The sequence below is a fragment of the Aotus nancymaae genome, unplaced genomic scaffold (genome assembly GCF_030222135.1).
Source record: "Aotus nancymaae isolate 86718 unplaced genomic scaffold, 86718_ANA_hifiasm-v0.15.2.pri h1tg000106l, whole genome shotgun sequence".
Classification (NCBI taxonomy): Eukaryota; Metazoa; Chordata; class Mammalia; order Primates; family Aotidae; genus Aotus; species Aotus nancymaae.
The window spans coordinates 2,316,452-2,437,231 of NW_026988521.1; the positions used below are offsets into that span (position 1 = coordinate 2,316,452).

At 49.9% G+C, this 120,780-nt stretch overlaps 2 protein-coding genes, 2 long non-coding RNA genes and 2 other non-coding genes across 16 annotated transcripts; 4 read left to right on the forward strand and 2 right to left on the reverse strand.

Annotated features, from left to right (window-relative positions):
• The first annotated feature begins 5,264 nt into the window (after positions 1 to 5,264).
• CARS1 (cysteinyl-tRNA synthetase 1) lies at positions 5,265 to 61,437 on the forward strand. 5 transcript variants are annotated; one of them, XM_012456151.2, is made up of 23 exons: positions 5,265 to 5,361; positions 14,678 to 14,926; positions 19,947 to 20,038; positions 21,239 to 21,327; positions 22,889 to 22,985; positions 23,535 to 23,633; positions 24,590 to 24,739; positions 38,946 to 39,086; positions 39,282 to 39,370; positions 40,682 to 40,803; positions 46,210 to 46,322; positions 46,947 to 47,075; positions 47,459 to 47,588; positions 47,694 to 47,797; positions 48,260 to 48,357; positions 48,603 to 48,792; positions 49,403 to 49,471; positions 52,274 to 52,355; positions 55,819 to 55,899; positions 57,455 to 57,522; positions 59,821 to 59,880; positions 60,338 to 60,421; positions 61,118 to 61,437. In XM_012456151.2, the coding sequence occupies exons 1-23, from the start codon at positions 5,337 to 5,339 to the stop codon at positions 61,250 to 61,252; spliced, it is 2,496 nt and encodes an 831-aa protein (XP_012311574.2). In that variant the 5' UTR covers positions 5,265 to 5,336; the 3' UTR covers positions 61,253 to 61,437. The 5 variants fall into 5 exon arrangements, with proteins under 5 accessions (XP_012311574.2, XP_012311577.2, XP_012311575.2 ...); XM_012456154.2 differs by having other exon boundaries at positions 60,338 to 60,429; positions 61,118 to 61,275; XM_012456152.2 differs by lacking the exon at positions 14,678 to 14,926.
• On the forward strand, positions 14,154 to 14,320 carry LOC135272154 (U1 spliceosomal RNA). The gene has a single exon (XR_010340246.1). It is a non-coding gene; the product is annotated as a U1 spliceosomal RNA (small nuclear RNA).
• On the reverse strand, positions 56,216 to 59,802 carry LOC105719881 (uncharacterized). The gene is made up of 3 exons (XR_001108058.2): positions 59,451 to 59,802; positions 57,785 to 58,753; positions 56,216 to 57,491 (listed from the first exon to the last, which is right to left on the reverse strand). It is a non-coding gene; the product is annotated as an uncharacterized LOC105719881 (long non-coding RNA).
• Positions 61,438 to 64,267: 2,830 nt separating the features above from the next.
• On the reverse strand, positions 64,268 to 70,266 carry LOC105719883 (uncharacterized). Of its 3 annotated transcripts, none has more exons than XR_001108059.2 (3): positions 69,732 to 70,266; positions 65,952 to 66,180; positions 64,268 to 65,242 (listed from the first exon to the last, which is right to left on the reverse strand). It is a non-coding gene; the product is annotated as an uncharacterized LOC105719883 (long non-coding RNA). The 3 variants fall into 3 exon arrangements; XR_001108060.2 differs by adding an exon at positions 68,602 to 68,774 and having other exon boundaries at positions 64,268 to 66,180; XR_010340200.1 differs by having other exon boundaries at positions 64,268 to 66,180.
• Positions 70,267 to 70,713: 447 nt separating this feature from the next.
• Positions 70,714 to 118,665, forward strand: NAP1L4 (nucleosome assembly protein 1 like 4). Of its 5 annotated transcripts, none has more exons than XM_012456160.3 (15): positions 70,714 to 70,790; positions 83,048 to 83,077; positions 83,945 to 84,003; positions 87,560 to 87,659; positions 91,517 to 91,658; positions 92,181 to 92,267; positions 93,780 to 93,911; positions 98,393 to 98,464; positions 102,925 to 103,064; positions 104,267 to 104,412; positions 107,004 to 107,026; positions 108,396 to 108,515; positions 111,149 to 111,178; positions 111,632 to 111,688; positions 117,502 to 118,665. In XM_012456160.3, the coding sequence occupies exons 2-15, from the start codon at positions 83,064 to 83,066 to the stop codon at positions 117,538 to 117,540; spliced, it is 1,161 nt and encodes a 386-aa protein (XP_012311583.1). In that variant the 5' UTR covers positions 70,714 to 70,790; positions 83,048 to 83,063; the 3' UTR covers positions 117,541 to 118,665. The 5 variants fall into 5 exon arrangements, with proteins under 5 accessions (XP_012311583.1, XP_012311584.1, XP_012311578.1 ...); XM_012456161.2 differs by lacking the exon at positions 70,714 to 70,790 and adding an exon at positions 71,380 to 71,494; XM_012456155.3 differs by lacking the exon at positions 70,714 to 70,790 and adding an exon at positions 113,621 to 113,658 and having other exon boundaries at positions 117,502 to 117,579.
• Positions 99,135 to 99,257, forward strand: LOC135272153 (small nucleolar RNA SNORA54). Its single transcript, XR_010340245.1, has one exon. It is a non-coding gene; the product is annotated as a small nucleolar RNA SNORA54 (small nucleolar RNA).
• Positions 118,666 to 120,780: the final 2,115 nt, after the last annotated feature.

Below are 120,780 nucleotides of genomic sequence, written 5' to 3' on the forward strand. Positions count from 1 at the left end.
TGCTTGGTGGCTTCAACAAGAATTTATTGTCTCACAGTTCTGGAAGTCTCAGGTCAAGATGTCAGCAGGGTGAGCTACCATACCAGGCTGAAATCTCCTTTTTCACAAGGATATCAGTTATACGGGATAGAGGTCCACCCCAATGACCTCATCTTATGACTTATCATCCACAGAGACCCTATTTCCAAATAAGGTCACATTCACAGGTCCTGGTGGTTATAGGACTTCCACATCTTTTGGGAGAGACACAATTCAACCCATAACAACCTGTAACCCGACCTGTTGTCCCAAAGAACTACGACACCCAGGGGGATGCTGAGGTTCAGAGAGTGTCCTTGCCCTGGTGGTATGGCTGGGACACAGCAGGACCGAGCAGGCAGGGCCCCCTGCTGCTAGACACTGCAGCACTCTTAGACACAGCTCGGCCACCTGAGCACGTGATTGTCTCCCAGATCTGCTCTGCAGACCTTGGTTAAGCACCTCCTGTATCCCAGGAACAGCATCTAGAGAAAGCAGACAGGGTGGCAGGGGAAGCAGAGGGCATGAGAGGGAGAGGGGAGTGCACATGTCCCTCAGGAAGGCTGGATGGGAGGGAAGCAGGATCCATGTCCAGCTGTCCATCCATTTGTCCATTCATCTATCCATTCATCCATCTATCCATCCATCCATCCATTCACCCATCCATCCATCCATTCATCCATCCATTCATCCATCTATCCATCTATCCATCCATCTGTCCATCTGTCTGTCTATCCATCCATCCATCCATCCATCCATTCATCCACCCATCCATCCATCCATCCATCCATCCATCTTTCTGTCTGTCCATTCGTCCATCCATCCATCCATCCATCCATCCATCATCTATCCATTCATCCATCCATCCGTCCATCAATCCATCCATCCATCCATCTATCCATTCATCCATCCATCCATCCATCTATCCATCTGTCTGTCCATTCGTCCATCCATCCGTCCATCCATCCATCCATTTGTCCATCCATACATCCATGCAGGGAGGAGAGGGACTGTCTCCATTCTCTATCCTGGGTCTGTGTGGAGCTGCCCCCAGCCAGCAATGCCTGAGAGGGGTTTGGTAAGATGAGCAGGGAATAGGACCAGGGAGGAGATCATGGGCCCTAAGCTGAAGGTCGTGGATGCCTGGGACACCTCACCTCAGGCACTGAGCAGAGCTCAAAACTGTACCCACCATGGGTCTTGCGCTCTTGTGTATCATTCCAAGGAGACACTCTGCAACTTTTGACAGATTCTTCAAAGTGGCTGAGACAAATAAATAAAACAGAGAAATTAGGACCCCCAGCCATGTCATCAAGAGACACTAGAGAGGGTCAGGGTGTTGTGGGTGTCCCTTGGGGCTGTGCCGTGCGGGTGGAACCGTTATTGTCCCTGTGTTATGGATGAGGCAGCAGGGAGGGTGAGTGGCAAGTGGGGCCAATGGCTACCAAGAGGCCGAGCTGGGGCTTGAGGCCTGAGGTCTTTGGTGATCTCATGGGAACACACAGCCTGATTCCAGGCTTTCAAGCAGTCTCAGGAGCAGCGCCTGGAAACGGGTGGGCAAGTCCTAGCTCCTCAGCTGCCAGAACGTGCCCGGATCTCCCTGAGGAGGCCACATTTATGCCAGTGATAGCTTTCCACGGCACCTTCTGTGGACCAGTGTCCTCTCCATGAGTGTTGTCCAAGTCCAGAGTGGACACTTTCCCGCCAGGCAACATCGGTCCACTGTTCACAGCAGCTCCCCAGGGCTGGGGGAGCTGGGCCCCGGCTGGAGTCAGAGTTAGGGGGCACTCTCAGGACAGCGGGTCCAGGATCCTGCCTGCCCACCAAGCAGGGCAGCCCTGACCACACAGGCTTCGACCCTGAGGACAAGGCAGGCTGTGAGCCCTTTCCACTCGTGGACGGGCACCGTGGGGACTCGCCCGCAGGCTGACTCTGTTCCTGTGAGGCCCACCTGCCCCGCAAGACAGCAGATTCTGGTTCTGTTTCAGTAGAATTCCTCCAAGGAGCTGTACGGATTTCTTCTCCAGGAATAATTCTGCTCTCTTCCCCTCACAGGAAAATGCAGAAAAGTATTTTTGAAGGATATGTCCTGTGGTGATCAGTAACTGGAATTCTTCATTTATAGCAATTGTTTAGAGTTACACCTTTGGAGCGAATGTCAAGGTCTAATGTCTATTTCTGAGAAAGAAGAACATCTGCCTACACGCAGCTACAAGGAATTTTCCTGGAGACTTGAGGTTCACTTTTTCACGTTCACTGATGACACCAGAGAAAATAGTCTGCTGTCAAATATAAGTTTTGTGGTCTTATGTTTTTCACTTTTTAAATTTGAATATTTTATTTCTTCTTCTGCAATTTCCTCTTGAGTTTTGTGGGCATAATCAAGAAACATTAGATGTTGCTTTTATTTTATAACATACCATGTTTTTAAGAAAAAATGTGAGAGGGTGGTAGAAATGCTTGTATAATTCTAGATTATAGGCCCCTGCCAGCTAGCTGCCATATTTTCATGGCAGAAAGGTAAGCATTTATTGTGCACATGCTACATTCCGGGTGCTTCTGTTTCGGTTTGTTTTCAGGACTTTTTTCTTTTTGAGACAGAGTCTTACTCTATTGCCCAGGCTGGAGTGCATTGGTGCAATCAGAGCGCGCTTCAGCCTCTGAACTCCTGGGCTCAAGCAATCCTCTCGCCTCAGCCTCCTGAGTAGCTGGGACTAGGCATGTACCACCACACACCACTAATTTTTCATTTTTTTTTTTTTTTGAGACGGAGTCTCACCCTGTCACCCAGCCTGGAGTGCAATGGTGCGATTTTGGCTCACTACAACCTCCACTTCCTGGGTTCAAGCAATTCTCCTGCCTCAGTCTCCGAGTACCTGCGATTACAGGTGTGCGCCACTATGCCCGGCTGTTTGTATCTTTAGTAGAGATGGGGTTTCACCGTGTTGGCCAGGTGGGTCTCAAACTCCTGACCTTGTGATCTGTTCACCTCAGCCTCCCAAAATGCTGGGATTACAGGTGTGAGCCACTGCGCCTGGCCTACATTTTTTTTTAGAGATGAGATCTCCTTATGTTGCCCAGGCTGGTCACAAACTCCTGGCCTCAAGTGATCCTCCCACCTCGGCCTCCCAAAATGCAGGGATTACAGGCACGAGCCACCACGCCTGATAGGTACTGGTTATGTCTCATCCCCACTAACAATTCTGCAAGAACACTCCCACTTTACAGATTTTTTTTTTTTTTCAAGTGGAGTCTCACTCTGTCACCCAGGCTGGAGTGCAGTGGTATGAACTTAGCTCACTGCAACCTCTGCCCTGGGTTCAAGTGATTCTCCTGCCTCAGCCTCCCAGTAGCTGGGATTACAGGAGCATGCCACCATGCCCGGCTAAATTTTTTTGCATTTTTAGTAGAGACAGGGTTTCACCATGTTGGCCAGGCTGGTCTGAAACTCCTGACCTCAAGTGATCTGCCCCCCTCAGCCTCCCAGAGTGCTGGGATTACAGGCGTGAGCCACCTCCACCAGACTTTTTTTTCATTTTCAGTAGAGACAGGATTTTGCTATGCTGGCTAGGCCGGTTTTAAATTCCTGATGTCGAATGATCCAGCTGCCTCGGTCTCCCAAAGTGGTGAGATTACAGGCACGAGCCACCGAGCCTGGCCCCACTTTGAAGATTCAAGAACAAGACCTCTGAAAGCCCAGAGAAGTTAAACTCAGCCCAGGTCTCACAGCCAGACTCCCAGTGAAAGAAAGGAAGGGCAGGGTGAGCCTTAGCCGACCGTGTATCTCCAAGAGGCTTCTGACTCTCCTGGGTGCTTCCAGTTCCTTCTCCCTGGAAGGCATGTGACTGTGCTGGGCTCGGGTGATTCATGGTCCTAGAGTGATGAGTGAACAACAGGCACCGTGAGAGTCACGGTCGGACCTGGTTGGAACTTGGTCCCCTAATCCCTGGACCTGGTCCCTTCTTTGGGTTCACTTGGGGTCTCACAGAGTCTCCCATATCCTAGGCAGCAGTTACAGCAGATGCTACAGGGTCTTTGCGGAGATGTAAACAAACTCTTCCTTCTTGATTTTTTTTTTTCAGCCACCAATAGAATTTATTATGGGACCGGGCGCGGTGGCTCACGCCTGTAATCCCAGCACTTTGGGAGGCCAAGATGGGCGGATCACGACGTCAAGAGCTAGAGACCATCCTGGCCAACATAGTGAAACCCCATTTCTACTAAAATACAAAAATTAGCTAGGCGTGGTGGCGCGCATCTGTAGTCCCAGCTACTCGGGAGGCTGAGGCAGGAGGATTGCTTGAACCTGGGAGGCGGTGGTTGCAGTGAGCAGAGATCGCACCACTGCACTCCAGCCTAGCGCTTGGCAACAGAGCGAGACTCTTGTCTCAAAAAAAAAAAAAAAGAATTTATCATGAAATTAGACATGAGGTTCCAAAAAGCAGCTAGAGGATTTTTTATTTTTTGAGAAAGGGTTTCACTGTGCCACCTAGGCTGGAGCGCAGTGGCACAATCATAGCTCACTGTAGCTTCAAACTCCTGGACTCAAATGATCCTCCTGCCTTGGCCTCCCGAGGTGCTGGGATGACAGGCATGAGTCACTCCTCCTGGCTAATGATTTTTCTTGACATACTAAAAGTGTTTCTTAAATAGCATTTCATCTCATTGTGGGTGGGTACACAAACGTTGGGTGGGATATCCTTGGGAAGTGACACCATGCACACAGAAGGCAGGAGCCCCAAGGAACTTGATGGGATTAGGGGTTGGGGATGGCTCTCGAATGGGGTCTGAGAAGGAGATGAGAAGCCTGTTCACGGAACACGTCACAGGGGCTTGCTTTCTGCAGGGTCAGTGGCAGGGCGGTCCCTTGGCTGGAGCGCGCTTCCCGCCCATCCCCAGGCCCTGCTCAGGTCGGCTCCTAGGAACCATCCAGTCTCGCCAGCACACTCCGCCCAGAGGCCACCTCTGTCCTCCGGGTTGGGCCCGGTCTCCACGGCGCTTAGTACAATCGTAACTTAAACAGCTATCACAGGACACTCAGTCTTTAGTGTCTGTCTCCCCGCGGCTGGGCTGACGACTCCCAGCCCGGACACTGAATGCTTGGCCGCGGGATGCTCTGGAGCGCAGGGTGCCGTGGGGTTGAACTACAGCTCCCAACATGCTCCGGGCCGGCGACGCCCGAAGCCCCTGGTGGTTGCCTAGCGACTCGGAGTGTCCCGGAAGACGGGCCCGGGGCGGGGCGGGACTTCCGGGACGGCGGTTGCATCAGATTCTGGGAAGTGTCTGTCGCCGCAGCTGCGGGTCCGGGATTCCCAGCCATGGCAGGTTCCTCCAGGGAGCAGGGTGAGCGGCTTGGCTGGGCCAGGCTGAAGGCGGCTGGGGCCTGCCTGGGCGCTGGGTGCTCGGCTCGAAGGGCGGCGAGGCCTTGTGTCCGAGGGGCGGGGGTGCCCGGGGTCCGAGGGGCAGCGGTGCCCCGGGTTCCGAGGGGCGGCGGTGCCCCGGGGTCCGAGGGGCGGCGGTGCCAGGGGTCCGAGGGGCGGGGGTGCCTGGGGTCTGAGGGGCGGGGGTGCCTGGGGTCTGAGAGACGGCGCTTCCTTGGGTCCGAGAGACGGGGGTGCCCGGGGTCTGAGTAGCGGCGGTGCCCGGGGTCTGAGGGGCGGCGGTGCCCGGGGTCTGAGGGGCGGCACGCCCTGGGATCCGAAGGACAGCGGGTGCCCAGCTCCCAGGGACGGCCACTGGGGACCCTGTGTGAAAGGCTACCAGACTCGTGGCTGGAGCACAGACCCCGCGGGCACCCGAGCCCGACCAGGCGCTGCCAATACCACCTTGCCTCCGTTTCCTCACTTGGTTCCTGCCGAGGACCCTTTGTATCCCCACACTGGGAAGTGGCCCTACATCCGACAGCCTCTCCTCAGCCAGTGCCTGGGTGGGCCCTCGCCCCGTCTTGTCCCAGCTGGACTTTGCGGGAGATACAAAGGCGCGAGAGTTGTTTTGGTTTTCTGCCCAGACCTGGCTGCATCCGAGAGGTGGGCGGAGGGCACCTGAGGTTGGTACTTAGGGAAATGGGGCAGAGGACGCCAGGGGTACGCGTACACACAGTAAAAGGGCTTGGGGCTCTATGAAGGCTTTCATCTCCAGCTCCGCAGCCGTCCACTGCAAGCTACTTGTCAGAGCATTACTGCCCCACTTTATTGCCAACCCTGGAGGTTCCCGGGGATACAGCTGTGTCAGCTCCCCCAGTCACTCATGTCACCAGCGGGTAGATCTCGAGAGACCACAGGGTCTCTCACTGTCCCTCCAGCAAGATTTTAGGTGCTGGAAAGGCAAGAGGCTGAATCAGAAAGCCCAGATTCCTGACAGTCTGGAGCAGGTTTTCCAGAGGAAACATTCTCAGTATCCAGTTTTTAATTCTCTTGCAAAAATTAGATGCAAGTTCTTCTAAGACACCTCCAGCACCTACCTACCTCCAGTTTAGATCGTGCCAAGATTTCCTTGGCATTTGGTGGTGCCCTTTGCCTCTGAGGGTTCACTGGGTTATAGATAGGTAGTTCAACAACCTGGGTAATCTAGTGACATGAGTACACCTGGATGACAGGGATACACTCTCATGCCTCGTGGCAGGAGGTAGTCACCTTCCAGGCATGCCACCTTCCACCCTACCTGTGTGCCTGGATTCCAGCACCATCTCCACCCGCCCCAGAGCAAGGCAGCCCTCAGAAGTGACCCAGATTCCTGTAAAACAGCGTTGTGGTTAATAGCCCCAGCTCTCGAACTGGCCCTGGGTCCCAGCTCTGCCCCCTCCTCACAGGAAACCATGGGTAATGGCTCCTACCTTGGAGGTTGTAGCATAAATGAGTTAATAGATGAGAAGGACTTAGAACACTGCCTGGCACTAAATAAGCGCTCTGTCCATGTTGAAAATTAGAGCCTGTTCGTTTTTTTAAAATAAAAATGTGATTTTGGTTCCTTTGTGAATGTAAATGACATATTAGTAGTGTTTTTATCTTGTTTTTAAAAATAGCTTTGGAGCTTGAGGTTTTCAGAGCTCCGTAAGAGTTGCCTTAGTTTTGGAGCTTGCCGTGTAGGTTGGGATTGCCCACTCCCGGCTGTCAGGGCAGCAGGCAGATTTCCCATCCTTAGCCTGCGGGCAGCGTCTCTAGCCAGTGTTCTTCTGCCCCAAGACATGGCCCACCTGCCCTTTACTGTCGCCTCCTCCCACCACACACAGGCTCTCAAAGATAGGAACAGGAAGTAAAATCCAGTCGTAAATGCTTTAAGTGACCATCTTCCCAGATTTTTCAAGGAGGCCTTCATTTTCGGACCATTTTCCCTAAGTTGACTCAGAACATCAGTTTCTCGTTCGTGATCTCATTGGGCGTACAGCTTCTTTTCTGTAGTCTTGAAGGTGCGTAGGCTTGGTGCCTGTCCAGGGCCCTGATCATTTCAGAAGGATGAGTTTCATTTCTGAGCTTTCTGGGGTGGATGGAGCCTACCTCAGGGCCTTTCCCTACAGATTTGGGATACCACTTGGGTGGCTGCTCGATAGGTCAGACTTACAGTTTAATTTTTATACAGTTTTATTCAAGGGTCTTTGTAATAACATAACCAGCATTTTTTCAGCAAGAGTCTGTGCCAGGTACTACTCTAAATGCTTTACATCTGTTATCTCCTGCCACCCTTGGAGAAGCCCCTTTGAGGAAGATCCTGCTGGCATCTTGTACAGATGAGAACCCTGAGCTTCAGAGAAGTCAAGCAATCTGTCCACCATCATGGCTAGCCAGAGGCAGAGCCAGGCTTCCAACCTGGGAAGCCTGACTCAATAGGGACCTTAAACTGCTGTGCTGTGCTGCTTTTGATGATGCTCTTCAGACTCACTCAGAGTAACTCAACCCAGAGAGTTAAAGCAGCCGAGAATGAAGCTGATGCCCTTTGATGTGCTCCCCAGAGCCAAATGAAATGTTTGCTCCTCTATGAACTCCGGTACCATGTTTTCAGGTACTTGAAGAGTCTTAGGCAGTACCCTTGAGGTAGAGATTAAGCCATTTCTAGTGTGGGTGCTCCAGGTGGCAGTCCTGCTGTCTGATCACCCCGCGGGCTCAGCGTGAGGGATGTTGGATTCTCCTGATAATGAATAACCTCCTTCCCAGTAAGGAGGAAGATGGAGATGCTGTTCTTGCAGGTAAGAGATGATGCCTTGGGGACACCTCTGTGAATGAGTGACAGCTCGACCTCCAGGGGGCTGGTGAGCAGGAGAGAGGTGGGAGTCCTCGCCTGTGGGAGGAGGCTCTGGTCTCGGACTGGGTGGTGTTGGCTCCTAGTTGGTGAGAGCAGGGGTGCATGTACCTCTCTCCTCCCCATGATTCATGTCTGGGGGCTTTTTCCAGTCCCCTGTCTGAGCACTTCTTGGTCAAGAAGTGGGTCATTGAGAGGGACCCAAGAGGAGCAGCTATAGGGGGTAGGACCAGGGGAACATGTGCAGAACGGGAGTGACCTGCAGGGTGAGGTGTTGGCTGGACACCCGCAAGATGAGGACTCTGGTGGGACCTTAGAAGTAGCAGGGTCAGTGGGCAGAGGGTCAGGGTGAGTGAGGGGTGCAGACCCCTACCAAACTGAGGCACTTATTAGGAACTCAGACCTGCTGTGAAAGGGTCTGCATCTTAGCAAGCTGCCCACCCATGGGGAAGCTGGTTTAAACCTTGCTGGGCCCACCCCAGAGACTCTGATTTTGGTGATCTCTGGTGGGCCCAAGAATGTGACGTCTAAGGAGCTCCAGGTGCTGCTGCTGGTGGCAGGCCAGGACCATGCCTGAAGGAAGGCAGGAAGAGAAACAGGGCAGCCCAGAGAGTTTTAAATGCTGATAGGAGGCCCGGTGTGGTGGCTCATGCCTGTAATCCCAGCACTTTGGGAGGCTGAGGCGGGTGGATCACCTAAGATCAGGAGTTCAAAACCAGCCTGGCCAATGTGGTGAAACCCTGTCTCTACTAAAAATACAAAAAATTAGCTGGATGTGGCGGCGGATGCCTGTAATCCCAGCTACTCAGGAGGCTGAGGCAGGAGAATCGCTTGAACCCGGGAGGTGGAGATTGTGGTGAGCCAAGATCATACCATTGCACTTCAGCCTGGGTGACAAGAGTGAAACTCTGTCTCAAAAAAATAAGAAAATAAAAAATAAATGCTGATAGGAAAGAGCCAGGAAAGAGAGAGGGAGAGGTGGCACTGCCATGGTTGTTTGACATGTCAGGGATGTGGTTCATTTGGTGTGGATTTGTCTTGGTGTCTGCGCTGAGTGATTCTTCGGCGTCTGCGCTGAGCGATTCCTCGGCGTCTGCGCTGAGCGATTCCTCGGCGTCTGCGCTGAGCGATTCCTCGGCGTCTGCGCTGAGCGATTACTCGGCGTCTGCGCTGAGTGATTGCTCGGTACCTGCGCTGAGTGATTGCTCGGTACCTGTGCTGAGTGATTGCTCGGTACCTGTGCTGGGTGATTGCTTGGTATCTGCGTTGAGTGATTGCTCGGTACCTGCGCTGAGTGATTGCTTGGTACTTGCATTTGATTTCAGTAAATGTTCTGTAAAGCTTTGTAGCTGGTGATAATCAGCATCCACCTTTGGGACAGTCCCGTGGCCTTCAGTGTGTTTATGGACTGAACTGCAAGGTCACCTGGGGGCAGACATTGCTTCCCGTGGGGGCAGAGCAGGAGTTTTGGCATGGAGTGTGCAGGCTCTACAGTGAGGGCTGATGTCCAGAAGCTGGTCCCTGGGAGGTTGTCGTCTGCTCAGAAGTGTTCTCATCTGGTCTCAGCATCAGACTGGTAGACCGCAGCCCGGCTCAAACCCGTGACCACTTGAAGGCTGACCTATTTTTATTTGTTTCCTCCAGACACGCTTAAATGCAGCTACCACAGTTGCCCAGATGACTGCCTCCATCTCGTGGGAGCCTGTGGTTCTCCTGTGCTTCCCCGGGCACCAGCACCTTTCTGTTCTGAGCGGGTGCTTCCCAAGCGTGCGCTTGGTTCTCTTTTGATGAGCAGTCCAGGCTGCTCTAGACGCTGCATTTAAGAGTGATGTGGTCCAAGATCAAGGCAGATATGGTAATGAATTTTTAAAAGAATAAAATTAATTCAATAAAAATGAGTGTGTGATCCCCAGGAAATCTCCAGGAGACTCTCTGGGCATCACGTGCGGCTATTATAATAATAACTGAGCGATTATGATGATAATGATGGCAAACTGGGCCCTGGCTCTGTGCCAGGCAGCTTTTAAACATTTTACAAGTGTAATTTGTCTTAATGACCTGCAGCTTTACAAGGTGGATGTTATGAGCGTGTTTAGCACATGCGGAAATGCCACCGTGTGTGTTAGTGTAGGCACTCAGCCCCACAGGCTCGGGGCCGCCCACTCTCCAGAGTGGATCCACAGCGCCTTCAGCAACCAGACTGCTTTGTTAGCACTCAAAAGCCATTGCAGTCGTTAGGACATGTCATGTTTTTCTCGTTTTTAAAGTAGCATATGCTTATCACATGCAGAACATGTGAGCCATGAAGAAAAAGAGGGAATTAAAATCACCCGTAATCCCCTCATCAGCCATCATCACTGCCAGTGTTCAGACGCATCGCTGGCGGTCTCCTGTCTTCATCAGAATCTATCCTGAGTGTGAGAGACATTACTGTCAGCTCGCTGCCTAGGGCCGGGGGTGGGTGGGATCTGGAAGCCAATGTTGTGTCACCCTTCCTCAGGGTGCTGCTGTGGCCTCTCCTTCCCTCCTGGTGTCCTGGAGCCCAACCCAGCATAAGCAGTTGCACAAGACCAAGGCTCAGGGAGGGGACAGGGAAGGGGAAGCGCAGAGGGTCGGCGTCCGGGGAACACAGCTTTCGAACTGTGGCCTGACCCATGAGGGGATGAGGCTCACCTTCTGGCTCTGTCCGTCATTCTGGCAAGTTCTCTAATCTTGAGTGAACTTCATTTTCTTTATCGTGAATGGGACCACTGCTGGCAGCTGCAGGACTGTTGGAGGGGAGTATCTAGCTGAACCAGAAGTCTCCTGGTTGGAAGCTGCTCTGCAAAAGAGTTTGGAGGAGTCTGATATTTAATTAGAGTTAGTTTTCCAGGACCTCGCTTTGGGGTGTGTGGAGCTGGCATGGCGGGTCTCCCTCTGCCTCTGTCCTCCCCGATCTCGTCTCCAGCTGGGAGGAGAGTGCATCTCCGTGTGAGCGGCCTCCTTCCTCTCTCAGAGGGAAGCCCCAGCAGTGCCAGTGCCGAGACCGGGCCGGTGATTGTGGAGATGGGACAGGTGAGCTCCCGGCACCTGCGGGCACCTTCAGCGGGGCCAGAGTCTGCCCTGTGTTTCTCTTTCCTGGGACTGTTGGAAGAGCTAAAGTGAAAGTGACTTGTTCTTGTGCTCTGGTATCTTTGGGCAGCAGCGCTCCTGCTAAGCAAGCCCTTGTGGCCGGTTGCCAGCACTGGTCCTTGCGCAGGTGTCCTGAGAAGGGTGGGGGAGGCCCAGCGCCATAGGGGAACGCCAGCCCGCCACCGGTGGGATGCGCTCTGTGGTGCTGTTCTGCTGTCCACTCATCTGTTCCCTCAGCAGCTTTAGCCGGTATCTGCAGTATCACACGCAGCGTCTTCAGATGCTGAAGATCAAGCAGTGAATGAAGCAGTTGGAGTGGTCGGGCAGATGGTGAAGGAGAGCAGTCCATGCGTGTGTTTGACAGGAGTGCTGTAGAAAGAAACGGCAGCCAGGCTCAGGGGTCTAGAGGCGGGCGCCATGTGGACGGAGTTCTTGAAGGCCTGGGGGAGGCTGGCAACTAGCAGAGCTACGAAGGATTAAGGGGCCTGCTGGTATCTGGAGAGCATTCCCCCTAGAAAGGAGCAGCAGGTGGAGGAACCATGTGACTAGGGTATGGTGAGCCAGGTGGGGGCCCATGGCCAGCACAAGGACTGGCTGGTGCTGCTGGCGAGGTGGGTGTTAGGGGACTGTGATGTGAACTTGCACGTTTCAGCAGGGCCGCAGGAGTCCTGTGGCTGGGAGGGAAGAGCCATGCTGGCTCCAGGTGGCAGTGCCTGCCTTGCAGGAATCCAGGTGATGAGTTAGAGGCCCTGGGTCCTCCTGTGGAGTGGCTGTGGGTGCTCCTAAGAATAATTTGGTTTTTGTTTTTTTTTCATTTTTTTTGTTATAGAGATGGGGTTTCTCCATGTTGGCCAGGCTGGTCTCGAACTCCTGACCTCAGGTGATCTGCCCACCTCGGCCTCCCAAAGTGCTAGGATTACAGGCGTGAGCCACCGCACCCGGCCAAGAATAACTTGTAAAGGGGCATGATTCCAATTTTGGCTAGAGAGTGTGCCAGAGCTTTGCTTCTGGGTACCTGTGGCTGCTTGAAGTGGATGGCCATCTTACGGAGGTCAGATGGGACAGTGGCTCCCTGCAGTGAGAGGGAAGCAGGGCAGTTAGAGGGACGCTGCACTCATCCCACCAGCGAGAGTCATCCCAGGAAGCCTGTTTTAGGGCCTGTGTCCATGTTGAGACTTCAGGAAGGCTCTCCCACGCCATGCCCACCCCTTTACTGCAGAGAAGAGGTGGCTTCAGGACAGCTTCTCAGGCGGCTGTGGAGGCCAGGCCCTGGGGCATCACGTGGCTCCGTGGGCTCCCTGGCAGATGAGGAGCTCAGCCCAGCGGGCACTTGTGCCGTAGTCCATTCTGACTCCTCTTTGCTGACAGCACTGTGATCTGGGAAGGACCAGTTATCTGCCTGACATGAAGGGTTTTCCCCACACTAGGCAGAGCAGAGAAAGGTGCTTGTGTGCAGTTACCCTCGCAACACACTCTGCTCTGTTTTCAGAAGCTGTATGGGTTTGGTTGGGGTGACTCTGGCTCTGTGCCAGGGAGTAAACACGGAAGATGGGGGACGAAAGGGAACGGGAGAGGGCAGAGCGGGAGATGATGACGTGCAGGCCACCCATGCCCAGTGGCTTTGTGATGTCGGGCAGCCTGTGCCCAGGAAGGGCAGCTGCGCATGGCACAGCAAGGGGTGGCCAGACATGTGCTTTCCTACCCTGAGTGAACTCTGGGGTCAGAGGGCGTCTGTGTGGAAGGAGCAGGCGTCGGTCCTTTTCCCACAGTCCTCTCAGCAAACACGATCACTGGTTCGAGGCTCGGATGCACTCGTGCTCATGGGGACAGGGACCAGACTCCTTCCCCTGGCCAGCAGCCTGGTGCCATCTGCCTGCTCTGCCCCCACTTGAGGGAGGCGGGCTCTGGAGACGGCACCTGGTCTCTAGCTCCCATGTCGAAGGTAATTGCAGCCAGATATTCCTTAGAATGGTGAGACAGATTTTATTCCCCAATTCCTGACAGTAGGGAAAGGAGCTGCGTTTCTTGCCGATTCAGCAGAGATGACTTTTGGATTTAAAGGGAGAATGATTAGCTGAGCCTGGTGGCACATGCCTGTAGTCCCAGCTACTCAGGAGGCTTAGGCTGGAGGATCACTTGAGCCCAGCATTTTGAGGCTGTGATGAGCCTTGATTGTGCTACTGTGCTCCAGCCTGGACAATAGAATCAGACCTGTCTCTAAAAAACAAAAATAAAAATAAAATAAATACAAACTAAAGGGAGAATGAAGGAGGGGAAGGAGGGCGAGCAGGGGGCCTTCAGTGAAAAACAGCATGGGGCTGGTCAGCGTGTGTGTGTCAAGGCGGCCTTGTCTGCAGCTGGCGGTTGTGAAAGTTAGGATTCTGCTCCTCCCCGTGGTGACATGCAGAACAGCGGCTCTCAGGTCCTCGAGTGATACCCCTGAGTGGTGGAGGCGCACGCTTACTACTCTGAAGGCTCTAAGGAAGGAGGCTGGGGCCTGGGGCTGGTGGCCAGTTGTGGCTGGCTGTAGTAGTCACATTCTCCTGGTAGCCCTATGCTTTCTTGGCTGGTCTTTTGAGGGGACTCACTCCTTCTGGGGCTGTGGCCCTGACCTGTAGACGCCGTGCTAGAGTCCCGGTGTCTCTTGGTACAGGGGTGTAGATGACATATGTTGTCAGTGTGGGGTTCTCCCTGCCCTTCATCCCTCAGCACCCGGAGGAAGAATTGAAGCTGGTTTGGTTTGGGGGATTTTTGTTGTGAGTTTTAAAAAATTGAGGTAAAATTCACATAACGTACTTACCTGACAGGTGACATACCACAACGTGTAGGTGGTTTTCCCAAGGCGAGGCTTATCCGTTCATTACACTCCGGATGTGCTGACCACTGTGATTTCCCCAAGTGTCAGAAACTGAACTGCATAATTCCTGATAGTGTGGGACTGTGTTCGTGCTTTCCCTCATAGGAAAAATAAATTAAAAGTTTAAAAACTAAGTCGTATATGCGGCATAAAATGAAAAGGGCACAATTCCGTGGTGTTTGGTGCACGAAGCTGTCACGCAGCCTTCAGTTCTCCCTAGTTCCAGGGCATATTCATCACCCGAGAGGAAACCCGTATCTGTTAGGCAGCCACCCCCGCAACCCCAGCTGGCGTGACCGCTCTGCATTTGCCAGTTCCGGATGCTCGGCGTCCAGGGAAGGGTTTAGACACCTTTCTCTTTGTTCTGTGCCATCCCCCAGCCCCTGTCTCTGAGTTCTGCCTGGTGGCTCTGGGCTGCCTTGCCTGCCTGCCTGATACATGTGCCCTCTGTTTTTGCAGCTCCCGACTACAGGTCCATTCTGAGCATTAGTGACGAGGCAGCCAGGGCACAGGCCCTGAACGAGCACCTCAGCACGCGTAGCTATGTCCGAGGGTACTCACTATCCCAGGCAGACGTGGACGCGTTCAGGCAGCTCTCGGCCCCGCCCGCTGACCCCCAGCTCTTCCACGTGGCTCGGTGGTTCAGGCACATAGAAGCGCTCCTGGGTAGCCCCTGTGGCAAAGGCCAGCACTGCGGGCTCCAAGCAAGTGAGTAACAGAGTGGGTTCCCTGGCCACTCGAACCTCTTCCCCAAGGTCAAAGGCCTTGTCCATCACCCTTGTGGTTACCTGGCGCCTGTGGATACCCCAAAGGGAGCCTCGCCCAAGTATGTCTCCAGCAGGTGGCCTGGCAGGGCAGATCCAGCGCTCGGTGGGTGGAGGTTGGGATAAAATCACGCCCCGTGGAGCTGGTTATTCACCAGTGATGTTCACGTCACTGATACGGCAGGACTGCCTGAGGTGGCGGGATGCAGAGCCGCCGTGACTCTGGGGTTCCACGCAGCATGCCCAGGCCCTGGGCCTAGCCTTGTGATTTTTAGCTAAGGCTGTGCCTGGCTCTGATTGACTCAGTTCTTGCTCTTTACTTTTTCTAGAAGATTGCAGTGTGTCTGTCCTCCAGCTTTAGAATCATTGAATCCTAAAGTGTTAGTCGTCATTGAACTTTTTTTTTTGAAGACTAAAGTGCAGTAGTGAGAAGGGGAAAACAGTAGCACCAGGAGCTCGATCTGTAACTGGCTGTGAACAGTCAGCTAAGATAACTCACTGCCTTTGGACCAGCCACTGAACTTTTGAAAATCAGAAATAGGTCATGTTTTTCTCTTGAGATGATGTCTGTCCTGTAGCTCCAGCCTGTTGGTGCTGTTGCGCCTGTGGAATGTGGCTGAGATTATTTGTGGGAGATACTCCTGGGGTGCCTGCATGGCTTTGTCGCTCTCCATGGCAAATCTGAGGGGGTTCCATGCCAGCACCACTGAAGTGTGCCTTTGGGTGGCTCAGCTCCTCCTCTGGCTGTGGGCACTCCTCCACCTTCATGCAGGGCAGGTTTTGTGCTGTTTTCTGTACTTGGTGGCCTCCTGGGGGCTTCCCCAGTCTTCTTTGGGGCCTGGGATTTGGAACATGCCACCTTGCCTCTGTCATGGGTCACGCCTCTGCAAGACCACTGTTTGAAGCAGGGTGAAGGTGGGACTGTCACATCTCCTAGGGGCCGTATTTTCTGGATAGCTCTGCAGCAGACACGCCTTCCCCAGCAGAGGGTGGAGGCTGCTGTGCAGGTCATGACCTTCCCTGTGTAGCCATTCCTGCCTGAGCATCCAGTGTGGTCACCCAGGTGACAGCTGTGCTATGAGGTGCCTTCTCTCCAAGGGCGTCAGATTGCTCCCCCTGCCATGCGCCATTCCAAGACATAGCCAGAGGGGGCCGGGATCAAGGACAGCCACACGGGCCTGGTCCCTCCCGCTCAGCAGTGGCCTGTCCAGTCTTCCATCACAGGGACTTGTTGAAAGAACGATATAGACACATGCCTCCATCCACACTGAGAAAGAGGAAGGTTTTTGCTCCTACAGAGAGGAAGCAGAGCCACACTGCTGCGTAATGGAATGGACCGTGGATAGCACTAATGGACTTGTGCCCTCTCCAGTCCCAGGCTGCCCAAGAGGCTGCCAGGGACTGCTTGTGCCAGGAATGATGGACATTAAGTCAGGCGACCCTCACTCAAGCTGGGTGTACATTGAGCAGGGGCTGAAGGGGAAGGTGGAGCTGGAGCCCAGGACTGCTAGGGCATCCAGTGACAGTGACCTTGAGTGGGTCCAAGATGCCGTGGAGTCCAGTGTAGTATCCTCGCCCACGTTCCTAGGATGACAGTAGCTGCGGCTCTCCCTCCATGTAGCTGTGAGAATCAGAGCCGCTGCCCCCACTGAGTGGGACCGCCCTCCACTTCCATTGCCCATACTCCCCAGGCACCCACCTTCCGTCCTGGCACAGTGGGACAAGTGCCTCTCCTCCTGCTGGCCATCGTAGCAGCATCAGATGTGTCCATGTCTGGCCCTCAGCATGCCCGCCTGTCACCAGCCCCTCCCACGTGCCCTCTGTGTCCTCTCTCCGAAACCGTGGGCCTCAGCAGCCCGAGAGGTCCTCTCAGAGATGGAAAGGCTCTGCTTAACCCTCAGGGCCCTATTCCTGTGGCGCCAGACCACTTCCCGGGGACCCCTTCCCTCTGCGGTCGGCCTCTAGCACGGAGGTCCACTGGAGGTCATGGTGTTGAACTTGTTGGACCCTTTTCACTCACAGTGGAGGCTCAGCCCTTCTAGCCTACTGGCCTCTCCCTAGCCCCCAGGAAGGAGTGTCTGGGTACACTTCACTGAGTAGGGCATGGGTCTGTCAGATGCCGAGGCCATGGTTTTAGGAACACGAAGGTTTGGTGTTGCTCTCACCCCTTGGGTGGAGGCCCCTTAACTTCCTTATGGAGGATTTCTCTCCGTGAACCTGGGTCCTGTCTACATCTGATGTGACATAGGCAGACTGCTTGCCACTTCCTGGCTTCTCTCTGTCCGTCCTTTAAGGCATGTCTCTCATGAGCGATTCATAGTTGTTCCGTTGTTGGGTCTCTCAGGTCAGGGTGGGACTGTGGAATAAATGAATGTGTGTTCATTTCTTCTCAAGAAACAAAAGCGCAGCCCGGGCGCAGTGACTCACCCCTGTAATCCCAGCACTTTGGGAGGCCGAGGTGGGTGGATCACCTGGGGTCAGAAGTTCAAGACGACCCTGGCCGACATGGTGAAACCCCGTCTCTACTAAAAATACAAAAATTAGCTGGGTGTGGTGGCGCGCACTTGTGGTCTCAGCTACTCAGGAGACTGAGGCAGGAGAATTGCTTGAACCCAGGAGGCGGAGGTTGCAGTGAGACGAGATCGCGCCATTGCACTCCAGCCTGGGCAACAGAGCAAGACTCCTTGAAAAAAAAAAAAAAGCAAAGACTTAGAGAACAGCATGCTGACTGCCTTTCTGGGTTCCTGTGTGAAGTGTAGCAGGAACTCTGGTTAGGATTGTCAGGTTGTGGGGTGTTACACAGGATGGAAGACTCTGGCATCACGATTCAGGGGTCCTGGCCTCTGAGCCAGACTCCTCCAACAGGGACTGACCCTGGCCAAGTGCTCTCAGCCCTGATAACTCAGGAGGCAGGCAGTGAACTGTAAAAAACTAGGGTCCTTAGTTTTTCCCTTCTGCAAATCTGAATGTATGTATCTGGGCTTGGTAACCCATTTCCTGGGGAGCCCATCACCACCTGTGTGGAAGTAGCAGCCTTAGGGGAGCTGGAAAACTGGCTGTGGCCTGGCTTCTTGGGCGAGCTCTCAGTCCTGGGAACCCTGGACCTTCCCTCATGGCCTCATGGCCGTGTTTCTGGGCAGCATCTCCAGCCATTTGAAATGGCAGCAGTGTCCTATTGGAGGAAGTCCGGGGTCTTTGTGAGGGAAGAGAGTGACAAGGTCCTAGAGTGGCAGGTTGAGAGCCTCCAGGCATTGAGTGAGAGTCTCCTCCAAGGGCTTGTGAGACATTTGAAGTAAACTGAGGCTATGCACTTGGCCTCATAAACACGTGATGTTTCATTAGGATTCGAATTTCCTACTTTGGAATCTGACCACCTGTGACTGCTGGAACTTAGCTAGAATGAGGGCTCCTGCCGAGCACTGTGCCTCTCTCTGTCTCCCACCCCATCTCCTCTCCCTGCCCAGACACACATGGTGCAGCCGCCCTCCTTCCTCCCCTTGACCTGTTAGTCACCAGCATGTGTCATCCTGGCCCGTGTGGCCCGGGCAAGAGCCAGGAGGCCAGAAGATGGCTGGTGCCCAGGACCAACTTCCCTGTGATCGCTGTGTGGCGATTCACTGGTCATGTTCAACAGAGATTTGAGGGAGGCCTGTACAGGGTCTCACCTGCTGCTAGACCCTCTGGCACAGAAGCCAGGAACAGGAGGAGGCAGGATGTGAGCATCCTGGTGAGCTGCCAGGCGGCCTGCTGGGGTGGGCACAGGTCAGTGCCAGGAGTATCCATCTCGTAGGCCCTCCTGGTGCCACTCAGTGGAGACATGTGAAGCCCTTCCCAGGGCCAGGCACCAGGCTGGGATCAGAGGTGCCCAGTAGAGCATTACACAGAACCTGGACCTGTGGGCGACGACTGTGGAGGAAAGTGGGGATCTGCTGAGGGGCAGGGCAGGTCTGAGCCAGCCAAGGGCAATGAGAAAGTCACCAGGTGTCCTCCTCTGCATCCGGCTTTGCAAGATTGACATTTCAGAGGGTGAATAATCACCCTGTGGCTGCCCCTGGCCCCAGAGACAGAACTCTGCCCCTTCAGGGGTCTCAGATGCAAGTCGTGTAAGGACAGCCTCATGCCAGGTTGGAAGCTGGGCCTGGCAGCAGTGTGGTCACAGCAGCCCGGGCAGCCCCGCAGGCGTGTGGAGGGAACAGCTGGGGAAGCCTGACCAGGAGGTGGTGACTGGACTGAGGGGCTGTCTGGCAAGGTTCTCCGCCTGGGGGCTGGGAGGAGCTCGGCTTATCTCTGAAGGCAGTATAGACCTATGTGGAGCTTGAAGCCAGTGTCTGGATCAGAGTCTGCCGGGCTGCCAGCCCCCAGCTAGGAGCCAGCCCCTCGCTTCTGCAGTGTCCGAAGTGATGAGGAGGGGCTGGGCTGGAGCCAGTCTTGCCTGCTGGCTGTGGCCATGGGGAGTCCTTTCTGCTCTGACTCCTGGCCTCTGTTGCCAGGGCTTGGAGGCTTAGAGGTGGCCTGTGTCCCACGAAGAGTCCTCAATCTCCTCACTTTGTCCAGGTGAGGGATCCAGGAGGGGGAGGTTCCCAGGGCTCGGACAGCACAGACCTTGTCAGTGTTAGGCCCTGGCTGACCCAGGAGTGTCAGGCGGCGTGCTCACTGCCAGCAAGGGGCCGGTATTGGAAGAGCAGTGGAATGTGCTGGGCATGCTGTGTAGGCATTCCTCAGCCCTGCTGGTGTTCTTAGGGTATTATTGGGGTACACTGCCATACAGAATATGAAAAAGCAAAAGAAAGATGCAGCTGTCTTTGACCTGGGTGATGTTGGCTGAGATTCATGTGGTTTCACACTGTTAAACATTTCATGGAAAACTATAGTCCTGTTGTAAAAACCAAGTCTCCAGATGAAGAGGCGACTTGCACTTCCTGGTGCTGCCCCTGGACCCTGACCCTGCTCTCTCTGCCTCCCAGGCAAAGGCCGGCGTGTGCAGCCCCAATGGTCCCCTCCTGCTGGGACTCAGCCCTGCAGACTCCACCTTTACAACAGCCTCACCAGAAACAAGGTAAGGAGGACACAGATTCCCTGGGACGTGCACAGGATGGGGAGGCAGGGCGGCCCAGGTGCCCTGTCACACAACAGACTTGTCTGTTCCTTCTCCTGGGCTCTGGAGTTCCATAAATCCAGGTTTAAGATCCTCCAGCCACTTCCATGTGATAGTCTCTGTGGCCCAGGGGCAGAGTTGTGTTCTGAAACTCAGACATGTGAAGTATCACGCCTCATGTGGAAGCCTGCCATGGCTTCTGGGCGTGGATCACCCTGGCTTGTCTCTCGGACTCTGCCCAAGCATGAATACCTGAGGTCATCCACAGCCAGGCCTTTCAGGAGGACGCGGGGTTGCAGCAGTTGACACCGTATGGGCCAAGCAGGATGGGCAAAATGGCAAACTGGCTGCATGTTGTTGGGAGCACAGCCGGTTTTGAGAAGGCGGCAGGACGGGTTCCTCACAGAATGGGGTTTGCATGGTTTGCTTGGCTCAGGGCATGGCCAGTGACTCCAGAGATTTCGGACCAGGCTCTGGCCGGGGCTGCTTGGATTTCCATCAGCAAGCACACTTGGCAGATGGGGAGTCAGGTGTGAGGCAGTTCATGGCCTTCCTTGGGAAACTGGTTGAAGATGATGCCCCAGAGAGGTCTGAGGATGCTGGGATGTTGGGGAGTGGTGCCAGAGCAGCGGTGAGTAGCACCATGATTCAGGGGTCCTGGCCCCCGAGCCAAGCTCCTCCAACAGGGACTGACCCTGGCCAAGTGCTCTCTGCCTCAGTTTCTTCGACTGTAAAAAGAAAATTACATAACCTACATCCTAGAGTGTACTGCGTGGAGCAGATATGTTCAATTGAGTATTTTGCTCAGGGCCTGGCACATGGTAGGTACTCAGTAAATACTAACCGTGTTATTACTGTTAAATAAGTGGCATTTCAACAATAAGTAAAATCATTGATTCCCTTTATGGCCGCCCTCCATAGATGAGTGGACCCAGGGAGGAAGAGGCTCCACCCACGCCGGGCTCTCGGTCGGTGGGGAGGTGCCACACATCTCACTGGGCTCCCACCGAGACTGACTTTCCACAGTCAAACAAAGTGGTCTGTGTTGAATTTGTTGGCACAGAACGCAAACCACACTGTGATGTTTGTTGCTGTTTTTGGTAATCCTGTGCAGTGTCTCTTGCATTTCTTGTGATCGTCATTCCTTCATTCCTAACAAAGGAAGTGTTCATACCTCAAGATGGGAAAAAGGTGACGTGGTACTGCTGTGGGCCGACCGTCTATGACGCATCTCACATGGGGCACGCCAGGTAGGTCCACTGCCAGGTGTCCTGTGGCCAGAGCCGTTGGGATCCACAGCCGGGATCTTAGCTCTACAGAGATCTTAGATCTGCTACAGGGACCTGAGATTTGAGGAATCAAGCCTGAGTTTCTTCTCCTATTTTTAAGGTGAAAATTTTAGTTCCGTAAGTAATCCATATTCACTGCAGAAACGCTACAGATGAGCAAAAAGGAAGTGTCTGCAGCCCCGCTGCTAGCATGCTGGACTCCACCTGGCCGCTTTTTCTCATGTACCTTTAAGTTTTCTGTCGTCCCTCAAACTCTGGTGGGGTCCCCAGATGCTGAGTTCCCATCACACTCAGACCTGACCGGCCTGAGGCTGAGTTGGCTGTCACCCCTCCCCGCCACACTCACACTGGATGGTCATGGCTGTAGCTCCTAACGAGTAGCTGTCTGTTGGGGTAAATGCCACAGAGTCTTTTATTTGTTCATGTTTTAGTTGCAATGCCAAGGTCTTGTATAGTCAACCCTTGAACAACCCAGAGGGTGGGGGCGTAGCCCTCTGCACAGTTGAAAATCCACATACAGCTTTTGATTCCCCAAAACGTCACTACTGAAATAGCCTCCTGTTGACCAGAAGCCATACCAATAGCATGCCGGTCAGTGAACACATATTTTACATATATATTACATACTGTATCCCTAACAACAAAGAAAGCCAGAGTAAAGAAAATATTATTAAGAAAATCAGCTGGGCGCAGTGGCTCACGCCTGTAATCCCAGCACTTTGGGAGGCCGAGGCGGGTGGATCATGAGGTCAAGAGATTGAGACCATCCTGGTCAACATGGTAAAACCCCGTCTCTACCAAAAATACAAAAAATTAGCTGGGCATGGTGGCGTGTGCCTGTAATCCCAGCTACTCAGGAGGCTGAGGCAGGAGAATTGCCTGAGCCCAGGAGGTGGAGGTTGCGGTGAGCCGAGATCGCGCCATTGCACTCCAGCCTGGGTAACAAGAGCGAAACTCCATCTCAAAAAAAAAGAAAATCAAGGCTGGGCACAGTGGCTCACGCCTGTAATCTCAGCACTTCAGGAGGCCGAGGCAGGTGGATCACCTGAGGTTGGGAGTTCAAGACCAGCCTGACCAACATGGAGAAACCCTGTCTCGACTAAAAATATAAAATTAGCCAGGTATGGTGACACATGCCTGTAATCCCAGCCACTCGGGAGGCTGAGGCAGGAGAATCACTTGAACCTGGGAGGTGGAGGTTGCAGTGAGCTGAGATCGCGCCATTGCACTCCTGCTTGGGCAACAAGAGTGAGACTCCGTCTCAAACAAAAAAAAAATCATAAGGAACAGGAAATATGTTAACTATTCATTAAGTAGAAGTGGATCGTCGTAAAGGTCATCCTTGTCATCTTCACGTTGAGTAGGCTGAAGAGGAGGAGGAGGAAAAGGGGGGTCCTTGCTGTTTCGGGGTGGGAGAGAAAATCATGTGTAAGTGGACCCATGCAGTTCACGCCCGTGTTGTTCAATGTTCAGCTGTATATATCGTCTGATTTGGAAATGTGTGTTTTCTTCATTGCTTTAGGTCCTACATCTCTTTTGATATCTTGAGAAGAGTGTTGAAGGATTACTTCAAATTTGATGTCTTTTATTGCATGAACATTACGGATATTGATGACAAGGTAAAGAAAAGGATTTTATATGATTAAATTTTAAATGCAGCTGGATGGTGTGAGAGAAGATAGGACTTTTGCATAAGTAAATAAAATAACGTAGGCTTGATCCAGCTTGTGTTTTGACCTGATAAACATCATTTTAATCTCCTCAATGAATAGTATTCCAGCTTATGCTACTGCTATGTTCATTTATATAGATGTTGAGATTCAGTTAGAAACCTGCATGTTGGTCAGGTGACAGGAACCCCTGGTGTTCTGCAGAAGGAAAGCCGCCCATTGCACACGCTTCTACTTCCGGCTCCTCAGGGGAAGCCGGGGCCCCCTGGCTTGTTTCCTTAAGTGGCAGAAAGATCACGTTAGGCCTTGGGCACTACTTGGCGGGTGGGAGATGGAGGGTGGTGTTTCTGTTTGGTGATGGTGTGCACGTCCGGGGCCCGCAGTTGTCTCCCCACACCCTCACCCTCACCTAGAGTTGGCCAGGTAGAGAGCGGCCGCTGCTCAGGGATGAAAGTGGGCTCTAAGCATCACTCCCCAGTGTCTGCCTTCCCTCTCTAGATCATCAGGAGGGCCCGGCAGAACCACCTCTTCCAGCAGTATCGGGAGAAGAGGCCTGAAGCGGCACAGCTCCTGGAGGATGTTCGGGCCGCCCTCACGGTGGGCCTCTTGCTGTCTGCTGTGGAAACTGAGCCCTGTGCTTTCTGTTCTCGGTCCTCCGTAGGGTACTGTCCCTAGGGTAGCGTCAGTCTCGCAGACTTTCACAAAGTGTATGTTACGCAAGCCAGTGCCATCGGGGCACTGAAGTCTCCATAGGTCAGGTCCCTTGGCCTGTGACAAAGTCACCAGGAAAAACGCACTTGGGTGGAGTGGAGAGTAGGTGACGTTACTGAATTCATCTCGGTGCCACTAATTACCCTTACAAAAATGCTTAGCAATACTGCTATCTAATCTTCAATGCCAAGGTCACAGCTAAATCAGAAACTTCTGACTGAGATGCAAAAGCTATACTAAGCTGCTGAATTTGGTAGTACTGTAAATTTTCAGAATTTTTTGAAGAAGTTTGTTCTCTCTAGTATTTTCATTCTGAGTAACCATTATTATATAGTTATTTTTACGACAGTAGTAAGAATAGGTCATTTTATTCTCTTTACTAATAGTAATTGCAGTAATAATTACTGGCATGTTTACGGCATTTTATCTCAAAAGCAGGAATAAAATTAGAGCTTTGCAAACTTTTAGGTCAGTGAGGCCTGAGTGCCTTCCTGATGGGGGTGTCTGCAGCCACCTCAGAACTCGCTGGGTGACCCACTTTCCCTCATCCCCAGAACAGCCCTAGAAATACTACTCTCACACCCATTTTGCACTGGAGAAACTGAGGCACAGAGTGGTTAGGTGCCCTGTCCAAGGTCACACATGAGAGGGCCGTACTAGGAGCTCCTGAGCCGGGAGCTTCACAGTCTCTTAGTTACTTACGGCCCTGCCCCTTGGGGTGCAAACTTCTCTCTATGGGGCCATGGGAAAAACTGGTCTGTTTTCTACCTTGAATCACCTTGATGAACTTGGGGTTTTGCTGAGCCATATCTAATAGGTTTGACATCTCTTTATGGTTGTAGCCATTTTTGGTAAAATTAAATGAGACCACAGATGCCGATAAAAAGCAGATGCTTGAACGGATTCAGCACGCAGTGCAGCTTGCCATAGAACCACTTGAGAAGGCTGTGCAGTCCAGACTCACGGGAGAGGAAGTCACCAGCCATGTGGAGGTGAGTTTCACACATCTCCCAGCCAGCCCTTTTGGGTCACATGTCAGGCCGTGCACAGATTGATCTGTGTGCACAGCTTGAGTCCACAGATTGTCTTAGTGGAAGATACTATGGCCGTGTCTCCTATGGCTCCACTGTGGCAGGTGGCCCTATTCTGTGGTGGCTGAGTCAGCGCCCCTCCCCTCCTACACCCTCTTGCCACATTTCCTGGGTGCAGAGCCTGTGCCACGGGAAGGAGACTTGGGATCCACTACCCTCACCCTCACTTAAGAGTTGGTCAGGTGAGAGAGTGGCCTCCGTCAGACAGGCAGGAGGTGCACTTGGAATATGGGGGCACAGCCTTCTGTCGAAGTATTCCAGGATTCTTCCGTGGACTTTCCCTGCACCGACTGGAGAAGGAAGAGGAGCAGGGATTAACGAATTGAGCATTGAGGCCTGTGGGTACCTACTGAGCCTGGGCCTTCACACTGACCAGGTCTGCTGTCCCTGCAAAGGCCTCCTTCACACACAGGGGAGAGATCTGGGTGCAGAGGGGGCCTTGCCCTCTTCCTCAGGCATTCCCCTGTGGCTGGCGCCCTGGACACGGCTAGGATGGCCTTCTCCTTTGTGCCAGCACCACCTGCTGGTCACTCTTTAGGAACTCGAGGGAAAAAAGAAGAGATGGCTGCAGCTGTGCCAGGAGAAAGAGGCCCCACTTAGGCCACAGCCTTACCACTGCCCTGGCCCCAGGATTCTGTGGCCTGCTTCTTTTCCGTTTGGTCTCTTCTGTGTCCTGACCCAGCAGATGACTTGGTTGTGCCTGTTTCCAAGCTTCATGGAAACGCGCCATGTGTGTGTAGTCGTCAGTGTGCTTTCGCCCTGGCTGTGCTTCTGGGATGGACCCACGTGGCCGTCACTCCCTCAGTGCCTGCCTGGGGGCCGAGCTGTTTGTTCTCCTGGGACGGGCAGTTAGGTTTCCGTATTACCAGCAATGCTACTATACATTTTTCCCATTATTCCACTAATATTCTTCTTATTAAAAATTGTGATAAAACACACATACGCAATTTACCATCTTAACCATTTTTACAGATTTTTTCTTTGTAGAGAACAGGGTCTTTTCGTGTCTGGTTTGTTTTGCCCAGCGTAGCGTCTCCATGGTTTACCCATGCTGTCGGCCTGTCACACTCTTCCTCCTCCCGCACTGAATCATACTCTGTGCTATATAGATGGGCCACGTTTTGTTCATCCATTCACCTGCCCGTGGACACGTGGCTTGTTTCCACCTTTTGGCTGTTGCGAATAATGCTGCTGTAAACCTGGGTGTACAAATACCTGTTCGAGTTCCTGCTTTCACTTCTTTTGGAGATCTTGCTGGGTGATAGGAGGATTCTGTTTTTGGTATTCTGCGTAACCACCATGTTGTTTGCACAGTGGCTGCACTGTCACACGTTCCCACTCGTAGTGCTCCTGGGTTCTGTTTTCTCCATGTCCTTGCCAAAGCTTGTTATTCTTCATCTTTTTCATCCTAGTAGGTGTGAGGTGGTGTATCCTGTGGTTTGGGTTTGCATTTCCGCAATGACTAGTGATGTGGAGCGTCTTTTCCTGAACTGTGAGTTGTTTTGTGTTGTCTCTGGGTGGACATCTGCAACTTTCTTTAGGCCATACACCTGCAAGTGGAATTGCTGGGTTGTATAGGATATATGTGGGTGACTGTCGGGGGTTCCCAACACTGCCCACACATTCTGGGTCCTCTAGGAGGACTCATGAGACTCGGCACTGAGTTATCATCTCGTCTAAGGTTGGTTTGTTTGGGGTTTTTTTTTGTTTCTTTTTTTTTTGAGATGGAGCTTCACTCTTGTTACCCAGGCTGGAATGCAATGGTACGATCTCGCCTCACTACAACCTCTGCCTCCAGGGTTCAAGCAGTTCTCCTGTCTCAGCCTCCTAAGTAGCTGGGATTACAGGTATTACAGGTGCATGCCACCACACCTGGCTAATTTTTTGTATTTTTAGTAGAAACGGTTTCACCATGCTAGCCAGGCTGGTCTCGAACTCCTGACCTCAGGTGATCTGCCCCCCTCAGCCTCCCAAAGTGCTGGAATTACAAGCATGAGCCATCATGCCCAGCCTTATGTAAGGTTTATAATAGTGACACAGCGGAGGGGCACAGGCTCAGGCAGAGTCTTCATTCATCCACAGGCAGGCTGCTGAAGCGTCCTCCCTCCCTCTCATGAGGACACATAGCACACTTTCCCCCTCCAGGAAAAAATACAGCCATATGTGTGAAATGTTCCTCCCTAGGGAAGCCTGTCACATAGGCACCCTCTCCCTGGCACGTGCCACAATTCCTGACTCCCCAGAAGGAAAGCTGGGGTTCCACCTGCATAAGCCACAGTGTTTGTTCAACAGCCGAAGGGAGCTGCTGCCACAGAGCTGGGTGTCCCAGCCTCTTAGCATAGGGGACATTTCAGCTCCCAGATGCCAGCCAGTGGCCAACTCTGTAGGCAGGCCTTTCTCAGGTGGCACACACAGACCTGCTAGGCTCACTTTTACCTGCATAGTAACCATATCAGCAGTGTCTGGATGGTCAGGCACAGCGGCTCACACCTGTAATCCCAGCACTTTGGGAGGCCAGGGCAGGAGGATCACCTGAGCTCAGGAGTTCCAGACCAGCCTAGGCAACATAGTGAGACTCTATTTCTACAAAAAGTTTTAAAAATTAGCCAAGCATAGTGACGCATGCTGATGGTTCCAGCTACTCAGGAGGCTGAGGTGAGACAATTGCAGGAGCCCAGGAGTTTGAGCTGCAGTGAGCCATGATTGCACTGCTGCACTCCAGCCTGTGCAACAGAGAGAGACCCTGACTCTTAAAGGAAGGAAGAAATGTCTGTGCAATTTCCTTCTTCCTCTACCACATTTCCAGGGTGCTGTGTATTTGCACATACACCCGTATTTGTCTTGTCAGATTCTTCCCTTTCATCAGTCAAACGAATGCAAAGTGTTGATTGCTGTGGTTTGAATGCCTCTTTTTCCACCCTCTCCTGAGACTAAGCATCTTGTCACGAGTTTGCTTCCAGCTGTGATTCTGTGCCCCATCTCTCCCCGTTTCCCACGGGGTTATTGGTCTTTTTCTTACCGTTTTGTAGCGTTCTTATGTCTTCCGGTACTAATTGCTATGATGTGACTGTCCTTTCCAGAACTCATGTTGAAACTGAATCCCTAGTGTAACAGTATTAAGAAGTAAGGCCTCTTAGAGGTGATTGGGTCGTGAGAGCTCTGCCCTCCTAAACAGATTCATCCATTCAGAGATAAGTGGCTTAATGGATTAATGGGTTGTCACAGAAGTGGGGTAGTTATCTTGAGAGTGGGGCTGTTATGGAAGCCAGTTTGGCCCTCATGAGCCCCCTGGCCATGTGATGCTCTGCGCCACCTTGGGACTCTGCAGAAAGTCCCCACCAGCAGGAAGGCCTAGAACAGATATGGCCCCTTGACTTTGAACTTCCCAGCCTACAGAATCGTAAGAAATAAATTAAAAAAGTCTTGGCCAGGTGTGGTGGCTCACCCCTGTAATCCTAGCACCTTGGGAGGCTGAGGTGGGCAGATCACCTGAGGTCAGGGGTTTCAGACCAGCCTGGCAACATGGCGAAACCCCATCACTGAAAAATATAAAGATTAGCCACCGTGGTGGCTCATCCTGTAATCCCAGCTACTCTGGAGGCTGAGGTAGGAAAATGGCTTGAACCCAGGAGGCAGAAGGTTGCAGTGAGCCAGGATAGCGCCACTGCACTCCAGCCTGGGCAACAGAAAACAGACTAAGACACGAATCCATCTCCGTGACGTGTTGGGTCTCTCAGTTCTGTTCTGTTGGTCAAATTGTCCAGCCCAGGCCAGGTGCAGTGGCTCATGCCTGCAATCATAGCACCTTGGGAGGCCGAGGCAAAAGGATCCCTGGAGCCTGGAGTTTGAGATCAGCCAGGACAACATAGTGAGACTGTATCTCTACAAAACATCTAAGAATTTAAAATTAAAAAGACTTATAAAAATTGTCCAGTCCTCCAGGAGTATCATGCTGTCTCCCAGGGGTATCTGATGGGTGAGAGGTCCCGTCTCGGTTTTGTTGTTAGGTGTGTTTTGAAGCCTCAGCTTGTCAAGTTGCATGTCAGAGACCGTTGGGATTTTAAACATTGTGCTTAAGAACCATCTCACGTCCAGTTTGGCTGTGTTGAGCCTCTCTAGTCTAAAGACTAGATAAAACATAAATGTTTTATCAGTTTTTGCCCATTCTTTATTTTTTTTTTCTTTGGATTTTTTCTGTTTTTCTTTGTCTCACTTAGCAGTCCAGCTCATTTTCTGATTTAAGAATTTAAGGCGTGGCCGGGCGCGGTAGCTCAAGCCTGTAATCCCAGCACTTTGGGAGGCCGAGGCGGGTGGATCACGAGGGCAAGAGATCGAGACCATCCTGGTCAACATGGTGAAACCCCGTCTCTACTAATACAAAAAATTAGCTGGGCACGGTGGTGCGTGCCTGTAATCCCAGCTACTCAGGAGGCTGAGGCAGGAGAATTGCCTGAACCCAGGAGGCGGAGGTTGCGGTGAGCCGAGATCGCGCCATTGCACTCCAGCCTGGGTAACAAGAGCGAAACTCCGTCTCAAAAAAAAAAAAAAAAAAAAAAAAAAAAAAAAAAAAGAATTTAAGGCTATAAATTTTCCTCTGACTGTTGTTTTTGCTGCAGAATTTGATATCATTCACTTGTGAACAACTTCTAATATCCATTTTGTTTTGTTTTTTTAGCCCAGGAATTATCTAGAAGTAATTATCTGAAAGGTAATTATCTAGAATTACCTAGAAGTCTTCAATTTCCAAATAGATAGTATGTTTTCGCATTATTCCCTCTAACTTAATTACCCAGTGATCAGAGAGTGTGGTCTGTCCCGTGCTGGATCTGTGAACAGAGACTTGTGTTTCTGAATGTTCTCTTGGGCTCGAGAACGTGCTGTATTCTCTAATCACCTAGTGCACAGTTCCACAGGCCGTCCAGTTGGCTGAACCTGGCGACTGCGTTGTTAATATTGTGTGTGTCTTTGCTTATTCTTCCTGCTGGCGTTGCCTATTCATACAGCTTCTTAAAAAAACAGAAACACGAACCAAAACAAAACTCCCCTCTGATGTTGAATTTGTCTGGTTTTCCTTAGTTTTTCGCTTTAGAAACAACAACAAAACAAAACGTACTTTTCTAGAGCAGATTCTGGTTCACATCGGAATTGAGAGGCTATGTATGTATCCCCAGCCCACCTCACCGTCACCCACCTCACCATCACCTCCCTAGTATCCACACCCACCATAGGGTACATTTATTACAGTCAGTGAACCTGCACTGACACATCATTACCCTGAGTCCCTGGTTTACATTAGGGTTCGCTCTCAGAACCCTGTGGGTCTGCACAAATACTGCCTGTATCCACCATTACAGTATCACACAGAGTAGTTCCATTGCCCTGAACATCCTCCGTGCTGCAGCTATTTGCCCCTCCCTCCCCACCCCAACTTCTTGACAACAACGGGTCTTTTTACTGTCTGTCTCCATAGTTTTGCCTTTTCCAGAATGCCACATACTTGGAATCGTACAGTGTGTAGCATTTCAGATTGGCTTCTGTTTGAGATAGGGGGAAATTTTTTTTTTCACATTTTCATTTCAAAACAGAATACTTCAACTCTGATCACCAAAATGTGTAGGGATTTCTCCCTCACCCAACCCACCCCTGCCCCAACAACCAAACAACCAGTCAGTTTTCTAGCAGACATCAGCTGGGTGTCCTATAATTTAATTCATATACAACTTAGTCTGCCAGAAGACAGTGTCAGATCCCAAAGATTGAAGGCTCAGTCCCATAAGACTGTCCCCAGTTCAGATGCCAATTGAAAGTAGTAGTTTGTGGCTGGGCGTGGTGGCTCACACCTGTCATCCCAGCACTTTGGGAGGCCAAGGCGGGCAGATCATGAGGTCTGGAGTTCGAGACCAGCCTGGCCAACATGGTGAAACCCTGTCTCTGCTAAAGATACAAAAAATTAGTCGGGGGTTGTGGTGTGCACCTGCAATCCCTGCTACTTGGGAGGCTTGAGTCGGGAGAATCACTTGAACCAGGAGGCAGAGGTTGCAGAGAGCCAAGATTGTGCCATTACACTCCAGCCTGGACAACAGGGCGAGACCCTGTCTCAAAGTAAAAAGAAGGTAGTACTTTGTTACCTCTACTTCTGACCTGCCAGTTATAAATCAGGGGTTCCTGTGAACCCCTCTGCAGGTGTAGTTCATTTGCTAGAGCGGCTTGAAGAACTCAGGGAAATACTTCTATTTACCAGTTTGTTAATAAAGAACATCACAAAGGACTCAGATGAACAGGAAATGGAGAGATGCACAGGGCAAGGCACGTGGGAAGGGGCGTGGAGCTCCCGTGCCCTCTGTGGCCGCCCTGCAGGCACCGCCACAGCGCAGCAACCGAGAAGCGCTCCGAACTTTGGGATTTTCTGGAGGCTCCATTACAAAGCCATGATTGATTAAACCATTGGCTGTGGGTACAGCTTGACCTTCTGCCTGCTCCCCAGGCCGAGGGCTGGGGCTAAAAGTTCACCCCTCTCTCTAATCACAGGGTTGGTTCTCTTGGTAACCAGCGCCACTCTGAGGTTATCCAGAAGCCCACCAAGAGTCACCTCATTAGAACAAGAGATATTCCTGTCCCCCAGGAAATTACAAAGGTCTTATTAGATCTGTATCAAGAACCAGAAGCCAAGACCAATGTATATATATATTGTTATGTGACATCACAGCTTCTTTCACTTAGTCATATGCAATTACGTTTCCTCCATATCATTTCATGGCTTGATAGTGCATTTTTTTTCTTTTCTTTTCTTTCCTTTTTTTTTTTTGAGACAGTCTCACTCTGCAACCTCCACCTCCTGGTTTCAAGCAGTTCTCCTACCTCAGCCTCCTGAGTAGCTGGGATTATAGGTGCCTGTGACCAAGCCCAGCTAATTTTTATATTTTTTAGTAGAGATGGGGTTTCACCATGTTGGCCAGGCACGTCTCGAACTCCTGACCTCAAGAGAGCCACCCACCTTAGCCTCCCAAAGTGCTGGGATTACAGGCGTGAGCCACCTCGCCCTGCCTGATAGCGCATTTCTTTCCAGCACTGAATAACATTCCATGATTCATTGTCTGGATGTACCATGGTTTATCCATTTACTTGCTGAAGGACATCTCAACTGCTTCCAAGTTTTAGCAGTTATAATAAAGCTACTGTAAACATCGTGTGCAGATTTGAGTTTTCAGCTCCTTTGGGTAAACACCAAGGAGTACGATTTGCAGAAGCCACCAAGCTCTTCCTTCCTAAGCGCCTGCACCATTTGTATCGCCCAAATCCGTGAATGAGAGTTCCTGTTGTTCCACACACTTGCCATCATTTGCTATTCGTGATCCAGGTTTTGACCATTCAATAGGTGTGTAGTGAGATGTCGTTTTAATGTGCGTGTCTCTGATGACATAATGTGGGGCATCTTTTCCTGTGCTTGCTTTCTGTAGGTCTGCTTTGATGAGGTGTCTGTGAGAGTCCTCGGCCTGTTTTTTAACCAGGTTGTTTTCTCTCTTCTTTTTTCTCTTCTTTTATCTTCCTTTCCTTTCTTTTCTTCTGGAGTCTCACTCTGTTGCCCAGGCTGGAGTGCAGTGGTGTGATCTCGGTGTGATCACTGCAACCTCCAAGTGATTCTCCTGCCTCATCCTCCCAAGTAGCTGGGATTACAGGCGTGCGCCACCACCCCTGGCTCATTTCTGTATTTTTAGTAGAGACCAGGTTTCACCATGTTGGCCGGGCTGGTCTCGAACTCCTGCCCTCAGGTGATCCACCCACCTCAGCCTCCCACAGTGCTGGGATTACAGGCGTGAGTCACTGCACCTGGCTCCAGGTTGTTTTCTTATTGTTGAGTTTTAAGAGTTCTTTGTATATTTTGAATAACAGTCCTTTTCAGATGTCTTTTGCAAACATTTTCTCCCAATTTGTGGCTTGTCTTTTTATCCCCTTTACAGTGTCTTTCACAGAGCAGAAATGTTTAATTTTAATGAAGTCCATTTAAGTAATACTTTATTTCATGGATTGTGCCTTTGGTGTCGTATCTAAAATTCGTTACTGCATCTGGGCCATCTGGATCTTCTCCCGCGTCATCTTCGGTGAGTTTTGTAGTTTGATGCTTTACGCTTAGGTCTGTGGTCCTTTTGGAGTCAATGTGAAGGGTGGAAGGTCTCTCTGTAGGTTGATTGTTTTTACACATGAGTGTCCAGTTGTCCAGTGCCGTTTGTCTACGAGACTGTTTTTTTTTCCATTAGATTACCTTTGCTCCTTTGTCAAAAATCAGTTGATGGTATTTCTATGGGTCCATTTCTGGACTCTGTTCTGCTCCATTGATCTATTTGTCTCTTCTTTTGCCAATGCCATACTGTCTCGATTACTGTAGCTTTATAATACATCTTGAAGTTGGGCAATGTTAGTCCCCCAACTTTGTTTTCCTTCAGTATAATGTTGTCTATTCTGGGTCTTTTTGTTTTTGTTTTTTGAGTCTTGCTCTGTCACCCAGGCTGGAGTGCAGTGGCACGATCCCAGTTCACTGCAACCTCCGCCTCCCAGCTTCAAGCAATCCTCCTTTCTCAACCTCCCGAGTAGCTGGGATTACAGGCATGCACCACTATGCCTGACTAATTTTTGTATTTTTAGTAGAGATTTTTCCATGTTGGCCAGGCTGGTGTTAAACTCCTGGCCTCAAGCAATCCACCTGCTTTGGCCGCCCCCACCCCGCCCTGCCAAAGTGCTGGGATTATAGGTGTGAGCCACCACGCCTGACTTGTTTTGTTTTTTGTGTCTTTGTTTTGAAATGAAGTCTCACTCTGTCACCCAGGCTGGAGTGCAGTGGCATGAACATGGCTCACTGCAGCCTTGACCTCTGGGCTCAAGTGATCCTTCTGCTAAAACCTCCTGTATAGCTGGATCCATAAGCACACACCACCATGCCTGGCTAATTTTTTGATCTTTTGTAGAGATGGGGTCTCACTTTGTTGCCCAGGCTGGTCTTGAACTCCTGCCTTGGCCTCTGAAAGTGCTGGGATTACAGGTGTGAGCCACCATGCCTGGCTGCTATTCTGGGTCTTTTGCCTCTTCATATAAACTTTGGAATCAGCTTGTCGATACCCACAAAATAACTTACTGGGATTTTGATTGCATTAACTCTATAGATCGAGTTGGGAAGAACTGAAATCTTAAAATACTGAGTCTTCCTATTTATGAACCTAGAATATCCCTCCATTTTTTAGTTCTTTTTGATTTTTTCCTCAGGGTTTTAGAGTTTTTCTCATATAGATCTAGTGCATATTTTGTTAGATTTATACGTAAGTATTTCGTTTTAGAGTTGCAAATGTAAGTGATAGTGTGTTTCTAATTTCAAATTCCACTTGTTCATTGCTGGTGTGTACGAAATTGATTGACTTGTCTATTAATCTTGTATCCTTCAACCTTGATATAATAGCTTATTGGGTCCAGGATGTTTTTTTGGTCAGTTCTTTCAGATTTTCTGCATAGACAATCGTGTCATCTGTGAACAAAGACAGTTCTACTTCTTCCTTCCCAATCAGTAAACATTTTACAGGTTGCGTATCCGTTATCTGAAATGCTTGGGACCAGAGGTGTTTTGGATTTCACATTTTGAAACCTCTGCATATTTTTTCTTCCCCCCTCCCCTCCCTCTGGAATCTCTGCATTTTTTTCCTTCCCCCTCCCCCCCCTTCCGGAATCTTTGCGTTATACTTAACCAACCGAGCACCCCAATCCAGACGTCGGAAATGTTCCCGTGAGCGTCATGTCAGCACTCAAAAAATTTCAGATTTTGGAGTATTTTAGATTTTCGGATTAAGGATGCTCAACCTGTATTTTCTTTTCTTGTGCCAAATAAACAAGTCCTTATTAAGCCAGGAATTTGGAGGTTAAAAAACACTCACGAAAGTGTGGGGTCCCCTATGCCTGGGTCCCTGGAGTTTTTAACTGTCAGCCTTGCCTACGCCAATCTGTCAGTTACATTCCTGGTTTTCCTCCTGACACTGGTTCCCACAGGGTTTTCAGCTTATGAGTCTCTGCTCTGGTAAGTTGTGATGCTCTGTTCACCTGTTGGTCTCTCCAGTTTGGTGGGCAGTGGTTTGCCCTGTGACCTTACTTCTCTTACGGATCTAAGAAGAGTTGTTTTTTTCAGTTTGTTCAGCTTTTTACCTATTGTTAGGTAGAGTGGCAACTTCCAAGCTCCTTACTTACGTGAAACTGGAAAGCAGAAGTCCCTGTCATTTTGATGTATACATTTTGATTGTTAATCTGTTTGCTTAACCAGCAACACTGAGTGTTCCTGTCCTGTCATCAGGCAAGTTTTAGAAACCTTGTCTTAGAAGTATTGGTGGGAAGCAGCTCTTGTCTCATCTCGAAGTGTGTATATTTCCGTTGTTGAAGGTGGTTGCCGTCTTCTGGCTTCCCTTGCTGGCTATTGTTGAAAACATTGGCTGCCCTCCAAATCACTTCTCTTTGATCGGTGAATATGTCTTTTCTATCAGGCTCCTTATAAGAATATTCTATTTGGGCCCGGCACGGTGGCTCACGCCTGTAATCCCAGCACTTTGGGAGGCCGAGGCGGGTGGATCACGAGGTCAAGAGATCGAGACCATCCTGGTCAACATGGTGAAACCCCGTCTCTACTAAAAATACAAAAAATTAGCTGGGCACGGTGGCGCGTGCCTGTAATCCCAGCTACTCGGGAGGCTGAGGCAGAAGAATTGCCTGAACCCAGGAGGCGGAGGTTGCAGTGAGCCGAGATCGCGCCATTGCACTCCAGCCTGGGTAACGAGCGAAACTCCATCTCAAAAAAAAAAAAAAATATTCTATTTTCAGTTTTCTGCTCTTTCACTAAGACAGTGTAAGAGATTTGTTTTTACTCATCCCATTGGATATTTTGTGTGCTTCCTGGGTCTGGACTGTGGGATGGGTTTTGAGAAATTCTCAGATGTGTCTTCAAGTATCACCTCTACTCTCTCCCTCTCTCCTCTCCCCTGGGATGCCAGTTAGATGTGAGTCTCAACATTTCATCTCATCCTTCTCTGTGTCTCCTCACCTGTCTTTCGTATTTTCCTTCTTGTCTGTCTTTCATTTTGGATGGCTTCTTGAGTTCTGTCTTCCTAGTCACAAGTCCTCCCTTCAGGTAGCGAGTGGAACACAGTCACTCAGCAGGATAGGTAAGACTGTTTTGCCTGTTAATAGAGTTCATCTCTGAAGATTCCATTTGCTTCTGTTTTCAGATGTGCCTGGGCCATTTTGCTGGCCTCTTATTGCTTGCTAATGCTTATCATCTGTGAGTCTGTATTTATTTATGTATTTATAATTTTTTGTTTGTTTGAGACAGAGTTTTGCTCTTGTTGCCCAGGCTGGAGTGCAATGGTGCGATCTCAACTCACTGCAACCTCCGCCTCCTGGGTTCAAGCGATTCTCCTGCCTCAGCCTCGAGAGTAGCTGGGATTACAGGCATGTGCTGCCATGCCCTGCTAATTTTGTATTTTTAGTAAAGACGGGGTTTCTCCATGTTGGTCAGGCTGGTCTCGAACTCCCGACCTCAGGTGATCCGCCTGCTTCCGCCTCCCAGAGTGCTGGGATTACAGGCTTGAGCCACCGTGCCCAGCCCATCTTTCTTTCTTTAAGCATGTGGATTCTACTATGTATCTGTAACTCTTGCATCTGAAGTGGCCATCTGTCGTTTCTGCGGATTCCCATTCACAGTTGCTCATGTTCTTTGGCATTTGGTGACCTTGATTAGGATGTCAGTTCTTGCTGGGTCATGACCTTGGTGATCCTGAGGGCCGGGATGCACATGTTTCCCTATACTTAGGGTGGGCCCACCGTTTGCTTTCCGGGCTTGGCAGCCTTTGCTCCCGAGAGCACATGCCCTGCCTTTGGTGCCTGTCTACCCCCTGAGTGCCCCGCTGTGATAGCGAGGGTGTGTCCATTCCTGCAGCTGTGCCTGGCCACTTGCAAGCCTGCAGTATGTTAACACATCTGTTTGATTCAGAAGCTGTAGGCAGGGAACCTACATCAAGAACCTGGCCACGTGGGCCCTGTGCCCCTTCTGTGTCTGTGCTGTGGCTTCTCCGTCCACCCTGTGTCCTTGCTGTCTCCTGGCCATATGGGCCCTGTGCCCCTTCTGTGTCTGTGCTGTGGCTTCTCCGTCCACCCTGTGTCCTTGCTGTCTCATGGCCATGTGGGCCCTGTGCCCCTTCTGTGTCTGTGCTGTGGCTTCTCCGTACACCCTGTGTCCTTGCTGTCTCCTGGCCACGTGGGCCCTGTGCCCCTTCTGTGTCTGTGTTGTGGCTTCTCCATCCACCCAGTGTCCTTGCTGTCTCCTGGCCACGTGGGCCCTGTGCCCCTTCTGTGTCTGTGTTGTGGCTTCTCCGTCCACCCTGTGTCCTTGCTGTCTCCTGGCCACGTGGGCCCTGTGCCCCTTCTGTGTCTGTGTTGTGGCTTCTCCATCCACCCAGTGTCCTTGCTGTCTCCTGGCCACGTGGGCCCTGTGCCCCTTCTGTGTCTGTGTTGTGGCTTCTCCGTCCACCCAGTGTCCTTGCTGTCTCCTGGCCACTTGGGCCCTGTGCCCCTTCTGTGTCTGTGTTGTGGCTTCTCCGTCCACCCTGTGTCCTTGCTGTCTCCTGGCCACGTGGGCCCTGTGCCCCTTCTGTGTCTGTGTTGTGGCTTCTCCATCCACCCAGTGTCCTTGCTGTCTCCTGGCCACGTGGGCCCTGTGCCCCTTCTGTGTCTGTGTTGTGGCTTCTCCGTCCACCCTGTGTCCTTGCTGTCTCCTGGCCACGTGGGCCCTGTGCCCCTTCTGTGTCTGTGTTGTGGCTTCTCCATCCACCCAGTGTCCTTGCTGTCTCCTGGCCACGTGGGCCCTGTGCCCCTTCTGTGTCTGTGTTGTGGCTTCTCCGTCCACCCAGTGTCCTTGCTGTCTCCTGGCCACTTGGGCCCTGTGCCCCTTCTGTGTCTGTGTTGTGGCTTCTCCGTCCACCCTGTGTCCTTGCTGTCTCCTGGCCACGTGGGCCCTGTGCCCCTTCTGTGTCTGTGTTGTGGCTTCTCCATCCACCCAGTGTCCTTGCTGTCTCCTGGCCACGTGGGCCCTGTGCCCCTTCTGTGTCTGTGTTGTGGCTTCTCCGTCCACCCAGTGTCCTTGCTGTCTCCTGGCCACTTGGGCCCTGTGCCCCTTCTGTGTCTGTGTTGTGGCTTCTCCGTCCACCCTGTGTCCTTGCTGTCTCCTGGCCACGTGGGCCCTGTGCCCCTTCTGTGTCTGTGTTGTGGCTTCTCCATCCACCCTGTGTCCTCGCTGTCTGCCAGGCCATTTTCCTACACTTTTTCTCTCCACCCTTGGTTCTTTGCGTCGCATTCCCATGGGAGGCCACAGACCAGCTGCTTGGTGCCACGCCCTGTGCTAGGTCCAGGTCAGGGTGTTGACAGCTCTAGGTTCCTCCCAGGTAGGTGGAGGGCAGACATTTCTCCCTCCGACACGAGTGCAGTCGGGACATGTCTCATACCTAGAGTGCATGTGCTCAGGACCTGGGTCACACAGATGCCACGTTGTGCTGGGATTGGTTTTTCCTCCCATTCCATGGTGTGGGAAGTGGGGGTGGCATCTGCAGTCAATGGCATCAGGGAGATGGGTCCTTTGAGACATCCAGGACCAGTGCCCTGCCCGTCTCTTCTAACCTCTGGCTGTCTCCATCGTGAATCTTTTGAACGCACTGAGTGGTCGTGCTGTAGGTGACTCGCTGTGCGCTCCTGCCCAGTCTCTGCCCATGACCCTTCCCTGCAGGGCCCAGGTAGGCTGCATGCGCTTCCCAGGCCCACCCTGGCCCTCCACCTCTTTGTGCCTCTGCACCCTCGGTCCCCTCGGCTCTGCTCCTCTGAGTTCATGTGAGACCCGCTCGTTTGTGGAGCCTTGTATTTGTCCCAGCTGAGCCAGTTGTGTAAGCATCACTGTCTCCCTGGGAGATGGTGACGCGTCACAGGTCAAGGCCAGCACCTTTGAATTCAGGGCTCTGACTGGCTCACTCCAGCTGCACGAGATGTGCTCATGTGAGGTATGTGGCCCACTCCTGGAGTTCTGTTTCTTTCTCTTCAGGTGTTGCTCGAAGAGGCCAAGGATTTGCTCTCCGACTGGCTGGATTCTACACTTGGCAGTGATGTGACTGACAATTCCATCTTCTCCGAACTGCCCAAGTTCTGGGAAGGGGAGTTCCACAGGGACATGGAAGCTCTGAACGTGAGTGTCACAACTGTCTTGTGCTGGCTGTCTTGTGCTGAGGGTCCTGATTTCTAAATTCCTGTTTTGGTAAAGCCTGCTCAGTTAAGTGGCCAAGTCAACATTGAATTCGAGCTGAGGGACATAAAATGGGCTTTGGTTTTATGAATTGGTGACGTTTTCATGGAGCACGTGGTTTTCTCTTGTCTCCCACAGGTTCTCCCTCCAGATGTCTTAACCCGGGTTAGTGAGTATGTGCCAGAAATCGTGAACTTTGTCCAGAAGATTGTGGACAATGGTTATGGGTAAGCACAGGGGCCCCCCAAGGGCTGCAGAGCACAGGGGCCCCCACTAGGGCTGCAGAGCACAGGGCCCCCCCCAGGGCTGCAGAGCACAGGGGCCCCCCAGGGCTGCAGAGCGTTGCACGGGGAGGTGCTCCCAGCTCTGAGTCTGAGTTTGGGAAGCAGGGAGTTGGTGTTCTGGGGTTGCCCCAAGAAGCAGGGGAGCAGGTGTTCCGGGGCCACCTAGCCAGAAGTCCCAGCAGACTTCCTCCTGCCACTCAGGGCCTCGCCCTGAGGAGCATGGGTCCGCCCTGCCCTGGGGGCCATGGTGAGAGCCTAACCCAAAGTCTGCTGGGAGGTTTGGATGCTCAGACCATCGGTCACGGGGCCGCAGAGCTGCATGGTGGTGAGTGTGCATGTGGCTGGGTCTTCACAGACATCAGCGCTGTGGCATGACCATGTCAAGAGTGCCAGTCCTGGTGTCCTAGCCCGAGGGAGGGTGCGTTTCATCAGCGTCTATTGCTTGGCTATGATTTTAGTGACTTTTTGTTGGTGAGTCTATCACACACTTCCCTGGCCTGTATTGTCTCAATCTCCAAAGTAAGCATTTTCAGAAATGGCCAACAAATGGGAATGCAGACAGGAACCTGGTTATCTGTCTGTCGCATTCAGCACTGTGCCGTGCCCTGCTCCCGGAGACTCACTCTGCAGGGCCCATCAGGGGTCCCTGTGTCCAGCCTCAGGTTGCTTCCCTCCCCACCTGGTTGGGGAAGGTGAGTCAGGCAGGAGCCACGCAGGCTGGATGAAAGAGAAACGAGAGGTTGTGGCAGTGCCAGGAGTAGTAACGCTGCTTCTCTCCCCACTGAACACAAACCACTGTGGGGCAGCGTAAGAGCATGTGCCAAACTGAGAGGCACGGGCAAGCCTAAGCTCAGAGAGGACAGGTCATTCCAGACTGGAGTCATCTGGAGTGCTTCTTGGAAGCCAAGAGCCTCAGTTGGGCTAAGCTGCTGGGGTAGAGTGTGGCCGTTCAGGGACAGGTGAGGCATGCCACACAAGGATGAGGACTGCAGCAGCCCTGGAGCAAGGCAGGGTGGGAGCTGCATGGCCACAGGATGCCAGGCAGAGGGGTGAGCTGCCCAGGGCGGTGGGATGGGCCCTTGTGTCCCACTCAGTCCAAACTAGCTGATGCGGTTTTCAGTGTCCACCACAGAGAGTAAAGAGGCCACAGATTTCACAGTTTTATAGCCCTGCTTTATTTTGCTGCTGGCATCCTGCTGAAATGCTTTTGGGTCTGTTAGATTCCCCCTACTCAATTCCTTTTTTGTTTTCCAGCTATGTCTCCAGTGGGTCTGTCTACTTTGATACAGTGAAGTTTGCTTCTAGCGAGAGGCATTCCTATGGGAAGCTGGTGCCCGAGGCCGTTGGAGATCAGAAAGCGCTTCAGGAAGGGGAAGGTGAGGAGGCAGGCCTGAGAGCGCTGTGGGATCCCCATCCTGGCACAGCCTGGGTGGTGTTCACCCCGCAAGGCCGCGGCGCATGCTGTAAGCCCGCCCCTCAGACTCTTGGGAATTTCAGGAGTTTTCTACATAAGACCGTGAAATGTCTACATGATCTTACTGATACATGATCATTGTGCAGTTTATGCTGTACACATGATGTTTTAATACATGCACACAGTGTGTAACGATCTGGGTAATTAGGGTGCTCATCACCTTAGACGTTTATCTTTGCATTGGGAATGTTCCGTGTCTTCTAGCTATTTTGAAATACACAACAAAGTTCTTTGGTAGCTGTAGTCGCCCTACTGTGCTACTGAACGCAGGAACTTACTCGTTCTGTCTGTGTGTTCATGCCTAGAAACCAGCCTCTCTTCACTCCCGCCCCTGACCGTCTGGCCCTTCTCTGGTGGCCGCTGTGCTACTCTCTGCCTTCTTGAGGTCCACCATTTTTTAGCTCCCACGTAAGAGGGAGGTGTGCGATACTTGTCTTTTTCTGCCTGGCTTATTTCGCTTGACAGAATGTCTTCCAATTCCATCCACATTGCTGTAAAAGACAGGATTTCATTTTTTTGTGGTGTGTTATTTTTTAAGCAACAAAAGACAGTAAACACAGTGCTGTCTTGAGAAACACAGTGGCCGTGGGGCCTGGATTCGCAGGGCTGGTGTTTGCTGACTGAGCACGTGAGGTTTACGGTAGACTGGAGTGCTGGGGTGTGTGCTGAGTGGCGCATATTTGACAGCAGCCTCCGTGCCCATCTGGATCTAAATGCTTCAAACACGTAACAGGCTTCCTCTAGACCAGGCAGAATTATATTTGGAACCCTTTCATTGGTGTTTTCTTCATGTTTATTCTTTAAGTGAGTCTGGGGACACATCCAGAAGAGCCAGGGTTGGAAGCCTCCCTGCGGAGTGGGGTCCCCATTGTGCCAGGGCACATTCTGTGCCCCACGACCTGCCCTAGTGTTTCTGGAAGACAGTTTGGCTGTAAAACTGTTCATACTTTTTGATTTAGTAATTTTAGGTCTGTATTCTAAAGAAATGTTAGAACCTAAAATAAAACAAGACAGGCCAGGTGCGGTGACTCACGCCTGTAATCCCAGCACTTTGGGAGGCCGAGGTGGGTGGATCACCTGAGGTTGAGAGTTCGAGACCAGGCTGACCAACATGGTGAAACCCCGTCTCTACTAAAAATACAAAAATCAGCCGGGTGTGGTGGCACACACTTGTAATCCCAGCTACTCAGGAGGCTGAGGCATGAGAATCACTTGAACCTAGGAGGCAGAGGTTACAGTGAGCCAAGATTGCGCTACTGCACTCCTGCCTGGGCAACAGAACGAGACTCTGTCTCAGAAAATAATAATAATAGTAAAATAAAATAAAACAAGACAACACAGACTGAAAAAAGATAGACTAAGCCAGGTTAACAGCATAAATATCACACCCATGGCACTGCAGGCTCCAGGTTTGTGGGAGTTCAGGGGCAGATTTGTGATGATAAAGCGCCTCAGCCCTGAGAAGACCCAGCCTGGGCCTCTGTGGCCCAGAAGCCTCCAGTAAACATCAATTTTTTTTTCTTCTTTCGAGACAGAGCATAATCTTGGCTTACTGCAACCGCCACATCTCGGGCCCAAGCAATTCTCCTGCCTCAGCCTCCCAAAGTGCTGGGACCACAGGTGCGAGCCACCACGCCCGGCCATCAGTTTTTATATCAACTCTAAATTATGACATTTAGCAATTTGGTGATTTTTTATGGTCATCATTAATGTTGTTTACATTTTAGTTGTAATCCTGTCATTACCCACTCAGGAATGGTAATTTGGTTTTTTTCAAAATGAAGTTAAAGTCTTTGATCTTCTCTGAATTATAAGGACTGCTAACAACCATTTCAGCAATAACTATTTACTGAGATTTTAAAATATTTCAAGGTAACTGGTCCTAGCAGACTGGAAAATACCAACTCTAGAACCCTAGGACTGGAGTGGACATCCCCTCATTTCACACACTTCCCAGGAGCTGACAGATCAAGCAGGCAGAGAATAATAAGGATATGAAATGTTTGAAATACAATTAACAGGCTTGGTTTAAGAGCTGGGAACTTTGCACTCAGGAATTAAAGAACATCCTTTACTTCCAGAAACACAGAACCATACGCCAGGCCACAGAAAGAGATCTCCATAAATCCCAAAGAACCATTTACAAGGAGACCTCGTTCTCTGACCACGGAGCAATTGAGTTAGATGACAACACTTGGCCGAACATGGTGACTCACACCTGTAATCCCAGCACTTTAGGAGGCCGAGGCAGGAGGATCACTTGAGCCCAAGGGGTCGAGGCTGCAGTGAACCCTGATTTGCAGTGGCACTCCAGCCTGGGCAACAGAGCAAGACTGCGTCTCAAAAAAATTAAAACAGTTTTCTTTTTAAATAAAAAAGATACCAACACTGACAGGACATCTAAAGTGTACAAACCTGCCGGGGGAGTTGAAGTCATGCTTCTGGATAATTCCTAGGAAAGAAAACCCACAGAGGGAAGTCAGGAGTGTTTAAGCCAAACAGTAGCAAAGGTGCCACCCACCAAATCTGGAGAATGCCCTCAAGCACTGATTAGAGGAAACTGATGTTTTTAAATGTAGTTACTAAAAGATTGAAAATAAGTGAGTCGCTGGGCTCGGTAGTTCACGCCTGTAATCCCAGCACTTTGGGAGGCCAAGGTGGGTGGATCACGAGGTCAGGAGTTCCAGACCAGCCTGGCCAACATGGTGAAATCCCGTCTTTACTAAAAATACAAAAATTAGCCGGGCGTGGTGGCATGTGCCTTTAGTCTCAGCTACTCGGGGGACTGAGGCAGAAGAATCTCTTGAACCCGGGAGGCAGAGGTTACAGTGAACTGAGATTGCACCACTGCACTCCAGCCCGGGCAACACAGTGAAACTTCATCTCAAAAAAAAAAAAAAAGAAGTGAGCTAAGCAGTCGGTCAAAAGCCAGGAAAAGAACAAGCAGTGGAAAGAAATAGGGAGGAAATAAAACCTAAATCAGAGATGAAAGAAACAGAAATAATTGTAAAAGCCAAAAGCTGGTTCTTCATAAAAAATAACGTAGAAAAACCCTTAACAAGTTTGGTTAATAAAAATAGAAGATTCAAAAATATGTTAGGGCTGGGGCACCAAAGCTTGTGCCTATAATTCAGCACTTTGGGAGGCCGAAGCAGGAGGATCGCTTGAGACCGGGAATTCGAGACCAGCGTGGGCCACATAGTGAGACCCCATCTCTACACAAATTTTAAAAATTAGCTGAGTGTGGTAGCGTGCACCTGTAGTCCCAGGTACTCAGGAGACTGAGGTGAGAGGATTACTTGAGCCAGGGAGGTCGAGGCTGCAGTGTGCTATGATCGCACCATTGCACTCCAGCCTGGGTGACAGAGCAAGATCCTATGTGTATATATGTCTGTTTGAATAACAAGACAAAAAACTGAATGTAACTGTGGATATAGTAGAGCGTTTCTTAAAGTCCTTAGAGGAAACCGTGAACAACTCGCACTGCGTTTGACGCTTAGATGTCAGGAGGAAACCGGCAGCTCGTGGGAAAGGTGGGACTGGGAGGGCCCAAGGGACTGGTGAGTGCAGCAGTGCCCTCGAGGTCACGTGGCGAAGAAATGTTCTGGAAGCAGCTGGAGCACATGAACTCACTGCTTTATGACGAATTTTGCTATCGGTTCTTTTTCCTTTTTTTTTTTGAGACGAAGTTTCACACTTGCTTCCCAGGCTGGAGTGTAGTGGCGTGATCTTGGCTCACCGCAACCTCTGCCTCCGGGGTTCAAGCGATTCTCCTGCCTCTACATTTAGTACATATTTTGTGATCACGAAGTTGGTGTTTTAAAAAAAATGTGATACTACGCTGAGCACGGTGGCTCACACCTATAATCCCAGCACTTTGGGAGGCCGAGGCGGGTGGATCATGAGGTCAGGAGTTCAAGACCAGCCTGGCTAACATAGTGAAATCCCGTTTCTACTAAAAATGCAAAAATTAGCCAGGTGTGGTGGCACGCACCTGTAGTCCCGGCTACTAGGAAGGCTGAGGCAGGAGACTTGCTTGAACCGAGGAGGCGGAGGTTGCAGTGAGCTGAGACCACGCCATTGCACTCCAGCCTGGGTGACAGAGTGAGACTCCATCTCAATATATGTCAATGCTTTTCTTGTTGACTCTGTTTCTCAGGGCAGCTTAGGTCTGCTGCCTGGAAAGATCTCAGTGCAACCTCTTAAAGGTCGCCTGAGTTAGGACCCTAGATGGAGTCTGTTCTTCCTCCACAAGGGGGTGACAGCACCTAGGGCAACCCTTAGACCAGGGACCAGGGACCAGGAAAGGCTGCAGCAGCTGGGCAAGACCTGGCATGGGTCCTGGCAACCTTGCGCCCAGAAGGCCTCTGCTCTGCCCATTCATCGAACAAAGGGGATTCTCTGTGTGACCTTTGGACTGACTCACAGGTTTCTATATTCACAGCAGCTGATCTTTCCGTCGGTCCTGCATGTATCATTTAGAGAAATCTGCAGTGATGATGCATTCCTGTTCTGGGGACTCAGACCATCTTGTACCTTGAGTGTCAGGTGGCTGCCTGTCACCAGGTCGATGCATGGAATTCACCAAGTGGTTATTTCTCATCCCTCAGCAAGGCATTGATGGTCTTGTCTTTATTGACCAACTGATCATTGGCTTTCTCCAGGAAATAGAACTTGTGCCGAGAGCAGTGTTCCCCTTTGCTCATGCCCTTACTGGACTATTCTTTAGCTTCCTTCACCCTTTTTCCCCTTACAGACACACAGGAACAGCAAATGTCCCCTTCACCACCACACTTCCCTGGAGGAGTACACAGCAGCTTAGCTGCGTCCTGGTGTCCCCTGGAACCCATAAACCAATAGTTGTGCGGCCCTTGACATACTGGTCCCACCTGCATGAACCAGGCAGCATCCCTGAGCCATGTCCCAGTGGGCCGCACCCCTATGTCACCTTCTTGTGAGTGCTCTTACTCGTCCTAGACACTGGTGGGCTAATGCTGTGAGAAGGCAGCAGGAAGGCGAATGTCTTACGGAGACCCCAGCTGTGGCTTCAGGTCAGCCAGGTCTGCTTGGACACTGGTGTGTAAGCCGGTGAATTTGGGGCTTATGAACAGTTTTGTAAATCTGGACACTGGGACAAGACCAGAATCTGGTCATACATAGGAAACTTGAAGAAGTGCTTGAGCCAAGTTAATAAACAGAAGTTAGTCAGAAGGACTGGCCATTAGGCACCCAGGATGGCCTTGAAGTGAGATGCATGGGTCTGTGGGTGCTGCTGAGTGACCCTGCCCGGCTTCCCTCACGTTTGCAGGAGACCTGAGTATCTCTGCAGACCGCCTGAGTGAGAAGCGCTCTCCCAACGACTTTGCCCTGTGGAAGGCCTCTAAGCCCGGAGAACCATCCTGGCCGTGCCCTTGGGGAAAGGTGAGCGAGTGTCCTAGAAGGTGTTGGGCTTGGGCAGGGGCACTGGCACCAGCCACGCTCTCAGGCCCCCAGCCGAGGCTGCTCTGTGTGTGAAGGATGTTGTCACGGGGCCAGAGCCTGGTGCTGCTGCAGCACAGACTGCCTGGCCCCAGGGACCTGGACATCATGGAGATTCCCTGAGTCTCTGGACAAGTCACTTCTCTCTTCTTTCTGTTTTCTGGTCTGTAAGTGAAGACATGATCAGATTAGACAACCATGCAGGCTGCTTGGTTCTTGTGTTCTATGACTCTGAGTTGAGTATTCCAGGCCCCAGGGTGTAGGATGTTTCCTGATATTCCCGGTGACAGCAGTCTTAACTTCAGGGTACCCCAGGAAGGGGCGTGACCATCTGCAGCTGTCAAGGGCTCAGAGGTCTGGATGTAATTCGCAAACTCCACCTAAGCCTCAGCCCACATGGGACTGGTTTATGAACTTCACCAAAGAAGGCTACCCTTAGTCTTTTCTTGTGTGGGAATTAATACTTGTTCCAATAAAGTTCAGAGGGTTTAAGGCCATCACTTTGGAGCGATAAAGGCCCGGACAGCGGCTGGGCTGGTCAGTCACTGTGTGTTCGGCTTTCTCCAGGGTCGTCCGGGCTGGCATATCGAATGCTCGGCCATGGCAGGCACACTCCTAGGGGCTTCGATGGACATTCATGGAGGTGGGTTCGACCTCCGGTTCCCTCACCATGACAACGAGCTGGCACAGTCGGAGGTAGGCGAAGACAGGGTCCCCTTCTCAGATGCAAGAGCACGCTGTTCTCACTGCAGTGGAGGAAAAGTCAGCCCGGGCCTCAGGACGGCCTCTCTCACTAGAACTGACACGTTCATCAGGGCTTGTGGGTGGAAACTGAACCTGATCATTTAGTCTAGTTTCCCACATTGACAGCCTGGCCTTCGGCAACAGAATGGCCTGGATTTGAACCAGTTGTGTTACCCGCTGGCTTATTAACCTGGGCTGTCCTTCTAAGCCCCGCTTGCGCCAGCTCGAAAATGCGGCCCCTGCCAGTGGACAGCAGCAGCAAGGCAGCAGAGGTGCAGGTGGCGGGAGGCCCCAGTGACGCTCGACCGTGACATCCTTCGTCTCTTTCCACACAGGCCTACTTTGAAAACGACTGCTGGGTCAGGTACTTCCTGCACACAGGCCACCTGACCATCGCAGGCTGCAAAATGTCCAAGTCACTAAAAAACTTCATCACCATTAAAGATGCCTTGAAAAATCATTCAGGTATACACTGGCTTCTCCCGCAGACCCCGCCCTCCTTCTCATAGATGCGTGATGGCTGTAGCCCTCGGGAGAATAAGGGCATCGCTGTCTTGTGTCCCCCCACAGCACGGCAGTTGCGGCTGGCCTTCCTCATGCACTCCTGGAAGGACACCCTGGACTACTCCAGCAATACCATGGAGTCAGCGCTTCAGTATGAGAAGTTCTTGAACGTGAGTCCCCAGCCCCTTCCTGGAGGTCGGTGGAGCGGCCTCCCCTGCGCGGCGGGCACCATGTGGAGCGGTGATGGGTGCAGCAGCCTCCCGGTCCTGTGATGGAGGCCAGCACACGGGTGAAAGCGCCTCGACGCTAGTGGGGAAGACAGACTCGAGGCCACCCCTGAAATGCCCGACGGCTCAGCAGAGCGGACGGAGGCCTCGTCCTCCCAGTCACTGCAGTGCACGTCCTTCTGACTTGTACTTTCCCCAAAATGAGCATCTCGAAAGCTAAAGCAGGAACGTGTTTCTGTCAAAGAAATCCCTCTCCCTTTGTTTCTGACCACTTGCATAATGCCAGTGCATTCCGGCCTTTCCGATTTTTACCAAAAGTAGAATCACAGCAGTAGAACAGTTGATCGGATATTTCAGGATGGAAAGGTTGCCGACGTGCTGTTAAACTGATTTTTCCAACTTCAGGAGTTTTTCCTAAATGTGAAAGACATCCTTCGAGCTCCCGTTGACGCCACTGGTCAGTTTGAAAAGTGGGGAGAAGAAGAAGCAGAACTGAATAAGAAGTAAGGTGGTGCCTTTTCTTTGGGGTTTTTGAGCACGCCCGTGTTCTGTGCCTAGCCATGCATCGTGGCCACCACGTGTCCTGGACTGCCGAGGAAGGGCGGGGGACACTAGTCGTACATCATGCGGTGCTCATTCGGGATAGGTGGCTCCGCCAATGGGATCTGCCCTGGTGTTGAAGTGCATGGGGAGTTTCTGTGATACGTCATCAGGGATGACTTCTCATTCCTTCCTCTTTGTTGCTCAGCTTTTATGACAAGAAGACCGAAATTCACAAAGCCCTCTGTGACAACGTTGACACCCGCACTGTCATGGAAGAGATGCGGGCCTTGGTCAGTCAGTGCAACCTCTATATGGCAGCCCGGAAAGCCGTGAAGAGGAGGCCCAGCCGGGCTCTGCTGGAGAACATCGCCCTGTACCTCACCCATATGCTGAAGGTAAGCCAGGCCCCAGGCAGGCATGTCTCCATAAGCCGAGCACGGTGGCTCACGCCAGGTGAGGGTATCGCTTGAGCCCAGGACATAGTGGGGCATGATTGCTGCACTATGGCACTCCACCATGGGCAGTAGAGGGAAGACCCTGTCTCAAAAGCAAACAGAAAGAAGTAATACCCATATAGTTGTCACTTACTCAGAGCTTGTTTGTCTTTTGCCTCAGTTTCCCTCTACTCCCATCTTGGAGTGTGAAAAGCAAAACCAGGGACGAGCCCTCCTCTCTGAACACGTCCTGTACAGGGCCCTTCCCTGCAGTGCACCTTGACAGGCCAGCAGCGCCTGGACTCACAGCCCCCCTCCTCCTTCCTTGTAGTCGGGCTCCAGTGGCTTCTGGCTGAAACAGAGTTGGAGCCTGCAGCTCTGAGTAGGGGCCGTCCTGGTGCAGTGAGGGGACCCCCAGGCTCAGGTTTCTGGGGCTCCTGGAGCTGCTGCTTCCGTCTCTTTCCGGGTCTTGGGGCTCCCCCTCCCGTGAACGAGGAGCACAGCTCGTGGCTGCTCGCCCCATGCCTCCTTCATCTTGCGCAGCTTCAGTCCCACCTGTTTCTTTTCCTAGATCTTTGGGGCCATAGAAGAGGAGAGCTCCCTGGGATTCCCAGTCGGAGGGCCTGGAACCAGCCTCAATGTGAGTAGCGCGCACGGCCCTGCCTTCTGCACCTGCTCCCTCCTCACTCACTCCTTCCTCCACGTCCCTCTGGAACTGCCCCTCCTCTGTCTACCCACCCACACCAGACCCTTCCAGACAGAGCCTTGGGCCGAATGGCAGATCTGGCTCTGAGTGCTAAGCGTGGTTCGCTGCCCTCCCGGTGTGGAGGGTCTGCCTCGGTTATGACTGTTGGTTTGGGGCACTTTGCCATGGTGCCATCACATGAGCTCAGTCTTAGACCCCAGCTAGATAGGCCGCTGCTTATTCGCATTGTGCTGCGGCATCATGAACTCCCGCATGACTTTGTCACATAAAGTGACCTGTACTCAGTAAACACTTCATCAAAGGGCTGCGGAGTTCACAAACAGTGCAGAGTGTACACTGATGGGGAGATAGCCACCATCTGCTTCAGTCTCCATGGGACTGGGCAGATGCCCTACCAGGCCCAGCCCCGACCCTGAGCCCAGGTCGGTCCACATGGCCTGAGCCAGAACCCCCTGCCTCAGAGCTGTGGCCCACAGGTCAGGGGGTGGGCATCGTGTAGAGCCCCCTGTCTAGTGGGTCTGTGCGGCGAGAAAATCCGTCCAGAAACTCTGGCTGTCCATTGCTGGATTCCATTTGCAGTTGGCCTATGAGCAGACACACATGGTCAGTCATGTCCCTCTGCTGTGGAACCTCTGTCCCCTCTGACATGCCCACAGTCAGGCTTCTTAAAGACAGACTTCCACCCCTCCCAGGTCAGCAATGCTCTTTAACTATTTGATTAGAATGCATATCTAAACATTTAAATATAACAGCTGTAATTTTAATTAAAACAGGAGCTTAGTACAAAGTAAAAATGCGAAACCTTTTTAAAATCCTGTTTCCTAATGACAAGTGGTGTGAGGAGCCCCATGCAGATGGAGCTTATAGATGCTCCCCCAGGAACCGACTTGCAAAGAGAAAACAGTCCGCGTTGTAAGGAGTCCCGCCAGAGTGCCCAGCCCACGCGCCTGTGCCTTTTGCCAGCCTTAGCACTGGCTACCTGTTGCTGTGCTATTTTTGAGACTTCTGATATGAATGTCCTTTGGTGCTTTTAAGAAAACCCACATAGCTTCTTTGTTCTTTTGTGCAAATGATACTAAGATACTTATTTTCTTTAAAAACAAAAAACACATCTCTTGGGTTAAAGTGAGCCTGCCTTTGTACTGCAGTGTTTTTCATCTTAACGGCTGCTGCAGTTGTCGGGGGGTTGCCTTCAGCGTGCTGTGGACATGCATTCCCCAAGCAGCCTCATTTGGCCTTTGCAGTCGGCTGGTTGGGAAGAAGCAGCCGCAGTGAATAGTGAGCCTGCTGGCAAAATGTCCTGTGCCCATACATCATGGCCATTTGACATTCGTGGCTTAAGTTCCAGATCCAAATTGTCTTAGCAGGTGAGGCAGCTCCTACATCCTGCACCACTTCAGTGTCGCCACACAGCCACCTGCTAGCATGCTCAAGTGGGGGTTGCAGCCCCAGGCGTCCTGGAGACAGACCCCTGCAGCCGTCCTGAGAGTCTCCCTCCAGTCAGTGCCCCTGGGGCTGGGGCTGAGGCTGGCAGTGGGGTGAATGTCTCCTTTTCTGCCCTTCCCCGAGGCTTGTCTGGGCTGGCTCTGTGGTGGGTGGAGATACAGATCTAAAACCCCCAAGAAGTCCAAAGTTGAGATGCAAGATTGGGTCTCAGGAGCTTGGCTTAGACTCGAGGGCTTGTTAGCCTGCCTGACTTTTACACGTGCTATTTTTTTGTTTGTTTTTGTTTTTGAGACAGAGTCTCACTCTGTCGCCCAGGCTGGAGTGCAGTGGCTTGATCTCTGCTCACTGCAACCTCCACCTCCTGGGTTCAAGCAATCCTCCTTTCTCAACCTCCCGAGTAGCTGGGACTACAGGCATGCACCACCATGTCTGGCTAAGTTTTTTTTTTTTTGTATTTTAGTAGAGACAGAGTTGCACTGTGTTGGCCAGACTGGTCTCGAACTCCTGATCTTGTGATCGATCCACCCGCGTCGGCCTCCCCAAGTGCTGGGATTACAGGCGTGAGCCACGCACCTGGCCAGCACTTGCTAATGTTTTTATTTTGGTTATTGAGCTGCTGAATCAGCTAAGGGGCAGGGAGCAACCTTGCTCAAAAGCCTTAAAACTTTTCTGTCCTTTTAAAAAAAGGGAAATGTAGTATAAAGGTTTTTCTGTTCTGTGGCTGCCTCCCAGTGCTGCTGTGGGTAGTAAATCTCAGTGTAGCTGCTAACGTGCGCGTAGATAGTAGGTACCTAGTGGAGATCGTTCATCTTAAACAAGTGTATGTGTGACCACAGATCAGACAAAAGCATAGCCTGTGAGCCGCCAGCTTCAGAACAGGTAGGGCCCCAGCCTGGGGAATGATATCCTTGGGCCCCTTAGGAAACAGTCCCTCCCAGAGATGGCCCATCCGAAACCAGAAAGACAAGCTGTTTAACAGCGGTATGTCAGACCTGAGAAAAGCAGGGCACTTCAGCACCTGGGCAGAGCGGCTGCAGGGCCCACCTGCTGATAGAAAGGAAGCTCACTTCGTGCTCTCTGGCCTGAGAGTCTGTGTGACTTGCACGCCTAGCAGGGACCTCATGTTGGGCACAAGAGCATCCCGGCTCCAGGATGCTGTCACAGCTGTAGTGTGCACAGCAGCACTGCCCATGCCAGTCCCTGCCTTGTGGTGTGGCCGCTGAGCAATTGTTCACTTATGAATATAGGGGGTGAGTGACTCTCAGCGAACCAAAACTGTTGCTTCCACAGCTCGAGTCCACAGTTATGCCCTACCTTCAGGTGTTATCGGACTTCCGAGAAGGAGTGCGGAAGATTGCCCGAGAGCAAAAAGGTGAGGACCAGTTGCTGCAAAGAGTGTGGGAGCCACTGCCCTGACTGGGCTCCCTGGACTCGGGCGTCTCCCCGAGGCACTGTGGTGTTGGGGCCGGGTCATCCTCTGTGAAGGCCGCCCTGTGCACCACGGGGTGTTGGAACAGCATCCCGGCCTGGACCCCCCAGATGCATCAGCACACACACCCCAGTCACCGCAGCTACACACGTGCCTGCAGGGCAGACTCCTCAGTGAGAGCAGCTGGCTGGGGGCTGGGGGCTGGGAACCAAGGATGTGATGTGATGGGCCAGGGCTGATTTGCCTCTCCTCTGAGCAAGGCAGAATGGAGGACCCTCTGACCAGCCCAGCCGCCACCTGCCCTCTGGCTCACACTGGGGCTTAGCTCTGCTCCTGGTGACCTGGTAGGCTGGGCGCGCTGACGTGTGGCTCGTTCCTGCTGCAGAGTGGAGCCGAGCTGGAGCTTCCAGGGTTTCTTTTTCTGCTCAGGCATGGCAGACGAATGCTTAAACTTGGGGTTCACCCAGGGGCCCCTCACTGCCCGTAAGCAGCCATTCCTTCATCTTTTGACATTTCTGAGAAGTGTGTGGTTTAAGACATAGAAAGTGCTGGATCTGAGCATTCATTTTGAGGGCCAGTTTTTAAGAAGTGTTAAACACAGCAGCAAGCGCCAGGCAGGCCTTTGCTTCTCACTCTGAGTGGTTGTGAATTGGTGAGTAACAGCACAGCTGGGAACACACACTGAGGATTTAGGGTGTGCTGGGCCCTGCCCACTGCGTTCTGCACATGGCCCCATTTACCCCCATGATGCTCCAGAAGAGGAAGGCAGAGCCCCGGCTGGTCACACTGACCTCCAGTGCTACCCCGTCACCTGCTGCACTGTGTTCCCTCTCCAGGGGCCTCTGTTTGGTGGGAAGTCGGACCTGGGATCCACCTGGCCCCCATCTGTGCAGAGCCCATTGTGGCGGGTCACAGCGGGGCAGCATCCAGGCAGGGTATGCTGAAGATAGCGTGGACGGAGACTCAGCCAAGCCTCTAGGAGAAGCTGCACCTCGAAGCATCAGGAGACCTGGGTGGGTGGAGGGACTGAGAGGCAGAGGAGCCGAATCTGGGCCTGTTTCAGACAGCGGAGCAGGAGGCAGGAGGGCGAGTGCGGGACACTGGGTGAGAGGAGAGGCTGGCCGGGCTGCCACGCGTGCTCTGTGGAGAGGGGCCTGGGCCTGACCGAGCCCCTGACTGGCAGCGGTGGGCGCACTTGATCTGATCGGTTAAGCACCGTCACCTCTCTCCAACACCTGGCACCCCTCAGCGTTTCAAAGTGCTTGAACCAAACTGAACCCAGCCGGGACCAGCCCGTTCAGGACCGTGCAGGGCTCTCCAGCAGTCTCGGCAGCACTGACTTAGCAACGTCGCTGGGGTCACGGGCTTGGGAAGACCATTCCTGGAGGCCGCCTGGGCATTTCACTTGCCTGTCTGGGGGACGTTGAAGGCCGAGCTGAGCAGCTGGCGCAGGTGTCCTTGTGTGTGGACCCCCTGCCCCCACCTCAGGGACTACATTTTCCTTTGCTGGGTGCTGTAGTGGCTCCGAGGCTTCTACCTCAGCTCCTCAAAATCCACACCCAGAGGACAGTGTGAGCCTGAGGGGTGGGCATGTGGCCCTTTCCCCCAGGCAGTGTGGCCCGGGAGGCTTCTTGGTGCCTGCTCTGATGCGGGTGGGCTGGGGTGCTGGCCTTGTGGCCTCCCAGGACACCCGTGACAGTGACCACAGGTGCTGGCTTGCCGTCCTTCTAATGAGGGTGCTGCCCAGGGGCGGCTTTCAAAGGCTGAAGGGCAGACACCTACCTCCGCTCATGCCCCAGTCAGTCCCTCCTCGGGTGGCTGAGGAGGGCTCATTTCCAGGAATGATACCTTGGACAAATATAAAAGGCCATCGAGGTCCCTGCCTGGGGAGGTTGAAACTCAGGAAGCTGCCCGGGATGGCTGTGCTAGTGGACGGGGCCTTGAAGTTCCCAGATACGTATTTTTGTTTTTTTGTTTGTTTGTGTTTGAGACAGTCTCACTTTGTTGCCAGGCTGAAGTGCAGCGGCACCATCTCGGCTCACTGCAACCTCCGACTCCCTGGTTCAAGCATTTCTGCTGCCTCAGCCTCCCAAGTAGTTGGGATTACAGGCATGTGCCACCACACCCAGCTAATATTTGAATTTTTAGTAGAGACGGGGTTTCACCATGTTGGCCAGGATGGTCTCGATCTCCTGACCTAGTGACCCGCCTGCCTCTGCCTCCCAAAGTGCTGGGATTACAGGCGTGAGCCACCGCGCCCTGCCGGGTATGTGAATATTTTATCCAGCAGTGAATGAAGGTGTTGGGTACCCAGCAGGAGCTGTAGTGGTCTCCGTCATGGGACACAGCAGGAAAAGGACAGATGAGAATGGCAGCATGCACGTGGTCAGTGCTGCTCAAAGGCAGGGCAGGCAGGAGGACAGGGCGGGATGGCAGGGGTCCCAGCGGGCTGGGCGCAGGGCACGTGCACACCTAGCAGAAAGCTAAAGGGCGGTGATTCCAGCAAACCCAAGGCCAGACTTCGGAGCAGAACGTTGTTACTTGGAGAGCCCAAGCACCCGTCCTGTCGCTGTAGTCTAGGAGATGCTGTGCACCAGCTGGTGCTCTGGAGTCTCTCTGAGATAGGGCGGCATCCCAGTTACCTCGTAACACCCAAAACTCCTTATGGCCTGTTCCCCACCTGGTCGTGGTGCGTGGGCTGGAGACGGGCAGAGCAGAGGCACAGAGGGGCCCTCCGGGAGCCTGCGTGAGGAGCCCCCCAGGATGCAGGGCAGATCTGCAGTGCTGCGCTCTGAAGTCAGCCACAGACGTGTGGGTTTCCAAGCGAAGCTGTCTCCCCCATGTGACATGCCTCCCTTCACCCTCCCAGCTGGGCAGGGTCCCCAGTCAGAGGCAGAGGGGAGCACAGTCTTGGGAAGCAACCTCCAGCCTGCCCCCACCACCTTTCCAGCTGCGTGCGCTTCAGCCCTGGAGGCCTGATTCTCACAGAGCTGGAGCTTCTAAGTGGTTCTGGGACACAGCTCTCCTGGGTCCTAATCAGGACCCCCATCCCAATCCTGTGTGCATTTGGGAACCGAGTCCTTAGGGACTTGAGTCTGAACGGTCCTTCCTTAAGAAAGCTGACTCTGGCACCAACAGAGAGAGTTTGCCTCAGGTGAAGAGTGTTAGCACCTGGAGGGACCCCCAGGCCTGGCTTGACCCTCTCACCCCCACTGTCTGCTTCCAGCAGCCTGTGCTATGCTTCTTCCCGGCTCTGCCCTGCTCCCCCAGAACAGCACCTTGGGGGACACTGGTCTCTGGGCTTGTGCAGCCGATCCTGCTGCCGGCCCCTCCCTCGCAGGCACTGGAGGAGGCACGCGGTCTGTGGGCCTCCTTTCCTGATGGAACTGCTTTGCTCTCCCTGCAGTTCCTGAGGTTCTGCAGCTGAGCGATGCCCTGCGGGACGACATCCTGCCTGAGCTTGGGGTGCGGTTTGAAGACCACGAAGGTGGGTGAGCCCTTGCTGTTTGCTATGAAGTTACCAAGAGTTTGGAAAGGTGTCACAGGGAGATCTCCCGGGGCTGGGCCAGGATTCATGCATCATGACTGTGGATGCAGAATCCCAAAGTGGCAGCCCCGTGGGTCGCCCGGCACCATTCCCACGCTGGCAGCCTGGCAGGGGCCGGGGCGCACCCATAGCTCCTTCCCACTCCATCCCACCACCTCGTGCGGGGGCGTCATCTCCCCTCAGGGCCTGCCTGCCCATTGCCCCTGTTGCTGCGGCCGCTGCCACCTCTGATGCTCTCAGCTAAGGAAACGTGCCTGTGTCCTGTAGACCGTCAACAAATTTCATGCTTATCCTCCCACTTTGTGGACGTTTGTTTGTTCCACAGAAAATTAATGTTTTTGTGTTTTACTTTCATTTTTTTAAATTTATTTATTGAGTATGTATTTTATTTTTCAAGACGGAGTCTCACTTTGTCACCCAGGCTGGAGTGCAGTGGCGCGATCTCGGCTCCGTGCAACCTCTGCCTCTTGGGTTCAAGTGATTCTCCTGCCTCAGCCTCCCAAGTAGCTGGGACTGCAGATGTGTGCCGCCACGCCTGGCTGATTTTTGTAGTTGTAGTGGAGATGGGGTTTTACCGTGTTGGCCAGGCTGGTCTCAATCTTCTGACCTCAAGTGAGCCGCCCACTATAGCCTCCTAAAGTGGCATGAGCCCCCACTCCCGGACTTGCTTTCAGTTTTTATGGATGCATAGTAGTTGTACGTATTTATGGCCTACGTGTGATATTTTGATACAGGCATATGATATATAATGATCAGATCTAGGTAATTGAGATGCTGTCACCTCAAGCAGTTAGCATTTGTTACGCACCCTCCAATTCCACTCGTCTGGTTATTTTGAAATTTACACTAAATTATTCTTAATTATGGTGGCCCTGTTGTGCCACCCAGACTGGATCCTAGTCCTGTGTCCACCTGTTTGGACCCATTAACCATCCCCTCTTTATCCCCCTCCCCACTACCCATCTCTGCCCCTGGTCATTTTGCATCTCAGATGACATTTCTTACTTTCTGACTCCCGGCTGGGCAAGACCTTCCTACCTTCCAATTACAAAATCTTCTCGCCAGGTGTGGTGCTTCACACCTGTTACCCTACCACGAGGTGGGTGGATTGCCTGAGCTCAGGAGTTCGAGACCAGCCTAGGCAACGTGGTGAAACCCCGTCTCCACTAAAACATTAGCAGGTGTGGTTATGCGTGCCTGTAGTCCCAGCTACTCAGGAAGCTGAGGCACGAGAATTGCTTGAACCCAATAGGCAAAGGTTGCAGTGAGCCAAGACCACGCCACTACACGCGCCCGCGCACACACACACACACACACACAATGTTCTGTGCTGTGCTTCACTGCTGTTACGGGGGTTTTTGTTTGTTTTTCGCCAGTGGGCACTCGCTCTGACCAGGCAGCACCGCGTGGTCTGGGCAGGGCAGGGCTGGCCCGGCAGCAGAGACGGCCCACAGAGCAGAGCGCAGCCTCTTCTCACAGACCGCTCTCTTTTCAGGACTGCCCACGGTGGTGAAGCTGGTAGACAGAAACACCTTGTTAAAAGAGAGAGAAGAAAAGAGACGGGTGAGTGAGAGGCAGATGACTTCAGCTTGGTGTTTGTTGAAAATGTGAAAAACATTAGGGTTATTACATAGTTTACTTTTTAAGCATTGATTTACACTTGCATTAAAATCCCAGTATTTATAAATGTTAGAAAAATTAACTAGTATCTTCTAATGAAGGACCTCTTTTAAAAAGATCATTCCCTCAGCTTAAGTGCAAACGAGTCCCTGTTAGCAAACTGTGAAGCTGACATGTTAGGGTCCCAGTCTCAGCTTGCCCTCACCTGGGTGGTGCGTGTCACTGATGCGTGTCCACCTCCTGTTCCCAGCGTACTCCCCACCTGCACCCCACAACACTCCTGAGATCAGGGATGGTGCAGGTTGCTCGGTGCCCAATAGGAGAGAAGAACAAGAACAAAAGCGCGGTGTCAGAACCTCTGGGCACAGCGTATGGGGCCCCCTGGGCACAGCGCATGCACTCCATTGGAGGTGGGCCTAGGGGGCTGTTGCCTCCAGCAGGTGGGCCCAAGAGGCTGAAAGCAGGGGACCACCGTGGAGGGCGAGTTTGGATGCCACAGCTCTCAAGAGGGAGGCTCTGGCAGGAACTGAGGAAGTAGAATCGACAGGGTGGGTGATTGACAGATGGGATGTGCGGGTTTGGGAAGGCATCTATGCCCAGCCCTGGACTGGCACCACCACGAGGCGCAAGGCGCGAGGGGAGAGCTGACGCCACATGCAAGTGTGGGTGGCTGGAGTTTGCAGTGCCTGGGAGAAATAACAAACTGGAACTCCGGGGAAAGCTCCAGACTGTGGTGAATGGTCTGCAGGTCCATCCTGGTTGGCAGGTTGGGAGGAGCTGGGCTTGCCCTGTGAGGTTGGCTGCTGTGACCGCCCCATCAGGGCCCCTCCCCATTCCATCACAGTCACTCACCTAGCCTTGGGTCTGGCCTGCTGTGCTGTCCTGTGACGTGGCCTGGTGCCGGCTGTGCAGATGCCCTGGCGTGCTGCACTCCACGGCAGAGTGCTCAGAAGCAGGAGGCAGACTAGAGGCGCACCCTGCAGGGCGGCCTTCCCGCTGGCCTTGCCACTGTCCACCTTGGCTGTGCCTTGTGACTTCTAGTAGCTCCTGTTTCCCAACCAAGGGACTCTCATCTCACCAGCCAGCTTCGAGAAGGCAGCCCAGGCCTGAGGCACCATGGGGGAGGGGTCCGCCTCTCCTACACCCTTCCCAGCAGCACGTAAACACGTCCTGACTTTAAAAGGGAAGAAGCAGAAATGCTAAGCACCGCCTCTCTGGTTCCTCCAAGCTCAGCGGACAGCTCCTTCTTCCCTACCCTAGCCCCTTCCCCATCTCAGCTCCTTCCCTCAGCCGGCCCTGCTCGCCCTCCATCTACCTCGAAAGAGCTCTTGATCCTGTTGGCTCAGCCCCATCCCGAGTGTCTGAGACCTTTGTGCCTTCCTGGTTTCTTTTCCCCAGCTCTGTGTGGAGCCTCCCCAGGAGACCTCATCTGGCCCTGCGGCTTCTCCACCATCTGTCATGTATCTGGTGGCCCAAAACCATTGTGCCCAGCTGCCTCCCTGATAGCTCGACTGAGCCAGGAAGCATCTGAAGCCTAGGCTGTCCAAAGGAAATGTGGTTTCAACTCCCCAAACTCACTCCTCCTCCCTGTCAGTGGAGGGCACGTCTGTTCGTGCAGTGGCTCAGGCCAGAACTTCCCAGAGCAGCCGAGGGGCTCCCCTCACCCGCACCCAGCCTGCTGGCTCCACGAGCAGGCCCTTCCCTGCAGCATCAGGCCACCCTTATCCCTGCCCGGATGCTGCCTGCTGGTTGGGGTGAACTCTGGTCTCCTCACCTAGCCCCCAAGGCTGGCCTCTGCCCCCTCTTCCCATCCTGCCCTGGGGCCCTTGCTGCTTCCCAGGCACCCCGAGACCCGCTCAGGGTAACCTTACAGTGCTGTCCTGGGCATCACGTGACGGAGGCTCTCGTCTTGGGCCAGGCTCACCGTGCTGGTCCATTTCTTCACTTAGTTGTGCCTGGGTCTTTCAGCATTGGTCCTGTTTGTCTGCCTGCTGCATACCTTTGCACCTAGAGCAGGGCTGGGCACCCAGGGGTGCCGCTGAGGATCCCCATGGGAATGGACGAAGGTCGGTGTGCTGCCCAGCTCACGGCCTTGTCTCCCCACAGTGGCGTGGTCCGGTCATTGTTCAGTCCTCCAGGCCAGGCCCTAGGAAAGGGGCTGGTTTTGCTGGACCTCCCACTCCGGGAGCCCTGGCAGCCTCAGGCAGCCCCGTCTCACCCTGCTCTGTGCTGCCCCTCTAGGTGGAAGAGGAGAAGAGGAAGAAGAAAGAGGAGGCGGCCCGGAGGAAGCAGGAACAAGAAGTAACGCACTTTGTTTGTTTGGGGGTGAGGGCTCTCCTGGGCAGGAGTGCACCCTGACCCCGTGCCCCATGGCTCTCTGTGCCTCCGTGGACCTCAGCCAGGCCCCTGCACACCTTCACAGACCCTCACAGAAGGAGCTCCGCCCTCTGCCTCCACCACTCGAGGCCTGCCAGGCCCTTCTCACATGAGTCGCAGGAAGACCTGGCCAGGGGAACGGTGGTGCCATTTGGTCACAAGCTCTAAGACCACGTTTATAGACTTACTGCTATGAGAGCTTTTAGCCACCTTTCCACCATTCCTTGTCTGTTCCCTCCACCTTGGCCTTCCCCTTCCCCTGTCTTTCACAGCACTCTGAATTTGAGGGCATGGAAGCAAGTTGAGGGCTGGCAGACGCTGGTCACGGTGCAGAGCCCCAGGTGCCACTCGGTGGCAGTGACTGTGCTGTTGTGTGTTCTAGGCGGCAAAGCTGGCCAAGATGAAGATTCCCCCCGGTGAAATGTTCTTGTCAGAAACCGACAAATACTCCAAGTTTGATGAAAATGTAAGCATTCCTTCTTTTCTTTTCAGAGCTTTATTGGACCACATTAAATTGGAAGGACAGGGATTTTCAACCTTGGACAAGTACATTTTCTGTTTGTAGAAAATTTGGAATCAAATCTGACACCTGCTTTAGGATCCAGGGCCTCCTGGCCCAACTACCGAGCTCCTCCCACAGCCCAGCAGCTAGGCAAGCCCGTGCCAGGGCGGCCCTCCGCTGCTGTGGTGAGCTCTGCTCCCTAGCACTGGGAGTTGTGGCCCAGGCCAGGGTCCACCCAGGCCCTCGCAAGCTGGCTGCCATGGTGCAGATGGGCGTCCTGCCCCCAGACTCTTCGTCATGGCCATTCACAGCCACTGCCCACAAACCTCTAGGCCCCTCCCTGCTGGGCCTTGGATGTGTTTGCTACATACCTTTGGGCCAGCTGTGTCAGAACTCAGCCATGGGTCGGCTCTGAGGGTCACAGTGCCCCTCACCTCAGGCAGGAAGCACCCGCAGATTCTGGTCACCCCTCTCCCATTCTTAGCTGCTAGAGCCAGCACTGCCAGATGAGTGTGCTGGCTCAGAGCAGCGTGTGACTGAATGTCCAGGAGGACATGGCTGCATCAGAGAGATGCGTACTTTGAGACAGGAGGCCCAAGAAAGGGGAGTCGGGGTTACCCAGGTGCGGAGACCAACAGCTGCTGTGCTCTGGCTTTTCAGGGTCTGCCCACACATGACGTGGAGGGCAAAGAGCTCAGCAAAGGCCAAGCCAAGAAGCTGAAGAAGCTCTTCGAGGCTCAGGAAAAGCTCCACAAGGAATATTTGCAGATGGCTCAGAATGGAAGCTTCCAGTGAGGGGGCACGGGACTGACTTTTTAAGCCATTGTGGACTGGTGGCTCCTGTCTGCCTCAGTGAGAATGCCCCAATGCTCCAGTCATGTTTACAGTCACCCTCGGCTCCTAAATTAAGAGTTGTGTTCATGTACGTTCATGTCGTCGTTGGCTCTGAGACATTAGTAATAAATTTTTCTCAACAGTGAGACCCTGTCTGCCTCACTCTGCATGCTCAGTGCTTGGCAGGGGGCCAGTGAGACCCTCTCTGCCTCGCCCTGCATGCTCAGCACTTGGCGGGGGGCCTGGTGGCCAGCGGGACCCTCTCTGCCTCGCCCTGCATGCTCAGCGCTTGGCTGGGGGCCTGGTGGCCAGCGGGACCCTCTCTGCCTCGCCCTGCATGCTCAGCGCTTGGTGGGGGGCCTGGTGGCCAGCGGGACCCTCTCTGCCTCACCCTGCATGCTCAGCACTTGGCTGGGGGCCTGGTGGCCAGCCGGGGCTGCTTGGTCAGCAGGTCACAACTTAGGTGTTTGGGTCAGTTGAGCTGCTTCAGCTGGCCAAGGAATTTCTCCCCCATGCTGATGGCTGTCGGCTAATCTCTGGTGTGTGGGCACATTTGGAGGTATTTAAGCAGGAAAAAGACAGGCTCAGACTGGCAGAGCCTGCTGAGCCCCAGACAAAGGCCGCTCAGTCAGCCCTCTAACTGATGAATAAACACGCTGCAGGTTTTCCTAGAGCCGTTCCATACTGGGCAGAAGCAAAGCCAGCGGCTCAGCAGGCGGGCCCCTGGCGCGCTGCCCAGAACTGCTGTTGGAGACAGCAAGTCCAGGATCCGCATGGCTGACGGGTGAGATATGGGGGTGGGGGAGGTGCTCAACACAGTAGGGGCCGTCTGTCCCCAGCACCCAGTGTTGTCCTTGCCATCCTGCCTCCACACTTGGATCACCTGGACTAAGAATCACCACCCAGATGTGAAGGTGCTTACCGTCCTCGGCTGAGGAAGGTGTAAGCAGAAGCCAGAGCCTGCTTCATACCTGTGGAAGCTGGTGCCAGGCCAGATCCATCGGGACAAAGGACAGTCATTATTGCTGCGGACAGCCAGGGGGACACTCAATCCAGTGCACGTGGATGGTGGCAGCAGCCCCAGCGTGGGGAGTGCGGACAGCCAGGGGGACACTCAATCCAGTGCACGTGGATGGTGGCAGCAGCCCCAGCGTGGGGAGTGCGGACAGCCAGGGGGACACTCAATCCAGTGCACGTGGATGGTGGCAGCAGCCCCAGCGTGGGGAGTGCGGACAGCCAGGGGGACACTCAATCCAGTGCACGTGGATGGTGGCAGCAGCCCCAGCATGGGGAGCATGGCAGTGTTGGGTTGTGGGTGTACCAGTTCTTTTCCTTGCACTCCATGTGTGAATGCTGTTTACTGCAGTGGTGTGTGACACAGCACAAGGCCAGACCGGCCTGTCTGTGCATCAGCAGGGTGCTTGGCACAGCTTGAGAGCACCCACCCAATTACACAGGGAGCACTAAGGTTATAAATCAATGAGGACTGCCTCTAGGCGTTGATAGGTCTGACTTTGAGCCTTGTCAGTGTTTTATATATAAAAGAAATTTAGGCCAGGTGTGGTGGCTCACACCTGTAATCCCAGCACTTTGGGAGGCCGAGGTGGACAGATCATGAGGTCAAGAGATTGAGACCATCCTGTCCAATATGATGAAACCGTGTCTCAACTAAAAATACAAAAACGATTAGCCGGGCATGGTGGCACGTGCTTGTAGTCCCAGCTACTTGGGAGGCTGAGGCAGGAGAATTGCTTCAAACCAGAAAATGGAAGTTTCAGTGAGCTGGGATCACGCCACTGCAATCCAGCCTGGTGATAGAGCAAGACTCCATGTCAAAAAAAAAAAAAAACAGAAAGAGAAGTCCCCCAAACAAAGTAAAACAAACATGTTCCAGTTATCTGTTGCTACTTCAACAGATCACCCCAAAACTTCATGGCTGAAAACAACTATCATGTTATGACTAATGGCTCTGGATTGACTGGGCTTAGCTGATCGGTTTTCGGTTACAGGGAGATGGGGTCATCTCTAGGTTTGTGCCTGGGTCCCATACTGGGATGGCTTGGGCACCTTTTTTCTCTGTGTGGTCTCTCCAGCTTGGCAGCTTCAGGGTGGCTGATTTCTGTCACAGCAGCCTATGGCGCCAAGGGTGCAAGTCCTGAGAGAGAGGCAGGAGCTGTATGGCCTTTTAGGATCCAACCTTGGAGGTCATGTCTTGACTTCCACTGTCCTCCCTAGTGGAGGGCATCACAAGGCTCACCCACATCCATGGGGAGGGGGAGGCATAGATACCACCCTGTGATGGGCATTACTGGGTTCCAGAAGGGATGGGAAATACCGCTGCTGCTATTTCAGAAAGTACCATCTGCCACAAAACCATAAATCAAATTGGCAGCCTCAAGAAAAGAACTTCAGCTTTCTAAGAATTGGCCGTATTTGTTACACATCTTTAATAGGGTATTTTCTAAAGTCAAAAAAAGTGATACATCTTTAATAGGGTATTTTCTAAAGTCAAAAAAAGTGTAGAAAAGTCAATTTTAAGAAATAGTTTTGTTGTTAGTAGTAATATTGGAATTGTTATTTTCAAACCCTATATGCCAAGACAAGTAAGATCACTGATGTCAGCAACCACAATTTTGTTTTTTAGATGGAGTCTCCCTCTGTGCCAGGCTCCAGTGCAATGAAGTGATCTCAGCTCGCTGCAACCTCCACTTCCCGGGTTCAAGCAATTCTCCTGCCTCAGCCTCCTAAGTAGCTGGGACCACAGACACACGCCACCATGCCCAGCTAATTTTTGTATTTTTAGTGGAGATGAGGTTTTACCATATTGGCCAGGCTGGTCTTGAACTCCTGACCCCAAGTGATCTGCCCCCATCTGCCTCCCAAAGTGCCAGGGTTACAGGTGTGAGCCACCACACCCAGCCTAGCAACCAAGTTTTCAGTGTAAGAGAAAAAAATACAAGGATAAAATCAAAGAAGTCAAGGAAAATAACTTTATTATTAAATATGAATTAGAAAAACAATTTGAACTGACCTGCGATTTAAAGACATAAATTGTTTTCTGGCTATGTAGATGGGAAGGGGGAGAAGCAAGGCATCCCTGGTGTCAGTGAGCAGTCCCCGCCCCGATCTGGGGCTCTAAACCCCACCGCCACCCCCTGGAGAAACGGCCAGTTCCAGGTCTGCAGCAGCAGGAGCAGCCGAGCCCAGGTCCTGTTGTGCCCCAGAAGGGAAGCTTTCAAACACCAAGGAGTCACGTCAGAAGGACACAGGACAAGCTAGTGATACATAGCAGCTGGGTGGTATGTGGCAAGCGCATTCTGCTAGGTGGCAAAGCCACCCCTGAAAGGTCGCATGCTGTGTGACTCCACATAGATAACATTCTCAAAATCCAAGCTGTAGGACTAGAGAATAGATGGTGGTAGCCAGGGTCAAAGGTGGGGGCAGGTTCGCGGGGAGTGACTGCACAGGGACGGCGGGGAGGTTGGCAGGGAGGGCACTTCCTTGTTCTTGTTGCCATGGTGATCACAAATCTGCATGTGTGATAAAAGCTAGAACCACACACACGGTACCAGTGTCGGTCTCCTGTGTTGATCTTGTGCTCTGGCCGGGCACAGTGTGACCATCAGGAGACCAGGTGGACGGCACACAAACCTCTACTAATTTTGCAGTTTTCTGGAAACCTGTAATTACTTTTAAAATAAGGCTTCAGGAGCTCCTACTGGCTACGTTTGGGACAATCTGAGCACTGAAAAGAATGCTTCCAGTCAGGGCAACATAACGAGACCTCATCTCTACTAAAAATCAAAACAATTAGCTGGGGTGGTGGCACATTTGTGATCCCAGCTACTCAGGAGGCTGACGTTGGAGGATGGCCTGAGCATGGGAGGTCGAGGCTGCAGTGAGCTGTGATCGCACCACTGCACTCCAGTCCAGACAACAGAGCGAGACTGTCTTAAAAAAAAAAAAGAAAAAAAATTAGTCGAAACCCAGGTATCTGTATTTATTCTCAAAAATAGAGAAAGCTAAAACATACTGTCATTACTGGAGGTGGCTCCTGTGTGAGCTCCTTCTGTAGAGTTACTCAGTGACAGAACCAAGCATTTCTCCTTGCATAGGAAGTGTATTTTGGGGCCACCAAATGGCCCTAGCTAAAAGGGGAAAGTTGTCCTTTCCCCAAAGATGCCAGCTAATTAATGGAAGAAGCACCAGGATTAGATATCTCCGTTCTGCAACCCCACATGAAGTCCCTGATTCAGGCAAGGGCTGACCTCGGATGCTAAGACCCCTGGGTAAAAGCTGGTAGGTGCTGGATAATTTCATGATGCCAAAGTGTCACCCTGCAGCTGGCTTGTAGGTTTCCAGGAGGAGATACATGATACTTTCTGGTGCTGGGCTCTGCCGGTCCGTTACCCACCCCAACCCAACCACCATCCCCACAAAAAGAAGGATCCTCCCCTAAAAATGTAAGTCAGTATTGAATAAAGCCTTTAGGCTAGGGCTTCTCAACCTTGAGCATGCATATAAACCGCTGGGAGCTGCTTGTTAAGACAGATTCCAGTTCAGGTCTAGGAGGAGCCCCAGGTTCTGGATTCCTGGTCTCCCAGCTGAGGCCTGGGCTGCCGGGCTAGAACCCCCTCAGGAGCAAGGCTGTCCAGCTTACTTCTTGCCTCCAGGAAATACTGGGCACAGAGAGACCGTGCAGGTGAGGCCCTGAAGCAGCCACCAGACTCGTGCAGAAGGTGGGGCACTGTGTTGGATGCCAAGGTGGTGTCTTCAATATGCCTGTGTCAAAGGGAGCGGAAGACGGCAGAAAAGAAGGACTGGGAGAGGCTCAAGAAACAAAACCACCGGGTTTGAGGGGTGATCTTTGAAGGATTCGAACCAACCTGCTGTAAAGACATTTCAAGAAATTTGAATGACCAGGTATTGGATGACAGTAAAGATTTTTGCTAATTTTGTGTGATAATGGTGGCTGCAAAGAGAGGTGTCCTTAACGAGCTACAAAGTAGCCTGAGGCCTATAACTCGGTATCCTTCAGGCACGGAAACTGATGAAGCGCAGCGCACCCCAGCAGCTGGAATCCCTTCCGCAGCCTATCCTCTCTCCTGTGCTGGAAACCGGGTATCACATGTCCTTACAACCTGGCCAGGAGGAAATACCCGTCTTTAGTTGCTGCGCCTGGCGTGAGCAGAGGTTGGCCAGAGGCCACAGTGCCATCCAAGGAGGCAGGAAGGAGTGGCCTGTGCCCGGTTCCCAGGGGTGGCTGCATGAAAACGTGTCCAGATTGTCAGGGGCATGCCTGGTCCCCATAGCTGGTGAAGGCCTGACTCCACCTGGCATGGAGTAGGGCCAGGCTGTGGCCCGTTTCACGCCCCTGCATTCAGTGTTTCCAGGCCACTTTCCTGCCTGAAGTTTGCCCGCTCTGAGTGCCCACTGACCAGTGCTCCTTCTCCCTGCCCTCCCCCAACTTCCTCAAGTCTCCCCAGGCTGGGTTGAGGGCCTGGCATGACAACAGGCTGGCTGGACACAGGCCGCTGGCTTGGCCCCCAAGAGGACCCCAGCACCTCCCTACCCTGCACTCTTGCTGTCAGGGTGCAGCAGATTCTTCTGGAACAACATGGCGTGGACATTTTTCTTGTATAATATTAGTTTGCTTGTGAAAAGTTTTTTGTGTGTACACAAAAGCTCTGTTTAGCTGGAAGAGCCAGATTTACATCTTCCTGTTTTTCCACAAAGATCAGTCATTGGTGTCTTTACTATTAGAACATCATGTATTCATTATTTAAAAATAAATAATACAGGCCAGGCGCAGTGGCTCACATCTGTAATCCCAGCGCTTTGGGAGGCCGAGGCGGGTGGATCACAAGGTCAAAAGATCGAGACCATCCTGGCCAACATGGTGAAACCCCATCTCTACTAAAAAAAATACAAAAATTAGCTGGGTGCGGAGTCCCAGCTACTCGGGAGGCTGAGGCAGGAGAAGTGCTTGAACCCGGGAGGTGGAGTTTGCAGTGAGCCGAGATCGCACCACTGTACTCCAGCCTGGCGCCTGGCAACAGAGTGAGACTCTGTCTCAAAATAATAATAGTAATACAGAAAATTTCCAATATAAAGTGGAAACTGAAAGGCCCTGTGCCCTGCCTCTCGAATCCCTGCAACGTTTGGGGTACGGTCTTCCAGAAACCTTCTGAGGGCGTGACGCTTGCAGAGCCACTCCCTGCCTGTGCACCCCTCTTTCATGTGGAGTATACTGTGGGCGTTTTGTTCTCCACATACCAGAAGAAATCCGCCTCCTCTCCTGGATGTCTCTGGGGTCCCAGTTCGTTAATGCCGCATAGGCTGGTGTGGGCATTTCTGAGGCCTAGGCTCCAGTTCTTGCTGGCTGTGAGGTCGCCCAGCAGGTGAAGGGTATGGCCCCCTCCAGGGTCAGAGCGACTCAGCTGGGGACACTACAGGGATTTCTGTTTTCTCCTCTGTTGAATGGGGCAGTGATTCCTGCCTCCACTTCCAGGCCAAGGTGTAGCCATTGTCAGTGGCACCCAGGTAAGGGCACAGCTCACCAAGTGCCAGGTGCTGGCAATGCAAAGGAGAAAGACGCGGTGTGGTGACTGTCTGGGGCTCTCTCCCAGAGCCCCAGTGAGGACGAGGCAGCCAGAAGCAGAACCACAGGCAGGGCAGCCTCTGGAGGGGACTCCTGATCTCCAGGTTGGGGGAGGCTGAGGTGGTGGGAGGGCTGTAGACAGGTGGGCTCAGGCCTGAGGCCTGGCAGAGGCAGCACTGGGAAAACAGGGATGAACCCCGCTGAGTGCTGAGAAGCCTGGGGCTACCCTGGGAGTCCTGATCGCAGTGACCTTCAGCCCTGGTTGCACATCAGCATTAGCTGGGGACTTCTCTGTTTTGACACAGGGTCTTGGTCCTGCTCTGTCACCCAGGCTGGAGCGCAGTGGCACAATCACAGCTCACTGCAGCCTCCAACCCCTGAGCCCAAGTAATCCTCCCACTTCAGCCTCCTAAGCAGTTGGGACTATAGATGCATCACCATGCCTGGCTAATTAAATATTTTGTAGAAATGGGATCTCATCGTGTTGCCCAGGCGGGTGTCAAAACTCTTGGGCTCAGGTAATCTGCCCACCTCGACCTCATTACCTAATTGCATCTGTGAAGACTATTTCCAAATGAGTCTCTTCCAAGGAGAGAAACCACCACCACCACAGTCATTCCAGTTCCAGCAGATCTCCCAAGCAGCAGGTCCAGCTGCCCCCAGCACCAAGGCCCAGCTCCCTCAACACCCACCCAGACGCCACCTTTACCAAGCCAACATCCAGGAGCAACTGGATCTCATTACTGCAAATGGACTTGAGACTTTATTCGATGGGAGGAAGGACCCTCAAAACTGCAAAAGCCCAGGTTCTTTTCTTGTGTCGTTTCTTTCATTTACGCTTCCGCAAAGCATAAAGCATGATCACTGTAGAAAAGTCTGAATCTAAATAAGGAAAACAGGAATTGAGAGCACACACCCTCTCTCCTAAAACACAGATGGCCAGATAGGACTCAGCACGCTGTGTGGGTCAGGCCTCCGCCAGGCACTGCTCACCTCTGAGGGTTTTTAAAAATGTTTTTTGTTTTAATTAATTTTCTTTTTTGTTTTTTTTGAAACAGGGTCTCCCTCTGGTTACCCGGGCTGGAGTGCAGGGGCCACACCTCTGCTCACTGCAGCCTTGACCTCAAGGGCTCAGGTAATTCTCCCACCTCCCACCTCGGCCTCCCAAGTAGCTTTACAGGTCTGAGCCACCACACCTGGGTATTTTTTTTTTTTTTTTTTTGAGATGGAGTCTCGCTCTGTTGCGAGGCTGGAGTGCAGTGACACTATCTTGGCTCACCGCAACCTCTGCCTCCTGGTTCAAGTGATTCTCCTGCCCTGCCTCAGCCTCCCAAGTAGCTGGGATTACAGGCACGCGCCACCATGCCCAGCTAAGTTTTGTATTTTTAGTAGAGACGGGGTTTCCCCATGTTGGCCAGGATGGTCTCAATCACTTGACCTCATGATCCGCCCGCCTCGGCCTCCCAAAGTGCTGGGATTACAGGTGTGAGCCACCGTGCCCGGCCTAATTTTTTTTTTTTGTAGTCAGGGAGGGGTGCTCTTGCTATGTTGCCCAGGCTGGGCTTGTTGCCTCTACCTCCCGGAGTGCTGGGCTTAAGAGGCCTGAGTCGCGGCGCTCCGCATTTTTTTTTTCAGAGATGATGTTTCACTATGTAGCCCAGGCTGGACTTGAATTCCTGGGCTCAAGGGATCCTCCTGCCTCAGCCTCCCAGCTTCCCTTTGAGGTTTATAAGCGACCCTATGTTCTTAAGCCCTCAACCAGGAGTCTTTAGATGGTTCCAGATTTTCCCCATTACAGGAATAACTTGCTAATAATAATTGTTTCAAAAGTAACCTTACCCCAAAAAAGAGGACGTTTCGGAAAAAAATGCACAGAAGTCACGAAGACCCACGATGGCACGGTTGAACATGGAGTTGAATCGGCCTCAAAAGTCCCAGCGTAGGGGTTATTTTCCAATCAAAGTGGATGTCTTTCTACAAAACGTGGAGAGGCTGGGGCTGGTACCTTCACCCCAGCCTAGAGGGCACCCCGAGTGGGAGAACCAGGAGGGCGAGACGGGAAAGCCCCAGCCCTCTGCCCTGCTCTGCTTCAGGGGCCTGAGCTGAGGGCCCAGTGCGCCCTGCCTTTCCTCCTGGTGCGGCAGGGTGTCCCCCAGGCCAGAGCCAGGCTGCTGGGACACTGCGGGGAGAGACGCAGGAAGTGGGCAGTCCCGCCGTGTCCGCGGAGGGCACCCAGCCCCGACCTCTTCGCTTAAGTGTCCTCCAACCTGGGACCTCGGAGGTGAGCAGGGGTTAGGCTTAGGCCCCAAGCAGGAACGGGGCTGGTGAACCGGCTCCCGGCCGAGGGGCCCCCGCGATGTTCGCAAAGAGTTGAGCAAGGGGACGCCGTGGGAGGCGGGGTTCTCACGTCAGAGGAGCACAGAGGGCTGGAGGCACCGCCCGGCGGCGGACGGGATGGAACCAGGGAACTGGGAGGACGCAGGAGACAAGGACGGCCGGGGCCCACGGAGGCCCGGGCGCCCAGCCTCCCGCGAGGATGCGGTGCCACCCGGGGAGGGTCCCAGGAGTGGGGACCTGGGCCCGCCCGGAAGGAACCACACTCTAGGTCTCCACCGCGCCCCGTCCCATCTAAAGAGGCGGAGGAACGCAGGACGCCTGTCGCGCGAAGGAATATTTGCATACGGCGCGGCGCTTCTTCGGAGGCTTCTGATTGGCTGCCGTCTGCGGCGCGAAGCGAAGTTGACTTGCGCCGCGCTCGCCCAATCGCAGCCCGTCTTGCTCGCGGAGAGAGGAGCCAGGAGCCTCGGCCAATGGGAGGTGGCGTTGTTGGCGGCCACGGCGGCGCAGCCCCAAAGTGAGTGAAGCTACGGTCGCCGCCACTGCCGCAGGAGGCGCGAGGTGCGGAGACGCGGGCGCTGGGCGGGTAACGGCGCGCTGGAGAGGGCGCCCGGGCCGGGGCTGGCGGGAGGGGCCGCGGGGCCGGGGTGGGCACGGCTGGCGGCCATCGAGGGAAGCCACGGGGCGGCGGGCAGGGGCGGGGCAGCGTCCTAGTCTGGGCGGACGGCGGCGGCCGCGACGGGCCTCGGGTTTGGGGCCTGGAGCCTGGGCCTGGGGCGCTGGAGAGCGGCCCCTCCCAGCCCCTGGGGCGCCCCGCCCGGCCGCCCGCCGCCCTGAAGGTCAGGGCGCTTTGTTCTGCGCCGCGGGCGGCCTCCTGGGCGGCGGCCACGCGGAGGAGGCGAGGACGGCGAGAGGCGGCGGCCGCTCAAATCTCCCGCTAGCCCGGCCTGCCCCGCGTGCGGGGGCCGCGGCGGTTACACGGCAGGGCGCGCCGGTGCGGAGGCTTCCCGTTTTTAAGGTGGAGACGTTCGGTCCGTCTTGGTTGGATGTTTAGGAAGTTGAGCTTTTCCGCGGGGCGATGGTCATCGTGAGCCTCTGTGGGGTTGCGCTGGGCTCGGCTGGGCCGTGGTTGTAAGTTTCGTGTGGCCGAGGGCATGTGTGGCGGGGAAGAAAGTCCTCGGCGTCGCTGCTTAGCCGTGGGGCGCGATGGGCGGCGTGCGCTCCCCGAGGACTAGTTACTCGCGGGACGCGCGTTAGCAGCCAAGGTGGGCAATAAGTCTTTTTACTACTTTAAAATCGTCTTTCACAGGGAAAAGCGAAAGTTCCAAAAAAAGAGAATTGTACGTGTTATGGATGGGAAAGTGCCGTGCTTTTCTCTCAGCTCAGAGATGGTGAGAGCGGTCACGTTTGTGTATTTTGACATGACCAGAGTCTTGTCTTTTTTTTTTTTTTTTTTTTTTTTTAATTTTCCCCTTCTGAATGCTCTCCGTTCACCCCAGTGGAGGATGGCCTGGTCGCGATAAGACTTTTCACCGTCCACAGTTCTCTGATTGCGGTGCAGGAGGCAGACAAGTTTAGGTTCCAGTAAAGGGGACTCCAGCCGTGGGACCTTTAGACCCTAACGTGTGTCACATCACCTGCCTGGGTGACTCTGCGCTCCTCTGGCAGGAAGGTCCGCCATTTCATCCTGTTGTCGGAGGAATCGTCGGCACATTAGTCTGTGCTTTGGTTCACATACCCAAGTCTGCATTACTTTTTCCTGTAGTAGTCCCTTGCCTCAACTTCCTGCATTTAGGTATACGGTATAAAAATAGACTTCTGAAAATTCTCTTACCTTAAAAATACACAAGTATGTAGGTGAGGTTGTTGGGCCTCGGAGGTAAGCGTTTTTAAGCTGCTGCCCTCCTGCAGTAGTGAATACACCTCTAAATGACGAATGCCTGTTCACTGCGCACTAGGCCTCCAGCCTGCTTACGTGTGTTAACTCATTTCATAATCTAGTAACCTGTGAGATCGATACTGTTGTTTTTCCATTTAACCACTCTGGAGACTGAGGCCCTGGGAGTTTACGTATAATGACTTGTCCAAGCTTAGATAAAGACCCAGGCGGTTTTAACTTTACCCACGTTTACCGCTTCTGTAGAGGGAATGAAAGTTTTAAAGAGAAATTGTTTCCATCATTGTACTAAGCCTAACTGAACTCTAGCTTGTGAGGAGTTGAGCTGGTTGATCTTTATCATCTCGAAATTATATTATTCCACAGAATGCCAAATGCCTCCCATAGTAGAATTTTGAGATTCAGACTGGGATGAGCGATTGCTGATGGAATAAATAATACGCAAATGTAAAATGAAGTTCAGAGAAAGGAACGTGGTGATAGCATCGGGATGTATGCCAAAGATTAAATGAGTGACTACAGAGAGAAAAATTAGTTATTTGGCCGGGCGCGGTGGCTCACGCCTGTAATCCCAGCACTTTGGGAGACCGAGGCGGGTGGATTGCTTGAGGTCAGGAGTTCGAGACCAGCCTGGCCAACATGGTGAAACCCCTTCTCTTAAAAAAAAAAAAAAAGAAAGAAAAATTAGTTATTTAATAGTAGTTCAGTTTACTTAGAGACATTTTTAGGGCCTCATGGTGTGATTTTTATAACACCTTACTGCTGTCTTAAATAGCTGTCATTACGTATACAGTTGCAGTCTTTTTTTTTTCCTGGTTGAGCAGTTACTGCTTCAGAATGCCTGCAGTTATTTGTGCCTATATATCATAACATCTTAACAGTTTGTGAATTCTGTTGTGTAAGCCTTAAATCCGGTACTACTTTTCAAAATGAACATAGTTATTGGGGAAATTGGTTGAATTCTTTGCAGTAGCAGAGAAATTTTAATCATTTTTAAGTTTTATAACCTTGGTAAACTGAATTCTGAAAAGTTTACATGTATTTTAGGGTGTCCTCAAAATGTACAGGATATTGTGTTTGCAAATTAGTCATTTAGACATCAGATTCTTCTGTAGGATTTTGAGATTTTTACCCACATGAGGTAGTTCTTATTTGTATGGCAGTTAAGTACCTGGGGATGGGATGTGTTCACCCCTTTACAGTATGAATTTGAACTTGAAATTGACATGAAAACACTTTCCTTAACCTATCAGTTTTTAGTAGCCTTTTGTTATTGATGGCATATTAATTCCCTGTGTTAGCTATTTACAACTAAGTGTGGAAATTGAAAGCTTTATTCTGTTTTTCTTTTGAGCAATTGAGAGTCTCCAGCATCTGGAGGAGGTGACCTCAGTTATATATGGATATATAGTAGTGCTTTTCTTTCTTCCGTTTATTTGTCTGCAGTTTAAAAACTATTGTGATAAATTTATGTTGTACTTCCAAAAATTTTGTGAAAGGGCCTAAATTTTTCAATTTGTTTTGGAAGAAAAATACTTTGTGGGCAAGAAGGTGATTTAAATTCCTGATGGCCAAAGGGCCATCAGCTGTGTGAAATAGACAAATGCTGTTACTGCTGGGAACCAGTGATGGTTATATTTGAATGGTATGACAGCAGGGATGAGCTTGTTGGGAGTTTGGCCTGAGATGCTAGCTAAGGAATACTTTTTGTTTGCTTAAAGGAGAATGTGTTTTAGGCATCCAGAGTAAAAAGCTGGTTTTACTTAGTTTGATTCTTCGACCACTACGGTGATAGGAAGTAGCTGATCTCTGCAGGAAACTGCTCTCATCCGGCCTCAGCTTAATTTTTGTGGGACCTTTGAGGTTCGAATTTGTGCCTCCCGAAACTACAGTTGTAGATAAGGTTTGTCTTTGAGCATATAGTAATGGAAAGCCCTTATCGAGGGGTAGATAGTAAATAATTTTGTATTTGACTGCTGTGAAATTTGTAAGAAGTAGTTTATGTTGATTGATGTAAATTTGTTTTCATCTGGCAGCCATTGATTTCCCTTTCTGCCTCTTTTTTTTTTTTGAGATGGAGTTTCGCTCTTGTTACCCAGTCTGGAGTGCGATGGCGTGATCTCAGCTCACTGCAACCTCCGCCTCCTGGGTTCAGGCAATTCTCCTGCCTCAACCTCCTGAGTAGCTGGGATTACAGGCACGCGCCACCATGCCCAGCTAATTTTTTTGTATTTTTAGTAGTGACGGGGTTTCACTATGTTGACCAGGATGGTCTCGATCTCTTGACCTCGTGATCCACCCGCCTCGGCCTCCCAAAGTGCTGGGATTACAGGCGTGAGCCACCGTGCCCGGCCCCATTCTGCCTCTTAAGAGAGAACAGGGCTGCTTTACTTTGTTTGCCAGAGCTTTAAATTTTGCATTTAGTAACAGAGGCATTGTGTTTTTGTAGTATCAAAACTATGAAAGATCACTTTGTGAACTTTACTTTTTGATTTTGACCACTTCGTAGCCTTAAATTTCTTCCTACAGGTATTCTCTGTGTTAGCTGTTAAAACTAAATGTACGTTCATTCCATGTCCTTGGGACTTTTAAAAATGCGTCATGCATTTATCACTATCCAGAAAAGCCTGTTCAAAAATGAGATGATTTTTGTTTAATTAATTAGTGGTAGAAAGAATGACACTACTCTTTTATGTGCAAAGTACATGTTTACTCAGTTACTGAAAAGTAGCTTTCAGTGATTTGCATCTATTTACTTATTCATGAGCATCTTCTGTGTTCTGGGCACAGTTCTAGGTACTGGGGCCTCCCGCTGAATAAAACAGAAGGCTTTGCCTTCGTTTCTGCTGTGGGAGACAGACGAACAAGTTAGAGGTGGCAGGTGCTTTTGAGAAACTGGTGAGGAGTAGGGATTTTGGTGGTCGCAATTTGAAATAGGTGGAGAGGGAAATGCCTTACTGACGAGGTGACAAGATCTTTTAATATGTACTGGATTAAGAAAAGTGTTTTCCTCATAGAGTCGTGTACTGATGAACTGCCCAGGAAAGAAGGGTGGCGTGCAGCAGTAAAGACTGCTGCGCCACGAGTAAACATAGAGTGTTTGGTTAAGGAAAGGAAATCATTTTTTACTTTCTTCTTGAAACCCCAGGGCTTGACATCCCATAAAGTCTCTGAAGAGATGGTCTGCTGTTGTTTGGAGTCAGGTATTTCAGTAGATCTTGTAACCAAACATGAATGACTAAGGAAATGTCTCTCCTGTGTGTCTTCAGAAACTGCTTGAAACAGACCTGTGTGTGCATGCGGACACCGTGCTGTGTACCGGTAACACAGAGACAAGCTGTCACTCAGCAGTGAGTTGATCAAAGATTTCTTGGCAACCAGTCTCATCCCGTCTTGTGCTGGGCCCTGGGACGGCTGTTGAGCAGGTAGACAGGGTCCTTGCTCTTGTGGAACTTGTTCTTTAGAGGGCAAACATGTATTATTCATTGCCCTTTTTTTTTTTTTGAGACTGAGTCTCACTATGTTGCCCAGGCTGGAGTGCAGTGGCACAGTCTCGCTGCAACCTCTGCCTCCTGGGTTCAAGCAATTCTCGTCTCAGCCTCCTGAGTAGCTGGGACTACGGGCGCCCGCCACCATGCCCTGCTAATTTTGTATTTTTTTTTGTAGAGACAGCATTTTACCATATTGGTCAGCTGGTCTTGAACACCTGATCTCAGGTGATCTGCCTACCTCGGCTTCCCAAACTGCTAGTATTACAGGCATTAGCCACCATGCACGGCTTATGATAATGTTTTAAAGCAATGAATAGGTCAGGTGCGATGACTCATACCTGTAATCCCAGCACGTTGAGAGGCCGAGGCAGGCAGATCACCTGAGGTCAGGAGTTTGAGACCCTCCTGGCCAACATGGTGAAACCCCATCTCCATTAAAAATGCAAAAATTAGCTGGGCGTGGTGGTGCACGCCTGTGGTCCCAGCTACTTGGGAGGCTGAGGCAAGAAGGAGAATGGCTTGAACTTGAGAGGCAGAGGTTGCAGTGAGCTAAGATCGTGTCACACTGCACTCCAGCCGGGGCAACAGAGCGAGACTCCGCCTCAAAAAGCAAAAAAAAAAAAAACCCAAAACATTATCCTGGAAAGTTTAACAACATGATTAATTTCTGATCCTGGAGAGTGGTAATGATGGATTCGAACAGGAGTCTACCAGCCAGGGCAATAGAAATGAAATCTGGAAGGTCTCAGGGCTTCGTATATTCGCCAGGTTTTGTGGGTGGGGATGTTGGGGTGTCCTGCAGGGGTATCTTGATTCTTTGTGAGAATAGATCATTCCTTTGCTCCTTCTGATGTCCTAATCTAAAACATCCAGTACTCGGAGGATCTGAACTTGTGCCCAGTGACTGGTCCGACTCCCTCTTGGATTGAGAACGTTGGTTGCCATTCCTGAGACCTAATGTGGGTCAAGCAGTTGTGCTTCAGAAATTATTTATCTAACTACCTTCCCTAGTTTTGTAGGATTTATAGGATGTAAGGAAATTATAACGAGTCTTGTCAAAATATTAATTACATTTGAATTAATTTTAATCCTTCAGTTATTACCTATAAAGACATTGAGAACCTTTGAGTTTAGTAAGGCAGTAAATATATAAAAGTTCTGGGAAGTACGACCACGCTCTCTAGCTTTGTCTCAAGCATGGGCCACTTCGTTTCTTTTCGTTTGGTTGGATTGGGTTGGGTTTGGGGGTGGGGGTGAGGGTGGGTTTGAGACAGGGTCTCGCTCTGTTGCCCAGGCTGGAGTGCAGTTGAGCAATCTTGGCTCACTACAACCTCCGCCCCTCAGGTTCAAGCAATTCTCCTGCCTCAGTCTCCTTAGTAGCTGGGACTACAGGCGTGTGCCACTATGCCCAGCTACTTTTTGTGTTTTTAATGGAGATGGGGTTTCACCATGTTGTCTAGACTGTCTTGAACTCCTGACCTCATGTGATCTGCCCACCTTCGCCTTCCTAAGTGCTGCGATTACCGGCATGAGCCACCGTGTCTGGCCATGGGCCAATTTTATAGTTACTATAGCTATAGAGTAGATATTTTCAGTTCAAAATTAGGAATTTACAAAAATTTAAAAAATTTTCATATGAAAATAGTTGTTTTGTTTGAGGTAAAAGGAAGTTAATCCATAAATAGGATTGCTACAGTGTCTTATATAAGTAAAAGCAGAATATTTATGTAATCATGGGAATTTTTTTTTTCCCAACCCTATTAACTGGGTGAAAATTTGCTTACCCATTAGAATTTAGAATTGTAGACATAGTTAAAGTTTTTGACCTTGAGAGGGAAGCTGAGCTTTAGAAAACTTATAACATTCTTTTGCCTGGTATCTGTGTCATAATTTAACTTGATTGCCTTTTCTTTATTATTTTTAATTAGCACAAAAGTCATATGTGTGATGCACAATGTGGTGTTTTGAAGTACTACACATTGTGAAATGCCTGAGTCGGTTTCACGTTAGGTGGTATACTGATTCTGACAAGAACACTCAAAAATCTCTCAGGAATTTTTCAATTATGTGATACGTTGTTGTTAACCCAGTGGTACAGATCTCTTGATTTGCCTTTTAAAAGTGAGAGAACCTTCCGGATGAGTCTTCGGACTGTGGTTTTATCAAACTAACATTAAACTGAACATATCAGCATTTAAAACAAATGATATTTATTTTCCTCGAACCTGTCAATTTGATAGTTCCTTATAACTTTCTGTTTTAAGAGTGATAGAGATTGCTAAACAAAAATAATTCGTGATGCTGAAGCTTGACTGACTGAACTCTAGCTTGTTTATAGTGTCACCACACTACACTGTCTTTCCTCATACAGATTGAGCGCTCCTGATCCCAAAATCAAAAATCGAAATCCTCCAAATTCTGAAACTTTGTTAGTGTTGACGTTAATGTTAAAAGTGGAAAATTTCACACCTGCCTTCATGAGATGGGTCACAGTTAAAACTTTGTTTCATGCACGAAATTATTTAAAATATTATATAAAATTACCTTCAGTCTGTGTGAATAAGATGTGTAGGAAACAGGAATGAATTTCATGTTTAGACATGGTTGCCATCCCCAAGATGCCTTATCATGTTTATACAGATATTCCAAAATCTGAAACACCTGTGGTCCCAAGCATTTCAGATAAGAGATACTCAACCTATATAAAGGGTGCAGTGTTTAAAGTAACTCCATTTGTTGGTTTCATATCAGGGAATAGACATAGTCTATATGCATGACAGAAAAGTGGAACGAGACCTGGCCTGCTGTTATGTACTAGGCCATTTGTCTTCACTCACAGCTTCTCAGGTAGCCACTGTCTTCTAGTTTGTGGATGATGAAACTGAGGCACAGAAGAAGGTTATGCAGCTGGGAAATGATAGGGGTAGGATTTGAAATCAGGCTCTTCAGTGTGTGTCTACCTGTTCTAGGCATTGAGTTCTGGGTTGGTTTGTTCTTTAGTCAAAACTATTTTCTTTTTTATTGTGTAAATTCATTATTTTGTTTTTCTATCCTTGATTTAGCACTTAAAAAAAAAAGAATATTGTGTTGGGTTTAATTTAACTGCCTTGTCATCTTGTCACCAAAAGTAGTATTTAACAGCACATGCTGGGCTGGACATGGTGGCTCTTTCCTGTAATCCCAGCACTTTGAGAGGCCAAGGTGGGAGGATCACTTGAGAACAGGAGTTGAAGACCAGCCTGGGCAGCACAGCAAGACCCTGTCTCTCTCTACAAAAAATAAAAATTAGCCAGTTTTGGTGACACATGCCTGTTGTCCCAGCTTTTTGGGAGGCTGAGGTGGGAGGGTCACTTGAAGCCAGGAGTTTGAGACTGCAGTGAGATATGATTATACCACTGCACTCCAGCCTGGGGAGCAGAGTGGGACTGTCTCCCCCCAAAAAATCACATGCCGTCACTGAAATTGAGTGAATCATTGTATCAATGGACTCTGTTAAGTTGGAATAAGTACCATTCCATGGGAAGGTGAATCTCTTCAGCCCATGTCATAAAATAGGTTGTTTACGCATTCAGCCGATACTGTGCCAGGAACTGTTAAGGACTCTGGGACTGCATAGTGAACAGAATCAAAAGGGAATATTTTTATATTCCATTTCCAGACAAAATGGATTTCTTGGAGATGTTGCTAAACAGCAGGACTTCGACCCTAACTGACTGTTGCTTGTAACCTGTTCCAATAGCAGCAACAATCTTTTTTTTTCTTTTTCTTTTTTTTTTTTTGAGATGGAATCTTGCTGTGTCGCACAGGCTGGATTGCAGTCTCGGCTCACTGCAAACTCCTTCTCCTGGGTTCAGGAAATTCTCCTGCCTCAGCCTCTCCAGCTGGGATTACAGGCGTGTGCCACCACGCCTGGCTAATTTTTGTATTTTTAGTAGAGTTGGGGTTTCACTATGTTGGCCAGGCCGGACTCAAACTTCTGATCTCGGGTGATCTGTCCGCCTCAGCCTCCTAAAGTGCTGGGATTGTAAGTGTGAGCCACCACGCAAGGCCTCGCAGCAACACAATCTTTAACAGCCAGAAGTGAAGCGGTGGGCGTACTAGGCAAAGGTCAGAGGGAGTCCTATTCGAAACACAAATGTGTGTTTTACTCGTCATGTAATCTTGGATTAGGCATCTCAGCTTTCCAAGCCTCAGCTTCTTTTCATATAAACTGAGGATAGTCCCTCCCTAGTGGAGTTGAAGTTGGTATAAAATGTGTGAAGTGCCTGACTTGTACGTCCCTTGCTAGTACAGGAGGTGTTGGAGATGAAGTGTGTGGCTTTACGAGGTATTATTTATTGGGTGGTGAAAACAAGAGTCTGTCCATTAAACTGACAGTGATAGATGCTTCCAGGTCAGTGGACTCCTTTCAGCAATTAGTGTGTGTGTGGTAGAACAAAGGTGCTGTTAGGTATATTTGTTAAGCAGTGGAGGGCTTCAATTAAGTAGCCAAATTATAGTTGATGTAGTTGTGTAACTAACTAGTTTGGCAGTATGTATCAGAATCCATTCATGCTTTTTGACCCAGAAATGCTACTGTGTAGCGGCCATGCAGTTGCCGTATGAATTAAGGTTAACTGGGAGTTGGAAGCCTTGTAAGCTGAGATGTTCATGGAGACATTATCAAAGCATATAATAATAGAAAAAAATCCACCTCACTATTATCAACTGGTAGATGGTGTTTTAGCTCTTAGAATGTTGTCCTTAAACAATTACTTAGAAGTCTGACTGCCTCACACCTTGCATTTGTAATATGAGAGAAGGTAACTCTAACCTCAGGAACACGGTGCAGCAAACATGGCAGAGGAGCCCTTGAGTGGGAATCAGTGTGGGGAGGTAGACAGGGCCTGAATTGGTAGGGATGTGTAGTTTGCAGAAAGTGACAGAACCTTTCTTTTTCTTTCTTTTTTCTTTTGAGACAGTTTTGCTCTTGTTGCCCAGGCTGGAGTGCAGTGGCGTGATCTGGGCTCACCGCAACCTCCACCTCCCGGGTTTAAGTGATTCTCCTGCCTCAGCCTCCCGAGTAGCTGGGATTACAGGCATGCGCCACCACACCTGTCTAATTTTGTATTTTTAGTAGAGACGGGGTTTCTCCATGTTGGTCATGCTGATCTCGAACTCCCGACCTCAGGTGATCTGCCTGCTTCGGCCTCCCAAAATGCTAGGATTACAGGTGTGAGCCCCCGAGCCTGGCCTCCTTTGAAGGGTTTGTAGATCTTCACTGACTAGGGCTGGGTTTGGATCAGTGCTGTGGTTGTGATGGTGAGCACAGCCAGCCATTGTAGGATTTGTTGTGCCCCCCGCCCCGCCCTTTTTTTTTTTTTTTTTTTTTTTGTAAAGACAGGGTCTTGCTGTGTTGTCCAGGCTGGAGTGCAGTGGCACAATCATAGCTCACTATAGCCTCCAGCCCTCCAATTCCTGGGCTCAAGTAATGCTCCTACCTTAGCCTCTCAAGTAGCTGGGACCAGAGGCATCAACCACCACATCCAGTCGCATTTTTTTTTCCTCTTTTTTTGTTGGGACACTTTTGCTCTTCTTAGGTAGGAGTGCAGTGGCGTTTTTCCGGCTCACTGCAACCTCTGCCTCCTGTGCTCAGGCGATTCTCCTGCCTCAGCCTCCTGAGTAGCTGGGACTACAGTTTCACACCACTATGCCTGGCTAATTTTGTATATTTTTTGTAGAAATGGGGTTTCCCCATGTTGCCCAGGCTGGTCTCAAACTCCTGAGCTTAGGTAATCTGCCTCCCAAAGTGCTGGCATTATAGGTGTGAACCACTGTGCCTGCTGCATTTTTTGTCCTTTTTGGTTTTCATCTGCTTCATTAAAACAAATAATTTAGTTTTTTGAAAAAGGCAGTGTTAATACTTGCATTTCGATTCTTAAAAATATCACATTTTATTTTGAAACAGTAAAAACTTAATTTTAAAAAAGTAGTTGAGTTAAATACAGAACAGTTGTAGATCATAATTAGAGCTGCTTTTCTTAAATGTAGAGGGTTTTGTTGTTGTTGGTTTGTTTTACCCTAAAGCTGTGTGATTCAGAGGTTTGGATTGACCAGTTTTCAGCTGGAACAACCCTTTAGCGAGGCTCTCAGGTGTATTTACTGCATCTGAGTTTAAGGAACTTCATAGCCACACCTGTTTTACTTTACATTTAAGGACATTTTTAAGTGATGCCTTTAGCTTAAAATACTTTAAATGCATTTAGATTAGATTTTGAAATTGTATAGGCCAGGCATGTTGACTCACACCTGTAATCCCAACACTGGGGGAGGCTGAGATGGGAGGATCTCTTGAGGCCAGGAGTTTGAGACCAGCCTGGGCAACTTAGCCAGACCCTGTCTCTACAAAAAATAAAATTAGCTGGGCCTGGTGACACATGCCTGTTGCCTCAGCTACTCAAGAGGCTGAGGTGGGAGGATTGCTTTAGCCCAGAGACTGCAGTGAGCCAGGATTGCATCACCACACTCCAGCCCTGGTCAACATGGTGAAACCCCGTCTCTACTAAAAATACAAAAAAAATTAGCTGGGCATGGTGTTGCGTGCCTGTAATCCCAGCACTCAGGAGGCTGAGGCGGGAGAATTGCCTGAACCCAGGAGGCGGAGATTGCGGTGAGCCGAGATCGCGCCATTGCACTCCAGCTTGGGTAACAAGAGCGAAACTCCGTCTAAAAAAGAAAAGAAAAGAAAAAAGAACCCCATACGTTAATTTGAAAGTGTAAACACCAGTAAATGCTTTGAATTACTCTAAAATAATTGAGCTTGCATTAATACATTTGTGTTGCCAAATTGTGTCATAAAAGATAAGGTAAATTAGAATTGATGTTATTCTGAAGTCTGGTTATTTTACTGCCAATAAGAGATTTTTTTCTTTTTTTTAGATGGACTTTTACTCTCGTCGCCCAGGCTGGAGTGCAGTGGTGCGTCTCAGCTCACTGCAATCTCTACCTCCTGGGTTCAGCCTCCTGAGTAGCTGGGATTACATGTGTCTACCACCCTGCTCGGTTAATGTTGCATTTTTAATAGAGATGGGGTTTCACCATGTTGGTCAGGCCGATCTCGAACTCCTGACCTCAAGTGATCCCCCCATCTCAGCCTCCCAAAGTGCTGGGATTACAAGCATGAGCCACTGCGCCTGGGTGAGAAATTTTTGATTAGTCAAGTTTGTGTGTGATGAAATGCACAGATCTGAAATGTGTAGTTTAATGAGTTTTAACAAATGCATATATCCAGGTAACTTCAGTCAAGATCTAGAACATTTTCAGTACTCTAGAAAGTTGCCTCCTGCCCCTTGCAGTGGACTCCATCCCATAGGCAACCATTGTTTTAAAAGTATATTGAACAAATATTTTTGTTTATGAATATAATGATTATAACTCTTTTTCATTTATAGGGATAAAAACATTCAGATGGCAGATAACAGGTAAGCCAAGGTGGACTTTGTTTATTGAAGTTTAAAAATCAGTTGGTGAGCAACAGCCACGCCATGTTTCAATAAACATTAGAATCAAAGTTAAGTGCACTTCAGGGTCTAGCTGATGACTCATTCTTGTGTGTGTACTAGAGCACATGAGAAAATTACTTCAGACATGAACAGTGCCTCAGAGGTTGACACTTACAGATCCTTTATGGAAAGCAATCATTGTGCTCTCTCTGCTTTGTAACACCCCTAGGCTGAAGTCAGGTAACTAACTTGACACTATCCTAAGTGTCTGTAGTTGTCAGTGATCTAGTGGAACATTCTGTTTTGTAGATTGAGGGTCACTTTTAGTTGTATATGTTATTTGATGTTTATTTTTTATGAGGGAAGTGTGTCCAGGCATCTTTAAAAACTGTTTGATGGCTAATTTTACACTTTCCATGGCTAATTTTACAAAGCCACTTTGGGCACTGTCTTAACTTGATAAGACTGCCTTGCTCTGATCACATGAGCAGCTGACCAAACAGTAACATGCTTGTTGGTTGATGGGTTTGGTTTGAGGGCTGGGAGCAGTGTTTTGAGGAAAGAAGCTGTAGAAATGAAAGTTGTCTAAGAAGCTTTGGCTTAAGATTGGAAATAACTTTGTAGGGCTGTATGTTTGGGAGAAGAGGGGGTGTTAAGTAGTAAAATGTTTTCATAACAGAGGACAGTCTCTTAGGTAACACAGACACAGTAGTAGTGGTCTTCTGCCCAAATCTGATGTCACTGTAGAGATACTTCTTAATATATTGAATAAGAAACCTGTTCATTTGTGCTATGTCTTTGGAACTTTCTTTACAGTATTACTTTTTAAACATACTGTTGTTTTAGTTTTTCAGATGGGGTTCCTTCAGATTCCGTGGAAGCTGCTAAAAACGCAAGTAATACAGGTCAGTTCACTGCACATGAAACACATAGCAGTTGGAGAGAAGATTCCAGGATGGGGAGTCTTCTACCCTCTGGAACCATTTATTAATGCAAGTAAGGGATTCCTGTACTTCAGTGACTTTTAGGAAAGTTAGATTAATTAAAATGAAAAATCAGCTTCTCATTAATAACAGATGTATTTATTATTTGTTATAGGAATTCAGACTCTACAATAGGAAAGCGAAAGTACAGGGTACCTTCTTGTACCTACCATTACTCGGCTTTAGTATTGATCAACAAATGACCAGTCTTATTTTTTGAGGTGGAGCCTTGCTATGTTGCCCAGGCTGGTCTTGAACTCCTGGGTTCAAGCGATTTTCCTGCCTCAGCCTTCCAGATAGTTGGGACTGCAGGCACAGACCACTGCACCTGGCCACGTGTTTTCTATCTATGCCCTCAACTTTCCTTCCTTTGGTTGTTTGGAAGCAAATGCTAGGAATGTCATTTTGTTCATAAATTCACAGATGTGGTATCTTTCCCCCGTTAAAAAAAACCTGTATATCTGTATTCCCCACTCCCTCCAAACTGTTTGAAAGTGAGTGGTGGGTTTCTTTTTTCCTAAAACTTTTCTACGGTGCCATTACCGAGAAACTTAACATTGGAACAATACTGTTATCTAACATGCAGTCATGTTCCTATTTCCCTGGTTTTCTCAGCAGTTTTTACCGCACGCCCAAATCTAGCACCTACTCAAGGGTCATGTATGTCCTTTTGTTCTAGCTCCTTGGTTCTAGAGTCGACACATCAGAGTGGTGTGAGCCTCTGTTGTCTTAGAGAATGCCCACAGTCTGGATTTGCCTGGTCAGTTCTTCCTGATGAGATTCAGGGTAAACATTTGGCAGGAAGGGCACACAGGTGACATGATGCAGTGGTCATTGCTTCGGGAGGCATATGATGTTGGCTCAACACCTGTCTGGGGACACTGAGACTGATGACTTAATGATTAAGACAGCACTTGCCAGACCTCTCTTATCAAAGTCCTTTGCCCTTGCAGGCAGTCTGTCAGGCACGCATAGATATCTTCTTCTCCTTCAGCAAACTTTCACATAGTGATTTTAGCACCCATTGATGATCTTGCCTGATAACGTTGGGGGTTGCAAAGGGGTGTTTTTCTAATTCTGCCAATCCTTCGACACATTCCATTAAAGAAGAAATTTCCCTTTCCTTATTTTAATGTCACTATAGACTATAGACTCATGAATTACTGGGTTTTTTTGTTTTTTTTATGAGATGGAGTTTCACTCTTGTTGCCCAGGCTGGAGTGCAATGGCACGATCTTGGCTCATTGCAACCTCCACCTCCTAGATTCAAGTGATTTTCCTGCCTCAGTCTCCCGAGTAGCTGGGATTACAGGTGCCCACCACCACGTCCAGCTAATTTTTGTATTTTTATTAGAGATGGGGTTTTACCATGTTGGCCAGGCTGTCCTGGAACTCCTGACCTCAGATGATCCACCTGCCTTGGCCTCCCAAAGTGCTTGATTATAGGCGTGAGCCACTGCGCCTGGCTGAATTACTGTTTTTATTCAGTGCGTTGTCAGTTGCTGTCATTTTTCTTCTTGGTGTGCAAATTGTCCCATTTGGCCAGTGGGGATCCCTTCAGGCTGGATTCTGGGTCCTTTTTTTTTTTTTTTTTTTTAAAGACAGAGTCTTGCTCTGTAGCACAGGCTCGAGTGCAGTGATGCAGTCTTAGCTCATTGTAGCCTCTGCCTCCCAGGTTCAAGCCATTCTCCCTCAGCCTCCCCAGTAGCTGGGATTACAGGCACGTGCCACCACGCCCAACGGATTTTTGTATTGTTAGTAGATACAGGGTTTCACCGTGTTGGCCAGGCTGGTCTCAAATTCCTGACCTCTGGTGATCTGCCCACCTTGACCTTCCAAAGGGCTGGGATTACAGGTGTGGGCCACTGCCTTTAGGTTCTTTCAACTCTTCGGTTTTTGAGTACTTACAGCTTTGTAGTGTAATGTTCCATTTTATCTTGTATTTTCCTTGCCCTAGACCTGAAATCCACTGTTGATTCAAAAGACTTTGATCCTTCTAATGGAGGAAGATACTCACTTGGTTGGTGCAAAAGTAATTGCGGCTTTTGCCTTTACTTTTAATGGCAAAAACTTCAATTACTTTTGCACCAACCTGTTGAAACCAAAATACAGATACTAGATGTCATCATTTGTAGGCCCTTTCAGTGGACAGAGCTGAGGAGATGTGTATTTGTATATGCATGAGTATTTACATACTATACATGTGTACACAGTTTTATATATACAAATTATGTACATTAAATACACTTCATGTGCCTCATGTGAGTGGTTGTGTTTGCAGTTCTATTATAAATGTTTAAAATTGAGTGCCTAGGCCAGGCGCAGTGGCTCTCAAGCCTGTAATTCCAGCACTTTGGGAGGCTGAGGCAGGCAGATCATGAGGTCAAGAGATCGAGACCATCCTGGCCAACATGGTGAAACCCCGTCTCTACTAAAAATACAAAAATTAGCTGGGCGTCGTGGCATGCGCCTGTAGTCTCAGCTACTCAGGAGGCTGAGGCAGGAGAATTGCTTGAACCCGGGAGGCGGAGGTTGCAGTGAGCTGAGATTGTGCCACTGTACTCCAGCCTGGAGCCTGGCGACAGAGTGAGACTGTCTCAAAAAAAAATAAAAAAAATTTGAGTGCCTACTTGGTGTATTTGACTTACCACATCATGGGAGAGCAGTTGGGTATGTACTGGCTCTGAGTACGGCAAGGGTGATGAGTTTGGGTTTCTGTATTGTGTCATTAGGGAAATGGTTAAGAATCTGTGTCACAAGCCAGATGTCTGCCACTCCTTAGTCACAACTGAGTAAAAGGACAGTCACTACCTTCACAGGGTCTCATTCATTGGTTTATTGGCAAGTGGGATTCTGAATACAAACACCTCAGGACTGTGAGCTCACTACACACCTGGGTTAGCCGTAGTGGGTGGAATGATCGGAAGTGCTTCCTGGACGGAGGTGGGTTTGGGCAGAAGAACATTCAAGACAGAGGTGAGCAGCACATGCGAAGAACAGTGCCGTCAGGGGGCTCCTGAGCGTTGGGCTCTCCTAGACTGAAGTCCATGGCACCACAGTGGACGAGGGTGCTAGTGGGTGCTCTTTTGCTTTGAGGAACTGATCTCGTCTCTGTTCTTGGCTTCTGGACACCACAGTGGAACACGTGGGTAGACCACGTGAACTTAATTACATTAATGATGTCCTCAGTCGTTTAAGCCTGGAGTTAAACAGCCACCGTCCTGGTGAGAGCCGGGACTCTAGGTATTTGTTCAGTAGATTTGTAACGACCCATCAGGTGGTTAGCCTAGAGTGTTAAATGCTTTTAAAATAAATTTTAATTATTTTCAAAACATGTTTAAGAAGTCACTGCTATATGTATTTAGAAATTAGATGTAAATCTGGGCAAAGCTAAGTAGGTGATATTACTGATTTTTGACTCTTGGCTGTTGTGTGTGGTGGGCATATTTTAAATATGTTTGGTTTTAACTCTTCATAGAGAAGCTCACAGATCAGGTGATGCAGAATCCTCGAGTTTTGGCAGCTTTACAGGAGCGACTTGACAATGTCCCTCACACCCCTTCCAGCTACATTGAAACGTAAGTATGCTGTGAATAGGGTCCATGCAACTTGAAGAAACAAAAGGAGGACAAAGGAAAAACCGTTTTTCAGTTATTCAGAACAGGAATAAATGTGTTTTTCGTTCCATAGACATTGTCTCTGAGAGACAGGCATGATAAGAGAGGAGTGACCCTATACCCTGTGCTGAGGCTCAGTTTGCGTGGTGGACGGAGTGTCTTGTCAGTTGTCTGATAGGAAGTGCACAGTGCCATCTTGTGGAGGGCTAGAGGACTTCACGGATCATCCAAGTTGGGGAGGACTGCTGGTGGCTTCTAAGTTAACTAAAAGAACGACTCCTTCCCTGCTTACCCACATGAGCCTGTGACACGGACACCTTTAAAAACAAATTAGCTGGGCATAGTGCCGCATGCCTCTGAGTTTTCACTACCCCTCAGCCTGGGTGGCAGCGAGACTGTCTTAAAAAAAAAAAAAAATAGATGGGGTCTTGGTATATTGCCTAGGCTGGTTTTGGTTTTGAACTCTTGGGCTCAATTGGTTCTCTTGCCTCCACCTTCCAAAATGCTGGGATAACGGGTGAGCCACCACACCTGGCTGACACCTTTGCTTTCTTACAAGAGGCCTATGTCCTGGATGTATTGCAATATGAAAAAGAGAAGGATGGTGATCCTCAGATGGCTCGTCAGGACCTCCCTGTCTTAGTTCTGGAAGGAATTTTGGTTTTTGATTTGGAGTCTCACCCTGTTGCCCAGGCTGGAGTGCACTGGCATTTAATAGCTCATTGTAACCTTGAACTCCTGAGCTCAGATAATCCTTCTACCTCGGCCTCCAGAGTAGCTGGAACTGTAGGCCTGTACCACCATGCCTGGCAATTTTTCTTTCTTTTTTTTTTTTGAAAGGGATGAGCTGTTACTGGGCTTCCGTCTATAATTGGGTCAGGGCTTGATCTCTCAGAGGTCCCACCTTACATGCTGGTTTCCCCAGTTAGGACTGCCAGGGCTATTATGACAAGAAGGGGACTTGGTATTTTTTTTGAGACAGATTTTCACTCTGTCACCCAGGCTGGAGTGCAGTGGCGCACTGTCTCAGCTCACTGCAACTTCCGCCTCCTAGGTTCAGGTGATTCTCCTGCCATAGCTAGAATTACAGGTGTGAGCCACCATGCCCACCTAGCTTTTTTATATTTTTATTTTTTAAATTTTACTATTAAGTTCTGGGGTAGATGTGCTGAACTCAGGTTTGTTACATAGGTGTACATGTGCCATGGTGATTTGCTGTATGCTTTTTTGTGTTTTTAGTAGAAACAGCGTTTTGCCATGTTGGCCAGGCCAGAGTTTGCTTTGCCCTTTTAGAAGCTTTTCAGGGGATTACCTAGTGGGTAAGGTTTTTTGATGGTATTTTTTTGCAGACTAGATTGATGGGATGGAGTGATACTGAGTGGGAGTGGCAAGAATTGAGAATGAGTAATGGTTTCTGGTTTTCTCTCTTTAAAACTGGGTTAGTGGGGTAGCATTCTATGAGAGGAACTGCTTGGGTGGCAGCAAGTTTATGTGGGACTAGAAGTGGTTCCGTATTGGCCGTATTCCAGGAAAAGTGCCCTCAGGGGCCTGGGTGTAGTTAATATGAATGATTGGAGGACTGCTGGGGGCACACTAGGGTCCAGTTTGTTTAACATGCTTTGTCATTTTACTTCAGTTGTAAAGTTTCAAAAATTAAACTAATTTAAAATTGTATAATTAGCCACACATGATAGCTAACACCTGTAATCCTAGCACTTTGGGAGGCCAAAGCGGGCAGATTGCTTGAGCCCAGGAGTTTGAGACCAGCCTGGGCAATGTGGCCAAACCCCATCTCTACAAAATGCAAAAAAATTAACTGGCCTGGTTGTGTGCCCCTGTAGTCCATCTACTTGGGATGCTGAGGTGGGAGGATCATTTGAGCCCAGAAAGTTGAGGCTACAGTGAGCCGAGGCTGTACCACTGCACTGCAGCCTGGGCAACAGAGTAAGACCCTGTCACAGTAAATGAATGATCAGTGCAGAAAAGAGGTACAGATGCCAGTGAGAGTCTTCCATTTTGTTCAGTTCTTTATGCTTTTCCCTTGTTTTCATCTACCAGCAGTAGTTCTAGAATGTTAAACATTATTTGAGAGTCTTTGCTTAAATTAAGGACCTTTAGCTTGAGGTAGCTGTGGTTATGTTTAACCCAGGAGAGTGGTCCTTTGGGATGCAAGGCAGTTGTTCTAGTACCTCCCAGCCCAGTGATTCCTGTGTGAGAATTGCCTATTGTTCTGTGCAGCGTGTTGTTGGAGGGTAAGTCATGTGCTTAGACTTCAGGACTCTGATCATGTGAATGAGTATTCAAGATGCAGGACCCAGGGCCTTGCCCCAGGTAGATTATTTGGGTCTGTGATGAGGCCAGGAATCTGTTCTTCAGTCCACATGATTGTGACCAGGGACTTTATTTTAAACACATAGTTCTGATGGGTTAAAAACAGGGATTTCTCTTCTGAGTTATAGAAGTTATACATACAAACTAAAATATTTTTTAAAACATAGAACAGGATTGAAAGACAATCATCATTGGCCTGACTCTAAAAGATAAACTTGTGTTATCTGTGGTCTGTGTTTCTGAGATTTTTCCTCCGGTGTGTTAACAGGTGGACTCCCGCGTGGCACTGAATATTCCTGGACAGTGTGGTGAAGAATAGGCCGTGTTTGAATACTGTTGAACTTCCATTGTGTAGTTTGCGGTTTTACGGATCTATTGATGGACATGCCAGCATGAATACTTGATTAGGATAAATTTTTTTTTTCCCTTTTGGTAAGATAGGGTCTTGCCCTATTGCCCAGGCTGGAGTGCAGTAGTGCAGTAATAGCTCCCTGCTGCCTTGACCTCCCAGACTCAAGTGATCCTGCTGCCTCAGACTCCCAAGTAGCTGGGACTACAGGTCAGGTGCACACCATCATGCCTGGCTATTTTTAAAGTTTTTTTGTAGAGAGGGGTCTTGCTCTATTGCCTGGGCTGCTCTTGGGAGTCCTGCCCTCAAGCAGTCCTCCCACCTTGGCCTCCCAACGTGGTGGGATCACAGGCATGAGCCGCTGCGCCCAGCCTGAAGGATAAATTCTTAAAGGTAGAATTACTGGGTCCAAAGAACATTTTCAGTATTTCTGCCCTTAAGAAAGATGAGTCAGTTAGAGGGCTTTTTAGCCCTTAGCCTCATAAAACCTAGGTGTTTTTTTTTTTTTTTTTTTTTTTTTTTTGTTTTTTTTTGAGAGAGTCTTGTTCTGTTGCCAGGCGCCAGGCTGGAGTGCAGGGGCACAATCTCGGCTCACTGCAATCTCCGCCTCCTGGGTTCAAGCAATTCTCCTGCCTCAGCCTCCCTAGTAGCTGTGACTACAGGTGTGTGCCATCACACTCAGCTAATTTTTGTATTTTTTTTAGTAGAGACGGGGTTTCACCATATTGGCCAGGATGGTCTCGATCTTTTGACCTCATGATCCGCCCGCCTCGGCCTCCCAAAGTGCTGGGATTACAGGCGTGAGCCACCACGCCCGGCCCTTGTTTTGGTTTTAATTGCCAATTTGGTAAGGAATAGATGAGTGTTTTTAAATGTTTACATTATTTTGGATATTTTATGAGATTGAATCTTTCTTCATGTTGGACAGTTTGTGTTTATTCTTTTGTGAATTGTCTTTTCTGCTTCCTCCTGTACCCTTTTTTCCTATTGGGATGTTCATCCTTAATGATTTTTAAGAGGTCTTGTTCATGATAAGGATGTTAGTTCTGCTAACCTGAATTTATTTTAATAGAATTGAAAAGCATGCTTCCTTATTTTGCAGGCATGAGGATGTTGTCTTTTTTATTCCCTTATTTAGTTTACCTAAAGCAGTAAAAAGAAGAATTAATGCATTGAAACAACTTCAAGTGAGATGTGCTCATATAGAAGCCAAGTTCTATGAAGAAGTTCATGACTTGGAAAGAAAGTATGCAGCATTGTACCAGCCTCTCTTTGACAAGGTAGGGGGCTCTGTTAATGAGTGTAATATACAGATAATCTCCAACCTACGGCGGTGTTATGTTCCGATAAACCCATATAAGTTGACAACATCTAGGGCAAAAAGGCGTCTCACCTACCGGGTATAGCTTAGTCTGGACTACCTCAAACAAGCTCAGAACACTTTGATCTTCCACAAAGTCTGTTTTATAATGAAGTGCTGAGTATCTCGTGTCCTGTACTTAACACTTCACTGAGAGTAGAACCACAGATGCCCAAAGTGTGGTAGCTTCTGCACTATCATGAAGTTGAAAGTCTTTAGTCAAACTGTCGGAAGTCGGGGAGCATCTTTATTTTAGATCTTTAGGTGAAACATCCAGAGTTACCCAGGGAAACATTCAATATTTTTCTTTGAACCCTAAGATTTAGAATCTTAAAATAGTTATTAAAATAACCAGTTTTCAAAGTCTTTTTGTAGACATTTAACTCTTAAGTTTCCGAATAAGCTAATAACATGATTCTAATAAGGTCTTGTTTTTATGTAGAGAAGAGAATTTATCACCGGTGATGTTGAACCAACAGATGCGGAATCGGAATGGCACAGTGAAAATGAAGAGGAGGAGAAATTGGCTGTAAGTCTTTGGAAAAATGTGACTCGTGTTCTGTTTTAATACTGTTGAAAATAAGCATTTTCACATGATTTTTAATAGTAAACTTTGATGCTTCTCATAGTAGGTGCTGCTGCATCATTAGGTTGGGCGTTTAGATTCCTTTCTGATACAGATCTAGCATCTGACACAGCACTGTCAGTTAATATGAGGAGTAAGTTGTAGTGCCACCTCGGTTATCTGTGGACAGGAGCGTATCGAAATAAGGGAGCAGACGAACAAAGGTTGAAACATCAGAGAAAGCAAAGAGCAAGAGGAGATACTCCTGTGTGCTCAGTCATTGGAAGATTGGGGGAGTTGTGAGGGGAGTACCTTTCTGCTCAGTGGCATGGACAAGCATGCTCTCTGAGAGGTGCTCAGCCAGTGGATTGGTTGAGTATGGTGGTTGTGGTGTGACTGTTAGTCACCTGCTCACAGCCTTCTTCTAGTGACATGTCCCATTCCAGTGCTGTGAAAACTCCCAGTACACAGGTTAACTTTGTCAGCCTGATTTTATGTTTGGGAGACAAGTAACTTTTATCCTATAACTAATTTTTTGCAGTTTTTATTTGTTTGTTTTGAGGTGTATGATAATTTTGGTGGCCATATGTGTTTTTGATCCTTTAAAAACGTGTAGAACCTGGCCTAATTGAAGCCATGGCTATAGATTAATATAGTTGTGAATCAGTTTCCTACAGCTGAAGGGAAATCTGCCTTCACTGATTTAAAAAGCCTGCAAGATCATTTCATCATAACAATCCCATTTGGCAGGACATTCAGAATTTACCATGGTTCTGTTGAGTGTTGTGTTTTACTTCTCTTGGTCTACCTCTTCCATGGGGCCTGATTTTATAAAACTCCCCTGCACTTTGCCAGGTGGCCTTTCTGGTCACTTTCTGATGGTTGCATAGTGTCTGTGAAACGGCATGTGTAGCCATTTCCTTAGAACTGGGTAAGTTGCTGAGTGCGTTCTCGCTGCAGATACTGCTGCAGCAAACTTACTGCCCCTGACCCGCGAAGTTTAACCAAAGGTCAGATTATTAGTCCAAGTGAACTTACTTATCCTTGCACTGGACATTTTTCACCCGGTGGTAGATGTTCTGCATGTTTGCGTTGCATCTCCCTAAGGTTGAGGTGCAGTCTTTGCATCTCTATTTGTGGTGATGGTTGTCTCAAGACGGCACCTCACAGAGCTAGCACTGGGTGGCCTTTCCCAGAGTTGGTGGCACTTTGTCATCTCTTTAGTTTTTTCACCTTTGATGTGAGTTCATATCATGGAATTCCATGTGGATGTAATGTCTTGAATGCTTTCTTCCCTTAGAAACGCATGAAAAGTGTCGTGTGGCCCAGTGAGTGGTTTGGAGATGCAGACTCTGAAAGAGAGGTTTTTGATCGGATATAAGACAGGATTTGGAAATAATATTCAGCATTAAGCCACTGAGTTATTTGTAAATTTGTATTTTTGTGATCTATTTGCATCTTTTCTTTTTTTTTAAGGGAGACGTGAAAAATAAAGTAGTCATAACAGAAAAAGAAGCAGCAGCAGCTGACGAGCCAAATCCCAAAGGAATTCCAGAGTTCTGGTTCACCATCTTCAGAAACGTAGATATGCTAAGTGAATTAGTCCAGGTAAGCACGTTTCTAAGTTGTAGAGAAGTCTCGCTCTGTTGCCAGGCTGGAGTGCAGTGGTGCAATCTTGGCTCACAGCAACCTCTGACTGTCTGGTTCAAGTGATTCTCCTGCCTCAGCCTCCCTACTAGCTGGGCTTACAGGCACGCACCACCACACCCAACTAATTTTTGTATATTTAGTAGAGATGGGGTTTCACCACGTTGGCCAGGATGGTCTCGATCTCCTGACCTTGTGATCTGCCTGTCTTGGCCTCTCAAAGTGCTGGGATTACAGGTGTGAGCCACCACATCCAGCCTACGTGGTAGTCTTCTAACATTACTTATCTATGGTATTTTTGAAGCACTAAACTCGGCCTTGAAAAGTTGTTCATGGTGGGCAGAGGGACACTTTCTTTGACCAGGACCTCAGGTGAGCAGTCCTAATCTCACAGTGAATGGTTTATTCACAGTGGTGAATAAACCACTTCCATGCTGCCTTTTGCAGCTTTTGGTAGAAAGCCAGGCGCCTCTGAGTCTCATCCAAAACTTTCCAATCAGTTCCTTACCTTTTACCCCCTATAAAGATCTCTCGCCTTGCCTGTGGGGAAGGCTGTGAATAGATTCAAAGCCCACCTCCATCTTACTGTGGTGTGAGTGTGCAGGAAAGCGTCAGAGTCAGATAATTAATTTTGAAGGGATGAAGGGTGTGTGTACACACATCTCTAATTTTTGAACAAGTTGCTAATGTTTTCTGAACATTTCTTTTGAAAAAGTACTTTAAAAAAAAAAAAAAGGCCAGGCATGGTGGCTCATGTCTGTAGCCCCAGCACTTTGGGAGGCCGAGGTGGGCAGATCGTTTGAGACCAGCCTGGGCAGCATGACAAAATTCCATCTCTACAAAAAATTACAGAAGTTAGCTGGGTGTCGTGGTGTGCGCCTGTGGTCCCAGGTCCTTCGGAGGCTGAGGCAGGAGGATCACCTGAGCCCAGGAGGTCGAGGCTGTGGCGAGCCATAATCATGCCACTGCACTCCAACCTGGTGGGTTGCAGAGTGAGACCCTATCTCAAAAATATATATATAGCCAACCTTTCTGTTTTTGTCTTGCTTTGACATTTTACTTTTTATGGTGAAATGGTGAACAAATTAAAAGATAACAAATTTGGTTTTCCCTGAAATGAGTTGTTATAGAAGTTTCTAGAATACAGAAACAAGTCTTGCCTTAAGTCTCACTGACTGACTTGCTGTTGGTTTTTATTGCTCCAGAGTCCCCAGAAACAGCACGTCTGCATTCAGACTTGCTCAGGACAGCTCCAGGCTCTCCTTGTGTGGGCAGTGCTTCTCCCATCCAGAGCATAGCCACTGTCCCTTGCAAACTGCTTTTTAATAGTCTTCAGAAATGTATCCCATTGCTGCCTCTGCTGCCTCCCTTCTTTAATGCTTATCCTATGTCCTAAGCCAAAACTTAAGAAAATATGGAAAGAATGATGCATTTCTGACTCTCCTTCCAGACCAAAAAGCACCTACAATAGAACAGCCTTGGTTTTCCTGATGTGAGCTTCCTTTTCATATGAAAAGGAAGAATTTAAGCCCACTAGACCATACTTGTCAAAGAATGCCACGAGCCAGAATTTTATTGGGAAAATTAAGTCATGTGTACCAGAGCCGTAGTCTCCCCTGACTGTATAGCACAATCACCTGAGCAACTTTGAAAACTAGCAAAAGCTAAATGCCTCATTGATCACCAAGGCGTTGAGAGTTTTGAGGTGGTTTTAGGAAGTCCTCATGTGACTCCTTGAGAGTTGAGAGTTGAAAATCCCCATGGCAGGGAGCAGGTGGAAAGACTGGCTTGTAGGTTATTTCTTCTCAGACTTCGGGGACACGGGGAGTGGTGTGGAAGTGCAGATTCTGGCTCTGTGGGGCTGCCTGTCTCACGTGTCCTGGGGTGATGCTTGCCCTGCAGGCTTGGAGCATCTTCACCTGGGATCGAGGGTGCAGTGACACAGTGTTTGGAAGCTAGAGTTAGGTGACTTGAACGGGTTTTGGTGTCCTCTTCTGTGCGTGTGGCAACCTGGTTAGTTAATGGCGTTAGGGTCACTGCCTTGGGTTTTGACAGCACAGAGGGGCATTTGGTCACATTTTAATGGGGTGTCCCTTCTCATTCTCCCAGCACCCCCATTAGTGTCAGTGCTTCTGTATTTCAGCCCTGAAGTGTCTTATTGCTTTTTGTTTTAAAAGCTTAGAAAGAGATGCAGGAGTTGACAGAGTACTCATTTAATAGCAGAGAACGAAGAAATGTTATTTGTAACCTCATAGCAGGTAATGGTAGCATGTTCTATTTTGATTTTTTTAACAATTGTTTTTTAATGTCTGGTTTTGAAGTCTGCCATATTTGAGAGAAGCCCTTTCCTTTTTAAGGGACATGGTTTTGCTATGGTGCCCAGCCTAGAGGTCGCTAGAGCCACTGACCTGGCTTTTCATAGGCACAGTCATAGCGTACTGCTTTGCCATTCTCCTGGCCTCAAGTGATCCTCCTGAGCAGCTTGGACTACAGGTGTGCACCACTGTGCCCAGCTCATTTCGGTCCAATATTAAATCCCAAAGACGGATTGACTCTAAGTCCTTTTGTTCTAAATTTGGGAATTGTTGAAATATATTTCTCCAAGTAGAGTTTTGAAAATTGGAGATAGTGGCTTTATGATCTAAGTGAGATGCCTCTGGTGTTGTGCCTTTGGTTCCTAAGTCTTGAGTGTCTGCTAATGTGGGGCATTGCATTCTATCTGCCCTGGACATGAAAGTTTTGGCTCACAGGGTACATCGATGCTTGAGGAAATTAGAACGGAGTGGTTATTTCATGAAGTTTGGGAGAACATCAGTGGGCACTGCTCCTTTGAGTGAGATGAGTTTGAAGTTCCCAGTGTCACCTCTGGAAAGCATGCTGGTGAAGGTGCTCATCTTGGTGGTACAGAGCCAGCGCATGTTTCGGTGGGTAGCACGCACAGCATTGGAGACTGAACGTCACGTGCAGGTGTGGCCCATTTCACAACTGCCTCTGGGTTACTTTTTGTCTACAGACTTGCAGGTATCTTTTTGTTGCTGTTTCTGTTTTGTTCTGTAATGGCAGAAGAATTGAAAATTAGGGCTCACTTAACGGAAAGTCAGGCACAGAAAGGTAAATTGCCTCATGGTCACACTCATGGGAGCTACAAAAACAGCTCACCGAAGCGGAGAATTGTTGTTAAAGGCTAAGAAGGAGAGAGGGGGAGGATGAATAGGGAGAGGGCTGTTACCAGATACAGAGCGTTGCTAGATAGGAGGAGTAAGTGCTGGTGTTTTGTAGCACTGCAGGGTGAACGTGGCTAACGATAATTTAGTGTATATTTTCAGAAAGCTAGAGGACGGGTTTTAAATGTTCAAAAATAAATGTTTGAAATCATGGTCCTGATTCATTACACGTAGTAGACATGCATCAAAATGGTTAGTTCGCAGACTTCGGGGGTGGAGAAGTGACTGCGGTGTTAGAAACGAAGCGCCTGCCGCTAGGGCGTGGTTGGGAGGATTCGGGTCTCACCGCTCCTCTTCTGATTTTCCTTACTTGGACTTTCTAAGCTGACAGGTATTGGCAAACTCTGAGTTTAAAGAAATATCACTTGTCAAATGATACAGCCACAGATAAGAATTTGCACACTCTTGTGGTGCCTGCCAGTTAGAGATGAGACACACTTTATGTAAGTGTTCTTAAAGAAGTGACCTGTGTATTGTGAGTTTTGGATACAGTCATGAGCCACGTACCACATTTTGGTCAATAATAGACTGCATATAGGCCAGTGGTCCTGTAAGATGATGATACCATGTTCTTACTGTACCTTCTCCGTGTCACCAGCTGCTTCCAATATTGAGTCCAGTCACATGCTGTGCAGGTTTGTTGCCTAGGAGCAATAGTGTATATATCTAGGTGTGTGTAAATATACGCTGATGATCGCACACAAATTGCCTAGCAGTGTTTCTCAGGAGATGCCCCGTTGTTAAGCCATGCACAACTTTATTGCCACAGGTGGGGAAGCTGGCTGCCAAGGCTGTTGCTGATCTAGCGTTCTCTTCTGACTTCCGGCTTCTGCTCTGCCTCCTCAGAGAGGCTGAGGACCAGCAGTCTTGGTTGGTAGCTTTCCTGATCTCCGTGTGCTGTGGCTGCTGCTGGCAGGAAAGCGGTGAAGCCCTTGTCCCGGTATTGTAGGCAGGCAGCGTCAGTGGCACTGCCCTTCGCTAGCAGTGATAGCCACCGTTGCTCCACACCAGGGAAAGTGGGCACCTTGGTGCTGCTTCTCTGTGACAGGGAGTTGGTGAATAAGTCTGGGTTCCTTCCTGGGAGTTATTACTTAACAAGGACAGAATTCCAATAGGGCCGATGATGCAACATCTGGGAGCCTGTACAACCGTGGCTCTTGGGGAGAGATGTGTTGTGTTTTAAAACCCTATTGGAAATGTTTTTCTCTTTTTGATTAGGAATATGATGAACCAATCTTGAAACACCTTCAGGATATTAAAGTGAAGTTTTCTGACCCTGGACAGCCTATGGTGAGTACTGACTTGACCTTCTGATTGGAATCAGGAGTTAGACTCAGTACCGCATTGCCTGTCTGCTCCCTGAGAGTTAGATGGCGATCCCATTGCCTTTCTGTGTCCCGCTTGGCACTGTAGTCGTGAGTCTGTGCTGGATGATTTGACAGTGATTGAAACCATCTGATGTCTCAGAGCCAGGTGGGCACCAACACAGGAGTCAGGTTGCAGCTCCTAGTCCGTGGGGGCGTCCACTGTGCCAGGCCTCGGTCTTGTGGTTTGTTTGTTTACCCTCTTGGGTGGAGATGATACCATTCTTTTCCCAAGTGTCTTTCAAGTTTGCATGCGTCTAATGCGTATTTTTCAAGTTTCAAAGGATGGGAGGTATGTACACATATGGTCAGCACTTACTCAGAAATCTGAACCTACTAGGTTTTACCCTTTAAAAAAAGTGCAGATAGGACTGAAAAATGTTTTTCTTTCTGGTCTTTGATTTGTCCTGAAACACATCTTTACAAAATGCTCGCTATGGTGTGTCATTGCACTACTAATGTTAGTGGCATGGATCGGCCTGCCAGTTGTTAAAAGACAAGCTTCACTACGTCAGCCCTCATTTTATCTGAGGAAACATATGCTCAGCTTCAGATAGCCTTGCCGGGCCATCTCATCCCAGCCTGCTTCTCCCAGGCAGCACTGTTCGTAACCTGTCAGCCTGGCTGTAGCTCACGGGTTCCATTCCAGTGCAATAGCATTTCCAGCGGCACATGACTGACTGACTGGTGGCTTTCAGTTTCAGGTCTTGGAGACAAACGCTGCATGAAGGGCCATGGGTTAGGGATCTCGGGGGTGAGTGGTGGTGGGGACCTGGGACCAGTCAGCAGTCTCTTCCTGTCTCAGCACTGGTGCCCAGGCTAGTGGATGAGGGCCAGCATGGGTGGGCTTTCTTTATTGCAAGTGCTGCAGGTAGTGCCTGGGGCAGGGGCAGGGGTGGGTGATGGATGTACCTGTATCTGTCCCTCCTACTTTTTCCTGTCTGTTTTCCACTGTGGAAGGTGACATTCAGGTGTCCATCTCTGGGGGGCATTGGCAGCCAGGAGTGATACCTGCTCACCAGCTGGGGGCTCCCTCCAGAGGGGACACCCTGTCTTCCCTTCTCCATGTGGGTTATAGCAGGTCCTTCTTCCTGGACTTGCATCACTTCTGTTAAGACTTGATCACAGTGCCCCTTGGAGCTGCCTGGGCACTTCTGCCTAGTTTGCCCTCATTGGGTGTGGTGTATGTATGGTGCATTAAGATTCTGTGTTTTCTCCTTGTACTTCTTTCTTACCTGTGATTCATGCAGACTCAATTAACTTATTTTCCCCTTTGGGTCAGTTCCTTTTTTGCCCTTTCTTTTCTCTTATTGGACACCTGTTTGATGATTTCCGAGGTCAGTTTTCCTTCTCAGCCTGTCATCTTATTTTCTCCATCTCTTGGTGGCTCTGGACTAGAGCTCTAGTTGTGGTAGACTGGGGACTACCCTATTATAAAAGTCATATGTGCTTACTCTAGAAAATTTAGAAAAGACAGGCAAGTGTAAAGAACGCTGTACAAATCTGTCTTCTAAAAGTAAACCTCAGCAGCTTCCTGAATTTCCCCATATGCTTTCCCTTTTGTAAAATTATGATGAAGCATCTAAGGCATTTTAAGTTATAAAGAGAAATGAGACTTCACAGTGAATCTTGGCTGGTGTTTCTGCAACTCCCGACCATGCCTCATGCCCTTCCCTTGAGTGCTTGCCCACCTGCACACACAGTGCACGCATGTGCCACATGGCTCCTGCCACGCCACGAGGCGTGTGCACAACGTCACCTGCTGCCCCGTGGCGCGGGCTTGGCTGGGGGAATGGCTGTTACTGCAGCCATTGGATAGAAAATGGTTTAACATTCCCCTATGTGTGCCACCTTCCCCGTTGTAAATTGTTGCATTATGATCAGCATACTTGAACCCAAATTTGTGTTGAAATGTTTTGTTTTGTTTCGAGATGAGTTTCACTCTTGTTACCCAGGCTGGAGTGCAATGGCACGATCTTGGCTCAATGCAACCTCCGCCTCCCGAGTTCAAGCGATTCTCCTCTGTCTCAGCCTCCCAAGTAGCTGGGATTGCGGGTGTCCATCACCACGCCCAACTAATTTTGTATTTTAAGTAGAGATGGGGTTTCACCATGTTGGCCAGGCTGGTCTTGAACTCCTGGCCTCAGATGATCCACCGCACCCGGCTGTGTTGAAATGTTTACTAATTTCCTTAGTTTAGATTCCTTTCATTGTAATTACCCCGTCAAAGAAGATGGAGCTTTAGAAGGCTCAAAGGTTGTTCACTTGGGATTAAAGGCATGAGCCACCCAGGCCCTGCCTAACAGTTGCCAGTAAGAGTGAGCATGATTAGCATATTTATGGCTTGCCTGACTGCAGTGTGCGTGTGAATGGAGCAGTCTTATCTTCAAGCCACTTTTCGGTTGGGCAGTTAAACAGTTGAATCTTCAGTTGTGTTTGGGTTACTGTTGACTAAACAAAGGCAGAGGGGAGAGGAAAACAGGAAAATAGGAAGAAATATGAGTCTATCTATAGAAAAGTAGGTTGGGCGTGGTAGCTCATGCCTATAATCCAGCGCTTTAGGAGGCCGAGGTGGGAGGGTTGCTTAAGCCTGGGAGTTTGAGACCAGCCGGGGCAGCATAGGGAGACCTGGTCTTTAAAGGAGAGAAAACAAGGGAGGAGAAAAAACAGTCGGGCATGGTGAGGACCACAGGTATGATAGTATCGTTTGTTTTATGGGGTCGCCCCGTGCCCTGGGTTGGTTGTCCACACTGTGGTCACAGCCTTGAGCAGTTCTGGAATCGTGGCAATCTCTCCATTGGTTGGCTGCTTGCCTTCCCTCTTTATGTTAGTGGTTTTTTTTTAAAGCCCTGGAGGGTTGGGAGAGATAGAGGTATCTTACTTGATGCTGGTTCCTTGTAGCTGCCTTCCTTTCCTTGTGATTTTGGCCAGGCAGGTGACTGGCCTTCGCTTTGTTTTGTGTGGTTCATGTGCAGTGCCCTACCCGCTTTGCTCTTGCCCAGGCCAGTGGAGAGCCCCTAGACAGATCCTGCCGCCATCCCTCCAGAAACCGACTAGACTGTCTCCCTGATTCTGACTTCCTAAGCCTCATGTCCCCTCTCCTCCTCTGCCTTTCTTTGGAAGTTATTTTTTCACTTCTCCTTTGTGGAAGTGGTTTGTTTGAATGTATATACCTTTTTGTGTGTGTGTGTGAGGAAATTTTGCTATATATATATATAAAATTTTTTTTTATTAGTCCTCTTAATTTTCCCTCCATTGATAGTCTTACCATTACAATGAAAAATAGAAACAGCTACCATTTAGCCAGCCTTACCTATAAACCTGGCTCTGTTCTAAGTGATACAGATTAACCATCAAGGCAACTCAGAGGGAGTGTCATTTCTAGTGTACAGATAAGGAAGCTAGAGCATGGAGACACGTGAGTAGCTGCTGCAAGTTGCCCAGCACTATAGGCAGAGATGGGATTTGAACCCAGGCTGTCTGAGTGCAGAATTGGTCTTGTAAACTATCTATAAATTACTCAACCAAGCTCATCTTCCATGTTTTTCTTTTATAAATAGGGATGAGGTAAATGTCCTGGCACATGATGCATCCATCCAGGGATTTTCCTTAAGTAGAACAGATTCCTCAAAATAGAATTGAGTCAGGGAATATGCCTTTTATTTTATTTTTTTGATATTATCAAATTATCCTTCATAAATCTGCTGACAGCATATGAGTGTACCCAGTACCCCAAAATCCTGGCTGGGACATTGTATTTTTGTACATTTTGCCTCAAAGAAAGGCATTCATTTTGGTGTTCGTGTGTGTTACCTATGAGCATGAATGTCTTGTTGCTGCCGTTGGCTGTTGGATTTTATATGTGTCTGCATTCATGTTTACATCCTTTTCTCAGTGTGCTCACCTCTCTTCCAGGTCTGTAGCGTGCTTTGTAAGTGAAGGATGAGCTTTCTGTCCTTGTAGAGATTTGTCATTTCCTCCCACCCACCTCCTGGGAGAAAAGCTGTGGGGTCACCACTTTTACTGCACAGCACGGAGTATAGACCCTGGCTTCCCCCAGTAGGCTGGGGGCTGGGCTGAGGCTGAATGGAAAAGGAGAGGAGGGGATGGGCTGCTGGTGCCCCACCTTCCCTAGTCACTTCCCTCCTTCCGGGAAGCAAGGGCTGGGAGCAGCTGAGAGAAGCTAACAAGTAATTCCCTTCAGTCCATCATTTGTTTCTTTAACTTCATCCTGGTCTTTTTTGTGATGGAGAAGTTTTACTTGTTCCATGGTCCTATCTGTTGAGCATTCCAAAATAGCTTCTAGTAAGTATTGTGTGCTCCAAGCATTCTGTCCTCATTATTTTTCGATTTTAACTAGTGCTTACTCTGAGTTTCTGCTTTTAGTCTTTTGTGTTAGAGTTCCACTTTGAACCCAACGACTACTTTACCAACGCAGTCCTAACGAAAACCTACAAGATGAAATCAGAACCAGATAAGGCTGATCCCTTTTCCTTTGAAGGTCCTGAGATCGTGGACTGTGATGGGTAAGAAAATGTCATTCTACCTTGTTTTTCTGAAACAAAATTAAGAGATAACTATGTAACTTTATGGGTAAGATAGAAATAAGGAATTAAGTAGTCTTGAATCTGCTTGAAAGCCTGGTAGACAAAAACTTAAGTTGTCTTTCGGTTTGGGTTTACTTGTAGTACAGAGCTTGGAGTTGATGGCTGAGCCTGGAAACGTGTCACATGGGTGCAGATGCAGCCCTTTGGGACAGTGTGAAAGTGTTGGGTTGTCTAGACACCATGAATTGAAGTTCTTAAAATTGAACTGATGGATTAACCTCAGCAAATAAATACTCGTTGAATGAATGCGCCTCATTCCAGGACTGTATTGATGAATTAATTGCTTTGGAAATGCGGTGGGGGCAGTATAGCTCTTGTTTGACTCACACTGATTTCAGCCTTTGTAGATCACTACAGAGAGAAATTGGTTTAGAATTCATTTCTGGAGGTTGGTTTGATTGAGAAATGGTTTTGGTCTTGACTTGAAATAATTATCCTTCTTTACCAGAACCACATACTAATTGTTAATTCAGAACTTTATTAAAAGTCCTTCTGGAGTAGTTGAGAAAGATTATTTTTCAGGGCCAGGCCATCATGTGAGAAAAAGGCCTGGTCTTTCCAAGCATGTTCTCAAGCAGGCAGTACTCAGGTGCTGCCAGGCGTTTCCTGGGTCCACGGTGATTGAGCGTTAGAGAGCATGCGATTCTCAGCCCTCAGCCAGCATCCCCAGGGCTACTGTGGTCCTCACTGGCCGTCAGGATTCCCAGTGGCCACCTGTTTCCGTTTTTCAGCTTGTCCCGCTCACTTGGCTGCCTTGAACAGCAGCAGCTCCTGCTTCCTTGGGAAGCCGTGGACAAGCGCTTGTGTATCACGCAGACTTGACAGGGCTTTGCCACAGAATACACATTTCAGAGTCCTGATGAAATGTCTTGGGGAAATGATACCATTGTTCCAGAAGTCTGAAGTTTGAGGCAGTGGTCACACCCAGGTTGCAAGAGGACCAGGCCATTTTTCTTTTGCCAACCTCCAAGTGAACTTCATGGGCCACTGTGTTTGGTTTGCAGATTGATTTTATGTAGTGTTCCAGGTTTGGCATAGAGCTGTGGTTTGCTTCCTGCCTGCATTTGTGATGGATTTTTCTCATGGAGTGTGTGCTCATGACAGCTGTCTTGTCCTGGTAGGTGTACTATTGACTGGAAGAAAGGAAGGAATGTTACTGTCAAAACCATCAAGAAAAAGCAGAAGCATAAGGGTCGAGGCACTGTTAGAACAATTACTAAACAAGTACCCAACGAGTCATTTTTCAACTTCTTCAGTCCACTGAAAGGCAAGTCTGATGGGTTGTTAATGTTCATTTTGTACCTGTATAAAATAATTTTGGTCACCTGGTAGATTCCTAATGCTCGGAAACTTGAGTCCTGTTTTTTCAGGCAGCTGTGGTCAGTGGGGGCACATTTGCTGTGTCCCAGGCGGTTCTGTTGGTGCACTGGCAAGGTTATGCTGGGGTCAGAGGTAGTTAGGACGGTAAGGGTAGGATTGTCATCTTCTGCAGGAAAGGGAAGAGCTTTACTCTGCTTGGCTACAGCCCAGGCAGAACTTGCAGGTTTGTTTTAAGAAAACTGAAAGGAGTGTTTCCTCCCCTGGACACCTGGAACACCCTTCTCCACCAGCTGGCATTTCTGCCCCTCTGTTGTGTCCCCAGGGACCGCTCCCAAACCCAGCCTTGGTGGAGAGCTGCTGGGTTTGCTGTCCAGGTACCCGTTAACTGCTGTACACTGGCTCTGGTAACGCCGCTCTTGGAGCATCTGCTCAGGTCCCCTTTTCTCGTAATTTTGTTCATGCGTGATTCAATAGAAGTTTTTGGAATTTATGTGTTGTGATAAACACAAGTAGTTGGGATTTTCATTTTTGAAAAACATCGGCAGAATCACAGCTTGGAAGCTCTTTTTTTTTTTTTTTTTAATTTAAATTTTTCTAAGTGGTAAAATAAAGATGAAACTGTTAAGCTAGTAAAAGTTGACCAATTGATTTTTAAGAGTAAATTTCTTGGGATTTTTCATATGATTTCCTAATCGTGAGAGAATGTGAAGGTCAAGCTACTTCTCAGTGTTAAGATACTCATATTCTCTTTAGTTCCCATGAACAAAAACACGAAGTGAAGAGATGCCAGCCCCTGCTGCAGATAATCAGTGAGCGTTTGTTTGTATGTGGGGCCACAGAGCGGCTCTCTTTTCCAATCTGAATGTTTGATTTTTTTTGTTTTGTCTGAGCTTAGCACCCTAATTTATCAAGCTACCTTTCAGAGTTTAGTCTGCTGTTTTAATTGTGGTGCCTATTTTCTGCAATTAGACCTTGAACCTAGAAGATGCAAATATATATGGTTTGGGGAATAAGAGCAGTCATAAGTTTAGATACTACATTTCCGTTTTGGGAAGATTCCTTTTAGACACTTGCGTTGGGCGTTCTGAGACGGTCTGTGAATCCACCATGAAGCCAGGGAGCTTTAATTTCTGGAATCGCTGACTTTGTATAGGCACTTTTCTTAAAACTGATTTTAAAATAATTTTTAGAATAAAAAGAGTTGACAGTGGACTCAAGGGAATTTTTAAGTGTTTTTTTTTTTTTAGGTTCTAAAACTTTCATGGTATGATGGTTGCAGAACTCTAAAATTAATGCACTAAAAGTCATAAAGTTGTACATTTAAAGTATATGCCTTTTATGGTATATAAATCTCATCAATAAAGCCACTTTTAAACTAATCAAACACATAATATCAAATATGATAAGTGCTATGAAAAAAATTGAGGATGGCTAAGGGGTAGGTAATAGGGTAGTGAAGAAACAAACAGAGTGGACTCCCGTGGTGTGAAGTGAAGGACGCATTAGTGAGTCCCTTGCCGCCTTAGTCCTTCAGGCTGCAAAGCCAGACCAGAGGTCTGAGTGCTGAGAATCCTCGTGCTGATTCATGGCGCGGGCCAGAGACCCCTGGGGAGCATGCTGCTCCAGCGTTTAGACACCTAGCCTTGCTCCAAACCCATGTCTTAAACCCCCGGGTGATGCTGGCACACTGAGGCTTGGGAACCCAGCCTTGCTCATGGGTGGTGTTTATGCACCCAACACTTGTGTCTCAGCAGCCAGCAGAAAGTGCTGCCACGGTTGTGGTGGCTTAATGGGAAGAGAGACTCAGAAGAGCCCAGTGAAGATTAAACAGGCAGGTATGAGATTAAGCAAGAGTGAACACTCAGCTCCTGATGAAGGGCCAGGCCTTGGAGGAAATGTTTCTAATATCAGGGGTTTGGGTCGTATACCACTTGAGCGCTGCACAGCTTCATTGTGCTTAGAACCTGTCTGTCTGGGTGTGCTCAGCTCATCCAAGCATCAGCTTTCGCTGAGGAGCTGCGCCACTCTCCAGGGGGCACTGGTGGGCGTTTCAGCACCTTCCAAACGACGTGGAATTTCCACCTCTCTGAGATGCAGTGCCTTAGTAACACGCACAGCTTATAAGGCTTAAGGACTTTCTCTTCTGCACCGTCATGTATAGTTCTGCAGGACATGAGTTAAATTGCCCCATAAAGCACAAATAAACTCAATGGCCACAGTCTGGGGCTATTTGCCTTTCCTCATGTTAATACATTAACCCTCAAAATGATTTTCTCAAGCTTGAGTGCGAGCCCATGGCACATGATGGAGGAGGAGAAGGGAGGGGGGCTAGAGGCACTCGGACCAGCTTCAGAAGTGGTGGATGGAGCTTGCAAAGATGTCTGTAAGGAGACACAAGGCTTTGGGAATTTCTAGTTTAAACCTCAAGGTAAGAAATGTTACATTTTGTCTGCCAGCAAAACTTCCTTCTGTGTGGGCTTTAAAATTCTGAGGAGTTGTCACTGTAACTTGAATATGTTTTGTCTTTTCTTTTTCTAGCATCTGGAGATGGAGAATCACTGGTAAGATTTATGTTGTTAATAGTCTTATTTTTGTATTAAAGACTTTGCTGAGTGAATGTCTACTTGTTTTAAAAAGTCCAGGCCTGGCTGAGTATGGAATCAGTATGCCTGTAATTTTAATGCTTTGGGAGGCTGAGGTGGGAGGATTGCATGAGTCCAGGAATTTGAGACCAGCCTGGGCAACGTACCAAAACCCCATCTTTACAAAAAATTAGCTGGCCGAATTCGGTGGCTCATGCCTGTAGCCGAGGCAGATGGATCACCTGAGGTCAGGAGTTTGAGACCAGTCTGGCCAACGTGGTGAAACCCTGCCTCTACTTAAAATACAAAAAAAATAATAATAATAATAACTGGGCATGGTGGTGTGTCCCTGTAGTCCCAGCTACTCAGGAGACTAAGGCAGGAGAATCTCTTGAACCCAGGAGGAGGAGGTTGCAGTGAGCTGAGATCGCACCGCTACTCTCCATTGGGTGACAGCAGGACCCCTGTCTCAAAAGATAAAAAAATAAATTAGCTAGGCATGGTGATGCACTGTGTAGTTCCAGGGTCGCTGGGGCCCAGGAGTTTGAGACTGTAGTGAGCTGTGATTGCATCACTGCACTCCAACCTGTGTGATAGAGTGAGACCCTGTCTCTTAAAAATAAAAAATCCCTTCCTGTTTCTTAAAATGCTGGGATTAATTTGAAATCGTTACACATCTGGGTAGAAGTATGTGTTTCGTATGTTGGTGGTAGTAGCACAAGTGTATCCTTGAATACTGCGTGTTCCCTGTGTGTGAGGCTCTGACACTCGCTCTCTGGCTGAGACCTTCAGACAAGTGGAGGAGCTGTGGGGCCCTCGCTAAAGTCGTTTTCTTGGTTGTTGTTTTGGTGGTGGTTTTTTTTTTGTTTTTTTTTTTTTTTTAGGTGGGGGAGATGGAGTTTTGCTCTGTCACTCAGGCTGGAGTGCAGTGGCACGATCTTGGTTCACTACAACCTCTGCCTCCTGGGTTTAAGCAATTCTCCTGCCTCAGCCTCCCAAGTAGCTGGGATTACAGGCATGTGCCACCATGCCTGGCTCATTTTTCGTGTTTTTAGTAGAGATGGCGTTTCACTGTGTCGGCCAGGCTGGTCTTGAACTCCTTGCCTCAGGTGATCCGCCCGCCTCGGCCTCCCTAAGTGCTGGAATTATAGGCGTGAGCCACTGTGACTGCCCTTAAAGTCGTTTTAAAGGGACTTTGAGTGTCTAGTGACTGTCCCCTAGCAGTGCAGGAATTTGGTGTTTTAAGTCAGGTAAATCAAAAGTGAGGGGCTGAGGTTTGGCTGAGGGTGGTGAAGCAAATGTTTTTATCCCAGTAAAATGAGTTAACATGTAGGTTTTTCCTCCTTAGGATGAAGATTCTGAATTCACATTGGCCTCTGATTTTGAAATTGGACACTTTTTCCGTGAGCGGATAGTCCCACGGGCTGTGCTGTACTTCACTGGGGAGGCCATAGAGGATGATGACAATGTATGAGGCTGGGGAAGGGGGGAGCTACCACCTGGGTGTTTACCTCTGTTGGTGCAGGGTGGCCCTGAATTGTGGCTTCGAAAACCCCAATGCCTAATCTTTTTATGATATCATCAGCCAGATAGGTAGTCCAAGCTGCTCTCCTTGCTGTGGGGGAAATACACTTGGAAGAGGAGAAGTCTGAGGAACACAGCAGGAAAAGTGAGGCAGTCTCAGAGTTGATTCCCAGTGACTCACAGTGTTCTCGAAAAACCTAAGCTTCAGGGAACTTCTAAACATGAGGAAAATCTCTTTCATGGAGGTCTTGCCACTGCAAACATTTACTGACAGTGGACTCATGCTACCCTGTGGCTGATCAACCCCAAAGAAATAGAAATTCCTGAACTTTATCTGATTAGGTAAAAAGGAAAAAAAGAAAGAAAAGAAAACCCATGTTCTCCATGAAAACAACAAGATTGCATGTCACTTTCCTTTCTGGGCTTCAGGGAAGCCAGCTTTTCCACGGTCAGAACTTGTGGGCGCACAGCCCAAGCACCACTTAGAAGCTCCTTGCCAAGGCTCAGACAGCTTGGAGTCCTCTTGATCTGTGGAAAATAAAGTTTTGTTTTATAGAATGTTACTGGAGGTATGTTCTAGATGATATTCTCTGGCTTGTGGAGCTCTTAGGTTTTGTGGCTGTGCTAGGTTTCTTTTCTTAGAAGGTCTGGTCTGTTGGGGCTTCAGACAGGGCAGCAAGAGCTGAGGAGGGTTCAGGGGCCTTAGCCCCCTGTGGCAGTAAATGCCAGCATCTCCTCTCACTTCTCCCATTGTATCGAGTTCCACCCGTGGGGAGACTAGGTCAGTGTGAAACTTCTAAAACACAACTTGCTTGTTCATCCCTAGGCTGGGAGGTGATTGTGGGTCAGAGAACATGGACACTCAAGCAGCTGCCAAGACTTCGTTTTATGGATTCTAGACTGGCACTTTCTCCAGTAGAACCTTCTCTTGATGGAACTGTCCTCTGGCTCTCTGGTCCAGTGCAGTAGGACTGACCATGTGTGCCACTTGAGTACTTGAAATATGGCTGCTGTGACGGAGGAACTGAACATTCCATTTAAATTAAGTTGAAATAGTGAGCCAAGGGCTAGTGGCTACACATTGGAAAGCTTATCTCATACATTTTTGATCATACACCATCAATTTAAAAGACTTGAATATGCATGTGTGCTGTTTGCTTCCTTCTGTGCAGTGTCTGCACTGCTGGTGAGCACCGTGGCTTGTGGTAAATGTGTATGTGTTCATTCATGATACGTTCAGCACAGGTACTACTGATGAGCAGTCAGGTAGAGGCTAGAGTGTCAGCTCAGCTTAGACGGCTCAGACTTGCATCCTCATTCTCCCTCTTAGTAGCTCCACTGCCTCTTTGAGCTTCAGTTTCATCAGCTGTAAGTAGGGCTCATGGGAAAGACTCTGTTTACTGGGTAAGCCCTTCACAAAGCGCCTGGCATGGAGCAGTGATTCAGTAAGTGTTGGCATAAAAAGTGTTTGATGATGTTACACTCTAGACTGCACCCCAACACTAGAAAGTTGTTGAAGGAGGAAGTGAGTGTGGGAGCCCTGGTCTTGTCTCCCTGCACATGGCAGCTTCTGCTCTGCCCAGGCAGAAGATGCATCTGAAGGAGCCCCTGGGCACAGCACCTCAAGGGTGAATCACTGGACTCAGAGCCTCAGGATAGGCACTGGAGCCCGACCTGAAATGGAAGACTGTTAAGTCTTTCCCTGCCTGAGGCCGGTTAGGATCCTTAGAGTGAAAGGGCGCAGCGCTGTGGTCACATCTCATCCCGGCTGCCACGTGGCACAGGCGGTGTAAACGCTTGTTTCAGGCTGGGCCACGCCACTGCAGTAGGATCCTTCTAAGTTCCACTGAAGTTGGCTCTGAGGAGTACGTGGTATGGGCTCAACAAAAGGGAAATGTGGAGAAATGAAACTGCATTTTCCCGTACTGCCCTGGTGATGCAACCAGTAGTGATAAGATGGTTTTGCTTTTGTGTAAGTCTCGTGTTTGAAACTTGATTTTCAGTCCAGTGATGTCTTTGGATGTAGGAGAAACTGATTCAAGACAATTGACTAATGCTGGAGGTTCGCCTTTGAGTACCTTGGTTTTTACTTATTTTTAAAAACACCCAAGTTTTAATAGATTTCTACTAAGGTTTCTTTTCATCTTGTGTGAGATGTAAAATGATACCCAAATTCCCGTATCCAGTAACATTGTGCTCCTGGTGAGATCAGCCTTGTACAAAATCTAAAGAAAGCAGATTCATCAGTTGACAAAAATCTTTTCCTGTGCCTGCCCTTCAGTGTGAGAACATCCAGGGCAGAGCTGTGGTGCCAGGTTCCCAGCTGTGCCCAGTGCACACCCTGGCTGACCAGCTTCCTATCCTGTCCCTTGTTTTGTGTGACTTTCAGTTTCTTGGCATGCTTTTAAAATGCAGTGCTCACAAGCAAATGGCTCCTCAGCCAGGCGAGGCCCAGCAGGCAGCGTGGCTGGACTTTCTGCTTAGGCTGGATCAGTGAGTCACTCGATGGGACTGGTGTCTCCGGCAGGCTGCTATCGTGGTTTGTAAACCTAAAAATGTTTTTCTCTGTTTTTCCAGTTTGAAGAAGGTGAAGAAGGAGAAGAGGAGGTAAGAAGCAGGTTTATGCATCTTTGCTTACTTCCCTGATGTCGTTTCTTTGGCTTTCTCTGCTTGAAGGCTGTGACTCACAGGGCTATGTCACACCGGTTTTTGTGAAGCTGCCTTTGACTCTAGCAGCGTTGTTGAAGCACTAAGCAGAAATGCATAGCAAATGCTGGGGCAGTTTCCAGAGTATTTGACCCTGCAGAACATGTCTCTTAGAAAATAATCATTTAACAAACAAAATCTACTTTTTCAGAAATGTGTTTCTTTTAGGGTTATCTGTGAGAACAAAAAGATACCTAGAAATAATTGTAAGTGTCCAGAGGAAGTGGTGAGTCGCTTGTAGGTAGCGGTAATCGATTCCTTCTCAGGCAGCGCATTGCTCTCCTGTGTTTGTGGGTAGTGAATGCCACAAGAATTTAAGTGTCTTTCCAGCTAATTCTCACTTTTTTAATACAGGAGTTAGAAGGTGACGAGGAGGGAGAAGATGAGGATGATGTGGAAATTAACCCCAAGGTTGGTAACTTTGGGGCCACCCAGACCTCCTCATTATGCTGCACTGTTAGATTTTTTAAAATGTTCCCCACTTTCAGGCAGTAGTGTTAACAGTATTCATTATTCCTTAATTAGAAAGTTTTAAAAGTGTCAGAAAAATACTGGAATGATTTATTCAGATACTTAGTGTAAAATTGAATGTCGAGTGTACATATTCAGTAAAAGCTTTTCCAGCTGTCTCAAGCTGTGTCTTATTTACACAGACTCTTTCAGTAGAGCAACTTTTATTTTCCAGATGTTTCATTCTTTTAAGGTAAGGTGATGATTTAGCTGACAACATAAATAAACTTTTCTTTGTGCCTGTTTGGAAACGGTGCAGAGAAGGGACCTTGGGGCTCTTTTTGTTCAGAAACAGAATAATGGGATCATGGGCATCATTGTACGGTCACACCTGGGCCGTGCGTGCCCAGGCGGTGTGTCTAGGCAGCTCATCTGTCTCAGATAACTTAAGACTAATTTGGAGGGTTTACTAAAGAAAACTGAGTTTAAAATGAGTGGGCAAGCCCATTAATTTTACCTGCAAATTTACATCTTTATTTGTGGTCTCAGAGTAACTTAAATCAGGGTGCTTTCACCGTTTGACACGTCTTAGAGTCAGAACTGCTTTCATGTTATCCTGAAGCTGTCATGAGTTTACTCTTGTAAAACACGAAACGTGTAGTTCCCGTGCCTCTCTAAGTATATTATGGGCTGTCGGAATACTAACGTTACCTGGTGTTTTTGTAATGTGTCTCTGTCCGACTAGATGTTTTCTGCTTGTTTTTACCTTTGTGTTTTGGAATGTGCACTAAAAGCTGTTGGTGTGATAACCTGGTTCTGTCTTCAGTTGGTTAAAACCCGGTATTTCCATGAATGCATGTTCACAGTAGTGGTTCCTTGAGGGAAGGGACGGGAGAAGAGCTTTTAAAACTTTTTAAAAATGTGTCTTATAAATGCTGTTCTGGGAATATGCTCATGGAAATGTTCGTCTTCTAAAGGTTGGCCCGTTGATGTGAGAGGACTCTGCTGAAAGCGTGCCTGTGCTCAGCACCATGGTGGTGGGCGGCGAGGGCGGCAGAGACCAAGACCTGGGTCTGCCTTGCGTGGATCGCAGCGTGGGGATGGGGAAGATGAGGGCTATCAGCCAGCCAGTGAGCAGCTCTGGGTGAATAAATGCTGCCCATCACTGCTTCACAGGTGTCTGCTGGCCCCAAGGGCCGCGTGTGCTTATTGGGCCATGTTTCAAGGTTACAGTTGTAAAGCAAGGACTGGGGACAGTTGGCAGGTCCCCCGCCTCAGACGCCGCGCACAGCTGCCTCTGTCCTGCTTGTTGCCCTCGTCTCTCCCTCTCCTTGTATTCTGTGCCTCGGCTTCTTTTTTCCTGCCCTCTGTTTGTTCTGTCACCTCGGACAACCTTCAGTCTCCTTTCACGTCCCAGGTTTCTGCAGGAGCATTCTCAGCAGCCATTATAGAGACCACGCAGTGGTGGATTACACGCACTGACACGCAGGAGGCCTTTAATAGATGCTGTTGGTTGGGGGAGAAAGGACTAAAAACATGTTGAGGCTAATGGTGTGAAGTTCAGAGACTGCCAGGCATGTGTGGCTTGGAAAGGCCCTGCCTGCTGTCCCTGTCACATGCACCTCTCCAGAGAGAGTGGTGGTGTTAGAGTCTACGCAGGCAAACGAAAACAGGGCAGGAAGGAAGGTTTCTGTATCGAGCATCTGATAGAAGCGAAAGTCACGCTTCTGCGTGTTTCTGAAGGTGACCTGGTGTGGATGCTGCTCACCCTGAGTGCAGTAGCTCACAGCCCTTTTGTATCATGAGAAATTGTGGCCATTTCCTCCTGTATAATTTTGTGCATTTCATTTTCTTTCATGCTGACAGTTCCTTTCAATTTTTTTCCCCATTTAGGTGTAATTTTTGTCTGTTAATCATTCATACGTTTCTAGGTAAGGTGGAATTCCATTCATACCTAACTTCCAAACTTCTGACCTATACTTTATACAATGCGTTGTTTTGACTTTGAATAAAGAGGAAGCTGCTGTCCAGGCACACTCACTGTGGCATAGGTTTGACATAGGACTTTTGAAAGCACAGTGTTTTCTACAGGTGTGTGTTACATGTACTTTTAAAATCAACAAACCAAACCTAGATTTGGTCCCCGCTTTCTGAGCCCAGTGTTTCTTGCTGAGTAACAAAGATGTAACTTGGGTGGTATTTTCATTGCTGATGGTACTGCTTTCCAGCAAGAGGGCCCTGGATGGTCAGCAGCCTGCAGGGTGACATACACAGACCACCATAAGCAAACAGTCTTTGCAGAGAGCGTAACGCGGTTGGTGTCCGAGCTGTGCTCAGAGCACACACTGTGGCAGTTGAAATAGGCCCACTGTCATTACCAACACGTGTCTGTTGAATATTTATACTTTTTGAATTCATGTCTTGTGCAGACCAATAGGTACACAAAGGGGTGACTGAGCTTTTACTGTGCCAGCATTTTTTATCTAAAACATGAACTGGCATCTGTTTGGATGTCAGCAGTAGAAGGTACTGTTGTGAGGTTGGCAGAGAGTACTCTAACTGAATGAGGCCAGAACCAGTCGTAGATGAAAGTGAGCGTCAGTGAGCCTGGGAACTGCTTCCCACCCCCACTTTCTTCAGTCCCTGTGGCTCTGCCCTGTCCTGTAATGGCTGACAGCAGGCCGTAAGTGGACAGAGGCTCTTGCCTGTGACGAGACCCGTTCACTCATGGCACTCCTGGGATGTAGTGGGAGAAAGCAGAGAGGTGGGAACAAGAGGTGCCTGAGAAACCTCACAGCTGTGGCAGGGCCTCTGCGTGCCAGGGTAAGTAGGCACTCCATTTTTAAAGGTCTTGTCACAGAGCGGCAGCACTATCCTGGCAGTCCTTGGGGTCTGAGTACCACCGCCTCTGCCTTCCTCGTGTCGGCTGCTTCCATGGGAAACTGATGAGAGCACGTGGGGCAGGTGCAGCTCACGGAGCGATTTTGTTTTCCAGGGCCAGGTTTGAGAATTTGCCTGCATGTTGAAAATTGTGTCTAGCTGCCATTAGTTCCTGTGGTCCCCGAATGTCTGTAGGGATTAGCCACTCTTACTTCACCTGTACCCCCACCACTCCTCCCACGCCACCAGAAGAGAATCCTCGATGCCTGCCACCTCTCTGTTTCAGCATGTGTCCCTGGAAGAGAAGGGCAGGGTGTGACAGCAGCAGCCCCCAGGACTGTGGCACTGAGGCGTCTTCAGCCGTAAAGCTCTGGGCACTGGGGGCTGCTGCCTCCCCGGTGCAGCTGTCGTGGGCCGGTGTGTTCAGTGGCATGTCTTTGTTGCCTTTCTGAGGTCTGTGAAAACCCCACCTTTTAAATGGTCCTATGAGAGACGAGATTTTTCCTGTTAGTTGGTGCCTTTTAAAATGCCAGCTCTCCCTCCCTTGATAACCAAGTCAGCATTGATTAATGACCAAACTGTCATTAAATTCTTGTGACATGAAATAGAGCATGCTTCAGTTAATTTGCAGTCATCCTTTGGCGTGTAATCACAAGCAAAAAAGCAATTGGTGTCTCATTTATAAGAGTCACTTCTAAAACTCCTGTCACTCACTCGCAGAAGCTCCAGCATGTTTTGTGAGCACCAAAGCATGGCAGGGGTGGGCCATGTGCCGTCCTTCCTCAGGCACATGGGAAGCAGCTCTTCCCACAGCCAGGTGCCTGGCCCGCTCCCCTCCAGCGAGGCACTGGGTCAGAACAGCAGTCTTGAGGGTCTCTGTTCTCTCTAGCAGTCCTCATCACCCAGGATGTTGGGTTTTGTTTTGTTTTGTTTTGTTTTTTGAGACATTGTCTTGCTCTGTCGCCCAGGCTGGAGTGCAGTGGTGCCATCTCAGCTCACTGCAACCTCTGCCTCCCAGGTTCAAGCAATTCTTCTGCCTCAGCTTCCCCGAGTAGCTGGGAGTGCAGGTGTGCACCACCACACCCAGCTAATTTTTTGTAGTTTTAGTAGAGATGGGGTTTCGCCATGTTGGTCAGGCTGGTCTCAAACTCCTTACCTCGTGATCCACCCACCTCGGCCTCCCAAAGTGCTGGGATTACAGGCGTGAGCCACCGTTCCCGGCTATTGGTTTTATTTAGGACAAATAGAAACTACATTCTCATGGTTGAAAACATTTATTATAATATTTACAACTTAGGATACTTTATATTTATTTCTGGTTGAGCATTCCAAATCCAGAATCCTCCCGTGGCCATTTTCTTTGTCTTGTTGGCACTCAGAGGGTTCCAAATTTTGGGGTATCTCGGATTTGGGATTTGGAATGCTCAATCTGTGGTAGGATACATTATAAAATCCTGTGTGTGACACGACGTTGTATTTGTATAACTTAAATGTCCATAAAGATGGAGTCTCTGTCATCCTGTGACCAGCCTCAGTCCTCCCTGGCCCCGCACAGCTTCTTTATTGACCTCCCATTTTCTAGGCCAGTCCCTTGGTGGTGGTACGCTGCTTGTGTCCCACTCCTCCCCTCAGTGCACCTGCCCGGGGCACCCTGCATCCCCCACGCTCTTAAAGCCAGTGGCTCAGTGCCCTTGGCCACTACATTGGGCCACCTTCAGTCTATCCTCAAATGTCAGATTGGCAGGTCTCAGTTGGCATCTTTTTGGCTACGGTTTTCCGTCAGCCTTCTTTTCTTGGCTAGGCTCTTGGGCAGCCTGTGGGGTGGCTGAGATTGGAAGCTTAGACCAGGGTTCGGGGTTATTGATAGGTTTTATGCATCCCTTATACATTTCTTTTGTCATCCCTTAAATGTGATTTCCCTAAAAATGAACTGTAGCCTCAGCTTATAGCGTGGAAGATGACAGTTAGTGAACCCAGGGGTCTTTTTGCCCCATACAGTGAATGTTCTTAGGTTCCGTAGAGCGATTCATAATCTCAGCCAGAAATCATGGGTTACAGATTCCTAAAGTGACTAGCTCAGAAGCATTGGCAAGATCGCGATGTATTTCATAGGCTATTGGTGGCCTACACACAGATTCATGGAGTTGCTGGATGTGGTTTAAGGGATGCGAGGTCTGTGTTAGATAATACTGGAGTTAATCCATTCCTCTGGAAGGATCCATCCTTCCCGATGCCGTCACTGGAAGGATAGCATTCCCCCTTGGTGAGACTGTTGGGAGGGTGAGTGACAGGTGCAGCTCTTGGGAGGGCAGCTCGTCATTCGTTGGTGCACCGGAGGATGGATCTGCCAGGGCACTCCCCACTAGTCCAGAGAGCAGGAACCCGCTAGAGGAGAGATTTGCTTCCCTTGGGCGCCAGGGGTCCAGCCTACCCAGAGACACACGTGCACCTGAGAGATGAGGCCTGAGATGTGCACCTGAGAGATGAGCACCAGGAGGGGTGGCCTCGCGGCGGCCTTTCTGGGTGAGCTACCATGCTGAGCACACTGTGCTCTGTGTTGGCGGGGCGCCGGCTGCTTCCCAGCACTTTTATGGGCAGCCCCCTGAAGCTCCACCACCCCAACGGGCCTCAAAACCCTCCTGCTGAACTCGCCACGAATTTGAGTGCCTCACGGGCATATCTTTAAAAACAAAAAAGGCAGCCCTGCTTTGACTTGGCGGGGTTAGGGGAGTTAGCTTTGTTCTGTCACTTTTATTTAAAAGTGTATTTGCAGTAACCATGTGTTTCAATGAGAAAGAACTCATTCAGACCTGGTTTTCGTTGTTGATTGGAGCTAATTGGTGAATGGCGCTGGCTTTGCGCTCTACAAACCTTGTCTTCTCTTTCATTGACAGAAGGAACCCAGCCAGCCGGCGGAATGCAAGCAGCAGTAGGAAGCGGAGGCGGCGCCTGGCGGACTGCGGGTCCCCCGGGCCTGTGGGCGGGGCCTCCGGGCCTGTGGGCGGGGCCTCGGTCCTTGCCGTAGCACCAGCCGGTCGGCAGCCTTGCTCCATCTAACTCGTTTTCAAGTGCATGATTTTTCGCTTTCACTTTTCCGTTTTCCTTATTATTTTGCTTAACTTGTACAGTGGCAACTGAAATACATTTCAGAAATAGGAGGCTTCGTCCAGCACCCTCAGCAGCCTTGGTGCCTGTAGCTCTGGACTTGCCTGGGCCTTTCCTCTGCGGGGGCTCCATAGACCACATGGGGTGGGGTGGGGGTCACTTGGCAAAAAGGGCCGGGTCTGATGCGATTCCAGGGATCTAGAACCTCTCCTACCACTCCTGCAGTTGGACTGAATTCTTCCCCTTTTATCTGAAGAAACCCGCTGGCTGTTTGCAGCCGCTTAATCTGCCGAGTGTATGCTAATCATCTCAGAAGGGCTGTGTAGAGTAGGGCTGTTCTGCTTAGGTCACTGCTTCTTGATTTGCTGTTTTTAGGGGTGGGTCAGGGTTGTGGCACACCAGCTCAGGCGAGAGCTGCCGCGAGTCATATTTATTGATCCCTTCTTACCTGTGAGGACTGTGGCCTTTCGCTGTCACTCGTCCTTACCGTTTCTGAACCACCTTGGTGACCTGGGCAGGAAGATGTGCCACTTCCTAGCAGGAGTGAGGCCTGTGCGGAAGAAACGTTGCTCCCTGCCACCAGGGCTGAAGACTTGAGCCTGTCCTCGTGACGTAGGCGCCGCCCTGCTGCCGGAGCCGACATTTGGTGGTTGTCTCTGGCGGGGGGCCTGGGCCGGGAAGCCCTGTTTTAGTTGAGCGTATGAGCGTCAAGTCCTGCTTTCTCAGTAGCCGCATTGCTGGGCCCCACCATTCATCCTGTCTGAGGGTCCTGGGTTCGGTGTGACTTGTTGGCGGCTGGCGGGTGGGGTTTCCAGTGGGTGATGGCGCTCTCCGGCAGCTGGGGATGGCCGTGTCCTCACAGCCTAACCTTAGAACACATTTGTAACTCGATACAGTGTTTTCAATTTGTACAGAATAGTTAAGAGTATTCTATTAAAGTTGTGAAACCTGGAGTCAGCGCTGTGCTGTGATTCTTTGTAGGGGAATGTGGTGGGGGAAGTGGGGTGGGGGGTTGGGGAGGGCGCCCTCTGCTGTCCTCCAGTGGCTCAGATGTGCGGCACACCCTGCTGGACTCTGTTGAGCCCTGGGTTTGGTGGCTCCAAGACCGGCTGTACAGTGTGTTTCTGAGGCTTTGAAAGTGCCGTTTTAGGCAGAGGCCGCTGTGGCCACCCCACTACCCCTGAGTCGCCGCTGCATGCAGGCGGCTTCACTGTGGGTCCAGGGAAAGTCTTTGTTGCTGCCCCCAAGAGGGGTTCATTTCTCAGTTAGTGGGACGACGCCTTGTATCTCCAGAAGCCTCCAAGAGGAGAACTTACTGATAACAGCCCATGTTGGGTCCACCCACTCGCTGGTTTTTCCCGGTGTCTCGTCCATCCCCAGTGAGAGGAGGCGCCCCACTCACCTGCCCTGCTGGCTCTTCCTGACCTGGCTGTGGGAATCCCAGCCCTGGCAGCGCCCCCTGGCAGACGGCAGGGTGTCATGAGAAGGCAGCTGTGGAGCGGGCTCCCTGCTCCCCATGTGGCCGGCCTGGCCCTGCTGCCTCCAGCTCACCCATAGGCTGCCTTCTCCCTGGGAGCAGCAGGAAGGGAGGTGCAGGCTTGGACACACTTCAGCACACCCCTAAGGGCTTCCGGGCGTGACGTCCCTGCTTCCTGCACCCATTCCTCCGTCCCCATCCTATGAAGTACCTGGGGGAGCTCCCCAGCCTCAGGGTGGCCCCATGAGGAGCAGCACCCTGGCCTTAGTTGGTCTGCTCCGGGTGGGACCCCATAATCCAAGGGGCAGGCGCCATTTTACAGTGATCTGCCTTCAGCTGCAGAGACCGAGGCCTGCACCCTGCCCTGTGCCGGGTGTCTGGAGTGTCAGGAAGGGCTCCACAAGTGCGGGGAGCGCCCCTCACAACCACCTGGGCAGTTTTGGATAAGATGTGCACAGGTCGGGGAAGGGATAATACTGTGGCCTCTGGGGCATCTGGGTTTTCCCTTTTGAGTGAGAGGTGTGTGAGGATCCTGCATGCATCCTTCACAGAACTGGGCTCCTGTGTCCCCCGCTGAGTCTGACCTTGGGGGTGCATGGTTTGTGGATGCTGCCCAGTTTGAAGGACGTCTGGGTGCAGGATCTCCATGTGCAGCCTGGGGAGTGTGGAGGTCCCAGGGCGCAGGTGGTGCCCCAGGAGCCCGGTCTCCCCTACTGGACTCAGCACCTCTGGCCTCTGTCACCCCTGCATGGCCACTGTGTCCTGCCTGCTCCCCAGGGTCTCAGGAAGGGGAGGGTTGTTCTCCAGTGGCCACGGAGCCCAGGAACCATCCCAGGCCCAGGCCATTGTCACCTCTGGGACCTCAGTGAGAGACCGGTCGTCACAGAAAGTCGCTGAGCGGTTGAGAGGTTCGCACAGAGCCACCATCTGGAAGGCAGCTGGGAAGGGGCTTCTGGCAGCCCCCCCGGCCTAGTCTGGGTAAAGAGTGGCTGCTCCCTTCCTGGTCCTGGGGGCCAAGGGGCTCCCTGTGGCTCTTCACCTCGTAGGGGAACTGAGACTCCAAACCAGTGATGCTGAGATCAGGGCAGGAGTTTGGGGAGCAGCCCAGGAGATGGCAGGAGGCAGGGCCGGGGGCACCCCCTGCACTGGTGGCTCAGATGCTTCTGTTGGCTGCCATCACGTGGGTGCTTCTGGGCAAGGAGGGAACAAATCTGCATGGCAAATAGCCAGGCACTGAAGATGGCACGTGGAGGGGCCGTTTCAGTCTGGTTCTAGAGCCCGAAAAGCCATGGTGCTGGTGACTGCCTGGGAGAGGTGGGGCGGGGGTGCCGGAGGGGATTGACCAAAGAACCCTTTAGAGTGATGGAAGTGGTTACAAAGGTGTATACTTTTGTCAAAGCTCATTGAGTTACCTCAAAAATGGGTATATTTGGATGTATGTAAATTAGCTGTCAATGAAGCTCTGGTTTTTTTTTTGTTTGTTTGTTTTGTTTTTTTTTTGAGACGGTGTCTCGCTCTGTTGCCCAGGCTGGAGTGCAGTGACACGACCTCGACTCACTGCAACCTCCGCCTCCTGGGTTCAAGCAATTCT

Bases quoted from the DNA above. Each gene is read 5' to 3' on its own strand.
- NAP1L4 (XM_012456159.2), top strand. From the start codon at position 84,019: ATGAAACACATAGCAGTTGGAGAGAAGATTCCAGGATGGGGAGTCTTC. The intron at 93,912-98,392 runs GTAAGCACGTTT...CTTTTTGATTAG, and splicing joins TGCTAAGTGAATTAGTCCAG to GAATATGATGAACCAATCTT. The intron at 98,465-102,924 runs GTGAGTACTGAC...TTCTGCTTTTAG, and splicing joins CTGACCCTGGACAGCCTATG to TCTTTTGTGTTAGAGTTCCA.
- CARS1 (XM_012456151.2), top strand. From the start codon at position 5,337: ATGGCAGGTTCCTCCAGGGAGCAGG. The intron at 24,740-38,945 runs GTGAGTTTCACA...CTTTCTCTTCAG, and splicing joins AAGTCACCAGCCATGTGGAG to GTGTTGCTCGAAGAGGCCAA. The intron at 48,793-49,402 runs GTAAGCCAGGCC...TTCTTTTCCTAG, and splicing joins ACCTCACCCATATGCTGAAG to ATCTTTGGGGCCATAGAAGA.